This window comes from Phyllobates terribilis, unplaced genomic scaffold (genome assembly GCF_046119375.1).
Source record: "Phyllobates terribilis strain yellow unplaced genomic scaffold, ASM4611937v1 Scaffold_82__1_contigs__length_6685932, whole genome shotgun sequence".
NCBI lineage: Eukaryota > Metazoa > Chordata > Amphibia > Anura > Dendrobatidae > Phyllobates > Phyllobates terribilis.
This window is the reverse complement of record NW_027362842.1, coordinates 6,009,187-6,153,365: the sequence shown is the minus strand read 5'-3', so window position 1 is coordinate 6,153,365 and position 144,179 is coordinate 6,009,187. Positions and strand designations below refer to the sequence as shown.

Sequence of the window (144,179 nt, the reverse complement as noted above, 5' to 3'; positions counted from 1 at the left end):
AACTGCATCTAGCCCAGGAAATACTTTGTGCCTAGTAGCAGTGTCTGCTAGTCAGCGGATTATCCCGGCTGTTAAGCAAGCTACACCACCTGTAGTTTGGACACTTAATTTTTTCAAAGGAAATGCTTCGGGACCACGGGATACTCAGTGAAGAGCATCAGGAGGCACCCCAAGGCATAGGGGCTGGGACTGGCAGTAGGATGCCTTGCGGTGGACAGCCGAGCTCGATCCTTATAAAAGCTTTTTAACTGCAGCAGCTTTAGTGGACGCTACTGGAGCTGGAATTACGCGGCTGCTGTCATGAGACTTGCCCTCCAATAGATCCTTGTAAAAGGATTTAAAGTGTATTCATTCAAATTAGAGGGACAATTTAAATTAAAAAGCTTAGAGCTGCCTCCACCACAGGGGGGCTTGCTCGACCCACCAGCGGACAGGCACCAGTATTGGGAGAGGGGGGCTGGCCGTCAGGGTTCACCGCGGCTCTGGCACAAACCCGGCGACACGGAGGTGGCACGGGCAGGAGCGGACTGAACGTGTTGGCTTCTCACTTTTTGGATTTTAGAAGGGCATGACATGCCTATATTTGTGTCTCCCCCTCCTTTTACTCCTCCACTTCTTTTCTTTTCGCATGACTATATGTACTTGTCACTTTTCCATGTGTTAGTTGTGTCTTCTGAGCAGTTTGTCAGCTTTTGGACACCTTTGAAGGTGTTTTCTATGTGTTTCTATGTGTTTTTGTTTGCCTGCCATTGGTTTTAACGGTGTTCGAAGGTGTTCGACGAACAGTTCGACGAACAGTTCGGCGAACACACGGGTGTTCGACGAACCGAACCGAACTCGAACACTACGGGGGTGGCTCAACACTAGTGCTGTACATGAGAAGGGGTTACATACCAGATACAGGTATCACTTACAGTAAACTAACAATGATAGACGGGAACAGAGGGAGGAGGACGCTGCTCCTGCGGGCTTACATTCTACAGATACATTGTATATTATTATTATTTATATAGCGCTATTGATTCCATGGTGCTGTACATGAGAAGGGGTTACATACCAGATACAGATATCACTTACAGTAAAGAACTAACAATGATAGATGGGTAAGGAGGGAGGAGGACCCTGCCCCTGCGGGCTTACATTCTACAGATACATTGTATATTATTATTATTTATATAGCACCATTGATTCCATGGCGCTGTACATGAGAAGGGGTTACATACCAGATACAGATATCACTTACAGTAAAGAACTAACAATGATAGATGGGTAAGGAGGGAGGAGGACCCTGCCCCTGCGGGCTTACATTCTACAGATACATTGTATATTATTATTATTTATATAGAGCCATTGATTCCATGGTGCTGTACATGAGAAGGGGTTACATATCAGATAGAGGTATCACTTACAGTAAACTAACAATGATAGACGGGTACAGAGGGAGGAGGACCCTGCCCCTGCGGGCTTACATTCTACAGATACATTGTATATTATTATTATTTATATAGCTCCATTGATGTCACGGCGCTGTACATGAGAAGGGGTTACATACCAGATACAGATATCACTTACAGTAAACTAACAATGATAGACGGGTACAGAGGGAGGAGGACCCTGCCCCTGGGGGCTTACATTCTACAGATACATTGTATATTATTATTATTTATATAGCACCATTGATTCCATGGCGCTGTACATGAGAAGGGGTTACATACCAGATACAGATATCACTTACAGTAAAGAACTAACAATGATAGATGGGTAAGGAGGGAGGAGGACCCTGCCCCTGCGGGCTTACATTCTACAGATACATTGTATATTATTATTATTTATATAGAGCCATTGATTCCATGGTGCTGTACATGAGAAGGGGTTACATATCAGATAGAGGTATCACTTACAGTAAACTAACAATGATAGACGGGTACAGAGGGAGGAGGACCCTGCCCCTGCGGGCTTACATTCTACAGATACATTGTATATTATTATTATTTATATAGCTCCATTGATGTCATGGCGCTGTACATGAGAAGGGGTTACATACCAGATACAGATATCACTTACAGTAAACTAACAATGATAGACGGGTACAGAGGGAGGAGGACCCTGCCCCTGGGGGCTTACATTCTACAGATACATTGTATATTATTATTATTTATATAGCACCATTGATTCCATGGCGCTGTACATGAGAAGGGGTTACATACCAGATACAGATATCACTTACAGTAAAGAACTAACAATGATAGATGGGTAAGGAGGGAGGAGGACCCTGCCCCTGCGGGCTTACATTCTACAGATACATTGTATATTATTATTATTTATATAGAGCCATTGATTCCATGGTGCTGTACATGAGAAGGGGTTACATATCAGATAGAGGTATCACTTACAGTAAACTAACAATGATAGACGGGTACAGAGGGAGGAGGACCCTGCCCCTGTGGGCTTCCATTCTACAGATACATTGTATATTATTATTATTTATATAAAGCCATTGATTCCATGGTGCTGTACATGAGAAGGGGTTACATACCAGATACAGATGTCACTTACAGTAAAGAACTAACAATGATAGACGGGTACAGAGGGAGGAGGACCCTGCCGCTGCGGGCTTACATTCTACAGGTACATTGTATATTATTATTATTTACATAGCTCAATTGATTCCATGCTGCTGTAAATGAGAAGGGCTTACATACCAGATACAGATATCACTTACAGTAAAGAACTAACAATGATAGACGGGTACAGGGGGAGGAGGACCCTGCCCCTGGGGGCTTACATTCTACAGATACATTGTATATTATTATTATTTATATAGCGCCATTGGTTCCATGGTGCTGTACATGAGAAGAGGTTACATACCAGATACAGATATCACTTACAGTAAAGAACTAACAATGATAGACGGGTACAGGGGGAGGAGGACCCTGCCCCTGGGGGCTTACATTCTACAGATACATTGTATATTATTATTATTTATATAGCTCCATTGATTCCATGGTGCTGTACATGAGAAAAGGTTACATACCAGATACAGATATCACTTACAGTAACTAACAATGATAGACGTGTACAGAGGGAGGAGGACCCTGCCCCTGGGGGCTTACATTCTACAGATACATTGTATATTATTATTATTTATATAGAGCCATTGATTCCATGGTGCTGTACATGAGAAGGGGTTACATACCAGATACAGATATCACTTACAGTAAAGAACTAACAATGATAGACGGGTACAGAGGGAGGAGGACCCTGCCCCTGGGGGCTTACATTCTACAGATACATTGTATATTATTATTATTTATATAGCACCATTGATGCCATGGTGCTGTACATGAGAAGGGGTTACATACCAGATACAGATATCACTTACAGTAAAGAACTAACAATGATAGACGGGTACCTAGGGAGGAGGACCCTGCCCCTGCGGGCTTACATTCTACAGATACATTGTATATTATTATTATTTATAAAGCACCATTGATTCCATGGTGCTGTACATGAGAAGGGGTTACATACCAGATACAGATATCACTTACAGTAAAGAACTAACAATGATAGACGGGTACAGAGGGAGGAGGACCCTGCCCCTGCGGGCTTACATTCTACAAATACATTGTATATTATTATTATTTATATAGCACCATTGATTCCATGGTGCTGTACATGAGAAGGGGTTACATACCAGATACAGATATCACTTACAGTAAACTAACAATGATAGACGGGTACAGAGGGAGGAGGACCCTGCCCCTGGGGGCTTACATTCTACAGATACATTGTATATTATTATTATTTATATAGCACCATTGATTCCATGGCGCTGTACATGAGAAGGGGTTACATACCAGATACAGATATCACTTACAGTAAAGAACTAACAATGATAGACGGGTACAGAGGGAGTAGGACACTGCCCCTGCGGGCTTACATTCTACAGATACATTGTATATTATTATTATTTATATAGCACCATTGATTCCATGGCGCTGTACATGAGAAGGGGTTACATACCAGATACAGATATCACTTACAGTAAAGAACTAACAATGATAGACGGGTACAGAGGGAGGAGGACCCTGCCCCTGCGGGCTTACATTCTAGAGATATATTGTATATTATTATTATTGATATAGCGCCATTGATTCCATGGTGCTGTACATGAGAAGGGGTTACATACCAGATACAGATATCACTTACAGTAACTAACAATGATAGACGGGTACAGAGGGAGGAGGACCCTGCCCCTGCGGGCTTACATTCTACAGATACATTGTATATTATTATTATTTATATAGCGCCATTGATTCCATGGTGCTGTACATGAGAAGGGGTTACATACCAGATACAGATATCACTTACAGTAAAGAACTAACAATGATAGATGGGTACAGAGGGAGGAGGACCCTGCCCCTGGGGGCTTACATTTAACAGATACATTGTATATTATTATTATTTATATAGCACCATTGATGCCGTGGCGCTGTACATGAGAAGGGGTTACATACCAGATACAGATATCACTTACAGTAAAGAACTAACAATGATAGACGGGTACAGAGGGAGGAGGACCCTGCCCCTGGGGGCTTACATTCTACAGATACATTGTATATTATTATTATTTATATAGCGCCATTGATGCCATGGTGCTGTACATGAGAAGGGGTTACATACCAGATACAGATATCACTTACAGTAAAGAACTAACAATGATAGACGGGTACAGAGGGAGGAGGACCCTGCCCCTGTGGGCTTACATTCTACAGATACATTGTATATTATTATTATTTATATAGAGCCATTGATTCCATGGTGCTGTACATGAGAAGGGGTTACATACCAGATACAGATATCACTTACAGTAAAGAACTAACAATGATAGACGGGTACAGAGGGAGGAGGACCCTGCTGCTGCGGGCTTACATTCTACAGATACATTGTATATTATTATTATTTACATAGCTCCATTGATTCCATGGTGCTGTACATGAGAAGGGGTTACATACCAGATACAGATATTACTTACAGTAAAGAACTAACAATGATAGATGGGTACAGAGGGAGGAGGACCCTGCCGCTGCGGGCTTACATTCTACAGATACATTGTATATTATTATTATTTACATAGCTCCATTGATTCCATGGTGCTGTACATGAGAAGGGGTTACATACCAGATACAGATATCACTTACAGTAAAAACTAACAATGATAGACTGGTATAGAGGGAGGAGGACCCTGCCCCTGCAGGCTTACATTCTACAGATACATTGTATATTATTATTATTTATATAGCGCCATTGATTCCATGGCGCTGTAGATGAGAAGGGGTTACATACCAGATACAGGTATCACTTACAGTAAACTAACAATGATAGACGGGTACAGAGGGAGGAGGACCCTGCCCCTGCGGGCTTACATTCTACAGATACATTGTATATCATTATTATTTATATAGCTCAATTGATGCCATGGTGCTGTACATGAGAAGAGGTTACATACCAGATACAGATATCACTTACAGTAAAGAACTAACAATGATAGACGGGTACAGAGGGAGGTGGACCCTGCCCCTGCGGGCTTACATTCTACAGATACATTGTATATTATTATTATTTATATAGCACCATTGATTCCATGGTGCTGTACATGAGAAGGGGTTACATACCAGGTACAGATATCACTTACAGTAAAGAATTAACAATGATAGACGGGTACAGAGGGAGGAGGACCCTGCCCCTGCGGGCTTACATTCTACAGATACATTGTATATTATTATTATTTATATAGCGCTATTGATTACATGGTGCTGTACATGAGAAGGGGTTACATACCAGATACAGATATCACTTACAGTAAAGAGCTAACAATGATAGACGGGTACAGAGGGAGGAGGACCCTGCCCCTGCAGGCTTACACTCTACAAATACAGTGTATATTATTATTATTTATATAGCTCCATTGATTCTATGGTGCTGTACATGAGAAGGGGTTACATACCAGATACAGATATCACTTAAAGTAAAGAGCTAACAATGATAGACGGGTACAGAGGGAGGAGGACCCTGCCCCTGCGGGCTTACATTCTACAGATACATTGTATATTATTATTATTTATATAGCGCCATTGATTCCATGGTGCTGTACATGAGAAGGGGTTACATAAAAGATACAGATATCACTTACAGTAAAGAACTAACAATGATAGACGGGTACAGAGGGAGGAGGACCTTGCCCCTGGGGGCTTACATTCTACAGATACATTATATATTATTATTATTTATATAGCTCCATTGATTCCATGGCGCTGTACATGAGAAGGGGTTACATACCAGACACAGATATCACTTACAGTAAAGAACTAACAATGATAGACAGGTACAGAGGGAGGAGGACCCTGCCCCTGGTGGCTTACATTCTACAGATACATTGTATATTATTATTATTTATATAGCACCATTGATTCCATGGTGCTGTACATGAGAAGGGGTTACATACCAGATACAGATATCACTTACAGTAAAGAACTAACAATGATAGACGGGTACAGAGGGAGGAGGACCCTGCCCCTGCGGGCTTACATTCTACAGATACATTGTATATTATTATTATTGATATAGCGCCATTGATGCCATGGCGCTGTACATGAGAAGGTGTTACATACCCGATACAGATATCACTTACAGTAAAGAACTAACAATGATAGATGGGTACAGAGGGAGGAGGACTCTGCCCCTGGGGGCTTACATTCTACAGATACAGTGTATATTATTATTATTTATATAGAGCCATTGATTCCATGGTGCTGTACATGAGAAGAGGTTACACACCAGATACAGATATCTCTTACAGTAAAGAACTAACAATGATAGACATTTACAGAGGGAGGAGGACCCTGCCCCTGGGGGCTTACATTCTACAGATACATTGTATATTATTATTATTTATATAGCACCATTGATGCCATGGCGCTGTAGATGAGAAGGGGTTACATACCAGATACAGATATCACTTACAGTAAAGAACTAACAATGATAGACGGGTACAGAGGGAGGAGGACCCTGCCCCTGGGGCCTTATATTCTACAGATACAGTGTATATTATTATTATTTATATAGAGCCATTGATTCCATGGTGCTGTACATGAGAAGGGGTTACATACCAGATACAGATATCACTTACAGTAAAGAACTAACAATGATAGACGGGTACAGAGGGAGGAGGACCCTGCCCCTGCGGGCTTACATTCTACAGATACATTGTATATTATTATTATTTATATAGCGCCATTGATGCCATGGCGCTGTACATGAGAAGGGGTTACATACCCGAAACAGATATCACTTACAGTAAAGAACTAACAATGATAGACAGGTACAGAGGGAGGAGGACCCTGCCCCTGGGGGCTTACATTCTACAGATACATTGTATATTATTATTATTTATATAGCGCCATTCATTCCATGGTGCTGTAAATGAGAAGGGGTTACATAAAAGATACAGATATCACTTACAGTAAAGAACTAACAATGATAGACGGGTACAGAGGGAGGAGGACCCTGCCCCTGGGGGCTTACATTCTACAGATACATTATATATTATTATTATTTATATAGCTCCATTGATTCCATGGCGCTGTACATGAGAAGGGGTTGCATACCAGACACAGATATCACTTACAGTAAAGAGCTAACAATGATAGACAGGTACAGAGGGAGGAGGACCCTGCCCCTGGTGGCTTACATTCTACAGATACATTGTATATTATTATTATTTATATAGCACCATTGATTCCATGGTGCTATACATGAGAAGGGGTTACATACCAGATACAGATATCACTTACAGTAAAGAACTAACAATGATAGACGGGTACAGAGGGAGGAGGACCCTGCCCCTGCGGGCTTACATTCTACAGATACATTGTATATTATTATTATTTATATAGCGCCTTTGATGCCATGGCGCTGTACATGAGAAGGGGTTACATACCCGATACAGATATCACTTACAGTAAAGAACTAACAATGATAGACGGGTACAGAGGGAGGAGGACCCTGCCCCTGCGGGCTTACATTCTACAGATACATTGTATATTATTATTATTTATATAGCGCCATTGATGCCGGGTACAGAGGGAGGAGGACCCTGCCCCTGCGGGCTTACATTCTACAGATACATTGTATATTATTATTATTTATATAGCACCATTGATTCCATGGCGCTGTACATGAGAAGGGGTTACATACCAGATACAGATATCACTTACAGTAAAGAACTAACAATGATAGATGGGTACAGAGGGAGGAGGACCCTGCCCCTGCGGGCTTACATTCTACAGATACATTTTATATTATTATTATTTATATAGCGCCATTGATTCCATGGTGCTGTACATGAGAAGGGGTTACATACCAGATACAGATATCACTTACAGTAAAGAACTAACAATGATAGACGGGTACAGAGGGAGGAGGACCCTGCCCCTGCGGGCTTACATTCTACAGATACATTGTATATTATTATTATTTATATAGCGCCATTGATTCCATGGTGCTGTACATGAGAAGGGGTTACATACCAGATACAGATATCACTTACAGTAAAGAACTAACAATGATAGACGGGTACAGAGGGAGGAGGACCCTGCCCCTGCAGTCTTACATTCTACAGATACATTGTATATTATTATTATTTATAGAGCTCCATTGATTCCATGGTGCTGTACATGAGAAGGGGTTACATACCAGATACAGATATCACTTACAGTAAAGAACTTACAATGATAGGCGGGTACAGACGGAGGAGGACCCTGCCCCTGGGGGCTTACATTCTACAGATACATTGTATATTATTATTATTTATATAGCGGCATTGATTCCATGGCGCTGTATATGAGAAGGGGTTACATTCCAGATACAGGTATCACTTACAGTAAACTAACAATGATAGACGGGTACAGAGGGAGGAGGACCCTGCCCCTGTGGGCTTACATTCTACAGATTCATTGTATATTATTATTATTTATATAGTGCCATTAATTCCATGGCGCTGTACATGAGAAGGGGTTATGTAGCACCCTGAGGACTCGGCTGCTACAGGGGTATTACACCTCAAGCCAGAGGTGTGGTATTCCACTCCCGGGTAAGGATGGAGTGTGGAACTGAGCTAGTAGGCTGCATGCACTACATACATCCCATTTCCAGGGGACAGATCAACGGTACTCCCACCAGTATATGTGCAGGTACGACAGCGTCTGTCCCTGGCTGGAGTGGGAGGGGGGTGGAACATCCCAGTAGTGTAGGGGCAGATAGGGGGAGTAGTCTGGGTAAAGATAGGAGCTCATTGGGTGCTGGTCACCTGAGCTCACACATAGAGGGAGTATATAAGGTGGGCACCATCTTAGAACAGGGTCAGTCTGTCAGTGTTTAGCCTGAGGAGCAGAGCAGAGAAGCTCAGCCAGAAGGGCTGACAGGGAGCTGTGGTTCCGGCTGGGCCCAGCTCCAAGGCCAAGTCTGAGAGAGAGAGAGAGGAGTCAGAAGGACCCAGAGAGAAGAAGAAGGAACCCCAAGACCCCAGAATGCAAACAGCAGGGTGAAGGGTTGGCACCCAGGGTACCGGATCCCAAGCTGGCAGAGAGAAAAGCACACCTTAGCCAGGAACCGGAGGTCGTGGGCAGGATCTGCCACGACCCTCACCAAATCCACTAGAAAGGCATACCAAGCATAGGGTCAGGGAGCCCAGAGGAGGCTTGACCAACAAGAGACCCGAGGGAGCCGGCCATAAGTGGATCCCTGGTGGGAACGGCCAGAGGAAGGGAGAGTCAGAAAGGAGCTCAGGACCACGCTCCAGAATTGCCTGGGGGTTGGCCGAGTCCAGGACCTGGTGGACGCAGCACGGCTCGGGTGGTCGCTTCAGGCCAGAGTGACCATAAGAACACCCGTAAGTAAAAACCCCTGAACCGCACAGCCCGACTCTGAGTCTTCTTGCTTGATCATCCTGCACCTTCACAACCACCATCCTCTACATCTGACCCCCTGAGGCTATACCCCTCCCGTTGGGGGTTATACTACCACAGCTGCACACACACCACCAGCCTCAGCGGACCATCCTGCAGCGGCGGCCTTTTGACCGCAAATCAACGGGTGGCGTAGTCGACACTAAGAACATCTGCAAGGACTGCCGCACACTGAGTTTGACACCCTGGGCACGGACCGGGTCACAGCCACTCGGAGACTACAAGCCCCATCTGATCCGGCTCCGGGTATCCCTAACAACATGGCCCAGGGGGCGCGTCAGTTACATACCAGATACAGATATCACTTACAGTAAAGAACTAACAATGATAGACGGGAACAGAGGGAGGAGGACCCGGCCCCTGCGGGCTTACATTCTACAGATACATTGTATATTATTATTATTTATATAGAGCCATTGATTCCATGGTGCTGTACATGAGAAGGGGTTATATACCAGATACAGATTAGTGTTGAGCCACCCCCGTAGTGTTCGAGTTCGGTTCGTCGAACACCTTCGAACACCGTTAAAACCAATGGCAGGCAAACAAAAACACATAGAAACACATAGAAAACACCTTCAAAGGTGTCCAAAAGCTGACAAACTGCTCAGAAGACACAACTAACACATGGAAAAGTGACAAGTACATATAGTCATGCGAAAAGAAAAGAGGTGGAGGAGTAAAAGGAGGGGGAGACACAGATATAGGCATGTCATGCCCTTCTAAAATCCAAAAAGTGAGAAGCCGACACGTTCAGTCCGCTCCTGCCCGTGCCACCTCAGTGTCGCCGGGTTTGTGCCAGAGCCGCGGTGAACCCTGACGGCCAGCCCCCCTCTCCCAATACTGGTGCCTGTCCGCTGGTGGGTCGAGCGAGCTGTGGTGGAGGCAGCTCTAAGCTTTTTAATTTAAATTGTCTCTCTAATTTGAATGAATACACTTTAAATCCATTTACAAGGATCTATTGGAGGGCAAGTCTCATGCCAGCAGCCGCGTAATTCCAGCTCCAGTAGCGTCCACTAAAGTTGCTGCAGTTAAAAAGCTTTTATAAGGATCGAGCTCGGCTGTCCACCGCAAGGCATCCTACTGCCAGTCCCAGCCCCTATGCCTTGGGGTGCCTCCTGATGCTCTTCACTGAGTATCCCGTGGTCCCGAAGCATTTCCTTTGAAAAAATTAAGTGTCCAAACTACAGGTGGTGTAGCTTGCTTAACAGCCGGGATAATCCGCTGACTAGCAGACACTGCTACTAGGCACAAAGTATTTCCTGGGCTAGATGCAGTTAAAAATTTGTAATTAGATACTCTCGTTGGATGCTGAGAAAGCATTCCATAGAGTCTCCTGGCACGCCATATATGATTCTCTTAAAAAGCTTGGGGTAGGGGTCTAGGGGACCCTTTTATAGCCAAAATCAAGGCCCTGTATCACAATACGTCACCTAGGCTGAAGATAAATGGAACTGTAGCACCCTGAGGGCTCGGTTGCTACAGAGGTATTGCACCTCACCCAGAGGTGTGATATCTCACTCTCAGGTAAGGATGGAGTGTGGATCAGGACCCGACACCTGCATGCATTACACCACATTGCCGTGGGGCAGGGCGACCAATATGCCTCTGAGATGGGCACGACAGTCCCTGTCCCTGGCTGGAGTGGGGGGAGGGAACACTGAGGAAGGGGAACCCTGTAGTGCAGGAGCAGGGAGGAAGCAGTTCCTGGGTGCATTGAGAAGGGAGTATAAAAGGTGGGCACTATCTTAGTTCAGTGCAGAGAAGTCTGAGCAGAAGTGGCAGGGAGCAGGGGCTCTGCATGAGCTCTGCTCCGGAGGCGGGCCTAGTAACAGAGGCCCAGGCCTGGAAGAGGGAGAAGGAAGGAAGAAGAGCGGAGAAGGCTCCAGGATCGAGGAATGAAGGGATCCCAGGGGTGCGGACGGGCGAGTCGCCACCGCACGTCCGAATCCACCTGCGTGGAGGGGTCAGGCCAAAGGGGGAGACCGGTCCCCGAAACTAGTGGAGGCAGGAAACGACCCTCAGCTAGAAACCGGAGGCTCTGACATTTTATGTGGCACAGCCCCTCGCTACACCCGCTAGGAAGGCACCACATAGGGTCAGGGAAACTGGCGCCAAGTTTACCAAGAGGAGGCCCGAGGCAGCCGGACAGAAGGGTTGGTAAGAAAGGCCAGACAAAGGACACACAAAGGGGGTCCCGTGAAGCGCTCCAAAGTTATCTGGGAGTTGTCTGAGCCCCTCACCTGGTGAGCACAGTACGACGTGGGCAGCTGTTACCTGCAGACGTGGTCTGGATAATAAGAACTGTGAGTAAAGGCCCTGGACTGCATCACTGACTCCGTGTCGTTACTGCTGCTGCCCTGCACCATCACCCCCATCCTCCGCATACACTGCCCTGAGGCTATACTCCTCCCGTGGGGAGTTATGCTACGCTCTGCTGCACCCACAACACCAGCCTCAGCGGTCTGCCCTGCAGCGGCGATTCACTCTGACCGCAATCCACGGGTGGCGTAGTCGGACATTTAAACATCAAAACCACATAAATAGTTCCGCCACTGGTTTGACCACCCTGAGCCACGGAACCGGGTTGCCGCCACGGAGACTACAACCACCAGCATCCACCAAAAAGGGTCCGGCTCCGGGTGTCCCAAGGCCCAGGGGGTGCATCAGAACATTTTCATCACCTTTCACAGTCACCAATGGGACAAGGCAGGGATGTCCTCTGTCCCCTCTCTTATACATCCTAGTGACGGAGCACCTGCTCTCATCAATTCGCCATAACCCCAATATTAGGTGGATTGAGGTGGGAGGCACCGAGTACAAGTGCTCTCTATTTGCTGATGATGTCCTAGTATATATCACTCAATCACATATATCCATCCATGCTGTTATGGCTGAAATAGATCACTTTGTTACATGGTCAAATTTTAAAATCAATGCAGCGAAGTCTGAGGCCCTCGATGTCTCCCTCCCCAAATCCATATAGGATTCCATCCAGTCCAACTTTCCCTTTGCCTGGCCCTCACAGGGTATCAAATACTTAGGAATTCCTATTCATAGAGACCTCTCCCATCTATGTTATCTTAATTTTGGGCCCTTTATTGAACAACTCCATACAGACCACGGTTGGCAAGTTAGAACTGTAAGATTCACTACGTGAACCACTGGTGTTTTGTGGAAAAGCACATGTACACTGTATTCCAAATTATTATGCAAAAAGTGTTTAGGAGTGATAAGGGAAGAATTTGTTTGTTTGTCAGTTAAACTCATTGATGGTGATGTGTGTCAGGGCTCTTTATATCACTGTAAGCAATTGCAGACACCTGTGCTAATTAGTTTGGCAGGTGTGTCCAATGAAAGGCAAGACTACTTAAGAAGGCTGTCTCACATTATTAAGCAGCCTACATTTTCTGCCAAAATGGGAAAGAAAAAGGATGTGTCGGCTGCTGAGAAGCAACAAATTGTGGAGTGTTTAGGTCAAGGCATGACTACAATCAACATTGTGCGATGATCAGGATGAAGTGTCTTGGCAATCAAGAAGTATGTAGCTGATTCACAGTACACACGTGTGCGTGCTGATAAGTGCAAATTGAGGACTCTTTCCTACAGGCAATTACGTCAGGTTAAAAGAGCAGCGGCAAAAAAGCCTTGTCATAGCAGCAGACAAGTTTTTGAAGCTGCTGGTGCCTCCAACGTCCCCCGAACAACAAGATGCAGGGTCCTTCAGAGGTTTGCAGCTGTGCATACGCCATCCTGTCGACCTCCTCTATCCACTTCACACAAGCAGAAACGGCTCCAGTGGGCTAAACATTACATGAAGACTGATTTCAAAACTGTTTTGTTCACGGATGAGTGCCGTGCAGCGCTCGATGGTCCAGATGGATGGAGTGGAGGATGGCTGGTTGATGGACACCCCACGCAAACACGGCTACAGCGCCAACAAGGAGGAGGTGGAGTAATGTTTTGGGCTGGAATCATGGGGAGAGAAGGCGCTAAAGATGAACTCCATAATGTATGTGGATTTTCTCAAACAGCACTTCCTGCCATGGTTCAAGAAGAAGAACAGTATATTTCACAGCAAGATCATTTTTTTGCATGATAATGCACCATCTCATGCTGCACAAAAAACATCTGCATCTCTGGCTGTTATGGGCATAAAAGGGGACAAACTTATGGTGTGACCCCCATGCTCCCCTGACCTCTACCCCATTCAGAACCTCTGGAGCATCATCAAAAGGAGTGTCTATGATGGCGGGAGGCAGTTCACATCTAAGCAACAGCTCTGGGAGGGTATTCTGTCCTCATGCAAAACAATTGAAGCAGAAACCATCCAAAACCTGACAAATTCAATGGACGAGAGAGTTCAGAAGCTCCTTTCGAACAAGGGGTCCTATGTGAAAATGTAACATCACCTAGAATAAAGTTTTGAGTTGAAAACTGTTTGATTTCAGTTTCTAATAACCTGCTAATGCTTATAATTTCAAAAATGACCATTTTTTTGCTCTTTATTAAAATGAAAAGGTTGATCGAAAAGTTTGGGGGATCTAAGAGTGTGGCAACCCAGTAGTCATGATTACTTCGAATTCTGACAATATGAGGGTCATGTTGCAGGTAGTGCAGCAAGAAGGCACTTATGTGTCTTGCGCATCTCGGAGCCCCAAAATTATTTTCCGGGCTAGATGCAGCTAAAAATTATTATTAATTTTAAATCTGGTGGAGCTTAGTATAGATGGCCTAATAGGATCAGTGCTGCACACTGCTACAAAGCCCAAATTATTTTCCAGTCAAGATACAGATAAACATGATTAGTAATTTTAAATCTGGTGGAGCTTATTATAGATGGCCTAATAGAATCAGTGCTGCACACTGCTACAAAGCCCAAATTATTTTCCAGCCAAGATACAGATAAACATGATTAGTAATTTGAAAGCTTAAAACGGTTGGTAGGGTGATTTTAACCAATCATCAAGCTTTTACTCTCCCCAGGATGACACAGGGGTAGAAAAGTCGTTTCGGATCCATGATTTGTTCATCTTTATGAACGTGAGTCTGTCTACATTATCAGTGGAGAGCCGCGTGCGCTTATCTGTCAGCACACCACCAGCAGCGCTGAACACACGTTCAGACAGAACGCTGGCTGCGGGGCATGACAAGATCTCCAAGGCGTAAGTGGCTAGCTCCGGCCATTTATCCAGATTGGAAGCCCAAAAAGAGCAAGGGTCCAGTGACACAGTCATGGCTTCAATGCTTACTTGGAGATACTCCTGTACCATCGTCTCTAGGCGTTGACTATGTGTCAGACTTCTTGTCTCCTGTGGCCTTGCAAAGGATGGGCTAAAAAAGTGGTGAAATGATTCCGCAAAATTGATGTTACCAGCAGATACTGTGGTTCTGTTACGGTTTGAGTGCTGAACACTTGACGGTCCCACGGTTGGCAAGTTGGAACTGTGAGATTCACTACGTGCACCACTGGTGTTTTGTGGAAAAGCACATGTAAGATTCTGCAACAGTCTCTGCTGATACTCCTGCATGCGTGCATCCCTTTCTATGGCAGGAATAATTTCGGCAAATTTACTTTTGTACCGGGGATCTAACAGTGTGGCAACCCAGTAGTCAGGATTATTTCTAATTCTCACAATTCGAGGGTCATGTTGCAGGTAGTGCAGCAAGAAGGCACTCATGTGTGTTGCGCATCCAGGAGCACCAAGTCCCTGTTGTGTTGGTGGCGAGGTAACAATCATGCTTCCTTCCTCTGTCCTCTCCCCCCAACCTCGCACAACAGAAATGTGATCAAGGTCTCCCTCATCTGATGAGTCTTCCATCAGTTCGTCCTCCACTTCTTCCTGGGCTCCTGCACCTTCCTCACTAGTTTGGCTGCTACCATGCGCCCTGGTAAAACCATCTCCCCCACCCTCACATGCCTGCTGCCTTGGTGCTGCCGACCGTCTGGACCTTGCAGATGTTAGCCCTTCCGCATACAACTCCTCCTCCTCTACTTCCTCCACCTCCTCTTGTGCCACCACCTGACTCCGAATTCTGTTTAACATGTGCTCCAGCATGTAAATCACCGGAATAGTCATGCTGATAATGGCATCGTCAGCACTAAACATCTTCGTCGCCATTTCAAAACTGTGCAGAAGGGTGCATAGGTCCCTGATCTGAGACCACTCCTCCAGCGTGATTTGCCCCACCTCTGGATCTCGTTGGCCCAGGCTATACGTCAGAATGTATTGCACCAGGGCTTGTCGGTGCTGCCACAGTCGCTGCAACATGTGCAGAGTTGAATTCCACCGGGTAGGCACATCGCATTTTAGCCGGTGAAGTGGCAGGCCCAACGACTTCTGTAGAGATGTAAGTCGCTGAGCTGCGGGATGCGAACGGCGGAAGTGAGCACACAGCGACCGTGCCCTCTGCATCTAGTCTGGGATAGTGGGCTAAAAATTGCTGGACAACCAGGTTCAACACGTGAGCCATACAAGGCACGTGTGTGACATTGCCCCGGCGAAGGGCCGCACCCAGGTTTGCAGCATTGTCGCACACGGCCTTCCCTGGTTTCAGGTCCAGTGGAGACAACCATTCATGAAATTGGTTATCCAGAGCTGACCACAACTCCTCAGCTGTGTAACTCACATTTCCCAGACATTTCAAAGTAAAAACCGCCTGATGACATTGAGCCCTGCTGCCAGCATAGTAAGGAGGTGTGCAGGATCCCTTCTGCGCAGTTAGAAAGCTTGTGGCATGACCAGACAGGCTTTGGGTGCAGGTGGAAGACCGAGAGGAGGTTGAGGAGGCAGAAGCAGTGGAGGAACTTTGACATAAAGAGGATTGACGCACAACTCGTGGGGATGGCAAGACTTGGACAGCAGCCCCTTGTCCTGCTGTCACCATAGTTACCCAGTGACCAGTCAGCGACATGTAACGCCCCTGTCCATGCCTACTCGTCCAAGTGTCTGTGGTGAAATGCACCCTGTCACACACAGAGTTTCTCAAAGAAGCGGTGATGTTGTGTGCGACATGCTGGTGGAGCGCAGGCACACCTTTCTTTGAGAAGTAGTGCCGACTGGGCATCTGGTACTGGGGCACTGCGACGGACATAAGGTCTCGAAATTCCTCTGTGTCCACCAGGCGGAAAGGCAGCATTTCTGTAGCCAAGAGCTTGCAGATGGTGAAATTCAACCTCTTAGCTTTCTCATGGCTAGGAGGAAATGGTCTTTTACTTGTCCACATCTGAGGGACCGAGGGCTGGCTATTGTGCTTAGACGGGGTTGATAAGGGTGTCCCCGGCAAACTGCCGGTCTGTGAGGAAGATGCAGGCGGACATGTTAGGTTGCCTTGATCCAAAGGTGGTGCTATCGATGTCGGACAGCGCTCAACACCAGCTGGTGTTACCACCTCCAAAGAAAATGATGACCTGCCAATCACGCTGGCTGTTGTGGGTAAAGAGGTGGCAGGTCTGCGCCCCAAAACAGGTGTGACTGCTGTCCCCCCAGTCACAGAGGTTGAAGAGGCCGCGGATGCACAAGATATGGCAGACGGTGGTTGGCCCGGCCGGCTAGGCCGCATTGTAGCACACTGAGCTTCCCACTGCAACTTATGCTTCATGTCCATGTGCCGGTTCATGCATGAAGTACTCAAACTATGTATTTTTTGGCCTCTACTTAGGTTTTGCTGACAAATGTTACAGATAACACGAGTTGGGTCATCTTTATCGATCTGAAAAAATGCCCAGGCTATGGAAGGCTTAGCACCCATGCGACCTGAAGAGCCACCACGACTTGTGGTGAGAGGCAGAGTTGTGTTTGAGGATGCAGTTGTTGACGTGCTTCCAGTACTACGTCTCTGTCCAGGAAGGCGCAACCTGACCTCGTCGTCACTAGCATCTTCCTCCACCTCCTCTGCTGACCTCATCTCTTGGCTGACTGTGGGTTGACAGTAAGTGGGATCTCCAACCTCATCATTATCACCCTGTGCGTTATCACACCCGTCGTCCTCAGAGCCAACCTGTTCCTGCCCTGACAAAAAACTAAAGTTGTCGCTCCAATCAGGTATTTGAGTCTCATCATCGTCTTCCTCATTGTCTCCACCAACAGGAGTTACAGTTTGGGAATGAGGGTCTACATAATGGTCAGAACCTTCTGCGTCTGGTCCTGGATCCGACTCATAAAGATTCTGGGCATCAGTGCAGATCATTTCCTCGTCTGGATTCACAGAAGCGCTGGAGTCGACCTCTGATTCCCAGGCTATAGTATGAGTAAACAGCTCTGCAGACTCAACCATCTGTTCTACCTCATACTCAGATGGGCAGCTGGAGATTTGGGAGCTGTGAGGAAGCAAGTGCGATTGGGGTGACACCTTTGAGGACTGGAGTATTTGTGATGTTGAAGTTGATGTGGAGGAGAGCCCACTTAAAGGAGCACTTGATATCCGTTGAAGCACCTGCTGTTTTTGTGCCTCATCTGGAATTTGTAGCGATTGGCGTGGCCGTAAGAAAGGAATCTTATCACATTGTCCGCTAAAAGAAGGATACATCTTAGTTTGGCTGGAAGATGGTCTTTCTTCTGCAGATGTTACTGATGCTTTAACACCTACCCCACGGACACAACCTTTTTTCCCCTTCCCAACACGCCTATTCCCATTTCCACCAGCAGCAGGCCTTTTTCCACTCATTTTGGTGGTTAACTAATTCACAACTCTGGAGTTGTTTGCACAAAAAAACAATGGATGGAAACCGAGCAGAGCTGAGTGGCCAAACTGTGGTATTAGGCCAAAACTATTGGCTGGGTTAGATGCAGAAAAAAATTATATTCGATTTGCAACCTGATGGAGGTCAGTATAGATGGACTAATAGAACAAGTCCCACACACAGCTAGAAGCCCAAATATTTTTTCAGAGGTAGATGCAGAAAAAAAATATATTCAGTTTGCAACCTGATGGAGGTCTGTATAGATGGATTAATAGAACAAGTCCCACACACTGCTAGAAGCCCAATATTTTTTCAGAGCTAAATGCAGAAAAAAATTATATTCAATTTGCAACCTGATGGAGGTCAGTATAGATGGATTAATAGAATGATGCTATGCCCAAAAGATTTTACTTCACTAGGTGCAGTAAAAAAATTGGTATTCTATACACAGGTTGTATATCTTGCAACACAGATAGGCTACTCCACTGACTAACACACTCTGCAATAGGCCAAAAAGGATTAGCTTTGCTAGATTCAGCCAAATGCTGTGAAAAAAACTTGCACAGCACTGGCACAGACCTGCCTGGCAAAAACTGATAGGAACTGATGTAACCTAGTCCTGAAAAGGACTCCAATTACAATTAGTCTTTACTCCCACAATCTATCTATTTAAGAGCACAGACCTGCCTGATAAAAGTCGTAGGAAATGCTGTAACCTAGTCCTTAAAAGGACTGCAATCACAACTATTCCCTACTCCCAAGCTATCTGTATATTTGTGCGAAAATTGGCTTGAAATTAACAAGGTATAGCGCACACAGCAACAGCGGTGCCGTCTAACACGCAGCTGCAGCAGTGAGAAAATGGTGGCGACGGGGAAAATGGCTTGGTCTTATAGGGCAAGGACATGTGACATACACTGCCAATGACACATGCCCTTGCTTGTGTGAAAAAAAGCACTTCGCTCCGTGTGTGCGCTGCTGATAGGCTGACAGACTGCACCTCCCCACTGCAAATGCGGGAAAGAGAAAAAAAAATGGAGATCTTCATTATTCCTGTAGAGATCCATCCCCTGCCCCTCCCCCCGCCCCGCTGTACACTCAAACTGCGTATTAACATTAATTTTCATCATTACTGAGAAAAAATCCAGTTATGATTTTGGTGCACGAACAGTTATCGAACATAACCTCGAACAGCCGAATTTTTCTCAAATCGTTCGTGTTCGCCGAACGGCTCGAACACCGCCCAAAACAGCTCGAATTTGAGATTGGCGAACAGTTCGAGTAGAACAACGCTCATCTCTAATGCAGATATCACTTACAGTAAAGAACTAACAATGATAGACGGGTACAGAGGGAGGAGGACCCTGCCCCTGCGGGCTTACATTCTATAGATACATTGTATATTATTATTATTTATATAGCTCCATTGATTCCATGGTGCTGTACATGAGAAGAGGTTACATACCAGATACAGATATCACTTACAGTAAAGAACTAACAATGATAGACGGGTACAGAGGGAGGAGGCCCTGCCCCTGCGGGCTTACATTCTATAGATACATTGTATATTATTATTATTTATATAGCTCCATTGATTCCATGGTGCTGTACATGAGAAGAGGTTACATACCAGATACAGATATCACTTACAGTAAAGAACTAACAATGATAGACGGGTACAGAGGGAGGAGGACCCTGCCCCTGCGGGCTTACATTCTATAGATACATTGTATATTATTATTATTTATATATCACCATTGATTCCATGGTGCTGTACATGAGAAGGGGTTACATACCAGATACAGATATCACTTACAGTAAAGAACTAACAATGATAGACGGGTACAGAGGGAGGAGGACCCTGTCGCTGGGGGCTTACATTCTACAGATACATTGTATATTATTATTATTTATATAGAGCCATTGATTCCATGGTGCTGTACATGAGAAGGGGTTACATACCAGATACAGATATCACTCACAGTAAAGAACTAACAATGATAGACGGGTACAGCGGGAGGAGGACCCTGCCCCTGCGGGCTTACATTCTACAGATACATTGTATATTATTATTATTTATATAGAGCCATTGATTCCATGGTGCTGTACATGAGGAGGGGTTACATACAAGATAGAGATATCACTTACAGTAAAGAACTAACAATGATAGACGGGTACAGAGGGAGGAGGACCCTGCCCCTGGGGGCTTACATTCTACAGATACATTGTATATTATTATTATTTATATAGCTCCATTGATTCCATGGTGCTGTACATGAGAAGAGGTTACATACCAGATACAGATATCACTTACAGTAAAGAACTAACAATGATAGACGGGTACAGAGGGAGGAGGACCCTGCCCCTGCGGGCTTACATTCTACAGATACATTGTATATTATTATTATTTATATAGCGCCATTGATTCCATGGTGCTGTACATGAGAAGAGGTTACATACCAGATACAGAAATCACTTACAGTAACTAACAATGATAGACGGGTACAGAGGGAGGAGGACCCTGCCCCTGGGGGCTTACATTCTACAGATACAGTGTATATTAATATTATTTATATAGCGCCATTGATTTCATGGCGCTGTACATGAGAAGGGGTTACATACCAGATACAGATATCACTTACAGTAACTAACAATGATAGACGGGTACAGAGGGAGGAGGACCCTGCCCCTGCGGGCTTACATTCTACAGATACATTGTATATTATTATTATTTATATAGCACCATTGATTCCATGGTGCTGTACATGAGAAGGGGTTACATACCAGATACAGATATCACTTACAGTAAACTAACAATGATAGACGGGTACAGAGGGAGGAGGACCCTGCCCCTGCGGGCTTACATTCTACAGATACATTGTATATTATTATTATTTATATAGCACCATTGATTCCATGGTGCTGTACATGAGAAGGGGTTACATACCAGATACAGATATCACTTACAGTAAACTAACAATGATAGACGGGTACAGAGGGAGGAGGACCCTGCCCCTGCGGGCTTACATTCTACAGATACATTGTATATTATTATTATTATTTATATAGCACCATTGATTCCATGGCGCTGTACATGAGAAGGGGTTACATACCAGATACAGATATCACTTACAGTAAAGAACTAACAATGATAGACGGGTACAGAGGGAGGAGGACTCTGCCCCTGCGGGCTTACATTCTACAGATACATTGTATATTATTATTATTTATATAGCTCTATTGATTCCATGGTGCTGTACATGAGAAGAGGTTACATACCAGATACAGATATCACTTACAGTAAAGAACTAACAAAGATAGACGGGTACAGAGGGAGGAGGACCCTGCCCCTGCGGGCTTACATTCTACAGATACATTGTATATTATTATTATTTATATAGAGCCATTGATGCCATGGTGCTGTACATGAGAAGGGGTTACATACCAGATACAGATATCACTTACAGTAAAGAACTAACAATGATAGACGGGTACAGAGGGAGGAGGACCCTGCCCCTGCGCGCTTACATTCTACTGATACATTGTATATTATTATTATTTATATAGCACCATTAATGCCATGGTGCTGTACATGAGAAGGGGTTACATACCAGATACAGATATCACTTACAGTAAAGAACTAACAATGATAGACGGGTACAGAGGGAGGAGGACCCTGCCCTTGGGGGGCTTACATTCTACAGGAGTGGGGAGGAGACAGTCGGTTGGGGGGTTGCAGCAGCTCTGCTGGTTGTGAGGCGCAGGTTCGGTGTTGGTGAGGCGCAGGTCCGGTGTTGGTAAGGCAGGAGCTCCAGTGGTGAGGCGGCAGCGGGGTCATGGCCGGCTGTGGTTTTCTTGAAGAGATGGGTTTTCAGGTTCTGTCTGGAGGATCCGGATGTGGTGGATAATTGGACTTGTTGAGGCACAGAATTCCAGAGTATAGGGGATATTCGGGAGAAATCTTGGAGGTGATTGGGTGAGGAATGAATAAGTGTGGAGGAGAGGAGGAGGTCTTGGGAGGACCGGAGGTTACGTGAGGGAATATATCGGGAGATTAGTTCAGAGATGTACGGAGGAGGGAGGTACCATTACCACTTACCATTCTTCATCCACTGGCAACATTTCCCAACTAACCACCCCTCACCCACTGGCAACAGGCTTCTGCCCATCTCTCCACCGCATTGTCCCCTTAACCACCTATTCGCAAGAAGTAGCCTCATGATTCTACATTGTATTCCATTGTACTCCAAATTGGTTACCTGTGCCCCATGGTACTAATGAATAATATAAGCTGATTGTGGCAGAACAGGTTCTGAGCTAAAATCATTCCTACTTAAAGGGGTTGTCTGTTTAAAAAACGTATTTTATTCAATTGGCTTCTAGTCTATACAAATAAGGAATACAGTTGTATTCAGCATCTTCTGGAACTGGATCTTAGAGAGGTGGGATTCACAAAACAAATGCACTGAAGTGGGGGTTTTAGAAGGTAACTGGGAGTTCCTTTGGGGCGGGACCTAAACATAACAAATTTAATATTTTAAACTCTTTTAAGTTTGAGAAAGCGTGAAGGTAAAGATGAAGAAAGTGGCAAAAGTGGTGAAGAAGTGGAGTGACAGTGTGACACTGAAAAAGTGGTCAAAAGTTGTACATTCAGCCTAAGAGTTTGATAGTGAAGGTGTTGAGGTGAGGCCGTAGGGTGACGCTGTGTTTCAGGCTCCATGTTTTCTGCTTAGTGGCAGTAATAATCTCATAACAAGAAGCAGCGACATCTACAGGAAGAGGATTTACAGATGTACATTTGCAAAAAAAAAAAATACATACCATGCAATCCTTCACATTAGGCTAATCTAAAAAAATGAATTTTTACATGCAGGGGCTAAGTCTGTTTGCACAAACCTGTAGGAAGCGGGAAAAGAAAGACAGTCGAGGGTGGAGGTCGCGGTGTAGGTGTACAATTCTGTAGAAGAGTTTATTGTTCCTGAAATAGCCTTTATAGAGTGTAATTCAGGATACAGAAGTATAATAACTTTTACAGCTCAGTGGCCTTGGCAAGTTTTATTGAAAGATTATTGCCCGTTACAACTTTGACCACAATTAATGAAGATACCCACTGGTTATGCCTGGCACCAGCACAGAATAAGATAAGACCCTCCAAGCTGAGATAACTAATGCTATGAAATCATAAAACTGTGAGAATCTGTAAATGATAGAAGTCAACTTAACAGTAAAACAAATGACAATGAATAAACTGCAGGAAACTGATGTGATGTTGGTAGCATTTTCTGATCTAGGGGTATGGTAAATGAATGCATTGACAATTTTAGGTTTTCCTGCACTCATATTTGTAGTCATGTGATGGCCGCTGAAATCAGCAAGCAGAAACTAATGCTACATGGGCATGCTACAGTGCTTAATTTTGTAATTAATGCTCCTACCTATTAGCTTGTCAGATGGCACAATACTTCATTAACATAGCTATATATCACGCTATCTGACAAGCACACAAATACAGCACCAGAACCATCATGGATACATCACAAGAACCACTAACAGTACAGGAATACATAACCAGAACCACCATCAGTACAGAAATACATCACCAGAACCACCAACAGATCAGAAATACATCACCAGAACAACCATCAGTACAGGTATCCATCACCAGAACCACCAACAGAGCAGAAATTCATCACCACAACCACCATTAGTACAGGAATTCATCACCAGAACCACCAACAGAGCAGAAATATGTGACCAGAACCACCATCAGTACATGATTACTTCAGCAGAACCACTATCAGTAAAGTAATACATCACTAGAACCACCAGCACTGCATGCATACAGCACCAGAACCACTAATAGAACATGAATACATCACCACAGCTGCCATCAATACATGAATACATCACTAGAAACACCAGTACAGGAATAGATCACCAGAATCACGATCAGTACATGAATACAGCATTAACCTTAATACTGTGATCAATTGTAAGATCAGGTCAGGTCAGTCCCATATACATGTCCTTAGCAGTAGTTAGGAGATATTTGAAGTTGTTGTTAACAGACATCAGACTTCGTACCATGCAGGAACCACAGTACCGAGGAGATGCAGTCAGTATCACAAATAGACATATATCTCCAAGTACCTTATATGTCTTCTCTAGTGATGAGCGAGCACTAAAATGCTCGGGTACTCATTGCTCGGGTCGAGCAAATTGGAATACTCGGGTGCTCAACCCGAGCAACGAGCCCAATGTAAGTCTATGGGAAACTCGAGTATTTTTCAGGTGGCTTCCCCCGGTGGTCAGCAGAGGGCCTAAAAATTGCCCAAATCGACGGGAACAGTGCTCAAATGACATGGGAACAGTATGGGGAAGACCCCTGGAAGCATTTCTGACCCCCAGGTCACTGCTGTCAACAACGTTGTCAGAGTATTATGCCACTTTCATGGACTCACAATAAAACATACAAATACAAAATTAAAATGGATTTTCCTGGGAAATATGTTAAGGAACATCCTTTCCAGGGTAATGACTTGTATATAAGGCAAAATAAATAACCAAAAGCAAAAGTACTCCTCCACACCTTAGGCTATGTTGACACGTAGCGTTTTTGATGTGTTTTTGCACTTTTGCATTGCTTTCAACCAAGACAAATGCATTCACCAGGAAATGTCATTTTAACATTTCACCAACTTATCAGGCCATGTAGTGTGTGACACATCATCAGACACAGGCTTACAGTGCTGAAAAGACATGGGAACAGCATGGGGAAGACCTCTGGAAGCATTTCTGACTCCCAGGTCACTGCCTAAAAGTATGCCCATCATAAGTGGTCCTAGGCGCATGTGATGATGCCTCCCGCCATGCACCTGTCATTGCAGACTTGCAACAATTACCATCCTTGTCCTTGTCCCAGTGTAGCTTTCAGTTGTCCCTACCCCATTCCTTGGAATGCAAGCGCAAGTATGCAGCCAGCCACCCACCCACAGCCTGCAATACTATACTGCCAAATTTTTGACAGCTGCCTGCACTTGAAATGTGGCCTTTTAGGCTCGTGGAGGCGGAAGCTGTCCACAACCTTATGGTGGCGGTGACCGGGTATCCATACTCGGTTCCCAGCCATCACTATTTCTCCCGGTATCATCTCCACCTTCAACAAGCATAGGTCCCACAATATTACCCGTGCCCTCCCCAGTACACTTACTGGGAAGGACCGCCTAACCTCAAACACGTGGACAGGTGAATGTGGCCAGGGATGGTACGGAGCCAGTCCACAGCTTTTTTTGCTGAGAGTTGTATTTAGCTCAGTGAAAGGACTGGCATAGAGGGAAACCATATCTGCTCTGGGTGTCATTTCTCCCAGGAAGTCCTCTAAAGCTGCTTTCACTTGAAATGTGGCCTTTTAGGCTCGTGGAGGCGGAAGCTTTTCACAACCTCATGCCGGCGGCGGCCGGGTGTCCATACTCGGTCCCCAGCCACCACTATTTTTCCCGGTATCGCCTCCGGCTTTCACATGCACGGGTCCCACAACAGTACCCGTGCTCTCCCCAGTGCACTTACTGGGAAGGACCGCCTAACCACAAACACGTGGACAGGTGAATGTGGCCAGGGACGGTGCGGAGCCAGTCCACAGCTTTTTTTGCTGAGTTGTATTTCACCACAGCCATATTCTTTAGCTTGGTGAAAGGACTTGGGAAACCATATATACCCAGCTGTCATTTCTTCCAGGAAGTCCTCTAAAGCTGCTTTCACTTGAAATGTGGCCTTTTAGGCTCGTGGAGGCAGAAGCTTTTCACAACCTCATGCCTCGTGTCCGTACTCGGTCCCTAGCCATCACTATTTCTCCCGGTGTTGTCTCCGCCTTCTACAAGCGTGGGTCCCTGAACATTACTGCTGGTACTTTTCTGTGGAAATTTGCTTGCCTCCTACCAGCCTGGAATATTTCCAGTAAACTATGGTACAACGCCATGGTATTAGCACTGCCCGCAGTATCAGTAGCGAAACCATCCCCAATTTCCTTCTCAGGAATTTTATTTGGTAGACTGAGTGGCTGCCCAAATACATTAGTTTCTCACAAAGGAGCTTAAGATAAAGTGGCAGTAGGTGCAAGTTTCTCCAGCCTGTTAGATATCAGAGGGTGAACGGCAGCACATTGGATCAGTGGTTAGCACTGAAGACTTGCAGCACTGGGATCCTGGGTTCAAATACCAGCAAGGACGACATCTGCAAGCACTTTGTATGTTCTTCCCATGTTTGCGTGTGTTTCTTCCTCAGTAAAAAGGCAGCCATAGAGCGTCCGGGAACCTTCCCACACACTTTTCTTAGCCAGGACTGCTTCTTGGCAGGGTTGGACGGTCCCACCAGAGAATCCTCTGGTGTGCCCTGGCTTCTACATCGGGAGAGTTCATGATAGCACTAACTTTGCAGCTGCTATGGGGCTCTTGAGTGGGGGAGAAAGGTTAGCCCTCAGAATCAAATCTTCTGGTGGGCACAATGTTTTTCAATCTGAAACAGCTTCTCAGTGGGAGTTGTATTTCACCACAGCCATAGTCTTTAGCTCGGTGAAAGGACTGGCATAGAGGGAAACCGTATCTACTCCGGCTGTCATTTCTCCGTCACCAGGTTTCACCCATTGTCACATACGACCATGCCTGGCTGTATGTTCACAGATCAGGCTGCTGTGTTACAGCTTTCAACAACTCTGCAGCGCTGGGCGGTTTCACACCTAAGCATTAAGCATGTTATCTTCAGCACAGCCTGTTGCCGCTTGGCCAAGGCAGTGCTGCAGTGCTTTCAGCTTGTGACTGATATGGTCATTTCGGAGATAGAGGAGGGAGGTGCAGGAGCTGAACAATGTGATTACATTGAGGTTAAATTGGCGACGCTGTTTTTTATACTAAAGAAAGATCCTATTGGTATTGTTTTTCTTTACGTTCTTAAGACAAATGCATTCACTGGAAAATGTAATTTTAACATTTTATAACCTTATCTGGTAATGTGGTATGTGACACATCATCAGACACATGTTTCATTGACGATGGAGGGACTCTGAAAGTCATAAAGCCTATTTTTATAGGGCAATCAGACGGCCCTTACTATTCTTAGGCTATGTGCCCACGATGCAGAAATGCTGCATATTTTTTCCGCTTCTCCCTGGCAGGAAAAATGCATGAGGATTTTACATGCGTTTTTCCCGCCAGGTAGAAGCGTTTGTCAAGTGTTTTTGCATGCATTTCTGCATGCGGGTTATCAAGCGCTTTTCCAAGCGATTTTAGCATCACTTGGAAAAGTGCTTGACAACTTGGTCACACTATATAAATCCATGCAACCGGCATGGATTTATATAGGTTGACCAAGTAATAGTTAAAAAAAAAGAATAAGAATGGTAAAAAATAAAAATAAAGATTATATTTACCTTCCGATGGCCCCCAGTGTTTTCTCCATTACATCCGGTCTGTTGTATGGGTCTCGGTGGTGTGAAAGGACCTGCCATGATGTCATTTAGTCATGTGACAGGTCACGCGACCTCCGGTGTCAGCAGTACTCTCTCAGCATCTTCTCACCTCAGCACCTCAGGGCCTGTGCGATGGGAGGGTCTGAGAAGACTGTCCCAGAACTTTGACAGTGTTCCCCTGCCTCTGCTGGATTGCATTTGTGTCTCTCTCGCCTTTACTCCTTGGTTGTCCAACAAACTGTGACCTCTGCCGCCAACATTTTCAGATGGGAATTATTTTAATAGTTCTGCAACAAGGGCCTTCTGGTACTGTCCGAAACAGGAATAAGAGATATAAAGTACTCCTTGCAGCGTGAGTCTAGAAGTGTCACCAACCAGTAATGACTGTCACCCAAAATTTTGAGAATGCAAGGGTCATGAAAAAGGCAGCGTAACATATACTCAGCCATGCGTGCCAGACTGCTAACAGGCAAGACTTCCGTGTCCTCACCAAGAGGATGACTGACTATGCTCTCCTCCTCCTCCCTGTCCTCTGGCCATCCACACTGAACAGACGGTATGACAGTTGTTCAGGTAGTACCGACTATAGCACATGAAACTAGCTCCTGTTCTTCCTTCTCCTCCCCCTCCTCTTCCTCCTTGTCACCCAATCCACGTTGGGATGAGATGAGGCTGGGCTGTGTGTAATCACCCTGTATGGTTCCTTGCTCCATCTCATCGTGCTCTGCCTGCAATGCATCCTCTTTGATTGTGAGCAGAGAGCGTTTCAGAAGACAGAGAAGCGGGATGGTGACGCTAATTATGGGGTCATCGCCGCTCACCCTCTTGGTGGAGTCCTCAAAGTTTTGGAGGATGGTACATATGTCTGACATCCATGTCCACTCCTGTGGTCTTATGTGTGGAGTCTGAACTGAATACCGACGGCCTTGTTTCTAAAATGGGCACACAGGCGGCGTACTTTAACAAACAGATCCGGCAGCTCCGGGTAGGATTTGAGAAACTGCTTAACCACAAGGTTAAGTACATAGGCCAGGCATGGTACGTGTGTGAGCTCGCCTCGCGTCAGAGCCGCCACCAGGTTCCAGCCATTGTCACACGCGACCATGCCTGGCTGTAGGTTCAGCGGTGTGAGATACAGATCTGCCTGCTCTTTCAGAGCTGTCCACAACTCTTCAGCATTGTGCGGTTTGTCACCTAAGCATATTAGCTTCAGCACAGCCTGTTGCCGCTTGGCCCAGGCAGTGCTGCAGTGCTTCCAGCTTGTGACTGATGTGGTCATTTAGGAGATGGAGGCTGAAGAGGAGGAGGAGGATGAGGAGGATGAGTTGCAGGAGCTGTAGACTGTGGGGGCAACTCTGATTTACCTAGGGCCCACAATCCTTGGCATCGGGAGGATGTGTTCCGTCCCAAGGTCCGACTGGATCCCGTCTTCCGCTTTGTTAACTCAGTGTGCCGTCCGCGAGATGTACCGTCCCTGCCCACAAGCACTAGTTCGGCCCACGAAATCGGTTGCTTTGATGCCATGTGCCTGATCATGCTGGTGGTGGTCAGGCTGGTCGTTTTGCCACCGCTACTGACGCTGGCCTAGCAGGTGGTACAAATGGCCTTTATGGGGTTAACGGCAGAGTCTTTAAAAAACAACCAGACTCGGGAAGACCTAACAGTTGTACTGGCAACTTCCTTCGTGTTGGTGTTACGGGGAACGGTTGCCTGCTTTCTTTCTGCGGCCACCACAATGCTTCTTCCTGCCTGTTGGGGTGCTCTGCCTCCCTCCCCCTGTGTGCTACTCTCCTCGCTCTGCGTGTTCTCCTGTCAGGTTGGGTCAGTTACTATATCATCCACCACCTCGTCTTCCATTTCCGCACTCTGGTCCTCCTCCTGACTTTCTGGCAATTATTTCTTATCATCGTCCACCTGTTGTGATACTTTCCTAACGTAGTCTTTGTGTGACCGTGGCTGCTCAAATATTTGGGCATTGTTACATGCGATTTCCTCTTGCCCCGCTTCAAGTGGACAGGGCGAGAGGCCCGAATCTATAAAGGGGAAAGTGAACAGCTCTTCGGAGTGTCCAAGTGTGGGATCAGTTGTCTCTGGGCACTCGGTATGGTGGGAGGAAGGAGGTTCAGGGTGAGGAATATGCGGTCCAGACTCACAGCTACTGAGACTTGACTGTGTGGAAGACAGGGTGGTGGTGGTGATGGCTAAGTGACTGGAAGCATTATATGCTATCCAACCAATAATCTTTTCACACTGCTCTGGGTTCAATAGTGGTGTTCCGCGATCCCCTATTAATTGGGACAGGAAGGTCGAGTGAGAAGATGTGGGTGTTTGTTATGGCACAATTTCAGCTTGCCCACGGCCTCGGCCTCTGCATGCACCATCACCATCATGTCCAGTTCCCTGTCCCTTGCAACGTGCCTTGCCCATTTTAAATGGAGGACAATATCTTCCACGCTCACTACAAATGACTGAATTTGGAGCGAACTTATATGTGATCCGTGTGACGGTGAAAACACAGTTTTACATAGCTGGATTTCTAGCGCTGTAATATGGAAAGGACCTGGCTGTATTCTGCAGTGCCAACAAGCAAATGGCGCAGAAAAACGGTGTTCTCTGGATTGCTTTTTAAGCAAATCATGAGGATTAAGATCCAAAAAAAATTATTCCTGGCCCCTGAGACATGGGCCTATTTCTAGAAATATCTAACAGCAGCAGCAGACAGAACTGGAATGGAGCCTCTTGTGCTATGTGCACTGCAGTCTGCTATATACCCTGCCTGCCTGCCTATATACACTGCCTGCCTGATATCTCTGCAGATGGATTAGTCCTCAGAAGGACTATTTGTTGAGGTGGATATGTGTCTTTAATATAGTCTGGTACACCTACACTAACTAGAAATAAGCAAATATCTCCCTAGCTCAGCAGCAGCAGCTCTCCCTACACTGTCTCATTGCGGAGTGACTGTGACAAGCATGGCTGCGCCAGGTCTTATATAGACCTGATGACGCTATGCGGCCAGCCAATCACTGTAATGCCACAACCAACATAGCTGTGGCATTACAGTGAATGGCATGCAATCCCCGCATGTTCATTGGCTCTGTAAAGAGCACCAAGCATGCAGGGAGGGAACCCGAGCTCCCGCCGAGCAACCCCGGAAATACTCAGCGAGCGCCGAGCATGTCGAGCAGTGAGATGCTCGGGAGAGTGCCGATTGGTGGCGAGCATGCTCGCTCATCACTAGTCTTCTCTGGTTGGAGTTATTCTTTTTATTTTGTTCTTCATCTTGTCCAGACACCATGATAATTTTTCACATCCACAGCTCATCTCTGCAGATTTCTCTGGTCTTATGCTGCACATCCCGATACGGTGCCCTTAAAAATAGCAGCGTTATTATGATATTCCTGAATAAAAATATCTGTCCTATGATGTTACACTGAAAAATTTCCCTTCCACACTGTCACTCTTATGGTACATGGCGTCTACACTGTCCTCTACTTATCTCACTGCACCTTGTCTTCACAATCACCTCCTCTGCAAACTGACCCCTCACATGCTGCATCTTCTATACTGCCACCCACTCTAGCCAGTGTCTATACTGTGCCCCCTCCTCACATTCTCCACCTCTGCATATTGTCCTATCAATACTGTGCCCTCGCACATTCCCCCCATGTTGCCCCTCGCTATACAGCCCCCCACGCTACCCAGTTGCTTTACTGTGCCTATACTGTTCATGTGCAAAACCAGTACAGGACAATGAAAAAACAATGTGCATGTGCTGAACTAGTGGAGGAAAGTGAAAGACAACTGCACATGTGCATTAGAATTGTAAGATTGGAAAGAACATCTACATGTGCGGAACCAGTGCAAAAAAATTAAGAATACTGTAAAATTGCATGTGCCAATCCAGTGCAGGAAAGTGAAGAATAACTGTGCATGTGCTGAACCAGTGCAAGAAAATGAAGAATACTGTAAAAGTGCATGTGCCAATGCAGTTCAGGAAAGTGAAGAATAACTGTACATGTGCTAAACTGCTGCAGGAAAATGCAGAATACTGTAAAAGTGCATGTTCCAATCCAGTGCAGGAAAGTGAAGAATAACTGTGCATGTGTGGAACCAGTGCAGGAAAATGAAGAATACTGTAAAAGTGCATGTGTCCATCCAGTGCAGGAAAGTGAAGAATAACTCTGCATGTGCGGAAACAGTGCAGGAAAATGAAGAATACTGTAAAAGTGCATGTGCCAATCCAGTGCAGGAAAGTGAAGAATAACTGTGCATGTGCTGAACCAGTGCAGGAAAATGAAAAATACCGTAAAAGTGCATGTGCCAATCCAATGCAGGAAAGTGAAGAATAACTGTGCATGTGCTGAACCAGTGTAGGAAAATGAAGAATACTGTAAAAGTGCATGTGCCAATCCAGTGCAGGAAAGTGAAGAATAACTGTGCATGTGCTGAACCAGTGCAGGAAAATGAAAAATACTGTAAAAGTGCATGTGCCAATCCAGTGCAGGAAAGTGAAGAATAACTGTGCATGTGCGGAACCAGTGCAGGAAAATGAAGAATACTGTAAAAGTGCATGCGCCAATGCAGTGCAGGAAAGTGAAGAATAATTGTGCATGTGCTGAACCAGTGCAGGAAAATGAAGAATACTGTAAAAGTGCATGTGCCAATCCAGTGCAGGAAAGTGAAGAATAACTGTGAATGTGCTGAACCAGTGCAGGAAAATGAAAAATACTGTAAAAGTGCATGTGCCAATCCAGTGCAGGAAAGTGAAGAATAACTGTGCATGTGCTGAACCAGTGCAGGAAAATGAAGAATACTGTAAAAGTGCATGTGCCAATCCAGTGCAGGAAAGTGAAGAATAACTGTGCATGTGCTGAATCAGTGCAGGAAAATGAAAAATACTGTAAAAGTGCATGTGCCAATCCAGTGCAAGAAAGTGAAGAATAACTGTGCATGTGCTGAACCAGTGCAGGAAAATGAAGAATACTCTAAAAGTGCACTTGCCAATCCAGTGCAGGAAAGTGAAGAATAACTTTGCATGCGCGGAACCAGTGCAGGAAAATGAAGAATACTGTAAAAGTGCATGTGCCAATGCAGTGCAGGAAAGTGAAGAATAATTGTGCATGTGCTGAACCAGTTCAGGAAAATGAAGAAAACTGTAAAAGTGCATGTGCCAATCCAGTGCAGGAAAGTGAAGAATAACTGTGCATGTGCTGAACCAGTGCAGGAAAATGAAAAATACTGTAAAAGTGCATATGCCAATCCAGTGCAGGAAAGTGAAGAATAATTGTACATGTGCTGAACCAGTGCAAAAAAATTAAGAATACTGTAAAATTGCATGTGCCAATCCAGTGCAGGAAAGTGAAGAATAACTGTGCATGTGCTGAACCAGTGCAAGAAAATGAAGAATACTGTAAAAGTGCATGTGCCAATCCAGTGCAGGAAAGTGAAGAATAACTGTGCATGTGCTGAACCAGTGCAGGAAAATGAAGAATACTGTAAAAGTGCATGTGCCAATCCAGTGCAGGAAAGTGAAGAATAACTGTGCATGTGCTGAACCAGTGCAGGAAAATGAAAAATACTGTAAAATTGCATGTGCCAATCCAGTGCAGGAAAGTGAAGAATAACTGTGCATGTGCTGAACCAGTGCAGGAAAATGAAGAATACTGTAAAAGTGCATGTGCCAATCCAGTGCAGGAAAGTGAAGAATAACTGTGCATGCGTGGAACCAGTGCAGGAAAATGAAGAATACTGTAAAAGTGTATGTGCCAATCCAGTGCAAGAAAGTGAAGAATAACTGTGCATGTGCTGAACCAGTGCAGGAAAATGAAGAATACTCTAAAAGTGCACTTGCCAATCCAGTGCAGGAAAGTGAAGAATAACTTTGCATGCGCGGAACCAGTGCAGGAAAATGAAGAATACTGTAAAAGTGCATGTGCCAATGCAGTGCAGGAAAGTGAAGAATAATTGTGCATGTGCTGAACCAGTGCAGGAAAATGAAGAATACTGTAAAAGTGCATGTGCCAATCCAGTGCAGGAAAGTGAAGAATAACTGTGCATGTGCTGAACCAGTGCAGGAAAATGAAAAATACTGTAAAAGTGCATATGCCAATCCAGTGCAGGAAAGTGAAGAATAATTGTACATGTGCTGAACCAGTGCAAAAAAATGAAGAATACTGTAAAATTGCATGTGCCAATCCAGTGCAGGAAAGTGAAGAATAACTGTGCATGTGCTGAACCAGTGCAAGAAAATGAAGAATACTGTAAAAGTGCATGTGCCAATGCAGTTCAGGAAAGTGAAGAATAACTGTACATGTGCTGAACTACTGCAGTAAAATGCAGAATACTGTAAAAGTGCATGTGCCAATCCAGTGCAGGAAAGTGAAGAATAACTGTGCATGTGCGGAACCAGTGCAGGAAAATGAAGAATACTGTAAAAGTGCATGTGTCCATCCAGTGCAGGAAAGTGAAGAATAACTCTGCATGTGCGGAAACAGTGCAGGAAAATGAAGAATACTGTAAAAGTGCATGTGCCAATGCAGTGCAGGAAAGTGAAGAATAATTGTACATGTGCTGAACCAGTGCAGGAAAATGAAGAATACTGTAAAAGTGCATGTGCAAATCCAGTGCAGGAAAGTGAAGAATAACTGTGCATGTGCTGAACCAGTGCAGGAAAATGAAAAATACTGTAAAAGTGCATGTGCCAATCCAATGCAGGAAAGTGAAGAATAACTGTGCATGTGCTGAACCAGTGTAGGAAAATGAAGAATACTGTAAAAGTGCATGTGCCAATCCAGTTCAGGAAAGTGAAGAATAACTGTGCGTGTGCTGAACCAGTGCAGGAAAATGAAAAATACTGTAAAAGTGCATGTGCCAATCCAGTGCAGGAAAGTGAAGAATAATTGTGCATGTGCTGAACCAGTGCAGGAAAATGAAGGATACTGTAAAAGTGCATGCGCCAATCCAGTGCAGGAAAGTGAAGAATAGCTGTGAATTTGCTGAATCAGTGCAGGAAAATGAAAAATACTGTAAAAGTGCATGTGCCAATCCAGTGCAAGAAAGTGAAGAATAACTGTGCATGTGCTGAACCAGTGCAGGAAAATGAAGAATACTCTAAAATTGCACTTGCCAATGCAGTGCAGGAAAGTGAAGAATAACTTTGCATGCGTGGAACCAGTGCAGGAAAATGAAGAATACTGTAAAAGTGCATGTGCCAATCCAGTGCAGGAAAGTGAAGAATAACTGTGCATGTGCGGAACCTGTGCAGGAAAATGAAGAATACTGTAAAAGTGCATGTGCCAATGCAGTGCAGGAAAGTGAAGAATAATTGTGCATGTGCTGAACCAGTGCAGGAAAATGAAGAATACTGTAAAAGTGCATGTGCCAATCCAGTGCAGGAAAGTGAAGAATAACTGTGCATGTGCTGAACCAGTGCAGGAAAATGAAAAATACTGTAAAAGTGCATGTGCCAATCCAGTGCAGGAAAGTGAAGAATAACTGTGCATGTGCTGAACCAGTGCAGGAAAATGAAGAATACTGTAAAAGTGCATGTGCCAATCCAGTGCAGGAAAGTGAAGAATAACTGTGCATGTGCTGAACCAGTGCAGGAAAATGAAAAATACTGTAAAAGTGCACGTGCCAATCCAGTGCAAGAAAGTGAAGAATAACTGTGCATGTGCTGAACCAGTGCAGGAAAATGAAAAATACTGTAAAAGTGCATGTGCGAATCCAGTGCAGGAAAGTAAAGAATAACTGTGCATGTGCTGAACCAGTGCAGGAAAATGAAAAATACTCTAAAAGTGCACTTGCCAATCCAGTGCAGGAAAGTGAAGAATAACTTTGCATGCGCGGAACCAGTGCAGGAAAATGAAGAATACTGTAAAAGTGCATGTGCCAATCCAGTGCCGGAAAGTGAAGAGTAACTGTGCATGTGCGGAACCAGTGCAGGAAAATGAAGAATACTGTAAAAGTACATGTGCCAATGCAGTGCAGGAAAGTGAAGAATAATTGTGCATGTGCTGAACCAGTGCAGGAAAATGAAGAATACTGTAAAAGTGCATGTGCCAATCCAGTGCAGGAAAGTGAAGAATAACTGTGCATGTGCTGAACCAGTGCAGGAAAATGAAAAATACAGTAAAAGTGCATGTGCCAATCCAGTGCAGGGAAGTGAAGAATAACTGTGCATGTGCTGAACCAGTGCAGGAAAATGAAGAATACTGTAAAAGTGCATGTGCCAATCCAGTGCAGGAAAGTGAAGAATAACTGTGCATGTGCTGAACCAGTGCAGGAAAATGAAAAATACTGTAAAAGTGCACGTGCCAATCCAGTGCAAGAAAGTGAAGAATAACTGTGCATGTGCTGAACCAGTGCAGGAAAATGAAGAATGCTGTAAAAGTGCATGTGCGAATCCAGTTCAGGAAAGTGAAGAATAACTGTGCATGTGCTGAACCAGTGCAGGAAAATGAAAAATACTGTAAAAGTGCATGTGCCAATCCAGTGCAGGAAAGTGAAGAATAACTGTGCATGTTCTGAACTAGTGCAGGAAAATGAAAAAACACTGTAGCTGTGCATGTGCCATCCCAGTGCAGAAAAGTAAAGAAGAACTGTGCATCTGATTAGCCAGTGCAAGAAGTTAAAGAAAAGCTGTGCATGAGCCGAGTCAGAGCAGGAAAATAAAGAACAACCAGGCAAGTGACAAACCTGTGCAGGGGTAGCACTGCTGCAGCAAGGCATGTCCCCTGAAAGCCGGAGGAGTATCAGCTCCAGTAAGGAAGGAAATAGGAGAGCAGGGCAGGCCAGGCAGGTGCTGGTAGTGGGGGACTCAAATATTAGGGGAACAGATAGGGCAATCTGTCACAAAGACAGGGATCGTTGAACAGTGTGCTGCGTACCTGGCACTCGAGTCCGGCACATCGCTGATCGGGTTGACGGATTATTGGGAGGGGCTGGTGAAGACCCAGCGGTCATGGTGCACATTGGCACAAATGACAAAGTTAGAGGTAGGTTTAAGGTCCTTAAAGATGATTTCAGGGAATTAGGCTGCAAGCTGAAAGCAAGGACCTCCAAGGTGGTATTCTCTGAAATACTACTGGTGCCACGTGCCACGCCAGAGAGGCAACGGGAGATTAGGGAGGTAAATAAGTGGCTCAAGAACTGGTGTAGGAAGGAGGGATTTGGGTTCCTGGAGAACTGGGCCAACTTCTCAGTTGGCTACAGACTCTACGCTAGGGACCGGCTGCACCTCAATGGGGAGGGTGCAGCTGTGCTGGGAGAGAAAATGGCTAGAAGGTTGGAGGAGTGTTTAAACTAGGGATTGGGGGGGAGGGTATTCATTTTATAGGTGGGGAAGGTAGTGCAGATAGTGACCTGGGCACAAATAAAAAAATTGGGAGTGGGGTTAGAACAGTCAATATAGTAAGAAGGAATAGAGGTACAGAGAGATGCATAAAATGCATGTACACTAATGCCAGAAGCCTCACCAAGAAAATGGAGGAATTAGAATTAATTTTGTTGGAAAATAATTATGACATGGTGGGGATATCTGAGACGTGGCTGGACGAGAGCCATGACTGGGCAGTTAATTTACAGGGCTATAGTCTGTTCAGAAATGACCGTACAAACAAGCGATGGGGGGGGGTGTTTATATGTAAAATCATCCTTAAAACCCATCTTGCGGGAGGATATATGTGAATCTAATAGAAATGTAGAGTCCCTGTGGGTGGAGATAAGGGGAGGGGGAAAAAAATAAATTACTGATAGGGGTTTGTTATAAGTCTCCAAAAATAATGGAAGCAGCGGAGAATATCCTCATAAAGCAAATAGATGAAGCAGCGACTCAAGGAGAAGTCATTATTATGGGGGACTTCAACTACCCTGAAATACATTGGGGAACAGAAACCTGTAGTTCAAGCAAAGGTAATAGGTTTTTGACATCTATGAGAGACAATTACCTTTCACAACTGGTTCAGGACCCAACAAGAAGGGGGGCACTGCTAGACCTAATATTAACCAATAGGCCAGACCGCATATCAAATATACGAGTTGGGGGTCACATGGGTAATAGTGGTCACAAAATAATACGTTTTCATGTAACCTTTATTAAGATGTGTAGTAGAGGGGTTACAAGGACACTAAACTTCAGGAAGGCAAATCTCCAACAGTTGAGAGATGATCTCAGTGCAATAAACTGGGACGATATCCTGAGACATAAAGCTACACAAAGCAAATGGGAGACATTTATTAGCATCCTAAATAGGATCTGTGCACAATGTATATCCTATGGGAATAAACATGCGAGAAATAGGAGGAAACCACTATGGCTAAATAGAGCTGTAAGGGGCGCAATAAGTGACAAAAAGAAAGCATTTAGGGAACTAAAGCAAGTAGGTAGTGATGAGGCATTAAATAAATATAGAAAATTACATAAATTCTGTAAAAACCAAATCAAGGCAGCAAAAATTGAGGCAGGGAGAATCATTGCCAGAGAAAGTAAAAATAATCCAAAAATATTCTTTAACTACATAAATAGTAAAAAACTAAAAAATGATAGTGTTGGCCCCCTTAAAAATAGTCTGGGTGAAATGGTGGATGAGGATGAGGAAAAAGCCAATATGCTAAATGATTTTTTTTCAACCGTATGTACACAAGAAAATCGCATGACAGAAAACCTGATCAGTGATAACAAAAATTCTCCATTAAATGTCACTTGCTTAACCCAGCAGGAAGTTCAGCGGCGTCTAAAAAACACTAAAGTTGACAAATCCCCGGGCCCGGATGGGATACACCCGCGAGTACTGCAGGAATTAAGTAACGTCATCGATAGACCATTATTTTTAATCTTTAAAGATTCCATCATAACAGGGTCTGTACCCCAGGACTGGCGTATAGCAAATGTGGTGCCAATATTCAAAAAGGGGACAAAAACTGAACTTGGAAATTCTAGGCCGGTAAGCTTAACCTCTACTGTGGTTAAAATCCTGGAGGGTTTCCTAAGAGATGCTATACTAGAGTATCTGAAGGAGAAGAACCTCATGAGCCAATATCAACATGGGTTTACGAGGGACCATTCCTGTCAAACTAATCTGATCAGTTTTTATGAGGAGGCAAGTTTTGAACTGGACCAAGGAAATGCAGTGGATGTTGTGTATATGGACTTTTCAAAAGCTTTTGATACGGTTCCACACAAAAAGTTGATACATAAAATGAGAACAATGGGGATAGGGGAAAATATATGTATGTGGGTTAAGAACTGGCTCAGTGATAGGAAACAAAGGGTGGTTATTAATGGAAAACACTCAGACTGGGTCTCAGTTAACAGTGGGGCACCACAGGGGTCAGTATTGGGCCCCCTTCTTTTTAACATATTTATTAATGACCTTGTAGGGGGCATACAGAGTAATATTTCAATATTTGCAGATGACACTAAACTCTGCAGGGTAATCAATACAGAGGAGGACAATTTTATATTACAGGAGGATCTATGTAAACTAGAAGCTTGGGCTGATAAATGGCAAATGAGCTTTAATGGGGATAAATGTAAGGTAATGCACTTGGGCAGAGGAAATAAAATGTATTATTATTATTTATTATTATTATTTATTATTATAGCGCCATTCATTCCATGGCGCTTTACATGTGAAAAAGGGGTATAATACAAGAACAATCACAATAATCTTGAACACAATGTGACAGAGACTGGTACAGGAGGAGCGAGGACCCTGCCCACGAGGGCTCACAATCTGCAAGGGATGGGTGAGGATACAGTAGGTGAGGATAGAGCTGGTCGTGCAGCGGTATGGTGGAGCGGTGGTTACTGCAGGTTGTAGGCTTGTCGGAAGAGGTGGGTCTTCAGGTTCCTTTTGAAGGTTTCCACAGTAGGCCAGAGTCTGATACATTGGGGTAGAGAGTCCAGAGTAGGGGAGAAGCACGGGAGAAATCTTGTATACGGTTGTTGGAGGAGGAGATAAGAGGGGGGTAGAGAAGGAGATCTTGTGAGGATCAGAGGTTGCGTGCGGGTATGTAAAGGGAGACTAGGTCAGAGATATATGGAGGAGACAGGTTGTGAATGGCTTTGTATGTCATGGTTAGGATTTTGAACTGGAGTCTCTGAGCAATGGGGAGCCAGTGGAGAGATTGACAGAGAGGAGAGGCCGGGGAATAGCGGGGGGACAGGTGGATTAGTCGGGCAGCAGAGTTTAGGATAGATTGGAGGGGTGCGAGAGTGTTAGAGGGGAGGCCACAGAGCAGGAGGTTGCAGTAGTCGAGGCGGGAGATGATGAGGGCGTGCACTAGTGCTTTTGCAGATTCATGGTTGAGGAATGTGCGGATCCGAGAGATATTTTTGAGTTGGAGTCAGCAGGAAGTGGAAAGGGCTTGGATATGTGGTTTGAAGGAGAGTTCAGAGTCCAGGATTACCCCAAGGCAGCAAGCTTGGGGGACTGGGGAGAGTGGGCAGCCATTGACATTGATAGATAGGTCAGTTGGGGGGGTTGAATGAGATGGCGGAAAGATGATGAATTCTGTTTTGTCCATGTTAAGTTTTAGAAATCTGGCAGAGAAGAAGGATGAAATAGCAGACAGACATTGTGGGACTTTGGTTAGTAAGGAGGTGATATCAGGTCCAGAGAGGTCTATGTGTGTCATCAGCATAGAGGTGATAATGAAAGCTGTGGGACTCTATGAGCTGTCCCAGGCCGAAGGTGTAGATGGAGAAGAGCAGCGGTCCTAGAACTGAACCTTGGGGAACACCGACAGATAGGGGGCGAGATGAGGAGGTGGTGTGTGAGTGGGAGACACTGAATGTCCTGTATGTTAGGTATGAGGAGATCCAGGATAGGGCCAAGTCTGTGATGCCGAGAGATGAGAGAGTCTGTAGTAAGAGGGAATGGTCCACTGTGTCAAAGGCAGATGACAGGTCTAGGAGGAGGAGGACAGAGTAGTGTCGCTTAGATTTGGCGGTTAGTAGGTCGTTGGTGACTTTAGTCAGTGCAGTTTCAGTAGAATGGTGCGGTCGGAAACCAGATTGTAGGCGGTCGAAGAGGGAGCAGGAGGAAAGGTGGGAGGACAGCTCAGAGAGGACATGTTATTCCAGTAGTTTTGAGGCATAGGGGAGAAGTGATATGGGGCGATAGCTAGACACAGAGGATAGGTCAAGGGAGGGCTTTTTGAGGATGGATGTGATTGAGGCATGTTTGAAGCATGAGGGGAAGACACCAGTTGTTAGTGACAGGTTGAAGAGGTGGGCTAGGGTTGGGATGAAGATAGTGGTAAGGTTTGGGATGAGGTGGGACGGGATTGGGTCAAGTTTACAGGTGGTGAGGTGTGATTTGGAGAGTAAAGAGGAAAGTTGATCTTCAGAAATGGTGGAGAAGGTGGTTTTGGAGGAAGAGGGTTGAGTAGGTGTGGGGAGGGGCTGTGGGGGCTTTAGGCAAAAGCTTTGTCTGATGGTGTCAATCTTCTGCTTGAAGAATCAGGCAAAGTTGGCTGAAATAAGAGGAGAGGGAGGAGGCACTGGGGGACGGAGGAGAGAATTGAAGGTGTTGAATAGTTGTTTGGGGTTGTTAGACAGGGAGGATATGAGAGATGCGAAGTATGTTTGTTTTGCTGCAGTGAGTGTGGACTTGAAGGTAGTGAGGGACTGTTTGAATTTGATGAAGTGCTCATTGGAGTGGGACCTTTTCCATCTACACTCAGCAACCCTGGAGGTCTGTCGCAGTTCTTTAGTTAGGCTGGTGTGCCAGGGTTGTCTGTTGATTGTGTGAACCTTGGAATGTGTGAAGGGGGCGACCGAATCGAAAGCTGCAGCGGTTGTGGTGTTGTATAAAGTGGCAGCAACATCTGCATCATGTAAGGAACTAATGTCTGTAAGAGGGAGGAGGGATTCAGAGAGTGAGTGTAGGTCAAGGTGTTTGAGATTTCTGCGAGGGTATGCAAGTTTGTGGAGTGGGGATTGTTGCCCTGAAGAGGAGAGAGAAGAGAATGTGAGTAGGTTGTGGTCAGAAAGAGGGAGAGGTGAGTTAGGGAGGTTAGATAGGGAACAGAGGCGGGTGAAGACGAGGTCAAGTGTGTGGCCGTCTTTGTGGGTGGGTGTGGAAGACCACTGAGTAAGACCGAAGGATGAAGTGAGGGATAGAAGCTTAGAGGCAGCTGAGAGGGAAGTGTCAATGGGGATGTTAAAGTCGCCCATGAGGATAGTGGGGATGTCAACGGAGAGGAAATGAAGTAGCCAAGTGGTGAAGTGGTCAAAGAAAGTGGTGGTTGATCCTGGGGGGCGGTAGATGACAGCCAGTTGGAGGTTAGAGGGGGAGTAGATACGCGCGCAGTGCACTTCAAAAGAGGGGAGAGTAATTGAGGGGGGTAGTGTGATATGCGTGAAGGAGCAGTTATCTGAGAGGAGGAAACCTATTCCTCCACCATGCTTGCCAGTGGGGCGGGGGGTATGGGAGAGGTGGAATCCGCCATACGAAAGTGCAGCAGGAGAGGCCGTGTCGGAGAGGGTGAGCCAGGTTTCAGTAATGCAGAGGAGGGAAAGCTTGTTAGTGATGAAGAGATCGTGAATGTAGGAAAGTTTGTTGCAGACTGAGCGAGCGTTCCATAGAGCTCCTGTTAGGGGGACTGGGGAAGCAGGGGCTGGGCGGATGGGTATAAGGTTAGAAGGGTTACGAGAGTTTGGGATAGATCGTGGGTAGGAGGTGGAAGTGATCGTAGGGATGTGGTGAGGAGGGCCGGGATGTGGTGAGATGTCGCCGGCAGTAAGGAGGAGCAGAGAAAGCGTTATTAGGTGGGAGCAGGAGAGGGCATGAGGTGGCTGTCTGTGTTTGGAGACAAAGGATTGTATGTTGAGGAATAGCTCTGAGGAGGAGGTGAGATGGGTGGGGAGAATGGAGGGAGAGATGAAGAGTTCCTTACTAGGTGTAGGGATTAGGTGTGGTTGTAAGAAGTGAAGGATTAAGGGGGTGAGAGTGAAAACAAAGACAAACATTGTTTACTGTGACAAAGTATCCACTTCCTTCAGTTCCCTTCAGGTTCAATTCTGGATTAATTCAAATTTCTCACACTTCAGCTAATGGCCACACTTAAGGTAATGGCCACAGACTAAAGTCTGACACAGACTTCTGGCCCACAATATATTTGTAACAGAATGCATTCAGCCGTGAACCAGCGGGGAGTGGTCTGTGCTCATCTTGATCAGCTGATTAAGGCTGAACCAGATGCTGGATAGTCAAAAGTTAAGTAAACAATGTCATAAATGAAAGTGGGGGGTAGCTGGTGGAGCTTGAAGAACGTACCGTTAGTAAATAGGAGCAGAGAGGTATAGAGAAATCTGCATGGAAGTCAAGATTATATGCTTGATTGTAAAACACTGGGCAAAACTGTAACTGAAAAAGACCTCGGTGTATTGGTGGACTACAAGCTCACGTTTGGTGGCCAGTGTCAGGCTGCTGCTGCAAAGGCAAATAAAATAATGGGATGCATTAAAAGAGGCATAGATGCTCATGAAGAGAAGATAATTTTACCTCTATACAAGTCATTAGTGCGACCACACTTAGAATACTGTGTACAGTTCTGGTCTCTGGTGTATAAGAAAGACATAGCTGAACTAGAGCGGGTGCAGAGAAGAGCGACCAAGGTTATTAGAGGACTGGGGGTCTGCAATACCAAGACAGGGTATTAGAGGACTGGGGGGTCTGCAATACCAAGACAGGTTATTAGAGGACTGGGGGGTCTGCAATACCAAGACAGGTTATTAGAGGACTGGGGGGTCTGCAATACCAAGACAGGTTATTAGAGGACTGGGGCGTCTGCAATACCAAGACAGGTTATTAGAGGACTGGGGGGTCTGCAATACCAACAAAGGTTATTAGAGGACTGGGGGGTCTGCAATACCAAGACAGGTTATTACACTTGGGGTTATTTACTGTGGAAAAATGAAGGCTTAGGGGGGGTCTTATTACTATGTACAAGTATATGAGGGGACAGTACAAAGACCTTTCTACTGATCTTTTTACTCTGAGGCCTGAGACGACGACAAGGCGGCATCTTCTACGTCTGGAGGAAAGAAGGTTTAATCATAATCACAGACAGGGATTCTTTACTGTAAGGGCAGTGAGACTATGGAGCTCTCTGCCGCATGATGTGTAATGAGGGATTCACTACTAAAATCTAAGAAGGACCTGGACGCCTTTCATGAAAAGTATAATATTACAGGTTATAAATACTAGATTCCTTGATAGGGCGTTGATCCAGGCAACTAGTCTGATTGTCGTATGGAGTCGGGAAGGAATTTTTTTCCCCAATGTGGAGCTTAGTGTTTACCACATGTTTTTTTTTTGCCTTCCTCTGGATCACATGTTAAGCTATGGGTTGAACTAGATGGACTTAGTCTTCCTTCAACCTTAAAAACTATGTTACTATGTTATTATGTTACTATATTACTATGTTATTATGTTACTATATTACTATGTTACTATAAACAGATTTTATCGCTACATTATTGCACTCGATTATTTTCACATCTTTCACTTTATAAGTCATCATGTTTTTGTGAAGAGTCCAATCAGCAATAAAACATTTGCATCAATTTGTTATCAACATGGGGTGTAGACCTGTACTGTGACTGGATAATGACATGTAACGTGTGCTATAACATAGGTATAAAATGAGCTGCACTTCCCCAGTAAGTTCACATCAGAACAGATCCTTGTGCCATCCGCTTTCTGACATCAGCAGAGAAGAACATCGACTAGATCTATAAAATGCAAACTCCTGGCTGTCACGGCTCCTGCAATCCTGGTGAGTCGCCCTCTAGTGTCAGTGTATATAATGGTGCGAGTCAGTGTGGAGCAGTCAGAGAAGAGCTGGCGTCAGTGTATATAATGGTGCGAGTCAGTGTGGAGCAGTCAGGGAAGAGCTGGTGTCACTGTATATAATGGTGCGAGTCAGTGTGGAGCAGTCAGGGAAGAGCTGGCGTCACTGTATATAATGGTGCGAGTCAGTGTGAAGCAGTCAGGGAAGAGCTGGTGTCACTGTATATAATGGTGCGAGTCAGTGTGGAGCAGTCAGGGAAGAACTGGTGTCAGTGTATATAATGGTGCGAGTCAGTGTGGAGCAGTCAGGGAAGAGCTGGTGTCAGTGTATATAATGGTGCGAGTCAGTGTGGAGCAGTCAGGGAAGAACTGGTGTCACTGTATATAATGGTGCGAGTCAGTGTGGAGCAGTCAGGGAAGAGCTGGTGTCAATGTATATAATGGTGCGAGTCAGTGTGGAGCAGTCAGGGAAGAGCTGGCGTCACTGTATATAATGGTGCGAGTCAGTGTGGAGCAGTCAGGGAAGAGCTGGTGTCAGTGTATATAATGGTGCGAGTCAGTGTGGAGCAGTCAGGGAAGAGCTGGTGTCAGTGTATATAATGGTGCGAGTCAGTGTGGAGAAGTCAGGGAAGAGCTGGTGTCAGTGTATATAATGGTGCGAGTCAGAGTGGAGCAGTCAGGGAAGAGCTGGTGTCAGTGTATATCATGGTGCGAGTCAGTGTGGAGAAGTCAGGGAAGAGCTGGTGTCAGTGTATATAATGGTGCGAGTCAGTGTGGAGCAGTCAGGGAAGAGCTGGTGTCAGTGTATATAATGGTGCGAGTCAGTGTGGAGCAGTCAGGGAAGAGCTGGTGTCAGTGTATATAATGGTGCGAGTCAGTGTGGAGCAGTCAGGGAAGAGCTGGTGTCAGTGTATATAATGGTGAGAGTCAGTGTGGAGCAGTCAGGGAAGAGCTGGTGTCAGTGTATATAATGGTGAGAGTCAGTGTGGAGCAGTCAGGGAAGAGCTGGTGTCAGTGTATATAATGGTGCGAGTCAGTGTGGAGCAGTCAGGGAAGAGCTGGTGTCACTGTATATAATGGTGCGAGTCAGTGTGGAGCAGTCAGGGAAGAGCTGGCGTCAGTGTATATAATGGTGCGAGTCAGTGTGGAGCAGTCAGGGAAGAGCTGGTGTCACTGTATATAATGGTGCGAGTCAGTGTGGAGCAGTCAGGGAAGAGCTGGCGTCAGTATATATAATGGTGCGAGTCAGTGTGGAGCAGTCAGGGAAGAGCTGGCGTCAGTGTATATAATGGTGCAAGTCAGTGTGGAGCAGTCAGAGAAGAGCTGGAGTCAGTGTACATAATGGTGCGAGTCAGTGTGGAGCAGTCAGGGAAGAGCTGGCGTCAGTGTATATAATGGTGCGAGTCAGTGTGGAGCAGTCAGGGAAGAGCTGGTGTCACTGTATATAATGGTGCGAGTCAGTGTGGAGCAGTCAGGGAAGAGCTGGTGTCACTGTATATAATGGTGCGAGACAGTGTGGAGCAGTCAGGGAAGAGCTGGCGTCACTGTATATAATGGTGCGAGTCAGTGTGGAGCAGTCAGGGAAGAGCTGGTGTCACTGTATATAATGGTGCGAGTCAGTGTGGAGCAGTCAGGGAAGAGCTGGTGTCAGTGTATATAATGGTGCGAGTCAGTGTGGAGCAGTCAGGGAAGAGCTGGCGTCAGTGTATATAATGGTGTGAGTCAGTATGGAGCAGTCAGAGAAGAGCTGGCGTCAGTGTATATAATGGTGCGAGTCAGTGTGGAGCAGTCAGGGAAGAGCTGGTGTCACTGTATATAATGGTGCGAGTCAGTGTGGAGCAGTCAGGGAAGAGCTGGTGTCACTGTATATAATGGTGCGAGTCAGTGTGGAGCAGTCAGGGAAGAGCTGGTGTCAGTGTATATAATGGTGCGAGTCAGTGTGGAGCAGTCAGGGAAGAGCTGGTGTCAGTGTATATAATGGTGCGAGTCAGTGTGGAGCAGTCAGGGAAGAGCTGGTGTCAGGGTATATAATGGTGCGAGTCAGTGTGGAGCAGTCAGGGAAGAGCTGGTGTCAGTGTATATAATGGTGCGAGTCAGTGTGGAGCAGTCAGGGAAGAGCTGGCGTCAGTGTATATAATGGTGCGAGTCAGTGTGGAGCAGTCAGGGAGGAGTTGGTGTCAGTGTATAAAATGGTGCGAGTCAGTGTGGAGAAGTTAGGGAAGAGCTGGTGTCACTGTATATAATGGTGCGAGTCAGTGTGGAGCAGTCAGGGAAGAGCTGGTGTCACTGTAAATAATGGTGCGAGTCAGTGTGGAGCAGTCAGGGAAGAGCTGGTGTCACTGTATATAATGGTGCGAGTCAGTGTGGAGCAGTCAGGGAAGAGCTGGTGTCACTGTATATAATGGTGCAAGTCAGTGTGGAGCAGTCAGGGAAGAGTTGGTGTCAGTGTATATAATGGTGCGAGTCAGTGTGAAGCAGTCAGGGAAGAGCTGGTGTCAGTGTATATAATGGTGCGAGTCAGTGTGGAGCAGTCAGGGAAGAGCTGGCGTCAGTGTATATAATGGTGCGAGTCAGTGTGGAGCAGTCAGGGAAGAGCTGGTGTCAGTGTATATAATGGTGCGAGTCAGTGTGGAGCAGTCAGGGAAGAGCTGGCGTCACTGTATATAATGGTGCGAGTCAGTGTGGAGCAGTCAGGGAAGAGCTGACGTCAGTGTATATAATGGTGCGAGTCAGTGTGGAGCAGTCAGGGAAGAGCTGGTGTCACTGTATATAATGGTGCGAGTCAGTGTGGAGCAGTCAGGGAAGAGCTGGTGTCACTGTATATAATGGTGCGAGTCAGTGTGGAGCAGTCAGAGAAGAGCTGGTGTCACTGCATATAATGGTGCGAGTCAGTGTGGAGCAGTCAGGGAAGAGCTGGTGTCACTGTATATAATGGTGCGAGTCAGTGTGGAGCAGTCAGGGAAGAGCTGGTGTCAGTGTATATAATGGTGCGAGTCAGTGTGGAGCAGTCAGAGAAGAGCTGGTGTCACTGTATATAATGGTGCGAGTCAGTGTGGAGCAGTCAGGGAAGAGCTGGTGTCACTGTATATAATGGTGCGAGTCAGTGTGGAGCAGTCAGGGAAGAGCTGGTGTCAGTGTATATAATGGTGCGAGTCAGTGTGGAGCAGTCAGGGAAGAGCTGGTGTCAGTGTATATAATGGTGCGAGTCAGTGTGGAGCAGTCAGGGAAGAGCTGGTGTCAGTGTATATAATGGTGCGAGTCAGTGTGGAGCAGTCAGGGAAGAGCTGGTGTCAGTGTATATAATGGTGCGAGTCAGTGTGGAGCAGTCAGGGAAGAGCTGGTGTCAGTGTATATAATGGTGCGAGTCAGTGTGGAGCAGTCAGGGAAGAGCTGGTGTCAGTGTATATAATGGTGCGAGTCAGTGTGGAGCAGTCAGGGAAGAGCTTGTGTCAGTGTATATAATGGTGCGAGTCAGTGTGGAGCAGTCAGGGAAGAGCTGGTGTCACTGTATATAATGGTGCGAGTCAGTGTGGAGCAGTCAGGGAAGAGCTGGCGTCACTGTATATAATGGTGCGAGTCAGTGTGGAGCAGTCAGGGAAGAGCTGGCGTCAGTGTATATAATGGTGCGAGTCAGTGTGGAGCAGTCAGGGAAGAGCTGGCGTCACTGTATATAATGGTGCGAGTCAGTGTGGAGCAGTCAGGGAAGAGCTGGCGTCACTGTATATAATGGAGCGAGTCAGTGTGAAGCAGTCAGGGAAGAGCTGGCGTCACTGTATATAATGGTGCGAGTCAGTGTGGAGCAGTCAGGGAAGAGCTGGCGTCACTGTATATAATGGTGCGAGTCAGTGTGGAGCAGTCAGGGAAGAGTTGGTGTCAGTGTATATAATGGTGCGAGTCAGTGTGGAGCAGTCAGGGAAGAGCTGGTGTCACTGTATATAATGGTGCGAGTCAGTGTGGAGCAGTCAGGGAATAGCTGGTGTCAGTGTATATAATAGTGCGAGTCAGTGTGGAGCAGTCAGGGAAGAGCTGGTGTCACTGTATATAATGGTGCGAGTCAGTGTGGAGCAGTCAGGGAAGAGCTGGCGTCAGTGTATATAATGGTTCGAGTCAGTGTGGAGCAGTCAGGGAAGAGCTGGTGTCAGTGTATATAATGGTGCGAGTCAGTGTGGAGCAGTCAGGGAAGAGCTGGTGTCACTGTATATAATGGTGCGAGTCAGTGTGGAGCAGTCAGGGAAGAGCTGGCGTCACTGTATACAATGGTGCGAGTCAGTGTGGAGCAGTCAGGGAAGAGCTGGTGTCAGTGTATATAATGGTGCGAGTCAGTGTGGAGCAGTCAGGGAAGAGCTGGTGTCAGTGTATATAATGGTGCGAGTCAGTGTGGAGCAGTCAGGGAAGAGCTGGTGTCAGTGTATATAATGGTGCGAGTCAGTGTGGAGCAGTCAGAGAAGAGCTGGTGTCAGTGTATATAATGGTGCGAGTCAGTGTGGAGCAGTCAGGGAAGAGCTGGTGTCACTGTATATAATGGTGCGAGTCAGTGTGGAGCAGTCAGGGAAGAGCTGGTGTCACTGTATATAATGGTGCGAGTCAGTGTGGAGCAGTCAGGGAAGAGCTGGCGTCACTGTATATAATGGTGCGAGTCAGTGTGGATCAGTCAGGGAAGAGCTGACGTCACTGTATATAATGGTGCGAGTCAGTGTGAAGCAGTCAGGGAAGAGCTGGCGTCAGTGTATATAATGGTGCGAGTCAGTGTGGAGCAGTCAGGGAAGAGCTGGCGTCACTGTATATCATGGTGCGAGTCAGTGTGGAGCAGTCAGGGAAGAGCTGGTGTCAGTGTATATAATGGTGCGAGTCAGTGTGGAGCAGTCAGGGAAGAGCTGGTGTCACTGTATATAATGGTGCGAGTCAGTGTGGAGCAGTCAGGGAAGAGCTGGCGTCAGTGTATATAATGGTGCGAGTCAGTGTGGAGCAGTCAGGGAAGAGCTGGTGTCACTGTATATAATGGTGCGAGTCAGTGTGGAGCAGTCAGGGAAGAGCTGGCGTCAGTGTATATAATGGTGCGAGTCAGTGTGGAGCAGTCAGGGAAGAGCTGGTGTCAGTGTATATAATGGTGCGAGTCAGTGTGGAGCAGTCAGGGAAGAGCTGGTGTCAATGTATATAATGGTGCGAGTCAGTGTGGAGCAGTCAGGGAAGAGCTGGTGTCAGTGTATATAATGGTGCGAGTCAGTGTGGAGCAGTCAGGAAAGAGCTGGCGTCACTGTATATAATGGTGCGAGTCAGTGTGGAGCAGTCAGGGAAGAGCTGGTGTCAGTGTATATAATGGTGCGAGTCAGTGTGGAGCAGTCAGGGAAGAGCTGGTGTCAGTGTATATAAAGGTGCGAGTCAGTGTGGAGCAGTCAGGGAAGAGCTGGTGTCAGTGTATATAATGGTGCGAGTCAGTGTGGAGCAGTCAGGGAAGAGCTGGTGTCAGTGTATATAATGGTGCGAGTCAGTGTGGAGCAGTCAGGGAAGAGCTGGTGTCAGTGTATATAATGGTGTGAGTCAGTGTGGAGCAGTCAGGGAAGAGCTACTGTCAGTGTATATAATGGTGCGAGTCAGTGTGGAGCAGTCAGGGAAGAGCTGGTGTCACTGTATATAATGGTGAGAGTCAGTGTGGAGCAGTCAGGGAAGAGCTGGTGTCAGTGTATATAATGGTGCGAGTCAGTGTGGAGCAGTCAGGGAAGAGCTGGCGTCACTGTATATAATGGTGCGAGTCAGTGTGGAGCAGTCAGGGAAGAGCTTGCGTCAGTGTATATAATGGTGCGAGTCAGTGTGGAGCAGTCAGGGAAGAGCTGGCGTCAGTGTATATAATGGTGCGAGTCAGTGTGGAGCAGTCAGGGAAGAGCTGGTGTCAGTGTATATAATGGTGCGAGTCAGTGTGGAGCAGTCAGGGAAGAGCTCGTGTCACTGTATATAATGGTGAGAGTCAGTGTGGAGCAGTCAGGGAAGAGCTGGTGTCAGTGTATATAATGGTGCGAGTCAGTGTGGAGCAGTCAGGGAAGAGCTGGCGTCACTGTATATAATGGTGCGAGTCAGTGTGGAGCAGTCAGGGAAGAGCTTGCGTCAGTGTATATAATGGTGCGAGTCAGTGTGGAGCAGTCAGGGAAGAGCTGGCGTCAGTGTATATAATGGTGCGAGTCAGTGTGGAGCAGTCAGGGAAGAGCTGGTGTCACTGTATATAATGGTGCGAGTCAGTGTGGAGCAGTCAGGGAAGAGCTGGTGTCAGTGTATATAATGGTGCGAGTCAGTGTGGAGCAGTCAGGGAAGAGCTGGTGTCACTGTATATAATGGTGCGAGTCAGTGTGGAGCAGTCAGGGAAGAGCTGGCATCAGTGTATATAATGGTGCGAGTCAGTGTGGAGCAGTCAGGGAAGAGCTGGTGTCACTGTATATAATGGTGCGAGTCTCTTGTGGAGTAGTCAGGGAAAAGCTGGTGTCACTGTATATAATGGTGCGAGTCAGTGTGGAGCAGTCAGGGAAGAGCTGGCGTCAGTGTATATAATGATGCGAGTCAGTGTGGAGCAGTCAGGGAAGAGCTGGCGTCAGTGTATATAATGGTGCGAGTCAGTGTGGAGCAGTCAGGGAAGAGCTGGTGTCAGTGTATATAATGGTGCAAGTCAGTGTGGAGCAGACAGGGAAGAGCTGGCGTCAGTGTATATAATGGTGCGAGTCAGTGTGGAGCAGTCAGGGAAGAGCTGGCGTCAGTGTATATAATGGTGCGAGTCAGTGTGGAGCAGTCAGGGAAGAGCTGGCGTCAGTGTATATAATGGTGCGAGTCAGTGTGGAGCAGTCAGGGAAGAGCTGGTGTCACTGTATATAATGGTGCGAGTCAGTGTGGAGCAGTCAGGGAAGAGCTGACGTCAGTGTATATAATGGTGCGAGTCAGTGTGGAGCAGTCAGGGAAGAGCTGGTGTCACTGTATATAATGGTGCGAGTCAGTGTGGAGCAGTCAGGGAAGAGCTGGTGTCACTGTATATAATGGTGCGAGTCAGTGTGGAGCAGTCAGAGAAGAGCTGGTGTCACTGTATATAATGGTGCGAGTCAGTGTGGAGCAGTCAGGGAAGAGCTGGCGTCACTGTATATAATGGTGCGAGTCAGTGTGGAGCAGTCAGGGAAGAGCTGGCGTCAGTGTATATAATGGTGCGAGTTAGTGTGGAGCAGTCAGGGAAGAGCTGGTGTCAGTGTATATAATGGTGCGAGTCAGTGTGGAGCAGTCAGGGAAGAGCTGGTGTCAGTGTATATAATGGTGCGAGTCAGTGTGGAGCAGTCAGGGAAGAGCTGGTGTCAGTGTATATAATGGTGCGAGTCAGTGTGGAGCAGTCAGGGAAGAGCTGGCGTCACTGTATATAATGGTGCGAGTCAGTGTGGAGCAGTCAGGGAAGAGCTGGCGTCAGTGTATATAATGGTGCGAGTCAGTGTGGACCAGTCAGGGAAGAGCTGGCGTCACTGTATATAATGGTGCGAGTCAGTGTGGAGCAGTCAGGGAAGAGCTGGCGTCACTGTATATAATGGAGCGAGTCAGTGTGGAGCAGTCAGGGAAGAGCTGGCGTCACTGTATATAATGGTGCGAGTCAGTGTGGAGCAGTCAGGGAAGAGCTGGCGTCACTGTATATAATGGTGCGAGTCAGTGTGGAGCAGTCAGGGAAGAGCTGGTGTCAGTGTATATAATGGTGCGAGTCAGTGTGGAGCAGTCAGGGAAGAGCTGGTGTCACTGTATATAATGGTGCGAGTCAGTGTGGAGCAGTCAGGGAAGAGCTGGTGTCAGTGTATATAATAGTGCGAGTCAGTGTGGAGCAGTCAGGGAAGAGCTGGTGTCACTGTATATAATGGTGCGAGTCAGTGTGGAGCAGTCAGGGAAGAGCTGGCGTCAGTGTATATAATGGTTCGAGTCAGTGTGGAGCAGTCAGGGAAGAGCTGGTGTCAGTGTATATAATGGTGCGAGTTAGTGTGGAGCAGTCAGGGAAGAGCTGGTGTCACTGTATATAATGGTGCGAGTCAGTGTGGAGCAGTCAGGGAAGAGCTGGTGTCACTGTATATAATGGTGCCAGTCAGTGTGGAGCAGTCAGGGAAGAGCTGGCGTCACTGTATATAATGGTGCGAGTCAGTGTGGAGCAGTCAGGGAAGAGCTGGTGTCAGTGTATATAATGGTGCGAGTCAGTGTGGAGCAGTCAGGGAAGAGCTGGTGTCACTGTATATAATGGTGCGAGTCAGTGTGGAGCAGTCAGGGAAGAGCTGGTGTCAGTGTATATAATGGTGCGAGTCAGTGTGGAGCAGTCAGGGAAGAGCTGGTGTCAGTGTATATAATGGTGCGAGTCAGTGTGGAGCAGTCAGGGAAGAGCTGGTGTCACTGTATATAATGGTGCGAGTCAGTGTGGAGCAGTCAGGGAAGAGCTGGTGTCACTGTATATAATGGTGCGAGTCAGTGTGGAGCAGTCAGGGAAGAGCTGGCGTCACTGTATATAATGGTGCGAGTCAGTGTGGATCAGTCAGGGAAGAGCTGACGTCACTGTATATAATGGTGCGAGTCAGTGTGGAGCAGTCAGGGAAGAGCTGGCGTCAGTGTATATAATGGTGCGAGTCAGTGTGGAGCAGTCAGGGAAGAGCTGGCGTCACTGTATATCATGGTGCGAGTCAGTGTGGAGCAGTCAGGGAAGAGCTGGTGTCAGTGTATATAATGGTGCGAGTCAGTGTGGAGCAGTCAGGGAAGAGCTGGTGTCACTGTATATAATGGTGCGAGTCAGTGTGGAGCAGTCAGGGAAGAGCTGGCGTCAGTGTATATAATGGTGCGAGTCAGTGTGGAGCAGTCAGGTAAGAGCTGGTGTCACTGTATATAATGGTGCGAGTCAGTGTGGAGCAGTCAGGGAAGAGCTGGCGTCAGTGTATATAATGGTGCGAGTCAGTGTGGAGCAGTCAGGGAAGAGCTGGTGTCAGTGTATATAATGGTGCGAGTCAGTGTGGAGCAGTCAGGGAAGAGCTGGTGTCAGTGTATATAATGGTGCGAGTCAGTGTGGAGCAGTCAGGGAAGAGCTGGTGTCAGTGTATATAATGGTGCGAGTCAGTGTGGAGCAGTCAGGAAAGAGCTGGCGTCACTGTATATAATGGTGCGAGTCAGTGTGGAGCAGTCAGGGAAGAGCTGGTGTCAGTGTATATAATGGTGCGAGTCAGTGTGGAGCAGTCAGGGAAGAGCTGGTGTCAGTGTATATAATGGTGCGAGTCAGTGTGGAGCAGTCAGGGAAGAGCTGGTGTCACTGTATATAATGGTGCGAGTCAGTGTGGAGCAGTCAGGGAAGAGCTGGTGTCAGTGTATATAATGGTGCGAGTCAGTGTGGAGCAGTCAGGGAAGAGCTGGTGTCAGTGTATATAATGGTGCGAGTCAGTGTGGAGCAGTCAGGGAAGAGCTACTGTCAGTGTATATAATGGTGCGAGTCAGTGTGGAGCAGTCAGGGAAAAGCTGGTGTCACTGTATATAATGGTGAGAGTCAGTGTGGAGCAGTCAGGGAAGAGCTGGTGTCAGTGTATATAATGGTGCGAGTCAGTGTGGAGCAGTCAGGGAAGAGCTGGTGTCAGTGTATATAATGGTGCGAGTCAGTGTGGAGCAGTCAGGGAAGAGCTGGTGTCAGTGTATATAATGGTGCGAGTCAGTGTGGAGCAGTCAGGGAAGAGCTGGTGTCACTGTATATAATGGTGCGAGTCAGTGTGGAGCAGTCAGGGAAGAGCTGGCGTCACTGTATATAATGGTGCGAGTCAGTGTGGAGCAGTCAGGGAAGAGCTGGCGTCAGTGTATATAATGGTGCGAGTCAGTGTGGACCAGTCAGGGAAGAGCTGGCGTCACTGTATATAATGGTGCGAGTCAGTGTGGAGCAGTCAGGGAAGAGCTGGCGTCACTGTATATAATGGAGCGAGTCAGTGTGGAGCAGTCAGGGAAGAGCTGGCGTCACTGTATATAATGGTGCGAGTCAGTGTGGAGCAGTCAGGGAAGAGCTGGCGTCACTGTATATAATGGTGCGAGTCAGTGTGGAGCAGTCAGGGAAGAGCTGGTGTCAGTGTATATAATGGTGCGAGTCAGTGTGGAGCAGTCAGGGAAGAGCTGGTGTCACTGTATATAATGGTGCGAGTCAGTGTGGAGCAGTCAGGGAAGAGCTGGTGTCAGTGTATATAATAGTGCGAGTCAGTGTGGAGCAGTCAGGGAAGAGCTGGTGTCACTGTATATAATGGTGCGAGTCAGTGTGGAGCAGTCAGGGAAGAGCTGGCGTCAGTGTATATAATGGTTCGAGTCAGTGTGGAGCAGTCAGGGAAGAGCTGGTGTCAGTGTATATAATGGTGCGAGTTAGTGTGGAGCAGTCAGGGAAGAGCTGGTGTCACTGTATATAATGGTGCGAGTCAGTGTGGAGCAGTCAGGGAAGAGCTGGTGTCACTGTATATAATGGTGCCAGTCAGTGTGGAGCAGTCAGGGAAGAGCTGGCGTCACTGTATATAATGGTGCGAGTCAGTGTGGAGCAGTCAGGGAAGAGCTGGTGTCAGTGTATATAATGGTGCGAGTCAGTGTGGAGCAGTCAGGGAAGAGCTGGTGTCACTGTATATAATGGTGCGAGTCAGTGTGGAGCAGTCAGGGAAGAGCTGGTGTCAGTGTATATAATGGTGCGAGTCAGTGTGGAGCAGTCAGGGAAGAGCTGGTGTCAGTGTATATAATGGTGCGAGTCAGTGTGGAGCAGTCAGGGAAGAGCTGGTGTCACTGTATATAATGGTGCGAGTCAGTGTGGAGCAGTCAGGGAAGAGCTGGTGTCACTGTATATAATGGTGCGAGTCAGTGTGGAGCAGTCAGGGAAGAGCTGGCGTCACTGTATATAATGGTGCGAGTCAGTGTGGATCAGTCAGGGAAGAGCTGACGTCACTGTATATAATGGTGCGAGTCAGTGTGGAGCAGTCAGGGAAGAGCTGGCGTCAGTGTATATAATGGTGCGAGTCAGTGTGGAGCAGTCAGGGAAGAGCTGGCGTCACTGTATATCATGGTGCGAGTCAGTGTGGAGCAGTCAGGGAAGAGCTGGTGTCAGTGTATATAATGGTGCGAGTCAGTGTGGAGCAGTCAGGGAAGAGCTGGTGTCACTGTATATAATGGTGCGAGTCAGTGTGGAGCAGTCAGGGAAGAGCTGGCGTCAGTGTATATAATGGTGCGAGTCAGTGTGGAGCAGTCAGGTAAGAGCTGGTGTCACTGTATATAATGGTGCGAGTCAGTGTGGAGCAGTCAGGGAAGAGCTGGCGTCAGTGTATATAATGGTGCGAGTCAGTGTGGAGCAGTCAGGGAAGAGCTGGTGTCAGTGTATATAATGGTGCGAGTCAGTGTGGAGCAGTCAGGGAAGAGCTGGTGTCAGTGTATATAATGGTGCGAGTCAGTGTGGAGCAGTCAGGGAAGAGCTGGTGTCAGTGTATATAATGGTGCGAGTCAGTGTGGAGCAGTCAGGAAAGAGCTGGCGTCACTGTATATAATGGTGCGAGTCAGTGTGGAGCAGTCAGGGAAGAGCTGGTGTCAGTGTATATAATGGTGCGAGTCAGTGTGGAGCAGTCAGGGAAGAGCTGGTGTCAGTGTATATAATGGTGCGAGTCAGTGTGGAGCAGTCAGGGAAGAGCTGGTGTCACTGTATATAATGGTGCGAGTCAGTGTGGAGCAGTCAGGGAAGAGCTGGTGTCAGTGTATATAATGGTGCGAGTCAGTGTGGAGCAGTCAGGGAAGAGCTGGTGTCAGTGTATATAATGGTGCGAGTCAGTGTGGAGCAGTCAGGGAAGAGCTACTGTCAGTGTATATAATGGTGCGAGTCAGTGTGGAGCAGTCAGGGAAAAGCTGGTGTCACTGTATATAATGGTGAGAGTCAGTGTGGAGCAGTCAGGGAAGAGCTGGTGTCAGTGTATATAATGGTGCGAGTCAGTGTGGAGCAGTCAGGGAAGAGCTGGCGTCACTGTATATAATGGTGCGAGTCAGTGTGGAGCAGTCAGGGAAGAGCTTGCGTCAGTGTATATAATGGTGCGAGTCAGTGTGGAGCAGTCAGGGAAGAGCTGGCGTCAGTGTATATAATGGTGCGAGTCAGTGTGGAGCAGTCAGGGAAGAGCTGGTGTCACTGTATATAATGGTGAGAGTCAGTGTGGAGCAGTCAGGGAAGAGCTGGTGTCAGTGTATATAATGGTGAGAGTCAGTGTGGAGCAGTCAGGGAAGAGCTGGCGTCACTGTATATAATGGTGCGAGTCAGTGTGGAGCAGTCAGGGAAGAGCTTGCGTCAGAGTATATAATGGTGCGAGTCAGTGTGGAGCAGTCAGGGAAGAGCTGGCGTCACTGTATATAATGGTGCGAGTCAGTGTGGAGCAGTCAGGGAAGAGCTGGTGTCAGTGTATATAATGGTGCGAGTCAGTGTGGAGCAGTCAAGGAAGAGCTCGTGTCACTGTATATAATGGTGAGAGTCAGTGTGGAGCAGTCAGGGAAGAGCTGGTGTCAGTGTATATAATGGTGCGAGTCAGTGTGGAGCAGTCAGGGAAGAGCTGGTGTCACTGTATATAATGGTGCGAGTCAGTGTGGAGCAGTCAGGGAAGAGCTGGTGTCAGTGTATATAATGGTGCGAGTCAGTGTGGAGCAGTCAGGGAAGAGCTGGCGTCAGTGTATATAATGGTGCGAGTCAGTGTGGAGCAGTCAGGGAAGAGCTGGTGTCAGTGTATATAATGGTGCGAGTCAGTGTGGAGCAGTCAGAGAAGAGCTGGCGTCAGTGTATATAATGGTGCGAGTCAGTGTGGAGCAGTCAGGGAAGAGCTGGTGTCACTGTATATAATGGTGTGAGTCAGTGTGGAGCAGTCAGGGAAGAGCTGGTGTCACTGTAAATAATGGTGCGAGTCAGTGTGGAGCAGTCAGGGAAGAGCTGGTCTCAGTGTATATAATGGTGCGAGTCAGTGTGGAGCAGTCAGGGAAGAGCTGGTGTCACTGTATATAATGGTGCGAGTCAGTGTGGAGCAGTCAGGGAAGAGCTGGCATCAGTGTATATAATGGTGCGAGTCAGTGTGGAGCAGTCAGGGAAGAGCTGGTGTCACTGTATATAATGGTGCGAGTCTCTTGTGGAGCAGTCAGGGAAAAGCTGGTGTCACTGTATATAATGGTGCGAGTCAGTGTGGAGCAGTCAGGGAATAGCTGGCGTCAGTGTATATAATGGTGCGAGTCAGTGTGGAGCAGTTAGGGAAGAGCTGGCGTCAGTGTATATAATGGTGCGAGTCAGTGTGGAGCAGTCAGGGAAGAGCTGGTGTCAGTGTATATAATGGTGCGAGTCAGTGTGGAGCAGTCAGGGAAGAGCTGGTGTCAGTGTATATAATGGTGCGAGTCAGTGTGGAGCAGTCAGGGAAGAGCTGGTGTCACTGTATATAATGGTGCGAGTCAGTGTGGAGCAGTCAGGGAAGAGCTGGTGTCAGTGTATATAATGGTGCGAGTCAGTGTGGAGCAGTCAGGGAAGAGCTGGTGTCAGTGTATATAATGGTGCGAGTCAGTGTGGAGCAGTCAGGGAAGAGCTGGTGTCACTGTATATAATGGTGCGAGTCAGTGTGGAGCAGTCAGGGAAGAGCTGGTGTCACTGTATATAATGGTGCGAGTCAGTGTGGAGCAGTCAGGGAAGAGCTGGCGTCACTGTATATAATGGTGCGAGTCAGTGTGGATCAGTCAGGGAAGAGCTGACGTCACTGTATATAATGGTGCGAGTCAGTGTGGAGCAGTCAGGGAAGAGCTGGCGTCAGTGTATATAATGGTGCGAGTCAGTGTGGAGCAGTCAGGGAAGAGCTGGCGTCACTGTATATCATGGTGCGAGTCAGTGTGGAGCAGTCAGGGAAGAGCTGGTGTCAGTGTATATAATGGTGCGAGTCAGTGTGGAGCAGTCAGGGAAGAGCTGGTGTCACTGTATATAATGGTGCGAGTCAGTGTGGAGCAGTCAGGGAAGAGCTGGCGTCAGTGTATATAATGGTGCGAGTCAGTGTGGAGCAGTCAGGTAAGAGCTGGTGTCACTGTATATAATGGTGCGAGTCAGTGTGGAGCAGTCAGGGAAGAGCTGGCGTCAGTGTATATAATGGTGCGAGTCAGTGTGGAGCAGTCAGGGAAGAGCTGGTGTCAGTGTATATAATGGTGCGAGTCAGTGTGGAGCAGTCAGGGAAGAGCTGGTGTCAGTGTATATAATGGTGCGAGTCAGTGTGGAGCAGTCAGGGAAGAGCTGGTGTCAGTGTATATAATGGTGCGAGTCAGTGTGGAGCAGTCAGGAAAGAGCTGGCGTCACTGTATATAATGGTGCGAGTCAGTGTGGAGCAGTCAGGGAAGAGCTGGTGTCAGTGTATATAATGGTGCGAGTCAGTGTGGAGCAGTCAGGGAAGAGCTGGTGTCAGTGTATATAATGGTGCGAGTCAGTGTGGAGCAGTCAGGGAAGAGCTGGTGTCACTGTATATAATGGTGCGAGTCAGTGTGGAGCAGTCAGGGAAGAGCTGGTGTCAGTGTATATAATGGTGCGAGTCAGTGTGGAGCAGTCAGGGAAGAGCTGGTGTCAGTGTATATAATGGTGCGAGTCAGTGTGGAGCAGTCAGGGAAGAGCTACTGTCAGTGTATATAATGGTGCGAGTCTGTGTGGAGCAGTCAGGGAAAAGCTGGTGTCACTGTATATAATGGTGAGAGTCAGTGTGGAGCAGTCAGGGAAGAGCTGGTGTCAGTGTATATAATGGTGCGAGTCAGTGTGGAGCAGTCAGGGAAGAGCTGGTGTCAGTGTATATAATGGTGCGAGTCAGTGTGGAGCAGTCAGGGAAGAGCTGGTGTCAGTGTATATAATGGTGCGAGTCAGTGTGGAGCAGTCAGGGAAGAGCTGGTGTCACTGTATATAATGGTGCGAGTCAGTGTGGAGCAGTCAGGGAAGAGCTGGCGTCACTGTATATAATGGTGCGAGTCAGTGTGGAGCAGTCAGGGAAGAGCTGGCGTCAGTGTATATAATGGTGCGAGTCAGTGTGGACCAGTCAGGGAAGAGCTGGCGTCACTGTATATAATGGTGCGAGTCAGTGTGGAGCAGTCAGGGAAGAGCTGGCGTCACTGTATATAATGGAGCGAGTCAGTGTGGAGCAGTCAGGGAAGAGCTGGCGTCACTGTATATAATGGTGCGAGTCAGTGTGGAGCAGTCAGGGAAGAGCTGGCGTCACTGTATATAATGGTGCGAGTCAGTGTGGAGCAGTCAGGGAAGAGCTGGTGTCAGTGTATATAATGGTGCGAGTCAGTGTGGAGCAGTCAGGGAAGAGCTGGTGTCACTGTATATAATGGTGCGAGTCAGTGTGGAGCAGTCAGGGAAGAGCTGGTGTCAGTGTATATAATAGTGCGAGTCAGTGTGGAGCAGTCAGGGAAGAGCTGGTGTCACTGTATATAATGGTGCGAGTCAGTGTGGAGCAGTCAGGGAAGAGCTGGCGTCAGTGTATATAATGGTTCGAGTCAGTGTGGAGCAGTCAGGGAAGAGCTGGTGTCAGTGTATATAATGGTGCGAGTTAGTGTGGAGCAGTCAGGGAAGAGCTGGTGTCACTGTATATAATGGTGCGAGTCAGTGTGGAGCAGTCAGGGAAGAGCTGGTGTCACTGTATATAATGGTGCCAGTCAGTGTGGAGCAGTCAGGGAAGAGCTGGCGTCACTGTATATAATGGTGCGAGTCAGTGTGGAGCAGTCAGGGAAGAGCTGGTGTCAGTGTATATAATGGTGCGAGTCAGTGTGGAGCAGTCAGGGAAGAGCTGGTGTCACTGTATATAATGGTGCGAGTCAGTGTGGAGCAGTCAGGGAAGAGCTGGTGTCAGTGTATATAATGGTGCGAGTCAGTGTGGAGCAGTCAGGGAAGAGCTGGTGTCAGTGTATATAATGGTGCGAGTCAGTGTGGAGCAGTCAGGGAAGAGCTGGTGTCACTGTATATAATGGTGCGAGTCAGTGTGGAGCAGTCAGGGAAGAGCTGGTGTCACTGTATATAATGGTGCGAGTCAGTGTGGAGCAGTCAGGGAAGAGCTGGCGTCACTGTATATAATGGTGCGAGTCAGTGTGGATCAGTCAGGGAAGAGCTGACGTCACTGTATATAATGGTGCGAGTCAGTGTGGAGCAGTCAGGGAAGAGCTGGCGTCAGTGTATATAATGGTGCGAGTCAGTGTGGAGCAGTCAGGGAAGAGCTGGCGTCACTGTATATCATGGTGCGAGTCAGTGTGGAGCAGTCAGGGAAGAGCTGGTGTCAGTGTATATAATGGTGCGAGTCAGTGTGGAGCAGTCAGGGAAGAGCTGGTGTCACTGTATATAATGGTGCGAGTCAGTGTGGAGCAGTCAGGGAAGAGCTGGCGTCAGTGTATATAATGGTGCGAGTCAGTGTGGAGCAGTCAGGTAAGAGCTGGTGTCACTGTATATAATGGTGCGAGTCAGTGTGGAGCAGTCAGGGAAGAGCTGGCGTCAGTGTATATAATGGTGCGAGTCAGTGTGGAGCAGTCAGGGAAGAGCTGGTGTCAGTGTATATAATGGTGCGAGTCAGTGTGGAGCAGTCAGGGAAGAGCTGGTGTCAGTGTATATAATGGTGCGAGTCAGTGTGGAGCAGTCAGGGAAGAGCTGGTGTCAGTGTATATAATGGTGCGAGTCAGTGTGGAGCAGTCAGGAAAGAGCTGGCGTCACTGTATATAATGGTGCGAGTCAGTGTGGAGCAGTCAGGGAAGAGCTGGTGTCAGTGTATATAATGGTGCGAGTCAGTGTGGAGCAGTCAGGGAAGAGCTGGTGTCAGTGTATATAATGGTGCGAGTCAGTGTGGAGCAGTCAGGGAAGAGCTGGTGTCACTGTATATAATGGTGCGAGTCAGTGTGGAGCAGTCAGGGAAGAGCTGGTGTCAGTGTATATAATGGTGCGAGTCAGTGTGGAGCAGTCAGGGAAGAGCTGGTGTCAGTGTATATAATGGTGCGAGTCAGTGTGGAGCAGTCAGGGAAGAGCTACTGTCAGTGTATATAATGGTGCGAGTCAGTGTGGAGCAGTCAGGGAAAAGCTGGTGTCACTGTATATAATGGTGAGAGTCAGTGTGGAGCAGTCAGGGAAGAGCTGGTGTCAGTGTATATAATGGTGCGAGTCAGTGTGGAGCAGTCAGGGAAGAGCTGGCGTCACTGTATATAATGGTGCGAGTCAGTGTGGAGCAGTCAGGGAAGAGCTTGCGTCAGTGTATATAATGGTGCGAGTCAGTGTGGAGCAGTCAGGGAAGAGCTGGCGTCAGTGTATATAATGGTGCGAGTCAGTGTGGAGCAGTCAGGGAAGAGCTGGTGTCACTGTATATAATGGTGAGAGTCAGTGTGGAGCAGTCAGGGAAGAGCTGGTGTCAGTGTATATAATGGTGAGAGTCAGTGTGGAGCAGTCAGGGAAGAGCTGGCGTCACTGTATATAATGGTGCGAGTCAGTGTGGAGCAGTCAGGGAAGAGCTTGCGTCAGAGTATATAATGGTGCGAGTCAGTGTGGAGCAGTCAGGGAAGAGCTGGCGTCACTGTATATAATGGTGCGAGTCAGTGTGGAGCAGTCAGGGAAGAGCTGGTGTCAGTGTATATAATGGTGCGAGTCAGTGTGGAGCAGTCAAGGAAGAGCTCGTGTCACTGTATATAATGGTGAGAGTCAGTGTGGAGCAGTCAGGGAAGAGCTGGTGTCAGTGTATATAATGGTGCGAGTCAGTGTGGAGCAGTCAGGGAAGAGCTGGTGTCACTGTATATAATGGTGCGAGTCAGTGTGGAGCAGTCAGGGAAGAGCTGGTGTCAGTGTATATAATGGTGCGAGTCAGTGTGGAGCAGTCAGGGAAGAGCTGGCGTCAGTGTATATAATGGTGCGAGTCAGTGTGGAGCAGTCAGGGAAGAGCTGGTGTCAGTGTATATAATGGTGCGAGTCAGTGTGGAGCAGTCAGAGAAGAGCTGGCGTCAGTGTATATAATGGTGCGAGTCAGTGTGGAGCAGTCAGGGAAGAGCTGGTGTCACTGTATATAATGGTGTGAGTCAGTGTGGAGCAGTCAGGGAAGAGCTGGTGTCACTGTAAATAATGGTGCGAGTCAGTGTGGAGCAGTCAGGGAAGAGCTGGTCTCAGTGTATATAATGGTGCGAGTCAGTGTGGAGCAGTCAGGGAAGAGCTGGTGTCACTGTATATAATGGTGCGAGTCAGTGTGGAGCAGTCAGGGAAGAGCTGGCATCAGTGTATATAATGGTGCGAGTCAGTGTGGAGCAGTCAGGGAAGAGCTGGTGTCACTGTATATAATGGTGCGAGTCTCTTGTGGAGCAGTCAGGGAAAAGCTGGTGTCACTGTATATAATGGTGCGAGTCAGTGTGGAGCAGTCAGGGAATAGCTGGCGTCAGTGTATATAATGGTGCGAGTCAGTGTGGAGCAGTTAGGGAAGAGCTGGCGTCAGTGTATATAATGGTGCGAGTCAGTGTGGAGCAGTCAGGGAAGAGCTGGTGTCAGTGTATATAATGGTGCAAGTCAGTGTGGAGCAGTCAGGGAAGAGCTGGCGTCAGTGTATATAATGGTGCGAATCAGTGTGGAGCAGTCAGGGAAGAGCTGGCGTCAGTGTATATAATGGTGCGAGTCAGTGTGGAGCAGTCAGGGAAGAGCTGGTGTCACTGTATATAATGGTGCGAGTCAGTGTGGAGCAGTCAGGGAAGAGCTGGCGTCAGTGTATATAATGGTGCGAGTCAGTGTGGAGCAGTCAGGGAAGAGCTGGTGTCAGTGTATATAATGGTGTGAGTCAGTGTGAAGCAGTCAGGGAAGAGCTGGTGTCAGTGTATATAATGGTGCGAGTCAGTGTGGAGCAGTCAGGGAAGAGCTGGTGTCAGTGTATATAATGGTGCGAGTCAGTGTGGAGCAGTCAGGGAAGAGCTGGTGTCACTGTATATAATGGTGCGAGTCAGTGTGGAGCAGTCAGGGAAGAGCTTGTGTCAGTGTATATAATGGTGCGAGTCAGTGTGGAGCAGTCAGGGAAGAGCTGGCGTCAGTGTATATAATGGTGCGAGTCAGTGTGGAGCAGTCAGGGAAGAGCTGGTGTCAGTGTATATAAGGGTGCGAGTCAGTGTGGAACAGTCAGGGAAGAGCTGGTGTCACTGTATATAATGGTGCGAGTCAGTGTGGAGCAGTCAGGGAAGAGCTGGCGTCAGTGTATATAATGGTGCGAGTCAGTGTGGAGCAGTCAGGGAAGAGCTGGTGTCAGTGTATATAATGGTGCGAGTCAGTGTGGAACAGTCAGGGAAGAGCTGGTGTCACTGTATATAATGGTGCGAGTCAGTGTGGAGCAGTCAGGGAAGAGCTGGTGTCAGTGTATATAAGGGTGCGAGTCAGTGTGGAGCAGTCAGGGAAGAGCTGGTGTCAGTGTATATAATGGTGCGAGTCAGTGAGGAGCAGTCAGGGAAGAGCTGGTGTCAGTGTATATAATGGTGCGAGTCAGTGTGGAGCAGTCAGGGAAGATCTGGCGTCAGTGTATATAATGGTGCGAGTCAGTGTGGAGCAGTCAGGGAAGAGCTGGTGTCACTGTATATAATGGTGCGAGTCAGTGTGGAGCAGTCAGGGAAGAGCTGGTGTCACAGTATATAATGGTGCGAGTCAGTGTGGAGCAGTCAGGGAAGAGCTGTTGTCAGTGTATATAATGGTGCGAGTCAGTGTGGAGCAGTCAGAGAAGAGCAGGTGTCAGTGTATATAATGGTGCGAGTCAGTGTGGAGCAGTCAGGGAAGAGCTGGTGTCAGTGTATATAATGGTGCGAGTCAGTGTGGAGCAGTCAGGGAAGAGCTGGTGTCACTGTATATAATGGTGCGAGTCAGTGTGGAGCAGTCAGGGAAGAGCTGGTGTCACTGTATATAATGGTGCGAGTCAGTGTGAAGCAGTCAGGGAAGAGCTGGTGTCACTGTATATAATGGTGCGAGTCAGTGTGGAGCAGTCAGGGAAGAGCTGGCGTCAGTGTATATAATGGTGCGAGTCAGTGTGGAGCAGTCAGAGAAGAGCTGGCGTCAGTGTATATAATGGTGCGAGTCAGTGTGGAGCAGTCAGGGAAGAGCTGGTGTCAGTGTATATAATGGTGCGAGTCAGTGTGGAGCAGTCAGGGAAGAGCTGGTGTCACTGTATATAATGATGCGAGTCAGTGTGGAGCAGTCAGGGAAGAGCTGGTGTCACTGTATATAATGGTGCGAGTCAGTGTGGAGCAGTCAGGGAAGAGCTGGTGTCAGTGTATATAATGGTGCGAGTCAGTGTGGAGCAGTCAGGGAAGAGCTGGTGTCACTGTATATAATGGTGCGAGTCAGTGTGGAGCAGTCAGGGAAGAGCTGGTGTCACTGTATATAATGGTGCGAGTCAGTGTGGAGCAGTCAGGGAAGAGCTGGTGTCAGTGTATATAATGGTGCGAGTCAGTGTGGAGCAGTCAGGGAAGAGCTGGCGTCAGTGTATATAATGGTGCCAGTCATTGTGGAGCAGTCAGGGAAGAGCTGGCGTCAGTGTATATAATGGTGCGAGTCAGTGTGGAGCAGTCAGGGAAGAGCTGGTGTCACTGTATATAATGGTGCGAGTCAGTGTGGAGCAGTCAGGGAAGAGCTGTTGTCAGTGTATATAATGGTGCGAGTCAGTGTGGAGCAGTCAGGGAAGAGCTGGTGTCACTGTATATAATGGTGCGAGTCAGTGTGGAGCAGTCAGGGAAGAGCTGGCGTCAGTGTATATAATGGTGCGAGTCAGTGTGGAGCAGTCAGGGAAGAGCTGGTGTCACTGTATATAATGGTGCGAGTCAGTGTGGAGCAGTCAGGGAAGAGCTGGTGTCAGTGTATATAATGGTGCGAGTCAGTGTGGAGCAGTCAGGGAAGAGCTGGCGTCACTGTATATAATGGTGCGAGTCAGTGTGGAGCAGTCAGGGAAGAGCTGGTGTCAGTGTATATAATGGTGCGAGTCAGTGTGGAGCAGTCAGGGAAGAGCTGGTGTCAGTGTATATAATGGTGCGAGTTAGTGTGGAGCAGTCAGGGAAGAGCTGGCGTCTGTGTATATAATGGTGCGAGTCAGTGTGGAGCAGTCAGGGAAGAGCTGGCGTCAGTGTATATAATGGTGCGAGTCAGTGTGGAGCAGTCAGGGAAGAGCTGGTGTCAGTGTATATAATGGTGCGAGTCAGTGTGGAGCAGTCAGGGAAGAGCTGGTGTCAGTGTATATAATGGTGCGAGTCAGTGTGGAGCAGTCAGGGAAGAGCTGGTGTCAGTGTATATAATGGTGCGAGTCAGTGTGGATCAGTCAGGGAAGAGCTGGTGTCAGTGTATATAATGGTGCGAGTCAGTGTGGAGCAGTCAGGGAAAAGCTGGCGTCACTGTATATAATGGTGCGAGTCAGTGTGGAGCAGTCAGGGAAGAGCTGGTGTCATTGTATATAATGGTGCGAGTCAGTGTGGAGCAGTCAGGGAAGAGCTGGTGTCAGTGTATATTATGGTGAGAGTCAGTGTGGAGCAGTCAGGGAGGAGCTGGTGTCACTATATATAATGGTGCGAGTCAGTGTGGAGCAGTCAGGGAAGAGCTGGCGTCAGTGTATATAATGGTGCGAGTCAGTGTGGAGCAGTCAGGGAAGAGCTGGTGTCAGTGTATATAATGGTGCGAGTCAGTGTGGAGCAGTCAGGGAAGAGCTGACGTCAGTGTATATAATGGCGCGAGTCAGTGTGGAGCAGTCAGGGAAGAGCTGGTGTCAGTGTATGTAATGGTGCGAGTCAGTGTGGAGCAGTCAGGGAAGAGCTGGTGTCAGTGTATATAATGGTGCGAGTCAGTGTGGAGCAGTCAGGGAAGAGCTGGTGTCACTGTATATAATGGTGCGAGTCAGTGTGGAGCAGTCAGGGAAGAGCTGGTGTCACTGTATATAATGCTGCGAGTCAGTGTGAAGCAGTCAGGGAAGAGCTGTTATCAGTGTATATAATGGTGCGAGTCAGTGTGGAGCAGTCAGGGAAGAGCTGGCGTCACTGTATATAATGGTGCATGTCAGTGTGGAGAAGTCAGGGAAGAGCTGGTGTCACTGTATATAATGGTGCGAGTCAGTGTGGAGCAGTCAGGGAAGAGCTGGTGTCACTGTATATAATGGTGCGAGTCAGTGTGGAGCAGTCAGGGAAGAGCTGGCGTCACTGTATATAATGGTGCGAGTCAGTGTGGAGCAGTCAGGGAAGAGCTGATGTCACTGTATATAATGGTGCGAGTCAGTGTGGAGCAGTCAGGGAAGAGCTGGTGTCAGTGTATATAATGGTGCGAGTCAGTGTGGAGCAGTCAGGGAAGAGCTGGTGTCACTGTATATAATGGTGCGAGTCAGTGTGGAGCAGTCAGGGAAGAGCTGGTGTCACTGTATATAATGGTGCGAGTCAGTGTGGAGCAGTCAGGGAAGAGCTGGTGTCAGTGTATATAATGGTGCGAGTCAGTGTGGAGCAGTCAGGGAAGAGCTGGTGTCAGTGTATATAATGGTGCGAGTCAGTGTGGAGCAGTCAGGGAAGAGCTGGTGTCAGTGTATATAATGGTGCGAGTCAGTGTGGAGCAGTCAGGGAAGAGCTGGTGTCACTGTATATAATGGTGCGAGTCAGTGTGGAGCAGTCAGGGAAGAGCTGGTGTCACTGTATATAATGGTGCGAGTCAGTGTGGAGCAGTCAGGGAATAGCTGGTGTCACTGTATATAATGGTGCGAGTCAGTGTGGAGCAGTCAGGGAAGAGCTGGTGTCACTGTATATAATTGTGCGAGTCAGTGTGGAGCAGTCAGGGAAGAGCTGGTGTCACTGTATATAATGGTGCGAGTCAGTGTGGAGCAGTCAGGGAAGAGCTGGTGTCACTGTATATAATCGTGCGAGTCAGTGTGGAGCAGTCAGGGAAGAGCTGGTGTCAATGTATATAATGGTGCGAGTCAGTGTGGAGCAGTCAGGGAAGAGCTGGCGTCACTGTATATAATGGTGCGAGTCAGTGTGGAGCAGTCAGGGAAGAGCTGGTGTCACTGTATATAATGGTGCGAGTCAGTGTGGAGCAGTCAGGGAAGAGTTGGCGTCAGTGTATATAATGGTGCGAGTCAGTGTGGAGCAGTCAGAGAAGAGTTGGTGTCAGTGTATATAATGGTGTGAGTCAGTGTGGAGCAGTCAGGGAAGAGCTCGCGTCAGTGTATATAATGGTGTGCGTCAGTGTGGAGCAGTCAGGGAAGAGCTGGCGTCACTGTATATAATGGTGCGAGTCAGTGTGGAGCAGTCAGGGAAGAGCTGGTGTCACTGTATATAATGGTGCGAGTCAGTGTGGAGCAGTCAGGGAAGAACTGGCGTCAGTGTATATAATGGTGCGAGTCAGTGTGGAGCAGTCAGGGAAGAGCTGGCGTCAGTGTATATAATGGTGCGAGTCAGGGTGAAGCAGTCAGGGAAGAGCTGGCGTCAGTGTATATAATGGTGCGAGTCAGTGTGGAGCAGTCAGGGAAGAGCTGGTGTCACTGTATATAATGGTGCGAGTCAGTGTGGAGCAGTTAGGGAAGAGCTGGTGTCACTGTATATAATGGTGCGAGTCAGTGTGGAGCAGTCAGGGAAGAGCTGGCGTCACTGTATATAATGGTGCGAGTCAGTGTGGAGCAGTCAGGGAAGAGCTGGTGTCACTGTATATAATGGTGCGAGTCAGTGTGGAGCAGTCAGGGAAGAGCTGGCTTCAGTGTATATAATGATGCGAGTCATTGTGGAGCAGTCAGGGAAGAGCTGGCGTCAGTGCATATAATGGTGCGAGTCAGTGTGTAGCAGTCAGGGAATAGCTGGCGTCAGTGTATATAATGGTGCGAGTCAGTGTGGAGCAGTCAGGGAAGAGCTGGCGTCACTGTATATAATGGTGCGAGTCAGTGTGGAGCAGTCAGGGAAGAGCTGGTGTCAGTGTATATAATGGTGCGAGTCAGTGTGGAGCAGTCAGGAAAGAGCTGGTGTCAGTGTATATAAAATGGTGCGAGTCAGTATGGAGCAGTCAGGGAAGAGCTGGTGTCACTGTATATAATGGTGCGAGTCAGTGTGGAGCAGTCAGGGAAGAGCTGGTGTCAGTGTATATAATGGTGCGAGTCAGTGTGGAGCAGTCAGGGAAGAGCTGGTGTCAGTGTATATAATGGTGCGAGTCAGTGTGGAGCAGTCAGGGAAGAGCTGGCGTCAGTGTATATAATGGTGCGAGTCAGTGTGGAGCAGTCAGGGAAGAGCTGGTGTCAGTGTATATAATGGTGCGAGTCAGTGTGGAGAAGTCAGGGAAGAGCTGGTGTCACTGTATATAATGGTGCGAGTCAGTGTGGAGCAGTCAGGGAAGAGCTGGTGTCAGTGTATATAATGGTGCGAGTCAGTGTGGAGCAGTCAGGGAAGAGCTGGCGTCAGTGTATATAATGGTGCGAGTCAGTGTGGATCAGTCAGGGAAGAGCTGGCTTCAGTGTATATAATGGTGCGAGTCAGTGTGGAGCAGTCAGGGAAGAGCTGGCGTCAGTGTATATAATGGTGCGAGTCAGTGTGGAGCAGTCAGGGAAGAGCTGGTGTCAGTGTATATTATGGTGCGAGTCAGTGTGGAGCAGTCAGGGAAGAGCTGGCGTCAGTGTATATAATGGTGCGAGTCAGTGTGGAGCAGTCAGGGAAGAGCTGGCGTCAGTGTATATAATGGTGCGAGTCAGTGTGGAGCAGTCAGGGAAGAGCTGGTGTCAGTGTATATAATGGTGAGAGTCAGTGTGGAGCAGTCAGGGAAGAGCTGGTGTCAGTGTATATAATGGTGCGAGACAGTGTGGAGCAGTCAGGGAAGAGCTGGTGTCACTGTATATAATGGTCCGAGTCAGTGTGGAGCAGTCAGGGAAGAGCTGGTGTCACTGTATATAATGGTGCGAGTCAGTGTGGAGCAGTCAGGGAAGAGCTGGTGTCAGTGTATATAATGGTGCGAGTCAGTGTGGAGCAGTCAGGGAAGAGCTGGCGTCAGTGTATATAATGGTGCGAGTCAGTGTGGAGCAGTCAGGGAAGAGCTGGCGTCACTGTATATAATGGTGCGAGTCAGTGTGGAGCAGTCAGGGAAGAGCTGGTGTCACTGTATATAATGGTGCGAGTCAGTGTGGAGCAGTCAGGGAATTGCTGGTGTCAGTGTATATAATGGTGCGAGTCAGTGTGGAGCAGTCAGGGAAGAGCTGGTGTCACTGTATATAATGGTGCGGGTCAGTGTGGAGCAGTCAGGGAAGAGCTCGTGTCACTGTATATAATGGTGCGAGTCAGTGTGGAGCAGTCAGGGAAGAGCTGGTGTCAGTGTATATAATGGTGCGAGTCAGTGTGGAGCAGTCAGGGAAGAGCTGGTGTCACTGTATATAATGGTGCGAGTCAGTGTGGAGCAGTCAGGGAAGAGCTGGTGTCAGTGTATATAATGGTGCGAGTCAGTGTGGAGCAGTCAGGGAAGAGCTGGTGTCACTGTATATAATGGTGCGAGTCAGTGTGGAGCAGTCAGGGAAGAGCTGGCGTCAGTGTATATAATGGTGCGAGTTAGTGTGGAGCAGTTAGGGAAGAGCTGGCGTCAGTGTATATAATGGTGCGAGTCAGTGTGGAGCAGTCAGGGAAGAGCTGGCGTCAGTGTATATAATGGTGCGAGTCAGTGTGGAGCAGTCAGGGAAGAGCTGGTGTCAGTGTATATAATGGTGCGAGTCAGTGTGGAGCAGTCAGGGAAGAGCTGGTGTCAGTGTATATAATGGTGCGAGTCAGTGTGGATCAGTCAGGGAAGAGCTGGTGTCAGTGTATATAATGGTGCGAGTCAGTGTGGAGCAGTCAGGGAAAAGCTGGCGTCACTGTATATAATGGTGCGAGTCAGTGCGGAGCAGTCAGGGAAGAGCTGGTGTCACTGTATATAATGGTGCGAGTCAGTGTGGAGCAGTCAGGGAAGAGCTGGTGTCAGTGTATATAATGGTGAGAGTCAGTGTGGAGCAGTCAGGGAAGAGCTGGTGTCACTATATATAATGGTGCGAGTCAGTGTGGAGCAGTCAGGGAAGAGCTGGCGTCAGTGTATATAATGGTGCGAGTCAGTGTGGAGCAGTCAGGGAAGAGCTGGTGTCAGTGTATATAATGGTGCGAGTCAGTGTGGAGCAGTCAGGGAAGAGCTGACGTCAGTGTATATAATGGCGCAAGTCAGTGTGGAGCAGTCAGGGAAGAGCTGGTGTCAGTGTATATAATGGTGCGAGTCAGTGTGGAGCAGTCAGGGAAGAGCTGGCGTCAGTGTATATAATGGTGCGAGTCAGTGTGGAGCAGTCAGGGAAGAGCTGGTGTCAGTGTATATAATGGTGCGAGTCAGTGTGGAGCAGTCAGGGAAGAGCTGGTGTCAGTGTATATAATGGTGCGAGTCAGTGTGGAGCAGTCAGGGAAGAGCTGGTGTCAGTGTATATAATGGTGCGAATCAGTGTGGAGCAGTCAGGGAAGAGCTGGTGTCAGTGTATATAATGGTGCGAGTCAGTGTGGAGCAGTCAGCGAAGAGCTGGCGTCAGTGTATATAATGGTGCGAGTCAGTGTGGAGCAGTCAGGGAAGAGCTGGTGTCATTGTATATAATGGTGCGAGTCAGTGTGGAGCAGTCAGGGAAGAGCTGGTGTCAGTGTATATAATGGTGCGAGTCAGTGTGGAGCAGTCAGGGAAGAGCTGGTGTCACTGTATATAATGGTGCGAGTCAGTGTGGAGCAGTCAGGGAAGAGCTGGTGTCAGTGTATATAATGGTGCGAGTCAGTGTGGAGCAGTCAGGGAAGAGCTGGCTTCAGTGTATATAATGGTGCGAGTCAGTGTGGAGCAGTCAGGGAAGAGCTGGAGTCACTGTATATAATGGTGCGAGTCAGTGTGGAGCAGTCAGGGAAGAGCTGGTGTCAGTGTATATAATGGTGCGAGTCAGTGTGGAGCAGTCAGGGAAGAGCTGGCGTCAGTGTATATAATGGTGCGAGTCAGTGTGGAGCAGTCAGGGAAGAGCTGGTGTCACTGTATATAATGGTGCGAGTCAATGTGGAGCAGTCAGGGAAGAGCTGGTGTCACTGTATATAATGGTGCGAGTCAGTGTGGAGCAGTCAGGGAAGAGCTGGTGTCAGTGTATATAATGGTGCGAGTCAGTGTGGAGCAGTCAGGGAAGAGCTGGTTTCACTGTATATAATGGTGCGAGTCAGTGTGGAGCAGTCAGGGAAGAGCTGGTGTCAGTATATATAATGGTGCGAGTCAGTGTGGAGCAGTCAGGGAAGAGCTGGTGTCACTGTATATAATGGTGCGAGTCAGTGTGGAGCAGTCAGGGAAGAGCTGGTGTCACTGTATATAATGGTGCGAGTCAGTGTGAAGCAGTCAGGGAAGAGCTGTTGTCAGTGTATATAATGGTGCGAGTCAGTGTGGAGCAGTCAGGGAAGAGCTGGCGTCACTGTATATAATGGTGCATGTCAGTGTGGAGAAGTCAGGGAAGAGCTGGTGTCACTGTATATAATGGTGCGAGTCAGTGTGGAGCAGTCAGGGAAGAGCTGGTGTCACTGTATATAATGGTGCGAGTCAGTGTGGAGCAGTCAGGGAAGAGCTGGCGTCACTGTATATAATGGTGCGAGTCAGTGTGGAGCAGTCAGGGAAGAGCTGATGTCACTGTATATAATGGTGCGAGTCAGTGTGGAGCAGTCAGGGAAGAGCTGGTGTCAGTGTATATAATGGTGCGAGTCAGTGTGGAGCAGTCAGGGAAGAGCTGGTGTCACTGTATATAATGGTGCGAGTCAGTGTGGAGCAGTCAGGGAAGAGCTGGTGTCACTGTATATAATGGTGCGAGTCAGTGTGGAGCAGTCAGGGAAGAGCTGGTGTCAGTGTATATAATGGTGCGAGTCAGTGTGGAGCAGTCAGGGAAGAGCTGGTGTCAGTGTATATAATGGTGCGAGTCAGTGTGGAGCAGTCAGGGAAGAGCTGGTGTCAGTGTATATAATGGTGCGAGTCAGTGTGGAGCAGTCAGGGAAGAGCTGGTGTCACTGTATATAATGGTGCGAGTCAGTGTGGAGCAGTCAGGGAAGAGCTGGTGTCAGTGTATATAATGGTGCGAGTCAGTGTGGAGCAGTCAGGGAATAGCTGGTGTTACTGTATATAATGGTGCGAGTCAGTGTGGAGCAGTCAGGGAAGAGCTGGTGTCACTGTATATAATTGTGCGAGTCAGTGTGGAGCAGTCAGGGAAGAGCTGGTGTCAGTGTATATAATGGTGCGAGTCAGTGTGGAGCAGTCAGGGAAGAGCTGGTGTCACTGTATATAATCGTGCGAGTCAGTGTGGAGCAGTCAGGGAAGAGCTGGTGTCAATGTACATAATGGTGCGAGTCAGTGTGGAGCAGTCAGGGAAGAGCTGGCGTCACTGTATATAATGGTGCGAGTCAGTGTGGAGCAGTCAGGGAAGAGCTGGTGTCACTGTATATAATGGTGCGAGTCAGTGTGGAGCAGTCAGGGAAGAGTTGGCGTCAGTGTATATAATGGTGCGAGTCAGTGTGGAGCAGTCAGAGAAGAGTTGGTGTCAGTGTATACAATGGTGTGAGTCAGTGTGGAGCAGTCAGGGAAGAGCTCGCGTCAGTGTATATAATGGTGTGCGTCAGTGTGGAGCAGTCAGGGAAGAGCTGGCGTCACTGTATATAATGGTGCAAGTCAGTGTGGAGCAGTCAGGGAAGAGCTGGTGTCACTGTATATAATGGTGCGAGTCAGTGTGGAGCAGTCAGGGAAGAACTGGCGTCAGTGTATATAATGGTGCGAGTCAGTGTGGAGCAGTCAGGGAAGAGCTGGCGTCAGTGTATATAATGGTGCGAGTCAGGGTGAAGCAGTCAGGGAAGAGCTGGCGTCAGTGTATATAATGGTGCGAGTCAGTGTGGAGCAGTCAGGGAAGAGCTGGTGTCACTGTATATAATGGTGCGAGTCAGTGTGGAGCAGTTAGGGAAGAGCTGGTGTCACTGTATATAATGGTGCGAGTCAGTGTGGAGCAGTCAGGGAAGAGCTGGCGTCACTGTATATAATGGTGCGAGTCAGTGTGGAGCAGTCAGGGAAGAGCTGGTGTCACTGTATATAATGGTGCGAGTCAGTGTGGAGCAGTCAGGGAAGAGCTGGTGTCAGTGTATATAATGGTGCGAGTCAGTGTGGAGCAGTCAGGGAATAGCTGGCGTCAGTGTATATAATGGTGCGAGTCAGTGTGGAGCAGTCAGGGAAGAGCTGGCTTCAGTGTATATAATGGTGCGAGTCATTGTGGAGCAGTCAGGGAAGAGCTGGCGTCAGTGCATATAATGGTGCGAGTCAGTGTGTAGCAGTCAGGGAATAGCTGGCATCAGTGTATATAATGGTGCGAGTCAGTGTGGAGCAGTCAGGGAAGAGCTGGCGTCACTGTATATAATGGTGCGAGTCAGTGTGGAGCAGTCAGGGAAGAGCTGGTGTCAGTGTATATAATGGTGCGAGTCAGTGTGGAGCAGTCAGGGAAGAGCTGGCGTCACTGTATATAATGGTGCGAGTCAGTGTGGAGCAGTCAGGGAAGAGCTGGTGTCAGTGTATATAATGGTGCGAGTCAGTGTGGAGCAGTCAGGAAAGAGCTGGAGTCAGTGTATATAAAATGGTGCGAGTCAGTGTGGAGCAGGCAGGGAAGAGCTGGCGTCAGTGTATATAATGGTGCGAGTCAGTGTGGAGCAGTCAGGGAAGAGCTGGTGTCACTGTATATAATGGTGCGAGTCAGTGTGGAGCAGTCAGGGAAGAGCTGGTGTCAGTGTATATAATGGTGCGAGTCAGTGTGGAGCAGTCAGGGAAGAGCTGGTGTCAGTGTATATAATGGTGCGAGTCAGTGTGGAGCAGTCAGGGAAGAGCTGGCGTCAGTGTATATAATGGTGCGAGTCAGTGTGGAGCAGTCAGGGAAGAGCTGGTGTCAGTGTATATAATGGTGCGAGTCAGTGTGGAGAAGTCAGGGAAGAGCTGGTGTCACTGTATATAATGGTGCGAGTCAGTGTGGAGCAGTCAGGGAAGAGCTGGTGTCAGTGTATATAATGGTGCGAGTCAGTGTGGAGCAGTCAGGGAAGAGCTGGCGTCAGTGTATATAATGGTGCGAGTCAGTGTGGAGCAGTCAGGGAAGAGCTGGTGTCACTGTATGTAATGGTGCGAGTCAGTGTGGAGCAGTCAGGGAAGAGCTGGTGTCACTGTATATAATGGTGCGAGTCAGTGTGGAGCAGTCAGGGAAGAGTTGGCGTCAGTGTATATAATGGTGCGAGTCAGTGTGGAGCAGTCAGAGAAGAGTTGGTGTCAGTGTATATAATGGTGTGAGTCAGTGTGGAGCAGTCAGGGAAGAGCTCGCGTCAGTGTATATAATGGTGTGCGTCAGTGTGGAGCAGTCAGGGAAGAGCTGGCGTCACTGTATATAATGGTGGAAGTCAGTGTGGAGCAGTCAGGGAAGAGCTGGTGTCACTGTATATAATGGTGCGAGTCAGTGTGGAGCAGTCAGGGAAGAACTGGCGTCAGTGTATATAATGGTGCGAGTCAGTGTGGAGCAGTCAGGGAAGAGCTGGCGTCAGTGTATATAATGGTGCGAGTCAGGGTGAAGCAGTCAGGGAAGAGCTGGCGTCAGTGTATATAATGGTGCGAGTCAGTGTGGAGCAGTCAGGGAAGAGCTGGTGTCACTGTATATAATGGTGCGAGTCAGTGTGGAGCAGTTAGGGAAGAGCTGGTGTCACTGTATATAATGGTGCGAGTCAGTGTGGAGCAGTCAGGGAAGAGTTGGCGTCAGTGTATATAATGGTGCGAGTCAGTGTGGAGCAGTCAGAGAAGAGTTGGTGTCAGTGTATATAATGGTGTGAGTCAGTGTGGAGCAGTCAGGGAAGAGCTCGCGTCAGTGTATATAATGGTGTGCGTCAGTGTGGAGCAGTCAGGGAAGAGCTGGCGTCACTGTATATAATGGTGCAAGTCAGTGTGGAGCAGTCAGGGAAGAGCTGGTGTCACTGTATATAATGGTGCGAGTCAGTGTGGAGCAGTCAGGGAAGAACTGGCGTCAGTGTATATAATGGTGCGAGTCAGTGTGGAGCAGTCAGGGAAGAGCTGGCGTCAGTGTATATAATGGTGCGAGTCAGGGTGAAGCAGTCAGGGAAGAGCTGGCGTCAGTGTATATAATGGTGCGAGTCAGTGTGGAGCAGTCAGGGAAGAGCTGGTGTCACTGTATATAATGGTGCGAGTCAGTGTGGAGCAGTCAGGGAAGAGCTGGTGTCACTGTATATAATGGTGCGAGTCAGTGTGGAGCAGTCAGGGAAGAGCTCGTGTCACTGTATATAATGGTGCAAGTCAGTGTGGAGCAGTCAGGGAAGAGCTGGTGTCAGTGTATATAATGGTGCGAGTCAGTGTGGAGCAGTCAGGGAAGAGCTGGTGTCAGTGTATATAATGGTGCGAGTCAGTGTGGAGCAGTCAGGGAAGAGCTGGTGTCACTGTATATAATGGTGCGAGTCAGTGTGGAGCAGTCAGGGAAGAGCTGGTGTCACTGTATATAATGGTGCGAGTCAGTGTGGAGCAGTCAGGGAAGAGCTGGTGTCAGTGTATATAATGGTGCGAGTCAGTGTGGAGCAGTCAGGGAAGAGCTGGTGTCAGTGTATATAATGGTGCGAGTCAGTGTGGAGCAGTCAGGGAAGAGCTGGTGTCACTGTATATAATGGTGCGAGTCAGTGTGGAGCAGTCAGGGAAGAGCTGGTGTCACTGTATATAATGGTGCAAGTCAGTGTGGAGCAGTCAGGGAAGAGCTGGCGTCAGTGTATATAATGGTGCGAGTCAGTGTGGAGCAGTCAGGGAAGAGCTGGCGTCAGTGTATATAATGGTGCGAGTCAGTGTGGAGCAGTCAGGGAAGAGCTGGTGTCACTGTATATAATGGTGCGAGTCAGTGTGGAGCAGTCAGGGAAGAGCTGGTGTCACTGAATATAATGGTGCAAGTCAGTGTGGAGCAGTCAGGGAAGAGCTGGTGTCAGTGTATATAATGGTGCAAGTCAGTGTGGAGCAGTCAGGGAAGAGCTGGTGTCAGTGTATATAATGGTGCGAGTCAGTGTGGAGCAGTCAGGGAAGAGCTGGTGTCACTGTATATAATGGTGCAAGTCAGTGTGGAGCAGTCAGGGAAGAGCTGGTGTCAGTGTATATAATGGTGCGAGTCAGTGTGGAGCAGTCAGGGAAGAGCTGGTGTCAGTGTATATAATGGTGCGAGTCAGTGTGGAGCAGTCAGGGAAGAGCTGGTGTCAGTGTATATAATGGTGCGAGTCAGTGTGGAGCAGTCAGGGAAGAGCTGGTGTCAGTGTATATAATGGTGCGAGTCAGTGTGGAGCAGTCAGGGAAGAGCTGGTGTCACTGTATATAATGGTGCAAGTCAGTGTGGAGCAGTCAGGGAAGAGCTGGTGTCAGTGTATATAATGGTGCGAGTCAGTGTGGAGCAGTCAGGGAAGAGCTGGTGTCAGTGTATATAATGGTGCGAGTCAGTGTGGAGCAGTCAGGGAAGAGCTGGCGTCACTGTATATAATGGTGCAAGTCAGTGTGGAGCAGTCAGGGAAGAGCTGGTGTCAGTGTATATAATGGTGCGAGTCAGTGTGGAGCAGTCAGGGAAGAGCTGGCGTCAATAGGGAAAGTCAGTTTATTCTGCTGCTCAATATGTCATTTCCAGAGAATTGTTTGGGTTTTTTCAAAATGTAAAAATTGATGTAAATTGTACACAGAGTTTTCGCTGTGGACGTCGTTTCTATTCAGCTTTTTTGCTTTTATTTCCGGCAGGTTTTAAACTCATGTAAAGTTACTGTTTGTATCTAAACATTGCATCCAAGTAAGATAAAATGCATCTGAGCAAAGGGCTGATATAGCTAAAGCAACCACAAAATAAACCGCACGGGCACGATTCTTCATGCATCAGTCGCTGCTTATGTGAGAGGAGCCGTCGGCTGCTGTGCTCTGCATAGGCAGCCAATGTACTGACAAAACTCACTTCATTTTACGGAGCTTTGTCACCATTTAGGGGTATACTCTAGGATCTTAATAGTTTAATAGTTTTAAGTTTCAAATACTCTTACAAATACTGAGTCATAAACTAAAATAAACACAATATACTCACCTAATGGCAGATTCTGGAGAGTCCACCAGTGCAATCAGCGTCTCAGCGCAGCGGTACAATCAGTAAAGTGGTAAATATGGTAAAATCATGCTGCTTGTGCTGGGACTCTGATGCCCTGTGCGTTATCCGGCCATTGTGTAGACCACAAGTGGCCTGCAGACTACAGGACAGAGAGCGATAGAGCTGGAAGCCAATGGCTCTAATGCAGATGTTAACTCTATTGCAATGCTATGCCCGCCTAGAAAGTTAATAATGACTGCTACGTTATGCTACTGGCTCTGGGGTTTGGACAAAAATCAGAGCATTTAATGTACATTCGATTCACATAGAATAAATCTGATGAAAATCATATTTCATCATCAAACTTGAGTGAACTGCCGGATTGGAATTTTGGCAAATTCGCTCATCACTAACAACGATAGAATTTGATCAACCTACAAGAAAAAGGAAGCTGATACTAATTCAGATTACAGAATTCTTTATTAACATAGATTCAACAAAAAAAGTTAAAAAGGGGAAACAATGTAAAGTATGCTACATCCACAGGATTAGTCTAAAACCAGGATAAATGCCCCAATGGGATATACGTACACCTGAATCAATGCATTGCCATATGTTCAGATACAGGAGATACAATAAATAAAGGATAACAGAGTCGTCAAATAAATCGGTATGACGACATCCCACACTTTTCATACAGAGGTAACGGTGCATCTCACAAAATTAGAATATCATCAAAAAGTTACTTTATTTCAGTTCTTCAATACAAAAAGTGAATCTCCTATATTATATAGAGTCATTACATACAGAGGGATCTATTATATAGAGTCATTACACACAGATGGATCTATTATATAGAGTCATTACACACAGAGGGATCTATTATATAGAGTCATTACACACAGCGGGATCTATTATATAGAGTCATTACACACAGCGGGATGTATTATATAGAGTCATTACACACAGCGGGATCTATGATATAGAGTCATTACTCACAGAGGGATCTATTATATAGAGTCATTACACGCAGAGGGATCTATTATATAGAGTCATTACACACAGCGGGATCTATTATATAGAGTCATTACACGGAGAGGGATCTATTATATAGAGTCATTACACACAGAGGGATCTATTATAAAGAGTCATTACACACAGATGGATCTATTATATAGAGTCATTACACACAGAGGGATCTATTATATAGAGTCATTACACACAGCGGGATCTATTATATAGAGTCATTACACACAGCGGGATGTATTATATAGAGTCATTACACACAGCGGGATCTATGATATAGAGTCATTACTCACAGAGGGATCTATTATATAGAGTCATTACACGCAGAGGGATCTATTATATAGAGTCATTACACACAGCGGGATCTATTATATAGAGTCATTACACGCAGAGGAATCTATTATATAGAGTCATTACACACAGAGTGATCTATTATAGAGTCATTACACACAAAGGGATCTATTATAGAGAGTCATTACACAGAGGGATCTATTATATAGAGTCATTACACGCAGAGGGATCTATTATATAGAGTCATTAAACACAGAGGGATCTATTATATAGAGTCATTACACACAGAGGGATCTATTATATAGAGTCATTACACACAGAGGGATCTATTATATAGAGTCACTACACACAGAGGGATCTATTATATAGAGTCATTACACACAGCAGGATCTATTACATAGAGTCATTACACGCAGAGGGATCTATTATATAGAGTCATTACACACAGAGTGATCTATTATATAGAGTCATTACACACAGAGGGATCTATTATATAGAGTCATTACACAGAGGGATCTATTATATAGAGTCATTACACGGAGAGAGATCTAATATATAAAGTTATTACACACAGAGAGATCTATTATATAGAGTCATTACACACAGAGGGATCTATTATAAAGAGTCATTACACACAGAGGGATCTATTATATAGAGTCATTACACACAGAGGGATCTATTATATAGAGTCATTACACAGAGGGATCTATTATATAGTCATTACACGGAGAGGGATCTATTATATAGAGTCATTACACGGAGAGGGATCTATTATATAGAGTCTTTACACACAGAGGGATCTATTATAAAGAGTCATTACACACAGATGGATCTATTATATAGAGTCATTACACACAGAGGAATCTATTATATAGAGTCATTACACACAGCGGGATGTATTATATAGAGTCATTACACACAGCGGGATGTATTATATAGAGTCATTACACACAGCGGGATCTATTATATAGAGTCATTACACACAGAGAGATCTATTATATAGAGTCATTACACGCAGAGGGATCTATTATATAGAGTCATTACACACAGAGGGATCTATTATATAGAGTCATTACACACAGAGGGATCTATTATATAGAGTCATTACACACAGAGGGATCTATTATATAGAGTCATTACACACAGCGGGATCTATTATATAGAGTCATTACACGCAGAGGAATCTATTATATAGAGTCATTACACACAGAGTGATCTATTATATAGAGTCATTACACACAGAGGGATCTATTATAGAGAGTCATTACACAGAGGGATCTATTATATAGAGTCATTACACGCAGAGGGATCTATTATATAGAGTCATTACACACAGAGGGATCTATTATATAGAGTCATTACACACAGAGGGATCTATTATATAGAGTCATTACACACAGAGGGATCTATTATATAGAGTGATTACACACAGAGGGATCTATTATATAGAATCATTACACACAGAGGGATCTATTATATAGAGTCATTACACACAGAGTGATCTATTATATAGAGTCATTACACACAGAGGGATCTATTATATAGAGTCATTACACAGAGGGATCTATTATATAGAGTTATTACACGGAGAGGGATCTATTATATAGAGTCATTACACGGAGAGGGATCTATTATATAGAGTCATTACACGGAGAGGGATCTATTATATAGAGTCATTACACACAGAGGGATCTATTATAAAGAGTCATTACACACAGATGGATCTATTATATAGAGTCATTACACACAGCGGGATGTATTATATAGAGTCATTACACACAGCGGGATCTATTATATAGAGTCATTACACACAGAGGGATCTATTATATAGAGTCATTACACGCAGAGGGATCTATTATATAGAGTCATTACACACAGCGGGATCTATTATATAGAGTCATTACACGCAGAGGAATCTATTATATAGAGTCATTACACACAGAGTGATCTATTATAGAGTCATTACACACAAAGGGATCTATTATAGAGAGTCATTACACAGAGGGATCTATTATATTGAGTCATTACACGCAGAGGGATCTATTATATAGAGTCATTAAACACAGAGGGATCTATTATATAGAGTCATTACACACAGAGGGATCTATTATATAGAGTCATTACACACAGAGGGATCTATTATATAGAGTCACTACACACAGAGGGATCTATTATATAGAGTCATTACACACAGCAGGATCTATTACATAGAGTCATTACACGCAGAGGGATCTATTATATAGAGTCATTACACACAGAGTGATCTATTATATAGAGTCATTACACACAGAGGGATCTATTATATATAGTCATTACACAGAGAGATCTATTATATAGAGTCATTACACACAGAGGGATCTATTATAAAGAGTCATTACACACAGAGGGATCTATTATATAGAGTCATTACACACAGAGGGATCTATTATATAGAGTCATTACACAGAGGGATCTATTATATAGTCATTACACGGAGAGGGATCTATTATATAGAGTCATTACACGGAGAGGGATCTATTATATAGAGTCATTACACGGAGAGGGATCTATTATATAGAGTCTTTACACACAGAGGGATCTATTATAAAGAGTCATTACACACAGATGGATCTATTATATAGAGTCATTACACACAGAGGAATCTATTATATAGAGTCATTACACACAGCGGGATCTATTATATAGAGTCATTACACACAGCGGGATGTATTATATAGAGTCATTACACACAGCGAGATCTATTATATAGAGTCATTACACACAGAGAGATCTATTATATAGAGTCATTACACGCAGAGGGATCTATTATATAGAGTCATTACACACAGAGGGATCTATTATATAGAGTCATTACACACAGAGGGATCTATTATATAGAGTCATTACACACAGAAGGATCTATTATATAGAGTCATTACACACAGCGGGATCTATTATATAGAGTCATTACACGCAGAGGAATCTATTATATAGAGTCATTACACACAGAGTGATCTATTATATAGAGTCATTACACACAGAGGGATCTATTATAGAGAGTCATTACACAGAGGGATCTATTATATAGAGTCATTACACGCAGAGGGATCTATTATATAGAGTCATTACACACAGAGGGATCTATTATATAGAGTCATTACACACAGAGGGATCTATTATATAGAGTCATTACACACAGAGGGATCTATTATATAGAGTCACTACACACAGCGGGATCTATTATATAGAGTCATTACACACAGCAGGATCTATTATATAGAGTCATTACACGCAGAGGGATCTATTATATAGAGTCATTACACACAGAGTGATCTATTATATAGAGTCATTACACACAGAGGGATCTATTATATAGAGTCATTACACAGAGGGATCTATTATATAGAGTCATTACACGGAGAGGGATCTAATATATAGAGTTATTACACACAGAGAGATCTATTATATAGAGTCATTACACACAGAGGGATCTATTATAAAGAGTCATTACACACAGAGGGATCTATTATATAGAGTCATTACACACAGAGGGATCTATTCTATTGAATCATTACACACAGAGGGATCTATTATATAGAGTCATTACACACAGCGGGATCTATTATATAGAGTCATTACACACAGCGGGATCTATTATATAGAGTCATTACACACAGAGGGATCTAATATATAGAGTTATTACACACAGAGAGATCTATTATATAGAGTCATTACACACAGAGGGATCTATTATATAGAGTCATTACACACAGAGGGATCTATTATATAGAGTCATTACACGCAGAGGGATCTATTATATAGAGTCATTACACACAGAGGGATCTATTATATAGAGTCATTACACACAGAGGGATCTATTATATAGAGTCATTACACACAGAGGGATCTATTATATAGAGTCATTACACACAGCGGGATCTATTATATAGAGTCATTACACGCAGAGGAATCTATTATATAGAGTCATTACACACAGAGGGATCTATTATATAGAGTCATTACACACAGAGGGATCTATTATATAGAGTCACTACACAGAGGGATCTATTATATAGAGCCATTACACGCAGAGGGATCTATTATATAGAGTCATTACACACAGAGGGATCTATTATATAGAGTCATTACACACAGAGGGATCTATTATATAGAGTCATTACACAGAGGGATCTATTATATAGAGTCATTACACACAGAGGGATCTATTATATAGAGTCATTACACACAGAGGGATCTATTATATAGAGTGATTACATACAGAGGGATCTATTATATAGAGTCATTACACACAGAGGGATCTATTATATAGAGTCATTACACACAGCGGGATCTATTATATAGAGTCATTACACGCAGAGGGATCTATTATATAGAGTCATTACACACAGAGTGATCTATTATATAGAGTCATTACACACAGAGGGATCTATTATATAGAGTCATTACACAGAGGGATCTATTATATAGAGTCATTACACGCAGAGGGATCTATTATATAGAGTCATTACACACAGAGGGATCTAATATATAGAGTCATTACACACAGAGGGATCTATTATATAGAGTCATTACACACAGAGGGATCTATTACACAGAGTCATTACACACAGAGGGATCTATTATATAGAGTCATTACACACAGAGGGATCTATTATATAGAGTCATTACACACAGAGGGATCTATTATATAGAGTCATTACACACAGCGGGATCTATTATATAGTCATTACACGCAGAGGGATCTATTATATAGAGTCATTACACACAGAGAGATCTATTATATAGAATCATTACACACAGAGGGATCTATTATATAGAGTCATTACACACAGAGGGATCTATTATATAGAGTCATTACACACAGAGGGATCTATTATATAGAGTCATTACACGCAGAGGGATCTATTATATAGAGTCATTATACTCAGAGAGATCTATTATATAGAGTCACTACACACAGAGGGATCTATTATATAGAGTCATTACACACAGAGGGATCTATTATACAGAGTCATTACACGCAGAGCGATCTATTATATAGAGTCATCACACACAGAGGGATCTATTATATAGAGTGATTACACACAGAGGGATCTATTATATAGAGTCATTACACACAGAGGGATCTATTATATAGAGTGATTACACACAGAGGGATCTATTATATAGAGTCATTTCACGCAGAGGGATCTATTATATAGAGTGATTACACACAGAGGGATCTATTATATAGAGTCATTACACACAGAGGGATCTATGATATAGAGTCATTACACACAGAGGGATCTATTATATGGAGTCATTACACACAGGGATCTATTATATAGAGTCATTACACACAGAGGGATCTATTATATAGAGTCATTACACACAGAGCGATCTATTATACAGAGTCATTACACGCAGAGGGATTTATTATATAGAGTCATTACACACAGAGGGATCTATTATATAGAGTCATTACACACAGAGGGATCTATTATATAGAGTCATTACACACAGAGAGATGTATTATATAGAATCATTACACACAGAGGGATCTATTTGTCACGCTGTCTCTGTATACTGGAGGTAGGGGGCCTAAGCTGACCCTGAGCTGGAGCCCTGACTAATCCCTCTACCTGGAGGTACTGTTAAAGGTACAGAGGTCCAGGCCGCCAGCGTAACCCCTACCTCCTGAGGATCCCTGCACCTAAGTAATCTAGTCCTGAGAAGGACCCCGATCACAACAAAAGGGGACAAGTAATAATATGCCCACACACAGTACTTAGACGAACGAGACAGTACAAGGGAAAAACCAAAACCACCTTGCATACAAAAACTACACAACTACAACAGAGGGAACACCAACGGGAAAGGAGATAAATGATAAAGCGAGGAAGGGAAAAAACTCTCCGAATACACTTATCTCTGAAACTCCAAATACCACGATCCGCTCTGTTAGTCTGCATGAAATGCTTTCACCGACACTTCCCTAACAGACCGGCAGGCATTTGAAGGAGTCTCACTACAGCAGCATTGATTGCAGCTGGGCGAGGCTGGACCTCGTCTAGCACAGAGAGAGAGAGAATTAACTCCCTCACTGCCGAAAAACACAAAGCACCAAAAAGTCAGCTGCGAGAAGTCAGGCTGTGTAATCGTGACGATCTTCGTGGCGACACACCCGTGACAGTACCCCCCCTTGTACGAGGGGCCTCTGGACCCTCAGGGCCAGGTTTATCCGGGTGAGTCGTGTGGAAGGCCCAAACTAATCGGTCTGCGTTAATATCCGACTCAGGAACCCACATCCTCTCCTCAGGACCATACCCTTTCCAATGAACCAGGTACTGAAGGGACCGGCGATTAAAGCGTGAATCGATGACCCTCGATACCTGGAACTCCAAGTTACCCTTGACCACCACTGGAGGGGGAGGTAAAGGTGACGGTACCACCGGTGCCACATACCTCTTAAGCAACGATCTGTGGAACACGTTGTGAATTTTAAACGTAGGGGGGAGGTCAAGACAGAATGCCACCGGATTAATAATAGAACTGATTCTGTACGGCCCGATGAACCTGGGACCCAGTTTCCAGGAGGGAACCTTAAGTTTTATATTCCTGGTAGACAACCATACCCGATCGTTCACACTTAGGTCCGGACCAGACACTCTCCTCCTATCAGCCATACGTTTGTATCGGTTCCCCATAGTATTCAGATTCTTCAGCACCCCTCTCCATACTGAAGCGAGTGATGAGGAAAATCGTTCCTCCTCAGGAACCCCCGAAGAGCCCCCCCTACTGAAAGTACAAAACTGGGGGTGAAAACCATATGCCCCAAAAAACGGGGACTTACCAGTGGACTCGCTCCGCCTATTATTAAGAGCAAACTCTGCCAGAGGTAAGAAAGAAGCCCAGTCCTCCTGGTTCTCTGACACAAAACACCGGAGATATGTCTCCAAGCTCTGGTTCATACGTTCCGTCTGACCATTGGTCTGAGGATGAAAAGCCGATGAGAACGACAAATGCATCCCCCGCCGTGCACAAAACGCCTTCCAGAACTTGGACACAAACTGAGACCCCCGATCAGACACCACCTCGGAGGGTACCCCGTGAAGCCTCACAATCTCCCCAATGAACACCTGCGCAAGAGTTTTAGCATTAGGGAGAGCCGGAAGAGCGATAAAATGTGCCATCTTGCTGAACCTGTCCACTACAACGAGTATGACCGTTTTACCCGAAGACGGAGGGAGGTCCGTAATAAAGTCCATAGACAGATGAGTCCAAGGACGCTCCGGGATCTTCAAAGGTAAGAGGGCCCCAGACGGACGGGTATGTGAGGTCTTAGAGCGCGCACAAACCCCACAGGACGCGACAAAAGTTACCACCTCCTTATGTAAGTTAGGCCACCAAAACCGACGCGAGAGGAGATCCACAGTTGCTCTACTCCCCGGGTGTCCTGCAAAAACTGAGTTATGGTGTGCCTCGATCACCTTTTGTCGCAACTGATCTGGAACAAACAGTCTCCCCGGAGGTCCAACAGGGGCGTCCCCCTGAGCCTCCAATACCTCCTCCTCCAGCTCAGAGCATACTGCCGAAACCACCACCCCCTCCTGAAGGATAGGAATCGGGTCGTCCGTATTCCCGGCCCCAGGGAAACTACGAGATAAGGTATCCGCCTTTACATTTTTTGACCCAGGACGATATGTAACGACAAAATTAAACCTGGTAAAAAACAATGACCACCTAGCTTGTCTGGGATTCAGACGTTTCGCGGACTCCAGATATAGCAGGTTCTTGTGATCGGTGATGACGGTGACCGGATGGACTGCCCCCTCCAAAAAATGGCACCACTCCTAAAAAGCTAACTTAATGGCCAAGAGTTCCCTATTGCCGACATCGTAATTCCTCTAATTTTTTAGAGAAAAAGGCGCACGGATGCCACTTACCAGGGGACGAACCTTGTGACAATACTGCTCCCACCCCTACCTCGGAAGCGTCTACCTCTACAATGAATGGCTGTGACGCATCAGGTTGAATGAGTATGGGTGCCGAGGCAAAACATTTTTTCAAGGAGGAGAATGCTTGACAAGCCTTGTCAGACCACCTAGAAAAATCCGTCCCCTTTTTAGTCATGTCTGTGAGAGGCTTAACCATGGACGAGAAATTACGAATGAACTTCCGGTAATAATTAGCAAACCCCAGGAAACGTTGTAGTGCCTTAAGATTCTATTATATAGAGGGATCTATTATATAGAGTCATTACACACAGAGGGATCTATTATATAGAGTCATTACACACAGAGGGATCTATTATATAGAGTCATTACACGCAGAGGGATCTATTATATAGAGTGATTACACAAAGAGGGATCTATTATATAGAGTCATTACACACAGAGGGATCTATTATATAGAGTCATTACACACAGAGGGATCTATTATATGGAGTAATTACACACAGAGATCTATTATATAGAGTCATTACACACAGAGGGATCTATTATATAGAGTCATTACACACAGGCATCTATTATATAGAGTCATTACACACAGAGGGATCTATTATATAGAGTCATTACACACAGAGCGATCTATTATACAGAGTCATTACACGCAGAGGGATCTATTATATAGAGTCATTACACACAGAGGGATCTATTATATAGAGTCATTACACACAGGGATCTATTATATAGAGTCATTACACACAGAGGGATCTATTATATAGAGTCATTACACACAGAGTGATCTATTATACAGAGTCATTACATGCAGAGGGATCTATTATATAGAGTCATTACACACAGAGGGATCTATTATATAGAGTCATTACACACAGAGCGATCTATTATACAGAGTCATTACACGCAGAGGGATCTATTATATAGAGTCATTACACACAGTGATCTATTATATAGAGTCATTACACACAGAGGGATCTATTATATAGAGTCATTACACACAGAGTGATATATTATATAGAGTCATTACACACAGAGGGATCTATTATACAGAGTCATTACACACAGAGGGATCTATTATATAGAGTCATTATACACAGAGGGATCTATTATATAGAGTCATTACACGCAGAGGGATCTATTATATAGAGTCATTACACACAGAGGGATCTATTATATAGAGTCATTACATGCAGAGGGATCTATTATATAGAGTCATTACACACAGAGCGATCTATTATATAGAGTCATTACATACAGAGGGATCTATTATATAGAGTCACTACACACAGAGGGATCTATTATATAGAGTCATTACACACAGAGGGATCTATTATATAGAGTCATTACACACAGAGGGATCTATTATATAGAGTCATTACACACAGAGAGGGATCTATTATATAGAGTCATTACACACAGAGGGATCTATTATATAGAGTCATTACACACAGAGCGATCTATTATATAGAGTCATCATACACAGAGGGATCTATTATATAGAGTCATTACATGCAGAGGGATCTATTATATAGAGTCATTACACACAGAGGGATCTATTATATAGAGTCATTACACGCAGAGCGATCTATTATATAGAGCCATTACACACAGAGGGATCTATTATATAGAGTCATTATACACAGAGGGATCTATTATATAGAGTCATTACACACAGAGGGATGTATTATATAGAGTCATTACACACAGAGGGATCTATTATATAGAGTCATTACACACAGAGGGATCTATTATATAGAGTCATTACACAGAGGGATATATTATATAGAGTCATTACACGCAGAGCGATCTATTATATAGAGCCATTACACACAGAGGGATCTATTATATTGAGTCATTACACACAGAGCGATCTATTATATAGAGTCATTACACACAGATGGATTTATTATATAGAGTCATTACACACAGAGGGATCTATTATATGGAGTCATTACACACAGAGGGATCTATTATATAGAGTCATTACACACAGAGGGATCTATTTTATAGAGTCATTACACACTGAGGGATCTATTATATAGAGTCATTACATGCAGAGGGATCTATTGTATAGAGTCATTATACACAGAGAGATCTATTATATAGAGTCACTACACACAGAGGGATCTATTATATAGAGTCATTACACACAGAGGGATCTATTATACAGAGTCATTACATGCAGAGCGATCTATTATATAGAGTCATTACACACAGAGGGATCTATTATATAGAGTGATTACACACAGAGGGATCTATTATATAGAGTCATTACACACAGAGTGATCTATTATATAGAGTGATTACACACAGAGGGATCTATTATATAGAGTCATTACACGCAGAGGGATCTATTATATAGAGTGATTACACACAGAGGGATCTATAATATAGAGTCATTACACACAGAGGGATCTATTATATAGAGTCATTACACACAGAGGGATCTATTGTATAGAGTCATTACACACAGAGGGATCTGTTATATGGAGTCATTACACACAGAGATCTATTATATAGAGTCATTACACACAGAGGGATCTATTATATAGAGTCATTACACACAGGGATCTATTATATAGAGTCATTACACACAGGGGGATCTATTATATAGAGTCATTACACACAGAGCGATCTATTATACAGAGTCATTACACGCAGAGGGATCTATTATATAGAGTCATTACACACAGAGGGATCTATTATATAGAGTCATTACACACATTTATCTATTATATAGAGTCATTACACACAGAGGGATCTATTGTATAGAGTCATTACACACAGAGGGATCTATTATATAGAGTCATCACACACAGAGGAATCTATTATATAGAGTCATTACATGCAGAGGGATCTATTATATAGAGTCATTACACGCAGAGGGATCTATATATAGAGTCATTACACGCAGAGGGATCTATTCTATAGAGTCATTACACACAGAGGGATCTATTATATAGAGTCATTACACACAGAGGGATCTATTCTATAGAGTCATTACACTCAGAGGGATCTATTCTATAGAGTCATTACACACAGAGCGATCTATTATATAGAGTTATTACACACAGAGGGATCTATTCTATAGAGTCATTACACACAGAGGGATCTATTATATAGAGTCATTACACGCAGAGGGATCTATTATATAGAGTCATTACATGCAGAGGGATCTATTATATAGAGTCATTACACGCAGAGGGATCTATTATATAGAGTCATTACACACAGAGGGATCTATTATATAGAGTCATTACATACAGAGGGATCTATTATATAGAGTCATTACACGCAGAGGGATCTATTATATAGAGTCATTACACACAGAGCGATGTATTATATCGAGTCATTACACGCAGAGGGATCTATTATATAGAGTCATTACACACAGAGCGATCCATTATATAGAGTCATTACACGCAGAGGGATCTATTATATAAAGTCATTACACGCAGAGTGATCTATTAAATAGAGTCATTACACACAGAGTGATCTATTAAATAGAGTCATTACACACAGAGGGATCTATTATATAGAGTCATTACACACAGAGGGATCTATTATATAGAGTCATTACACACAGAGGGATCTATTATATAGAGTCATTACACACAGAGGGATCTATTATATAGAGTCATTATACACAGAGTGATCTATTATATAGAGTCATTACACACAGAGGGATCTATTATATAGAGTCATTACACACAGAGGGATCTATTATATAGAGGCATTACACACAGAGGGATCTATTATATAGAGGCATTACACGCAGAGGGATCTATTATACAGAGTCATTACACACAGAGGGATCTATTATATAGAGTCATTACACACAGAGGAATCTATTATATAGAGTCATTACACACAGAGTGCATTTAGTGCAGAAAGAAAAAAATCTCCAGCATTTTACCTCATATGAGAGAATACAATTAAATAAATTGAGGTGTCATAGCAAATAAACCTTCAAAATCATACCAAACGATAATACATAACATAGCTAAAGTGCATGTAGTGTAAAGTGTGGTCAATGTCTCCAAGTTCTACTGGCTCTAATCTAAGTTAGCAAAGCCATAAAGTAATGCAAAAAGATCAATCCAGTCTTTTAGTGGCAAACTGTGATGAAACATTTGGTTAGGAAGCAATGCAGCAGGAGAAATGCACATAAAGGAATGACAGTACCATACAACTTGGGAGTGTAGCACCAGGCCCCAACGCGCGTTTCGCTTCTAACTTCTTCCTGGGGGCTTAGTGTGTTAGGTAAATGGAGGTGTAATCTTTATATGAATGGGAAAATCAGTGGTGGCAGTGGTTTGAATATGGCTCTTCCGCCGGTGAATCCGGAAGTGGCATGGGCGCTGATCGGCATCACACGTCACATGTCTACACACCCACCTGACGAGTCAAGATGGGGGCATGGAGCATGCAACGCTGCAGACTCCATGGGAACTCGAAACCGGAAGCCAAGAGGAGCACTCATCACATAGTGAAGTTCATTAGGGGCGTGTATAAAGAATAAACGAGCTGTGTCTCGGCTGCCGTGTATGTTATGCATAGTAAGCTGAATAGCAAATGGATCACTCTGGGATAACAATGCAACAGAATGCAGGATTTTAGTTCTAATAAGTAACAGAGGAATAAGGTATATGTATTTCCTAAGGGAACATGGGGGGAAAAAAGCTTATTAATAAAGAGTTAGAAATGAGGGCAACAACAAATGATAGAATTTGATTTGCAGCTAATTCTTTGGGATTTACCGTTGAAAATATTGCCTTGTCTCTAAGACAACTGTAATGTATAAATTAATTAGATGTTCCTCTCTTTCATTGCTTTTAGTGGATTTTATTTTGCAGTTATACAATAGTTTATAAAAGTTTCATTGCTCAATATAGGGAGAATTACAATTTTAAACGTATGTATGTTTTAATCCAATCGTAGACCCTCAGCTGCTGGTGGTCAATAAAGAGTTCAATCTGAAGATCGGCCCGGTTCCGAAAGCTTATCTTGACGATTTTAATGGAAGGACGCCAGTCTGTGGAAAAGTGAATAATATCAGCAAGATTGCCTGCAGTCCTGATGGCTCCTTGTTCTGTGTCCAGAATGGAGATCTGTACACGGGGCCATTGACTTCCAATAAAGACACCGACTGGTTTTGTGCTGCCAGAAGAGTCGGGAAATGCGGATGGGATGAATTTAAGATCATTTTCTTTCATCCCGATGGAACTTTCTATGGAGCAACATGTAATGGAGACTTGTACAAGGGTCCGAAGCCAAACAATGAAAATGTATGCTGGCGTGACTGCGTAGCCACCAGAATCGGGTGTGGAAACTGGAACCAGTATGAAGCGCTGTTCTTCCATCCAAATGGCACGCTATATGCTGTGTGCAAAGATGACACCTTTGTGAAGGGGAATCCACCAACCTCACCTGGGAATTGGCTGGCAACAACAACCAAAGTTGGAAGAGGAGGTTGGCTGAGACTCACACACTTCATGGCTTTCAGCCCTGATGGGAATCTGTGGAGTGTGGATAAGAATGATGGAAAGATCTATAAGAAATCACCTCCAGTTCATGAGAATGACAACTATGTAGGTTTTGCTGAAAATTTGGGGCATAGCTATAACATATACAAATTTCTTTGTTTTAGATAATATCTGTAGCCTTAGGGACTGCTGCTTCCCTTTGCTTCTTATTTCCTACAGCTTTCATCTTAGATAAAATAATATTTTTCATGTTATCACTGACTTATCCTATTTTTAGATTTAGTGACTATTTTTTTCCATTTTCTGTCCATTCTCACACATTTAGTATCTGCTGCATTTATCTGGGTTTAGTGTCTGCAGCTTCCCCCTGGTTTTCAGTTTCTGCAGCTTCCATCTGACCTCCATTTATTGCAGCGTTTCTCTGGCTCTTTGTGTCTGCAGCTTCCATCTTGGTTTAGTGTCTGCAGATTCCTTCTGACTTTCAGTGATTGCAGATTTCTTCTGATTCTTAGTGTCTGCAGCAGCACACTTAGGCCACGGCCCCACTATCAGTATAAGGCCACGGCCCCACTATCAGTATCTGGTCAGTATTTTTTTCTCAGGAGTGGGAGCCAAAACCAGGTGAGGAACAATCAGAGAAAAGATATAATAGAAACAAGTCACCATTTCTGCATTCATCACCCACTCCTGGCTTTGGCTCCCACTCCTGAGAAAAAATACTGACCGAATACTGACCAAATACTGATAGTGGGGCCGTGGCCTTACTCTTAGTGTCTGGAATTTTTCATTTGGGTGTATTGTCTTCAGCTTCTCTCTGACTTTCAGTGTCTGCAACTTTCCTCTGACTCTTAGTACCAGCAGCTTCTCACTTATTCTTAGTTTCTGTAGCTTCCCTCTGATTGTCAGTGCCTGCAGCTTCCCTCTGGTTGTCAGTGCCTGCAGCTTCCCTCTGGTTGTCAGTGCCTGCAGCTTTCCTTTGACTCTTAGTACCTGCAGCTTCCAACTTATTCTTAGTTTCTGCAGCTTCCCTCTGGTTGTCAGTGCCTGCAGCTTCCCTCTGGTTGTCAGTGCCTGCAGCTTTCCTCTGACTCTTAGTACCTGCAGCTTCCAACTTATTCTTAGTTTCTGCAGCTTCCCTCTGATTGTCAGTGCCTGCAGCTTCCCTCTGGTGCTGATTGTCTGCAGCTGCTTTCTGGGTGTCATATCAGCAGTTTCCTTCTGGCATTGAGTTATTGCAGTTTCCCTCTGCCTCATATTGTCTGCACTTTCCCACTAAGTTTTAATATCTGCGGCTTACCTTAGTGTCTGCAGCTTTCTTCCTGCTCTCACTGTCTGCAGTTAAATATTTTAAGAAGTTTAAGAAAGAGTGCAATAACCAAAACCAAGTGATTGTAAAGAGCAGCATCCTTTATGTTGAGGAAATGAACATTAGATTAAAATAATTTAGGAGCTTACAATTTATTGATTTTTGTTACTTGCCTATTCTGGACCTCGGAGTCCAGTAGTTGGTGCTTCTAATGATTGATAGTTATTTCCCTATAATATAAGCACTCACTGATCAGAGCTAAAACGAGCAGAAAAGGAAACCAATGAATTACAAGTTATACTGTATACCCGTCAAACGCCAACATTTACCTTGACAATCAAATCCTGCTCAGCATAATGCATTACTACATATGATTCCACTGACTGCAACTCAGATGTTACTTGTTGTAAGTCCGGAATATCATGTTGACTTCTGTACAATGAACAGATTCTGCTGTTTCATCGCACATTGCAAGTAATTAATAAATGAAAAAAACAAAAACAAATACACATTTGATTGTCTACAGAAATCTTTATTCCTCTCCTCGGGCACAAGTTTTCACCTGGCTATTTTTAATGATTTCTCTCCCCACACGTCATCTGCTCATGTGGAGAAAGCAAAATGACCAGCAAGATGAGCAAGGCTCGGGCTGTCCTCCTTCCTCTCCTCGTGATCATCTTTCTGTTATCCAGTCCACACACGCAAGTATTAGTAGTAGTTTTCATCAACCCATCATCATCTGTGGCACCCTGCTACCACAGGTACCACAGGACCCAAAAGAGTGCACTATAAACAGACACCTCCAACCTTCCACCTCATACCACCAGAGGGAACCCTGTTAGGGACATATAAACTGGAGGGTAGAGCCAGTTAGGGAGTAGTCTTCAGTTAGTCAGTTAGAGAGTGTGCTGACACTGAGAGCAGTGAAGACGCAGTACGTCTGCTGCTGTACTGAGGGCCCCGAGTGTGGCCGAGGCAAGGAGAGAGAAAAGAGAGGAGTTAAGGGGGCAGAGGAGCATCTGAAGCTCACCCCAAGACACAAGCTGGACACCAGGTCCGCGACTACAGGGCCCTCTACACCCAGTAGGGACAACCAGCATACCAGGAGGCTTCCAGACCCCTGGTCATCCTGAAACTGCCATTAATTACAGGACTAGGAACCACGAAGGCCCCGGCGTCCAGGGATAGTGGTTGCCAGAGAAAAGTCCTACTACCAAGCAGTCAGGTGAGAGAGCAAAACAATATAGAAGCTAGGCCAAGTTCCACGCTGGCCAGAAGCTTAGAGAGTGGAAGACACGGACCAGCAGGCCTACAACCCGCTCACTGGGGAGAGTCCTGAAGTGCACCCTTCCTATTAAGTACCCTGGACCCTACCTGCTGTTACACCAGTAAAGGTACTGAAGCGAATCCCTTGTGTGTGTGTCAGTCATTCCCCCTGACCCAACCGGGTCACCTCTCACCTGCATCCCTTCCATCAACCCTGCCCCGGGGACCCGCTCCGCCTGTGGGGAGCAGACACATCCCAGCTGCCATCCCATCACCCCCCGGAGGTCTGCAGCAGCACTGGTACCCATTACCAGGAGCCACAGGTGGCGTCACGATACAAAACTGTTAACAAAGCCCCTTTTAAAGAGTGACCCCAGGGTACGGGCCCGGGAGCCGACTGCCGTGACATCCCACAGAAGGTCAAGGCCCGGGTACCGAGTCCCCCAATCCCCCTGGGCGAGTCAGCTCCTCACCTACAGCTTCTGATTTCCAAACACTTCCATACACTTCCTTCTCTACCTCCATTGCAGCATCAGTTTCTTTTTTTGTGTGCCCAAGAAACGTATCTTCAATCGTCCAATTACAAGGAAATTGTACTCCCATGTTTTTATCATTTTGGGTGAAATTAAATATTACTGTGACTTTATGTGGGTTGAAATTTCCTGGTAGCACTCTGATTAGGATAGTTAGAAGGGGCAACATTGTTGAAAATTATCCACACAAATGTCCTTAAACTTCATAAGCAAAAATTAGGGGATTTTATAATTATCAATTTTTTCTAAAATTGTTCAGAAAGTTTTGAGACGGTGGAATTGGCATACTATTAGGAAAATCTGTGTTCCCTACTCTGTGAATCTTTCGCACAGTGGATGGTAGACAATAGTGTTGAGCGATACCTTCCGATATCAGGAAATATCGTATCGGATTGGATCGGGCCGATAAAAAGTATCGGATATCGCCGATTCCGATACCGGAAACCAATGCAAGTCAATGGGACACAAATATCGGAATGAAAATAAACCCTTTCTTTCCTTGTAGGTTAATTCTACATGAAGTAAAACAACTAAGAATAATGTAGAATGTATTACATGAAAAGCCGGCAATTCATCAGCGGCATTCACCGGTACCCGACAATTTACAACAGAAAGAATAGAGCTTCACACATAGATTAGGTAGATAGAACCATGTCAGTCACATATATAAGAAGTACAGTGACAGTGTTGCTTACTGTACTTGTCATTTAGTGTAAAGGATTTATTTTAAAAAATATTAGTGTTTTCATGCACTGTCTCTTTAAAAAAGCCGGCCGGCAATTCAGCATCTGTACCCGACAATTTATAACAGACAGAATAGAGCTTCACACATAGATTAGATAGATAGAAACATGTCAGTCACATATATATGAAGTACAGTAATAGTGTTGATTACTGTACTTGTCATTTAGTGTTAAAATAAAGGATTTATTTAAAAAAAAAATTGACGTGGGATCCCCCTTAATTTTAGGCTCTAGCGGAGGTTAAGCAGACGGCTGGGGCAAATGTTTGAAGCCTGGGAAGGGGGTAATACCCACGGAGCTTCCCAGGCTACTAATATCAGCCCCCAGCTGAATACCTAGCCTTTACTAGCTATTAAAATGGGGGAACCCCCCCAAAAAAATAACGTGGGGTCCCCCCTAATTTAATAGCTAGCACAGGCTAGGCAGACAGCTGGGGGCTGATATTAATAGCCCAGGAAGGGTGCCATGAATATTGGCCCCCTCCCAGGCTAGAAACACCAGCCGTCAGCCGCCCCAGAAATGGCACATCCATAGGATGCGCCAATTCTGGCACTTAGCCTCGCTCTTCCACGCTGCCCTGGTGCGGTGGCAGTGGGGTAATAGGGCTGGGGTTGATGTCAGCTTATAATGCCAGATGACATCAAGCCCAGGTTAGTAATGGAGAGGCGTCTATAAGACACCCCCATTACTAACCCCATAGTCAAAGTTAAAGAAAAACACAAACACCCAGAATAAAGTCCTTTAATTGAAATAAAGACATAATTCTTTATTGTTCTAAATTAAACCATACTTACCATCACGCCCATTCCAGCTGAAGCCAACGATCTCCTGCAATAAAAGAAAAATAATAAAGCGACATCATCCTTACCTTTCCATGGTTCCCAGGACGGCTCCAGCTCTGCTACATCGAGATGACAGGCTGGACCGCAGCAGAACGCTGCCATCCAGCCTGTCATCCCGCAGACACTGAGAAGCGCAGGCATGCTTGCGCTCCTCAGTGCCTCTCTGTGACGTCATCCAGATGAGCCGAGTTCATGTCCAATGAACTCAGCTCACCTCATGCACGTCACTGACAGCGTGGGAAAATTCTCACGCTGAAGCGCTGAGTGCAGGAGAATTTTCCCACGCTGTCAGTGACGTACATGAGGTGAGCTGAGTTCATTGGACATGACCTCGGCTCATCTGGATGCCGTCACAGCCAGACACTGAGGAGTGGAAGTATGCCTGTAACGCGCCCCCTGGGCCATGTTGTTAGGGATACCCGGAGCCGGATCAGATGGGGGTTGTAGTCTCCGAGTGGCTGTGACCCGGTCCGTGCCCAGGGTGTCAAACTCAGTGTGTGGCAGTCCTACAGATGTTATTAGAGTTCTTTGTGTCGACTACGCCACCCGTTGATTTGCGGTCAAAAGGCCTCCGCTGCAGCAGGGTCCGCTGAGGCTGTTGGTATGTGTGCAGCTTTGGTAGTATAACCCCCAACGGGAGGGGTATAGCCTCAGGGAGTCAGATGTAGAGGATGGTGGTTGTGAAGGTGCAGGATGAATCAGCAAGAAGACTCAGAGTCGGGCTGTGCAGTTCAGGGGTTTTTTTACTTACGGGTGTTCTTATGGTCACTCTGGCCTGAAGCGACCACCCGAGCCGTGCTGCGTCCACCAGGTCCTGGACTCGGCTAACCCCCAGGCAGTTCTGGAGCGTGGTCCTGAGCTCCTGTCTGACTTTCCCTCTCTTCTGGCCGTTCTCACCAGGGATCCACCTATGTCCGGCTCCCTCGGGTCTCTTGGTGGGTACACCTCCTCTGGGTTCCCTGACCCTATACTTGGTCTGCCTTCCTGGTGGATTTGGTGAGGGTCGTGGCAGATCCTGCCCACGACCTCCGGTCTCTGGCTAAGGTGTGCTTTTCTCTCTGCCAGCTTGGGATCCGGTACCCTAGGTGCCAACCCTTCACCCTGTTGTTTGTATTCGGGAGTGGAATATCACACCTCTGGGTTGAGGTGCAATACCCCTGTAGCAGCCGAGCCCTCAGGGTGCTACATTCCCCCCTGGTAAACCACAGCACGTCCTCGGGCTGTAAGATACAAAACATCCAAACATACAATTTTTTTTTTTTTTTAAACATCATAAACATATAAAACAATATATATATATTATAAAACTTTTCATATAAAACTCTTCATTGGAAACATTCTTGTTCCTCCGGCCACGGTGCAACTTGTGACCGGGTAAAGTGCGACAGTCTCTTTTGGAAGAAAACAGTTTCCTATAAAACCGGTAGGGGGCGCTTTAGGAAGCGCAACTATATACAAGGGAAATATGGCCGCTCTCAGTCCTCGGCCAGGTATTAGGGAGGAATGACCGCTCTCAGTCCTCGGTCAGTGGGAATAGGGACACATGGGTTTCAGTTCAATTGGCTGGTCCCAACGGGGACTATATTTTAACTAGAACAGTTCTTATACCCTGACGGGTAACTATGTACAGTCTCTCTCTACCGTACTTCAACGACGGCGTCCTCCTGCTCCTTCTTTAGATTCTTCAGACCCGTCCGGGTCCTCTTGCTCCTCCTCACACCGCAGCTCCTCCTCCGTCAGGCGATGCACATGGAGGGCGTAGGGTCCTTTGGCACACTTGTGCCAGGTGAAGGTGACCTCGTCCCCTACATACAGGTCACGACCTCTGTGTCCCTCCGGCAGATGGCTCTCTACGTCTCTGCGGGTTACAAAGACGTCGCTGGGGGTCTGATGGTCTCTAATAAAGCCCCATCCGTGCTGCATATTGAATTTTATCACAGTCCCGGTGGCACGGGGACCATGAGCTGCACGGGGTTTCCTCCTGGTCCGGCTCTTCTGCTCCGCGCTCCTTATCTGCATTTGCTGTTCCCGGACCCGCCTCTCTCTCCGCTCCCTCTCGAAGACCTCGAGCTGCTGCCGGCAGCACTCTGCACGCTCCGCTGCGGCCGCCCGAGTCTCCTGAGTGAACCCCATGAGGTCTTCTCCGGTGGGGTCCCACTTGAACTGGATCTCCTCCAGTGGGGGCGAGGTCCTCCTTACGGGCTTCGGAGCCGGAATCAGGGGCTCGCACATGGGCCTTGCTCTCTGGAGTTCCAGCTGAATATACTCCTGGGGCCATACAAAGGGCTGCCCATCCGGGCACGTATGCTGGGCGAACAGGTCTTCACCCAGGTGCGGCACTCAAGATGTTGAGGGCGCGTTGATGGTAGCTGCGCCCGGGTCGACCAGGCCTTGCGACCAGGCTTGGGGCACCCTAAAGGCAAAGGGCACCGTAAGAACGGCGGCGCCCTGGGTTACTCGGCCCTGCGACCAGGCCGGTGGCTCCGCGGAGGTAGGGGGCGCTGTTGGAATAGCGGCGCCCGGGGGTACTAGGCCTTGCGACCAGGCCGATGGTATTTCCTGTTTGGTCGCGCTCAGGGTCGAGGCGTGTGACGTCACAGGGGTCGCGGCCGCGGCTTCTACTTGAGGCCTAGTCTGGCACGGTGACGATGCAGCGACGGGCACGGCAGGGGGAACTTCGGGCTCTGCGACGGGGAGCTGGGGCAGGAGCGCGGTTTCCCGGCTCGGGGTAGAGACGTCCCCTTTACCTGCCTCCGTCCGTTCAGCTCCCTTCTCGGCGCCGTCTCCTGCCTTCATTCCTCCTGCGCCATCCTCAGAGGCGGTCTGTCTCCTCGTCTCGGGCGGCGTGCTCCGCTGACGGGTTCCGGTCTGCTGGGCCATCTCTCGGCTCCACTCCGCCAATGTCTCCCGCTGCACCCGGGCCATCCTCCGTGCGAGGCCCTCCAGCGCGGTCTGTGCACACTCCCGGTCTCGGGGGAGCTGTGCCAGGATCTCCACTAAGCCTAGTGGGGTTGTTGCTTGCAGCAGGCTCCTGACCACTGGGTCGGTGCTGCCTGTCTCTCCCTCCATCTCCGGGTACGCTTTCTCTGGACTCTCTTCCAGACGTCTTGTCTCCGGGTGCGCTCTCTCCAGACTCCTCCAGGCTGCACCCATCTTCGTTCTCTTGTTCTGTCTCCGCCCACATTGAGGGTGGTCCCGGGGCAACTTCAGTTCCAGGGGCAGTTCTCTCACGCTGATGGACACTTCCAGCATCACAGTCTCTGTTGGTGGGCGCGGTTTCCGCTTTTGGCGCCATTCTTCGACCTGGCCCACGATGGGAGGTGGCCTTTTGCCACCCTCTGGCACGCCCATAATGGCGTCCGCTCCCCCAAGGCGGGAAATCTTCGGAAATGGCGGGAATCGTCTCCCAGTGGCGGGAAACTCCATGGATGGCGGGAAAAAGCTGCAAATGGCGGACAACCGGCGGGAAACGACCTGTGATGGGGTCCGTTGGCGGGGACCCTCCGGAACCGGCAGGAGACTTCTTTTTGAGGTAACGGTGAACTTTTCTTCAGGCACGCAGTACCCGGTTGTTGCGGACACGTTATCCTGCCGACTACGCCAAAGTTGACGCGCCCCCTGGGCCATGTTGTTAGGGATACCCGGAGCCGGATCAGATGGGGGTTGTAGTCTCCGAGTGGCTGTGACCCGGTCCGTGCCCAGGGTGTCAAACTCAGTGTGTGGCAGTCCTACAGATGTTATTAGAGTTCTTTGTGTCGACTACGCCACCCGTTGATTTGCGGTCAAAAGGCCGCCGCTGCAGCAGGGTCCGCTGAGGCTGTTGGTATGTGTGCAGCTTTGGTAGTATAACCCCCAACGGGAGGGGTATAGCCTCAGGGGGTCAGATGTAGAGGATGGTGGTTGTGAAGGTGCAGGATGAATCAGCAAGAAGACTCAGAGTCGGGCTGTGCAGTTCAGGGTTTTTTTTTACTTACGGGTGTTCTTATGGTCACTCTGGCCTGAAGCGACCACCCGAGCCGTGCTGCGTCCACCAGGTCCTGGACTCGGCTAACCCCCAGGCAGTTCTGGAGCGTGGTCCTGAGCTCCTGTCTGACTTTCCCTCTCTTCTGGCCGTTCTCACCAGGGATCCACCTATGTCCGGCTCCCTCTGGTCTCTTGGTGGGTACACCTCCTCTGGGTTCCCTGACCCTATACTTGGTCTGCCTTCCTGGTGGATTTGGTGAGGGTCGTGGCAGATCCTGCCCACGACCTCCGGTCTCTGGCTAAGGTGTGCTTTTCTCTCTGCCAGCTTGGGATCCGGTACCCTAGGTGCCAACCCTTCACCCTGTTGTTTGTATTCTGGGGTCTTGGGGTTCCTGCTTGTTTTCTCTGGGTCCTTCTGACTCCTCTCTCTCTCTTGGCCTTGGAGCTGGGCCCAGCCGGAACCACAACTCCCTGTCAGCCCTTCTGGCTGAGCTTCTCTGCTCTGCTCCTCTGACTAAACTCTGACAGACTGACCCTGTCCTAAGATGGTGCCCACCTTATATACTCCCTCTATGTGTGAGCTCAGGTGACCAGCACCCAATGAGCTCCTAGCATTACCCAGACTGCTCCCCCTATCTGCCCCTACACTACTGGGATGTTCCACCCCCCTCCCACTCCAGCCAGGAACAGACACTGTCGTACCTGCACATTTCTCTAGTGGGAGTACCATCGGTCTGTTCCCCGGAAATGGGATGTGTGTAGTGCATGCAGCTAACTGAGCTCAGTTCCACACTCCATCCTTACCCGGGAGTGGAATATCACACCTCTGGGTTGAGGTGCAATACTCCTGTAGCAGCCGAGCCCTCAGGGTGCTACACCTGCGCTTCTCAGTGTCTGCGGGATGACAGGCTGGATGGCAGCGTTCTGCTGTGGTCCAGCCTGTCATCTCGATGTAGCAGAGCTGAAGCTGTCGTGGGAGCCATGGAAAGGTAAGGATGAGGTTGCTTTATTATTTTACTTTTATTGCAGGAGATCGTTGGCTTCAGCTGGAATGGGCGTGATGGTAAGTATGGTTTAATTTAGAACAATAAAGAATTGTGTCTTTATTTCAATTAAAGGACTTTATTCTGGGTGTTGTGTTTTTTTAAATACTTTACTAGAAATTCATGGTGGTCATGTCTAATATTGGCGTGACCCCATGAATTTCGGGCTTAGGGCCAGCTGATAATGCCAAGCTGGCCTTAACCCCTTTATTACCCAGTGAGCCACCGCACCAGGGCCCTGGATGAGTTGGGTACAGCGCCAGAAGATGGCGCTTCTATGAACGCGCCATTTTCTGGGGCGGCTGCGGACTGCAATTTGCAGCGGGGGTGGCCCAGAAAGCTTGGGCCTCCCTGCGCTGCAGATTCCAGCCCCCAGCTGCCTAGTTGTATCTGGCTGGGCACAAAAATAGGGCGAAGCCCCACGCATTTTTTTTTTTAATTATTTCATGAAATTCATGGAATAATTAAGAAAAAAAGGGCTTCCCTATATTGTTGTGTCCGGCTAGGTACAAATAGGCAGCTGGTGGTTGGGGGCAGCCCGTTCCTGCCTGCTGTACCTGACTGGACACAAATATAGGGCGAAGCCCCACATAATTTTTTTTTAATTATTTCATGAATTTCCTGAAATAATTAAAAAAAAATTGACGTGGGGCTTTGCACTATATTTGTGTCCAGTCAGGTACAGCAGGCAGGAACGGGCTGCCCCCAACCACCAGCTGCCTATTTGTACCTAGCCGGACACAACAATATAGGGAAGCCCTTTTTTTCTTAATTATTCCATGAATTTCATGAAATAATTAAAAAAAACAAAACGTGGAGCTTCTCCCTATTTTTGTGTCCAGCCAGGTACAACTAGACAGCTGGGGGATGGAATCTGCAGCGCAGGGAGGCCCAAGCTTTCTGCCCCCCCCCCGCTGAAAATTGCAGTCTGCAGCCGCCCCGGAAAATGGCGCGTTCATAGAAGCTGGATGCTGTACCTGGCTGGCATACAAAAATATGGCGAAGCCCACGTCAAAAGTTTTGGGAAAAATTAATTAAAAAATAAATAATAATTTAGGGACTGCATCTTTATTAACTCCTCAAATGTCATTTAGTGTTAAAATAAAGGATTTATTTAAAAAAAAAATGGCGTGGGATCCCCCATAATTTTAGTCTCTAGCGGAGGTTAAGCAGACGGCTGGGGCAGATGTTTGAAGCCTGGGAAGGGGGTAAAACCCACGGAGCTTCCCAGGCTACTAATATCAGCCCCCAGCTGAATACCTAGCCTTTACTAGCTATTAAAATGGGGGACCCCCCAAAAAAAATGACGTGGGGTCCCCCCTATTTTAATAGCTAGCAAAGGCTAGGCAGACAGCTGGGGGCTGATATTAATAGCCCAGGAAGGGTGCCATGAATATTGGCCCCCTCCCAGGCTAGAAACACCAGCCGTCAGCCGCCCCAGAAATGGCGCATCCATAGGATGCGCCAATTCTGGCACTTAGCCTCGCTCTTCCACGCTGCCCTGGTGCGGTGGCAGGGGGTAATAGTGGTGGGGTTCATGTCAGCGCCAGCTGCCATGAAGCCCAGGTTAGTAATGATGGGCGTCTATAAGACACCCCCATTACTAACCTACAAAGTGTTAAAAAGAAAAAACACACACTACACCCAGAAAAAAATAATTTATTTGAAATAAAACACACAATTTTATTTAATTCTTAGTTTACTAAAAAAAAATAGTTACCTGTCCACGTTCCTGCGCTGATCTCCCATGCACAGCTGTCACATCTGGAGATGGTGACAGCTGTCATGGCTGCTGTAAGCTCACGCTGCCGGGAACACGTCCGCTCCCGGCAGCGGGAGCCACTGACTGAGGTCACCGGAGTGCATTCAGGCAGTGCAGCTCCGGAGACCTCCTTTACGGCACTGCTGTACCGTGGGAATTTCTCACGATACAGCAGGGCCGTAAAGGAGCTAACCGGAGCAGCGCTGCCTGAACTCCGGTGCACCCTTACGGCCCCGTCATTCTAGTGGCGGCAGCGGTTCAGAGCGGTCACATTCTATGTGGCTGCTCTGAACTGGAGATCTTCGTGGGACACTCGTGGACTACTACGGAGGGGTAAGGATAAGGTTGTGGTTTATTATTTTATATTTTATTACAGGAGATCGATGGCTTTGGGGAATTAGGTGTCTAGGTGAGTATAGGTGTAGTTTTTTATTTTTTACTTTATTTTAGGTGGCGATCGGCGGGGACAGGTAATGTATGAACTAATTTCTTTTAGGTAACCACTGGCCACCAATGACATGTATTTAACATTTATTGGGGACACAGTAGGGCAATTTATATAGCAGGATCAGGCTGATGGGAACTACTGCTCCCATCGAGCTGATCCTGCTGGCAGGAGTGGACGGGGGACAGACATAGGCCGATGGGAGTAGTAGTGTCACATCGGCCTATGTCTGCCTGCACGCACAGACACCGCGCACACCCGCACAAACATCGCACAGACACCCCGCACACACACCCCGCACACATCGCACAGACACCGCACACACCCGCACAAACATCGCACACACACCCCGCACACACACCCCGCACACACACTAATCATGACGGGTCTGGGAGGTGAGGCTGACCTGTGCGGCCGTGGGAAAGTTCATGTGAGTTCATGCAGTCAAGCATGAACTCACATGAACCCTCTGAGGGCACCGTGGCTACTTCAAATGAACAGCTAATCAGCATCACCTGATACCTCAGCTGTTCATTTGAAATAACCGGCGGGAAAGCGCAGCACAGAACGGGAAAGCCGGCGGTGAAGTCTTTTCACTGCCGGCTTCCCCGCCCGGGTCCTTCGCTCCCCGCTCCTTTGTGCTGCACTCCCCGCCCGGTCCTAACTTACGATCAGGATGGGGGGAGCGGAGGATCGGGGTGGGAGGCTGCGGGGAAGCAGTATGGGGCTGTGTGATTGTTTAAAAGCCGGCGGCTTTTAAACAATCAGGAGAATTCTCCCCCGCTGGGATGGCATTCTGATGACAGGCTGGATCGCGCTGCCATCCAACTTGTCATCCTTCACAGACACTGCAGAGCGCAGGCATTATGGGAAATTACGATTCCGGTATCCGATATTGTAAAAGTATCGGAATTAAGTATCGGAATTCCGATACCGCGAATATCGGCCGATACCCGATATTACAGTATCGGAATGCTCAACACTAGTAGACAACACAAAGTTTAACCGGATGAAAACTGTGCATTCCTTGCAGAGTCAATAATTCTCCGCATGTGCACCCCCTGCACAGATCAGGTCAGAAAAGACTAGATTGTTTATTCTTTCAATTCCTTAAATGACATTTTTTTGTCAATAAATAATAAATGTTTCTCAACTTATTAAGACATTTTTGTGGAATTGGCATATTATCACAGAAATATGAGTGCCCTAATTGGTGAAGCTTTTGCACAGTAGACTGTTGTCAATTACATATATGACCAGATGACCACTATGTTGTGCCTGTAAGGTCAACACTTTCCCGTTTACTTGGCTCCAGGTCAAAAAGAGAAAAAATATTAGAAAGAGACAAAATTGTTTCAAATTTTCAAAAACAAATTCTTTGAATTTTAGAAGTGCAATTTTCTTTCACAAAATCAAAAAAAATGTCACAAATTACTGAGGCAGCAGCTCCAATTTACAAAAAATATGATTTTATAGACCAGTTGGTTTATCTGTAGTGTTGAGCGAGCATGCTCGACACTGCTCGGTACTCGCCCGAGCACCTCACTACTCGGGATGTTCGGCGAGCAGTGAGCATTTCCGGGTTACTCGGGCGGGAGCTCGGGTCTCCTCCCTCCATGTTTGGCGCTCTTTACAGAGCCAATGAACATGCAGGGATTGCCAGCCAGTCACTGTAATGCTGCAGCCATGTTGTTTGTGGGCATTACAGTGATTGGCTGGCCGCACAGCGTCACCTCGAGTATTTAAAACCGGGCGCCGCCATCTTGGACACAGTCACTCCAGATCAGACAGTGTAGGGTCAGTGCTGCTGATTTAGGGAGAGATTTATACTGTGAAATAGTTAGTGTAGGGTCTGTAAAGGCTGCCAGATCAAACAAACAGTCCTTCTCAGGACTAATATCCATCCCAGATATCAGGCAGGCAGGCAGGCAGGCTGTATAGGAGACGCAGTGGTTATACCAGCAAACGCTGCATTACAGTCCTGTGTGCTCCTGCTGGTCAAATTGCTGGACTTAGCTCCAGGTCTCAGGGGCCAGGAAAAATCCTTTTTTTTTCATCTAAATGCTCTTTTTTTTTTTCCCTCAGTCAGACTGTACAAATACCAGTCTTATTAACCTTTTAATATTTCAGGCCCCCGCAAAAAAAATTGAGTGTGTCTGTGAGTGTTCAGACACAAATATATCTGTTTAAAAAAGTCTGGGTTCAGCCAGATAACTTGAACTGTGGTTTTGAAGTTCCACGGTTCAAATCTCTGTATTATCCACTTTTTTGTCTTTTTTCACATTAAAAAAAACAGTCTGAGTGTCTCGCTGACTGTTCAGACACAAAAATATCTGTTTAAAAGATTCTGGTGTAGGCCAGAGAATTAGAACTGTGGTTTTCCTCTTCCACGGTTCTAATCTCCTTTTTATTATCCTTTTACCATTGATAGTGTGAGTGTAAGCTATTTTACTTCATTTATAATGGGCAAGGCGCGTGGCAAGGGACGTGGAACTGGACGTTATAGTGATGGTGCGTGCAGAGGACGGGGCCGTTGCCAAGGTGAAAATGTGCCACAACCAACATCCACAGGGGAGTGAGGCAGAGTATCCCAACAGGCAGGAAGAAGCAGTGTGGTGGCCGCAGACAGAAGGTGGGCTACTGTTCCCCGTAACACCAACACGAGGGACGTTGCAAGTACAACCGGTAGGTCTTCCAGAGTGTGGAAAGGGCCTAAAAGGCCATTTGTACCACCTGCCAGGCCAGCATCAGCAGAGGTGACAAAACTACCAGCCTGACCACCACCAGCATGATCAGGCACATGTCAGCAAAGCACCCGACTTTGTAGGGCGAACCCCAGGGTCCACGACCAGTGTCAGCGGGTGTCACCACTGCTTCTGCCGCTGTTGTGCGTGTAATAAAATCCCCTGTTGTGCGTGCAAGGCAATCCACTGTCCATACTGCATGCAAGGATGCCCCCTCCTCTCAGTCTTCACTTGTTATGGCAGTTTCTCAAGAAACAGCATCAACGTCCGCGTCCACGTCCCACCACAGCATTCAATTGTCCATATCCCAGACCTTTGAACGAAAGCGCAAATTCGCAGCCAAGGCTCCACAGGCCACAGTCCTAAATTCGCCCATTTCACGACTGCTTGTGTTGGAAATGCTGCCTTTTAGGCTGGTGGAGACGGAATCCTTCCGCAACCTTATGGTGCTGGCCATCCCTCGGTACTCAGTCCCCAGCCGACACTATATTGCCCCGTGTGCCATCCCCGCACTACACAAGCACATGTCCCAAAACATCTGCCGTGCCCTCAACAACGCAGTTACTGGGAGAGTCCACCTGACAACGGACACGTGAACAAGTCCTTGTGGCCAGGAAGGGTACATCTCCCTGACGGCCCACTGGGTAAACATAATGGAAGCCGGGATCCAGTCGGACCTTGGGACAGAACACATCCTCCCCACACCGAGGATTGCGGGCCCTATGTCAGTCAGAGTTGCCCCCACAGTGTACAGCTCTTGCGCATCATCCTCCTCCTCCTCATGTTCAGCATCCATCTCAGATATCACCACATCAGTTACAAGCTGGAAGCACTGCAGTACTGCCTCAGCCAAGCGGCAACAGGCTGTGCTGAAACTCATAAGCTTAGGTGATAAACCTCACACTGCTTGTGAGTTGTGGACAGCTGTGAAAGAGCAGGCAGATCTGTGGCTGAGACCGCTGAACCTACATCCAGGCATGGTCATGTGTGACAATGGCCGTAACCTCGTGGTGACTCTGAGGCGAGACGAGATCACACATGTGCTTAACCTCGTGGTTCAGCGGTTTCTTAAATCGTACCCGGAGTTGCCAGATCTGCTCGTCAAAGTACGCCGCCTGTCAGCTCATTTTTGCAACTCGGCTACAGCTTCCGCCGCCCTTGCTGTGTTGCAGCAGCGTTTGCAGCTTCCGGCACACCGACCGGTGTGTGATGTCCCCACACGTTGGAACTCTACCCTCCACATATTGCAAAGGATTTGTGAGCAGAAGAGAGCAGTTGTGGAGTACCAGCTGCAACAAGGCCGTCGATATTCAGGTCAGACTCCACACATAAGACCTCAGGAGTGGACCTGGATGTCTGACATATGTACCATCCTAAAAAACCAAGCAATGTGAACTGAGGTCTAAGATGGTAGACATGCAAGAAATAGGAGCATGTTCACACTAGCAAAAAGAAGCAAAACCTACAAAAGACAAAAATATATCTCATACCCTACCATCATTATATATAAATGTAAAGCAAAGTTGCATAATAAATATAGGGTACTTAGTGAACTATTTTTGATCAAAAAAAGTATACAAGCCGTCCCACCAGCGGCAAGGTGACCCTAAATTGGGACGGTACCTATACTGCCTATATTAAAAACCTTACTGTATATCAAAGTTGAAGTAATGCATATAAAAGGGTAGACAAATAGGACCGGGTCCCAACTCCAGACCACCTAGGCCCGTGGTAAGCTACATACATACTAATCAGCTCAACAAAGGGGATGCCACACCCTTAAATTGCACAGAATGCAAACAAGACAAAAAACCAAGCAATGTGAACTGAGGTCTAAGATGGTAGACATGCAAGAAATAGGAGCATGTTCACACTAGCAAAAAGAAGCAAAACCTACAAAAGACAAAAATATATCTCATACCCTACCATCATTATATATAAATGTAAAGCAAAGTTGCATAATAAATATAGGGTACTTAGTGAACTATTTTTGATCAAAAAAAGTATACAAGCCGTCCCACCAGCGGCAAGGTGACCCTAAATTGGGACGGTACCTATACTGCCTATATTAAAAACCTTACTGTATATCAAAGTTGAAGTAATGCATATAAAAGGGTAAACAAATAGGACCGGGTCCCAACTCCAGACCACCTAGGCCCGTGGTAAGCTACATATATACTAATCAGCTCAACAAAGGGGATGCCACACCCTTAAATTGCACATAAATGCAAACAAGACAAAAAACCAAGCTATGTGAACTGAGGTCTAAGATGGTAGACATGCAAGAAATAGGTGGGACGGCTTGTATACTTTTTTTGATCAAAAATAGTTCACTAAGTACCCTATATTTATTATGCAACTTTGCTTTACATTTATATATAATGATGGTAGGGTATGAGATATATTTTTGTCTTTTGTAGGTTTTGCTTCTTTTTGCTAGTGTGAACATGCTCCTATTTAGGCTTCCCACTAAATGCACTGGGGAGGGCACAGGTAATGGTTTGGTATGCGCGCTTGTCGATAAGGCGCACCGGGACAAATAGGGGCGGCTGGGAACCGTTTATGGACACCTGGCCGCCCCCAGGCGGCGGGGGACCATGTGTGGCCACCCGGCCGCGGGGCGGCTGGGGACCGAGTATGGACACCCGGCCGCCCCCTGGCGGCTGGGGACCAAGAGTGGACACCCGGCTGCCGGGCAGCTGGGGACTGAGTATGGATGCCAGGCCACCGACGCAACCATGACGTGGTGGCCAGATTCCGCCTCCACATACCTAAAAGGCCCAATTTCAAGTGCAAGCAAGCAAGCAGTATGGTATTGCAGCCTGGGGGTGGGTGGGTGGCAGGCTGCATACTTGCGCTTGCATTGCAAGGAATGGGGAGGTACAATTGAACACTGCCCTGGGACAAGGACTTGATAGTTGCAAGTCTGCAACGACAGGTGCAGGGTGGGAGGCATCTTCGCATGTGCCATGAACAGGGGGTTGGTGTGCACACACTACAGTGGAATAGGCTGCCCTACCCACTGAATGCACTGGGGAGGGCACAGGTAATGTTTTGGTATGCGCGCTTGTGTATAAGGCGCACCGCGACAAATAGGGGTGGCTGGGGACCGAGTATGGACACCCGGCCGCCGGGCGGCTGGGGACTGAGTATGGATACCAGGCCGCCGACGCAGCCATGACATGGTGACTGGCGTCTGCCTCCACAAGCCTAAAAGGCCTCATTTCAAGTGCAAGCAAGCTAGCAGTATGGTATTGCAGCCTGGGGGTGGGTGGGTGGAAGGTTGCACACTTACGCTTGCATTCCAAGAAAACAAAGCAGATGCTAACTTCTATCATCTTCATCATGCTCCTCACCTTGGCACTCTCATCTCCCCTGATGGAAAAGCCAGGGCCCACCGGAGGAGTCTCTGGTTGTCTGGTGGGCTCATCCAATGCTGCCCTAAAGCAGGCCAGGCTAAGAAAAGTGGGGGGAAGGTTCCCGGGACAAATAGTGGCGGCTGGGGACTGAGTATGGAGACCTCGCTGCCGAGGCAGCCATAAGGTAGTGGCCAGCTTCGGCCTCCTCCAAACTAAAAGGCACCATTTCAAGTGCAAGCTAGCAGTATAGTATTGCAGCCTGCGGGTGGGTGGGTGGTTGGCTGCATATTTGCGCTTGCATTGCAAGGAATGGGGGAGGTACAATTGAACACTGCCCTGGGACAAGGACTTGCACGGGGATAGTTGCAAGTCTGCATCTTCTGATGCTGCAAGGATCACTTCTGATGGGCACACTTTTAGGCAGTGACCTGGGTATCAGAGATGCTTCCAGGGGTCTTCCCCATGCTGTTCCCATGTCTTTTCAGCACTGTATGCATGTGTCACGCAGCACATGGCCAGGTTGTAAAATGTTATAATGACATTTCCCGGTGAACGTTTTTGAACATTTTATGGTGAGTCCGTAAAAGTGGCTTAATACCTCTGACCACGTTGTTGACAGCTGTGACCTGGGGGTCAGAAATGCTTCCTGGGGCGATCCCTATGCTGTCCCCATGTCATTTGAGCACTGTCTCTATCGTTTTGGGCACTTTTTAGGCTTTCTACAGACTGCCAGGGGTGCCGCCGCAAAAATGCTCGGGTCTCCCATAGACTAACATTGGGCTCGTTGCTCGGGTCGAGCACCCGAGTATCACGGTGAGCTCGGCTTGAGCTTGGAGCACCCGAGCATTTTAGTGCTCGCTCAACACTGTTTATCTGTCTTTGCAAAAATTGATGCAAACAGAGTTGCACAACTTGAACTGGCAAATTCAGTCCTACTTAGACTGTGTTTTTTCTCAGGCGCATAACATGAGCCTTGATCACATTGTTCTCTAAGTCAACAAATCATGTAATCAATACTGTAGCACTGCTGGCCCTAAACTTCAAAGCATTTTTTGGGCTGCTTCCTCCAAGCTCTCTACCATGCTGCTCCAACTACAACCACTTCAGAGCCACAGCAGCCACACATCTCCTGGCTGCACACTGTAATATATAATGCTTCACTGTACTACTGTTGCTGGGAAATGTACTCTCATGTTTTTATACCCTCAAGAAACAGTTAATGTTTGAAAACAGCTTGGTGACAACATGATAGAACTTTTTGATGTTCAAAACAGTGCAACTGTTTTGTCATCATAAAAAGTGGATAATTTTTGGATGGCCTTTGAAATTGCCTAATCATTTTGTGATAGCAAAAAAAGTTAAGGACCCCAAAAAGGGGAATAATTTTTTTCATTTCAAGTGGACAGACCATCACTTTTTCACAGTACACCTATTTTGTCTTCCTAATTAAAGCCATAACTTTTAACGACTAATGAAAAAGCAATTGCTTTTTCATTTAGCAAAGTGCAAAGCTCTTTACACTCCCAAAACAGGGATAATTTCTGCATCCAACAATGTGAAAATGCCATAGCTTCTGTTTGACCACATGTCTATAAACATCAGCAAGGCATGCATCTGCCTGCCTAAAAGGGATAATTTTTAGACTGTTTATACAATTTTGGTAGCCTGAAAAGTCTGATACTGCAGTGTATTGTTAAATACGCTGTTGGTTACTTCTAGTTACCATCCTTTTTCCAAAAAATGAACAGCTTTAAGTCATTTGGACATTAAAAAGACGGTGTTTGCATTACAGAATGCAAAACATATTCTCTTGAATCCAAAGGAACTCATAGTGTTCTACCCTTATTTTCCAGGCAATGAGAGGCTTTTCAAATTTGCAACTCACATGAATTTAATTGACACAAATTGAATTTTGGGAAGAAATTCGGCAAGGTCCACTCATCAATACCTCATAGATTATAATCTTTATAAACTTGCGATCAGGGCACTCACTCCTTTTGGTATCTTTTGAGTTATGTGTTATTCTGTAATGTCTTTATTAAAGATGAGCAAATGTTTCGATATTAGATTCGCCGAATTTGCAATATTCACCTATTTACTCGTAAAAATGCTTGTGGAACGTAATGCCATAGAATTCAATGGCGGGGGGGGGGGGGTTGGACGCATACACAACACCTTCAAATGGACCAAAAGCAGCCAAAACACATCAAATTAGAGGTAGACACATGGAAAGTGCAATCAATTGACACAGAGTACAAGTACTATAATTATTATTGCTATTACAGCCACATTTATTCTGTGTCACTTTACATGTCAAAAGGGGTCACCGACTAGTACAAGAGGAGAGAGGACCCTGCCCGCGAGAGCGCACAAACAATCTACAAGGGATGGGTGAGGACACAGTAGGTCAGGGTACAGCTAGTCATGCAGCAGTATGCTGGAACGAGGGTTACCGCAGATTGTACGCTTGTTACAAGAAGTGGGTCTTCAGCTTCCTTTTCAAGGTTTACACAGTAAGTGACAGTCTGATGTGTTGGGGTACAGAGTTACACAGTAGCGGAGAGGCACAGGACAAATCTTGTATGCGATCGTGACAAGAAGAGATAAGAGGGAAGTAGCGAAGGAGATCTTGGAAGGATGGGAGGTTGCGTGCAGGTAACTAGTACAGGGAGAATAGGTCACACATGTATGGAGTAGACAGGCTTTTGATGGCTTGGTATGCCAAAGTTAGGCTTTTCAACTAGAGTCACTGGGCAACAGGGAGCCAGCACCGGGATTGACAGAGGGGAGAAGCCTGGGAATAGAGGGGTGACAGGTGTATTAATTGTCTAGCACAGTTTAGGAAAGATTGGAGGGGTGCGAGAGTGGTAGACGGGAGGCCACAGAGCAGGAGCTTGTAGTAGTCAAGGCGGGAGATGATGAGGGCATGCACTGGAGTTTTCTAGATTCATGGTTGAGGAATGTGCGGATCCCCGAGACACTTTGGTGTTGGAGCCAGCAGGAAGTGGAAAGGGCTTGGATCTGACGTTTGAAGGACATATCAGAGTCAAGCTTGTGGGACTGGGGAGAGTGGGCAACCATTCACTTTGATAGATAGGTCAGTTGGGTGGGGTGAATGAGATGGTGGAAAGATGATGCATTCTGTTTTATCCATGTTAATTTTTACAAATCTAGCAGAGAAGAAAGATGAAATACAGAACACACATTGTGGGTTTCTGGTTAGTAAGGAGGTGATATCAGGTCTAGAGAGGTAGATCTGTGTGTCATCAGCATAGAAGTAATACTGAAAGCCGTGAGACCATGAGCTGTCCCAGGCTGAAGGTATAGATGGAGAAAAGCCTGGGTCCTACAACTGAACTTTAGGGGACATGGGAGAAATCTTGTATGTGATTGTGGGAGGAGGAGATTAGAGGGGAGTAGAGAAGGAGATCTTGTGAGGATCAGAGGTTGCGTGCGGGTATGTACTGGGAGACTAGGTCAGAGATATATAGAGGAGACAGGTTGTGAATGGCTTTGTATGCCATAGTTAGGGTTTTGAACTGGAGTCTCTGAGCAATGAGGAGCCAGTGAAGAGATTGACAGAGGGGAGAGGCCGGGGAATTGCGTGGGGACCGGTGGATTAGTCGGGCAGCAGAGTTTAGGATAGTTTGGAGGGGTGCGAGAGTGTTGGAAGGGAGGTCACAGAGCAGGAGGTTGCAATAGTCGAGGCGGGAGATGATGAGGTCATGCACTAGTGTTTTTGCAGATTCATGGTTGTGGAATGTGCGGATCCCGGAGATATTTTTAAGTTGTAGTTAGCAGGAAGTGGAAAGGGCTTATATATGTGGTTTGAAGGAGAGTTCAGAGTCCAGGGTTACCCCAAGGCAGCGAGCATGAGGGACTGGGGAGAGTGGACAGCCTTTGATGTTGATAATTACGTCAGTTGGGGGGGGTTGATGGAGATGGCGGAAAGATGATGCATTCTGTTTTATCCATGGTAATTTTTACAAATCTAGCAGAGATAAAAGATGAAATACAGGACACACATTGTGGGATTCTGGTTAATAAGGAGGTGATATCAGGTCCAGAGAGGTAGATCTGTGTGTCATCAGCATAGAGGTGATACTGAAAGCCGTGAGACCATGAGCTGTCCCAGGCTGAAGATGTACATGGAGAAAAGCCTGGGTCCTACAACTGAACCTTAGGGGACACCGACACAAAGGGGGTTAGATGAGGAGGTGGTGTGTGAGTGGGAGACACTGAATGTCCTGTTGGTTAGGTATGAAAAGATCCAATACAGGGCCAAGTCTGTGATGCTGAGAGATGAGAGAGTCTGTAGTAAGAGGGTATGGTCTACTGTGTCGAAGGCAGATGACAGGTCTAGAAGGATGAAGACAGAGTAGTCTGGCTTGGATTTGGCAGTTAGTAGGTCGTTGGTGACTTTAGTCAGGGCAGTTTCAGTGGAATGGTGAGGTTGGATGCCTGATTGTAAGTGATGAAAGAGGGAGCAGGAGGAGAGGTGGGAGGACAGTTCAAAATAGACGTGCTGATCCAGTAGTTTGGAGGCATAGGGGAGAAGTGAGATGGGGCGATAGCTAAATATAGGATGGGTCATGTTTGAATCATGAGGGAAAGAAGCCAGTTGTTAGTGACAGGTAGAAGAGGAGGATGAAGACTGGGGATGAAGACTGTTTGGAATGAGGTGGGATGGTATTAGGTCACAGGTTATGAGATGTGATTTGGAGAGTAAAGATTAGAGATGAGCGTTGTTCTACTCGAACTGTTCGCCAATCTCAAATTCGAGCTGTTTTGGGCGGTGTTCGAGCCGGTCGGCGAACACGAACAATTTGAGAAAAATTCGGCTGTTCGAGGTTATGTTCGATAACTGTTCGTGCACCAAAATCATAACTGGATTTTTTCTCAGTAATGATGAAAATTAATGTTAATACGCAGTTTGAGTGTACAGCGGGGCGGGGGGAGGGGCAGGGGATGGATCTCTGCAGGAACAATGAAGATCTCCATTTTTTTTTCTCTTTCCCGCATTTGCAGTGGGGAGGTGCAATCTGTCAGCCTATCAGCAGCGCACACACGGAGCGAAGTGCTTTTTTTCACACAAGCAAGGGCATGTGTGATTGGCAGTGTATGTCACATGTCCTTGCCCTATAAGACCAAGCCATTTTCCCCGTCGCCACCATTTTCTCACTGCTGCAGCTGCGTGTTAGACGGCACCGCTGTTGCTGTGTGCGCTATACCTTGTTAATTTCAAGCCAATTTTCGCACAAATATACAGATAGCTTGGGAGTAGGGAATAGTTGTGATTGCAGTCCTTTTAAGGACTAGGTTACAGCATTTCCTACGACTTTTATCAAGCAGGTCTGTGCTCTTAAATAGATAGATTGTGGGAGTAAAGACTAATTGTAATTGGAGTCCTTTTCAGGACTAGGTTACATCAGTTCCTATCAGTTTTTGCCAGGCAGGTCTGTGCCAGTGCTGTGCAAGTTTTTTTCACAGCATTTGGCTGAATCTAGCAAAGCTAATCCTTTTTGGCCTATTGCAGAGTGTGTTAGTCAGTGGAGTAGCCTATCTGTGTTGCAAGATATACCACCTGTGTATAGAATACCAATTTTTTTACTGCACCTAGTGAAGTAAAATCTTTTGGGCATAGCATCATTCTATTAGTCCATCTATACTGACCTCCATCAGGTTGCAAATTAAAAATAATTTTTTTCTGCATCTAGCTCTGAAAAAATATTTGGGCTTCTAGCAGTGTGTGGGACTTGGTCTATTAGTCCATCTATACTGACCTCCATCAGGTTGCAAATTAAAAATAATTTTTTTCTTCATTTATCTCTGAAAAAATATTTGGGCTTCTAGCAGCGTGTGGGACTTGTTCTATTAGTCCATCTATACTGACCTCCATCAGGTTGCAAATTAAAAATAATTTTTTTCTGCATCTACCTCTGAAAAATATTTGGGCTTCTAGCAGTGTGTGGGACTTGGTCTATTAGTCCATCTATACTGACCTCCATCAGGTTGCAAATTAAAAATAATTTTTTTCTGCATCTAGCTCTGAAAAAATATTTGGGCTTCTAGCAGTGTGTGGGACTTGGTCTATTAGTCCATCTATACTGACCTCCATCAGGTTGCAAATTGAATAAAAAAATTTTCTGCATCTAGCTCTGAAAAAATATTTGGGCTTCTAGCGGCGTGTGGGACTTGTTCTATTAGTCCATCTATACTGACCTCCACCAGGTTGCAAATTAAAAATAATTTTTTTCTGCATCTAGCTCTGAAAAAATATTTGGGCTTCTAGCAGTGTGTGGGACTTGGTCTATTAGTCCATCTATACTGACCTCCATCAGGTTGCAAATTAAAAATAATTTTTTTCTTCATTTATCTCTGAAAAAATATTTGGGCTTCTAGCAGCGTGTGGGACTTGTTCTATTAGTCCATCTATACTGACCTCCATCAGGTTGCAAATTAAAAATAATTTTTTTCTGCATCTAGCTCTGAAAAAATATTTGGGCTTCTAGCAGTGTGTGGGACTTGGTCTATTAGTCCATCTATACTGACCTCCATCAGGTTGCAAATTAAAAATAATTTTTTTCTTCATTTAGCTCTGAAAAAATATTTGGGCTTCTAGCAGTGTGTGGGACTTGTTCTATTAGTCCATCTATACTGACCTCCATCAGGTTGCAAATTAAAAATAATTTTTTTCTTCATTTAGCTCTGAAAAAATATTTGGGCTTCTAGCGGTGTGTGGGACTTGGTCTATTAGTCCTTCTATACTGACCTCCATCAGGTTGCAAATTAAAAATAATTTTTTTCTGCATCTAGCTCTGAAAAAATATTTGGGCTTCTAGCAGTGTGTGGGACTTGGTCTATTAGTCCATCTATACTGACCTCCATCAGGTTGCAAATTGAATAAAAAAATTTTCTGCATCTAGCTCTGAAAAAATATTTGGGCTTCTAGCGGTGTGTGGGACTTGGTCTATTAGTCCATCTATACTGACCTCCATCAGGTTGCAAATTAAAAATAATTTTTTTCTGCATCTAACCCAGCCAATAGTTTTGGCCTAATACCACAGTTTGGCCACTCAGCTCTGCTCGGTTACCATCCATTGTTTTTTTGTGCAAACAACTCCAGAGTTGTGAATTAGTTAACCACCAAAATGAGTGGAAAAAGGCCTGCTGCTGGTGGAAAGGGGAATAGGCGTGTTGGGAAGGGGAAAAAAGGTTGTGTCCGTGGGGTAGGTGAAGAAGAAAGACCATCTTCCAGCCAAACTAAAATGTCTACTTATTTTAGCGGACAATGTGATAAGATCCCTTTCTTACGGCCACGCCAATCGCTACAAATTCCAGATGAGGCACAAAAACAGCAGGTGCTTCAACGGATATCAAGTGCTCCTTTAAGTGGGCTCTCCTCCACATCAACTTCAACATCACAAATACTCCAGTCCTCAAAGGTGTCACCCAAATCGCACTTGCTTCCTCACAGCTCCCAAATCTCCAGCTGCCCGTCTGAGTATGAGGTAGAACAGATGGTTGAGTCTGCAGAGCTGTTTACTCATACTATAGCCTGGGAATCAGAGGTCGACTCCAGCGCTTGTGTGAATCCAGACGAGGAAATGATCTGCACTGATGCCCAGAATCTTTATGAGTCGGATCCAGGACCAGACGCAGAAGGTTCTGACCATAATGTAGACCCTCATTCCCAAACTGTAACTCCTGTTGGTGGAGACAATGAGGAAGACGATGATAAGACTCAAATACCTGATTGGAGCGACAACTTTAGTTTTTTGTCAGGGCAGGAACAGGTTGGCTCTGAGGACGACGGGTGTGATAACGCACAGGGTGATGATGATGAGGTCGGAGATCCCACTTACTGTCAACCCACAGTCAGCCAAGAGATGAGGTCAGCAGAGGAGGTGGAGGAAGATGCTAGTGACGACGAGGTCAGGTTGCGCCTTCCTGGACAGAGACGTAGTACTGGAAGCACGTCAACAACTGCATCCTCAAACACAACGCTGCCTCTCACCACAAGTCGTGGTGGCTCTTCAGGTCGCATGGGTGCTAAGCCTTGCATAGCCTGGGCATTTTTTCAGATCGATAAAGATGACCCAACTCGTGTTATCTGTAACATTTGTCAGCAAAAGCTAAGTAGAGGCCAAAAAATACATAGTTTGAGTACTTCATGCATGAACCGGCACATGGACATGAAGCATAAGTTGCAGTGGGAAGCTCAGTGTGCTACAATGCGGCCTAGCCGGCCGGGCCAACCACCGTCTGCCATATCTTGTGCATCCGCGGCCTCTTCATCCTCTGTGACTGGGGGGACAGCAGTCACACCTGTTTTGGGGCGCAGACCTGCCACCTCTTTACCCGCAACAGCCAGCGTGATTAGCAGGTCATCATTTTCTTTGGAGGTGGTAACACCAGCTGGTCTTGAGCGCTGTCCGACATCGATAGCACCACCTTTGGATCAAGGCAACCTAACATGTCCGCCTGCATCTTCCTCACAGACCGGCAGTTTGCCGGGGACACCCTTATCAACCCCGTCTAAGCACAATAGCCAGCCCTCGGTCCCTCAGATGTGGACAAGTAAAAGACCATTTCCTCCTAGCCATGAGAAAGCTAAGAGGTTGAATTTCACCATCTGCAAGCTCTTGGCTACAGAAATGCTGCCTTTCCGCCTGGTGGACACAGAGGATTTTCGAGACCTTATGTCCGTCGCAGTGCCCCAGTACCAGATGCCCAGTCGGCACTACTTCTCAAAGAAAGGTGTGCCTGCGCTCCACCAGCATGTCGCACACAACATCACCGCTTCTTTGAGAAACTCTGTGTGTGACAGGGTGCATTTCACCACAGACACTTGGACGAGTAGGCATGGACAGGGGCGTTACATGTCGCTGACTGGGCACTGGGTAACTATGGTGACAGCAGGACAAGGGGCTGCTGTCCAAGTCTTGCCGTCCCCACGAGTTGTGCGTCAATCCTCTTTATGTCAAAGTTCCTCCACTGCTTCTGCCTCCTCAACCTCCTCTCGGTCTTCCACCTGCACCCAAAGCCTGTCTGGTCATGCCACAAGCTTTCTAACTGCGCAGAAGGGATCCTGCACACCTCCTTACTATGCTGGCAGTAGGGCTCAACGTCATCAGGCGGTTTTTACATTGAAATGTCTGGGAAATGTGAGTCACACAGCTGAGGAGTTGTGGTCAGCTCTGGAGAACCAATTTCATGAATGGTTGTCTCCACTGGACCTGAAACCAGGGAAGGCCGTGTGCGACAATGCTGCAAACCTGGGTGCGGCCCTTCGCCGGGGCAATGTCACACACGTGCCTTGTATGGCTCACGTGTTGAACCTGGTTGTCCAGCAATTTTTAGCCCACTATCCCAGACTAGATGGCCTTCTGCAGAGGGCATGGTCGCTGTGTGCTCACTTCCGCCGTTCGCATCCCGCAGCTCAGCGACTTACATCTCTACAGAAGTCGTTGGGCCTGCCACTTCACCGGCTAAAATGCGATGTGCCTACCCGGTGGAATTCAACTCTGCACATGTTGAAGCGACTGTGGCAGCACCGACAAGCCCTGGTGCAATACGTTCTGACGTATAGCCTGGGCCAACGAGATTCAGAGGTGGGGCAAATCACGCTGGAGGAGTGGTCTCAGATCAGGGACCTATGCACCCTTCTGCACAGTTTTGAAATGGCGACGAAGATGTTTAGTGCTGACGATGCCATTATCAGCATGACTATTCCGGTGATTTACATGCTGGAGCACATGTTAAACAGAATTCGGAGTCAGGTGGTGGCACAAGAGGAGGTGGAGGAAGTAGAGGAGGAGGAGTTGTATGCGGAAGGGCTAACATCTGCAAGGTCCAGACGGTCGGCAGCACCAAGGCGGCAGGCATGTGAGGGTGGGGGAGATGATTTTACCAGGGCGCATGGTAGCAGCCAAACTAGTGAGGAAGGTGCAAGAGCCCAGGAAGAAGTGGAGGACGAACTGATGGAAGACTCATCAGATGAGGGAGACCTTGATCACATTTCTGTTGTGCGAGGTTGGGGGGAGAGGACAGAGGAAGGAAGCATGATTGTTACCTCGCCACCAACACAACAGGGACTTGGTGCTCCTGGATGCGCAACACACATGAGTGCCTTCTTGCTGCACTACCTGCGACATGACCCTCGAATTGTGAGAATTAGAAATAATCCTGACTACTGGGTTGCCACACTGTTAGATCCCCGGTACAAAAGTAAATTTGCAGAAATTATTCCTGCCATAGAAAGGGATGCACGCATGCAGGAGTATCAGCAGAGACTGTTGCAGAATCTTACATGTGCTTTTCCACAAAATACCAGTGGTGCACGTAGTGTATCTCACAGTTCCAACTTGCCAACCGTGGGACCGTCAAGTGTTCAGCACTCAAACCGTAACAGAACCACAGTATCTGCTGGTAACATCAATTTTGCGGAATCATTTCACCACTTTTTTAGCCCATCCTTTGCAAGGCCACAGGAGACAAGAAGTCTGACACATAGTCAACGCCTAGAGACGATGGTACAGGAGTATCTCCAAGTAAACATTGAAGCCACGACTGTGTCACTGGACCCTTGCTCTTTTTGGGCTTCCAATCTGGATAAATGGCCGGAGCTAGCCACTTACGCCTTGGAGATCTTGTCATGCCCCGCAGCCAGCGTTCTGTCTGAACGTGTGTTCAGCGCTGCTGGTGGTGTGCTGACAGATAAGCGCACGCGGCTCTCCACTGATAACGTAGACAGACTCACGTTCATAAAGATGAACAAATCATGGATCCGAAACGACTTTTCTACCCCTGTGTCATCCTGGGGAGAGTAAAAGCTTGATGATTGGTTAAAATCACCCTACCAACCGTTTTAAGCTTTCAAATTACTAATCATGTTTATCTGTATCTTGACTGGAAAATAATTTGGGCTTTGTAGCAGTGTGCAGCACTGATCCTATTAGGCCATCTATAATAAGCTTCACCAGATTTAAAATTAAAAATAATTTTTAGCTGCATCTAGCCCGGAAAATAATTTTGGGGCTCCGAGATGCGCAAGACACATAAGTGCCTTCTTGCTGCACTACCTGCAGCATGACCCTCATATTGTCAGAATTCGAAGTAATCATGACTACTGGGTTGCCACACTCTTAGATCCCCCAAACTTTTCGATCAACCTTTTCATTTTAATAAAGACCAAAAAAATGGTCATTTTTGAAATTATAAGCATTAGCAGGTTGTTAGAAACTGAAATCAAACAGTTTTCAACTCAAAACTTTATTCTAGGTGATGTTACATTTTCACATAGGACCCCTTGTTCGAAAGGAGCTTCTGAACTCTCTCGTCCATTGAATTTGTCAGGTTTTGGATGGTTTCTGCTTCAATTGTTTTGCATGAGGACAGAATACCCTCCCAGAGCTGTTGCTTAGATGTGAACTGCCTCCCGCCATCATAGACACTCCTTTTAATGATGCTCCAAAGGTTCTGAATGGGGTAGAGGTCAGGGGAGCATGGGGGTCACACCATAATTTTGTCCCCTTTTATGCCCATATCAGCCAGAGATGCAGATGTTTTATGTGCAGCATGAGATGGTGCATTATCATGCAGAAAAATGATCTTGCTGTGAAATACACGGTTCTTCTTCTTGAACCATGGCAGGAAGTGCTGTTTGAGAAAATCCACATACATTATGGAGTTCATCTTTAGCGCCTTCAGGGATCCTAAAGGGGCCGACAATCTCTCTCCCCATGATTCCAGCCCAAAACATTACTCCACCTCCTCCTTGTTGGCGCTGTAGCCGTGTTTGCGTGGGGTGTCCATCAACCAGCCATCCTCCACACCATTCATCTGGACCATCGAGCGCTGCACGGCACTCATCCGTGAACAAATCAGTTTTGAAATCAGTCTTCATGTAATGTTTGGCCCACTGGAGCCGTTTCTGCTTGTGTGAAGTGGATAGAGGAGGTCGACAGGATGGCGTATGCACAGCTGCAAACCTCTGAAGGACCCTGCATCTTGTTGTTCGGGGGACGTTGGAGGCACAAGCAGCTTCAAAAACTTGTCTGCTGCTATGACAAGGCTTTTTTGCCGCTGCTCTTTCAACCTGACGTAATTGCCTGTAGGAAAGAGTCCTCAATTTGCCCTTATCAGCACGCACACGTGTGTACTGTGAATCAGCTACATACTTCTTGATTGCCAAGACACTTCATCCTGATCATCGCACAATGTTGATTGTAGTCATGCCTTGACCTAAACACTCCACAATTTGTTGCTTCTCAGCAGCCGACACATCCTTTTTCTTTCCCATTTTGGCAGAAAATGTAGGCTGCTTAATAATGTGAGACAGCCTTCTTAAGTAGTCTTGCCTTTCATTGGACACACCTGCCAAACTAATTAGCACAGGTGTCTGCAATTGCTTACAGTGATATAAAGAGCCCTGACACACATCACCATCAATGAGTTTAACTGACAAACAAACAAATTCTTCCCTTATCACTCCTAAACACTTTTTGCATAATAATTTGGAACGCGGTGTACATGTGCTTTTCCACAAAACACCAGTGGTTCACGTAGTGAATCTTACACTTCTAACTTGCCAACCGTGGTCTGTATGGAATTGTTCAATAAAGGGCCCAAAATTAAGATAACATAGATGGGAGAGGTCTCTATGAATAGGAATTCCTAAGTATTTGATACCCTGTGAGGGCCAGGCAAAGGGAAAGTTGGACTGGATGGAATCCTATATGGATTTAGGGAGGGAGACATCGAGGGCCTCAGACTTCGCTGCATTGATTTTAAAATTTTACCATGTAACAAAGTGATCTATTTCAGCCATAACAGCAGGGATGGATATATGTGATTGAGTGATATATACTAGGACATCATCAGCAAATAGAGAGCACTTGTACTCGGTGCCTCCCACCTCAATCCACCTAATATTGGGGTTATGGCGAATTGATGAGAGCAGGTGCTCCGTCACTAGGATGTATAAGAGAGGGGACAGAGGACATCCCTGCCTTGTCCCATTGGTGATTGTGAAAGGTGATGAAAATGTTCTGACGCACCCCCTGGGTTTTGATGTGGTTTTGATGTTTAAATGTCCGACTACGCCACCCGTGGATTGCGGTCAGAGTGAACCGCCGCTACAGGGCAGACCGCTAAGGCTGGTGTTGTGGGTGCAGCAGAGCGTAGCATAACTCCCCACGGGAGGAGTATAGCCTTAGGGCAGTGTATGCGGAGGATGGGGGTGATGGTGCAGGGCAGCAGCAGTAACGACACGGAGTCAGTGATGCAGTTCAGGGCCTTTACTCACAGTTCTTATTATCCAGACCACGTCTGCAGGTAACGGCTGCCCACGTCGTACTGTGCTCACCAGGTGAGGGGCTCAGACAACTCCCAGATAACTTTGGAGCGCTTCACAGGACCCCCTTTGTGTGTCCTTTGTCTGGCCTTTCTTACCAACACTTCTGTCCGGCTGCCTCGGGCCTCCTCTTGGTAAACTTGGCGCCAGTTTCCCTGACCCTATGTGGTGCCTTCCTAGCGGGTGGAGCAAGGGGCTGCGCCACATAAAATGTCAGAGCCTCCGGTTTCTAGCTGAGGGTCGTTTCCTGCCTCCACTAGTTCGGGGACCGGTCTCCCCCTTTGGCCTGACCCCTCCACGCAGGTGGATTCGGGCGTGCGGTGGCGACTTGCCCGTCCGCACCCCTGGGATCCCTTCATTCCTCGTTCCTGGAGCCTTCTCCGCTCCTCTTCCTTCCTTCTCCCTCTTGCAGGCCTGGGCCTCTGTTACTAGGCCCGCCTCCGGAGCAGAGCTCATGCAGAGCCCCTGCTCCCTGCCACTTCTGCTCAGACTTCTCTGCACTGAACTAAGATGGTGCCCACCTTTTATACTCCCTTCTCAATGCACCCAGGAACTGCTTCCTCCCTGCTCCTGCACTGCAGGGTTCCCCTTCCTCAGTGTTCCCTCCCCCCACTCCAGCCAGGGACAGGGACTGTCGTGCCCATCTCAGGGGCATATTGGTCGCCCTGCCCCACGGCAATGTGGTGTAATGCATGCAGGTGTCGGGTCCTGATCCACACTCCATCCTTATCTGAGAGTGAGATATCACACCTCTGGGTGAGGTGCAATACGTCTGTAGCAACCGAGCCCTCGGTGCTACAGTTCCATTTATCTTCAGCCTAGGTGACGTATTGTGATACAGGACCGTGATTTTGGCTATAAAAGGGTCCCCTAGACCCCTACCCCAAGCTTTTTAAGAGAATCATATATGGCGTGCCAGGAGACTCTATGGAATGCTTTCTCAGCATCCAACGAGAGTATCTACTTACAAATTTTTAACTGCATCTAGCCCAGGAAATACTTTGTGCCTAGTAGCAGTGTCTGCTAGTCAGCGGATTATCCCGGCTGTTAAGCAAGCTACACCACCTGTAGTTTGGACACTTAATTTTTTCAAAGGAAATGCTTCGGGACCACGGGATACTCAGTGAAGAGCATCAGGAGGCACCCCAAGGCATAGGGGCTGGGACTGGCACTAGGATGCCTTGCGGTGGACAGCCGAGCTCGATCCTTATAAAAGCTTTTTAACTGCAGCAGCTTTAGTGGACGCTACTGGAGCTGGAATTACGCGGCTGCTGGCATGAGACTGGCCCTCCAATAGATCCTTGTAAATGGATTTAAAGTGTATTCATTCAAATTAGAGGGACAATTTAAATTAAAAAGCTTAGAGCTGCCTCCACCACAGGGGGGCTCTCTCGACCCACCAGCGGACAGGCACCAGTATTGGGAGAGGGGGGCTGGCCGTCAGGGTTCACCGCGGCTCTGGCACAAACCCGGCGACACGGAGGTGGCACGGGCAGGAGCGGACTGGCCGTCTCGGCTTCTCACTTTTTGGATTTTAGAAGGGCATGACATGCCTATATCTGTGTCTCCCCCTCCTTTTACTCCTCCACCTCTTTTCTTTTCGCATGACTATATGTACTTGTCACTTTTCCATGTGTTAGTTGTGTCTTCTGAGCAGTTTGTCAGCTTTTGGACACCTTTGAAGGTGTTTTCTATGTGTTTCTATGTGTTTTTGTTTGCCTGCCATTGGTTTTAACGGTGTTCGAAGGTGTTCGACGAACAGTTCGACGAACAGTTCGGCGAACACACGGGTGTTCGACGAACCGAACCGAACTCGAACACTACGGGGGTGGCTCAACACTAGTAAAGATGTTCTTCCGTGATGGCAGAGAATCTGGTTTTGGAGGAGGAGAGTTGAGTTGTTATGAGAAGGGGCTGTTGGGACTTTAAGCAAAAGCTTTGCCCTATGTTGTCAATCTTCTGCTGGAAGAATGAGGTTAAGTCTTCAGCTGACATGAAAGGAGAAGAGAGGAGAGGGAGGAGGAGCTGGTGGACAGAGGAGGGACTTGAAAGTACTGAATAACTGTTTAGGGTTGTGAGACACGTATGATATGAGAGATGAGAAGTAGGTTTGTTTTGCTGCAGTGAGCAATTGTGCAGCATTTTGAAAACTTCTGTTACTGGACTCCACCCCCTTTCTTTGGCAGTTGCACAGCGGTACGCCTTGTAGATGAGGGGCAGGAAGAACATGTGCTCCAGTAGATGACAAGCGCTGCATCAAGTGGCCTCCGCTCCTAAACTATAAAGATGAGATGCCCAGTGCAGTTCTATTATCTTTAGAACACTTGTAATTCAGTGTGACAGGAGCTGCTCCTCACTGCTCCCCCCTCCTGTCTGGGACAATACAGTACACAGCAGCTCCCTGCTATAACAGTCAGTCTGAGAAGAGAGAACATGGCCTGCTCCTTGCTTTTACTAGCTACAGCTAGCCCCCTGATGTCTCCTTCACTGCAGCATGATATGAGGGAGAGTGGGGGGGTATGGTCTGTCCTCCTGGTTTGAGTAGTAGCCAGCCTTTATATAATGTCACCATCACTGCAGGGCTACCAGCAAAGACAACGCCATGTCCACAACCTGCCATGACAGGAGCTGCTCTTCACTGCTTACCCCTCTGTCTGGGACGTTAGAGCAGTGTGCAGCTATCACGGGTGTGACAGAGGTGACAGACAGTTGCCCTGCAGTTGGTTGCAGGAGATCTCTACGTTTGGCATTACAGACATCTTATTAGAGGCTGGCTGTCTCTAGGACCCAGCGGCTACCTCCCTTTGGCTAATTAACTCCCTGGCCTGGGTGTATAAATACCTGGTGTGTTCTAGAGGGAGTTGCCAGCTATATTCATTATTCCTTGTGAAGGCTTAGCAAGAGCATTACCTTTTCCTCTCTGGAGCTTGAGGACGTGTTTGTGCATTTGTCTGGAGTCGTCTAAAGCTAAGCACTTTTCCCCTGTTTGTCCTTCCTTGTTGTCTATATTGTTTAGTGGAGATAGACTAGTGCTCATCTCCTCCCTTCCCTAGCCTTAGCCACACGCCAGGCAAAGTCAGGGCGAGGCACGCGTGCGGCAATTGACGAAAAGCCAATATAGGGAAGTTAGTTGAGACAGGGTGACGCTAGACCAGACTAGGAGGTCTCCACTTCCCCCATTTCCCTAGTGTTTGGACTCCCTTTCACTCTTTGTGTTGCATTAAGTCTTTTCCACACCTTGCGTGACAGCAGCTTCATGCTGTTACTATCAGCCGGTCTCCTGATAATAGCTGACAAAACTTCTCACGTGCTGCGCCAATTCTTTGGAATGCACTACCCAGGACTCTTTGATTAATCCCCAATACCCACAGTTTTAAGCGTGCCCTAAAAACACATTTCTTTAGACAGGCCTATCACCTCACCTCTAGTGTTGAGCGATACCTTCCGATATCGGGAAATATCGGATCGGATTGTATCGGACCGATACCGAAAAAGTATCGGATATCGCCGATTCCGATACCGGAAACCAATGCAAGTCAATGGGACAGAAATATCGGAATGAAAATAAACCCTTTCTTTCCTTGTAGGTTAATTCTACATGAAGGAAAACAACTAAGAATAATGTAGAATGTATTGGGGGAGGTGGGGGAGACAATAAAGGCATAGAGGTTTAGCCCAATCAAATGGAATAGCAGGAATTAATTTTTTTTTTTAAGACGTTCTGAGTTACGGAAATATTGACTATGTTAAGTATTTTTATATTTTGCCAGATATTTATGTTTCACTACTTCCATGCTCTTCACCTTCTTTTTAACTTCTCCCACACTTTCTCCTTCATCATCCTCAGCATCTTTTTCATCCACTTCTTCTTCACCTTCTTCATCTTCTTCTTCTTCACCTTCTTCGTATTATTCTTTTTTTTTACATTCTTCATATTCTACTTCTTCATCTTCTTCATCTTCTTCTTCTTCTTCATATTCTTATTTGTGGCAGGCATTCCTGTAGTTGTTATCTATAAAAGGTTGGACATTACACCTTTCGTTCTGCCCGTCACAAAAGATTTACAACAGGATTTGTCCGCGTTCAGTTTGGCCTGCAGCAGCAGGTCTTTTCCAGGGGCACCACGAGGAGGAACGGACTCACCCCCATACACTGCTTAGTCATCTTCTGCTTATAATTTAGATATTATCTTTTGCTCTGATTTTTAGTCTTATGCTTAATGTTCTTCCGCTTTTTGTTCTGCAGCTTCTTGTATTTCTGCTTCTTGGTTTTCTGTCTCTTGTTCTTCGGTATCTTGGTGCTTGTCTTCTCTTCTTTGTCCTCTTGGTCAACTTCTTCAGGGTCATCTTCTTGGTCTTCTTCGGGGTGATCTTCAGGGTCGTCGTCTTCGGGGGTCCTCGTCTTCGGGGTCCTCATCTTCTTCGGGTTGGTCTTCTGGGTCCTCGTCTTCAGGGTCCTCGTCTTCTTCGGGGTGGTCTTCAGGGTCCTCGTCTTCTTCGGGGTGGTCTTCAGGGTCCTCGTCTTCAGGGTCGTCGTCTTCGGGGTCCTCGTCTTCTTAGGGTTGGTCTTCAGGGTCCTCGTCTTCAGGGTCCTCGTCAGGGAGATCTAGAGTGATTACCAAGAACCATTTCAAAAAGCTTGAACTTGGAAATGTAGCAGAAGGTACAAGAAAGCTGAGGAACTACCGAGGACCAGCTGATGGTACTGGAACCCGGATGGGTAGCAGAAGGTACAAAAGCCAATGGAACTGCCGAAGACCAGCTGACGGTACTGGAACTCGGTTACTAAGCAGGAGGTACCTGTGCCAGAAAGCACTACCAAGGACCAGCAGACGTTGGTGGAACTTGGATACCGAGAAGGAGGCACCTAATCCAAAGGCACTGCCGAGAACCAGCTGACGGTACTGGAACCCGGATGGGTAGCAGAAGGTACCCATGTAAAAAAAAGTTCAAGGCCGCGAGCCGGCCGCAGTTACCAAAACCCACAGTCCTACAGGGGGTTCTTGTCCTATTGGCACTATGGAACCAGCCTTCATTGCCAGATCCCGCAGCCCACATAGGAGTCACCTAAACTGCAGGCACCATAGAGTCGGCTAACCCGACCGCAACACGACAGGACAACGCATTGGAGGCAAAGTGACGTTGACACTACCCGGAAACAGCTGGCGTGCTGGAACCAGGCTGGGCAGGAGGGAGTACCCGTGCCAAAGTCACTGCCGAGAACCAGCTGACGGTATTGGAACCCGGATGGGTAGTAGAAGGTACAAGAGCAAATGGAACTACCGAGGACCAGCTGACGGTACTGGAACCCGGATGGGTAGCAGAAGGTACAAGAGCCAATGGAACTGCCGAAGACCAGCTGACGGTACTGGAACTCGGTTACTAAGCAGGAGGTTACCTGTGCCAGAAAGCACTACCAAGGACCAGCAGACGTTGGTGGAACTTGGATACCGAGAAGGAGGCACCTAATCCAAAGGCACTGCCGAGAACCAGCTGACGGTACTGGAACCCGGATGGGTAGCAGAAGGTACCCATGTAAAAAAAAGTTCAAGGCCGCGAGCCGGCCGCAGTTACCAAAACCCACAGTCCTACAGGGGGTGCTTGTCCTATTGGCACTATGGAACCAGCCTTCATTGCCAGATCCCGCAGCCCACATAGGAGTCACCTAAACTGCAGGCACCATAGAGTCGGCTAACCCGACCGCAACACGACAGGACAACGCATTGGAGGCAAAGTGACGTTGACACTACCCGGAAACAGCTGGCGTGCTGGAACCAGGCTGGGCAGGAGGGAGTACCTGTGCCAAAGTCACTGCCGAGAACCAGCTGACGGTACTGGAACCCGGATGGGTAGTAGAAGGTACAAGAGCAAATGGAACTACCGAGGACCAGCTGACGGTACTGGAACCCGGATGGGTAGCAGAAGGTACAAGAGCCAATGGAACTGCCGAAGACCAGCTGACGGTACTGGAACTCGGTTACTAAGCAGGAGGTACCTGTGCCAGAAAGCACTACCAAGGACCAGCAGACGTTAGTGGAACTTGGATACCGAGAAGGAGGCACCTAATCCAAAGGCACTGCCGAGAACCAGCTGACGGTACTGGAACCCGGATGGGTAGCAGAAGGTACCCATGTAAAAAAAAGTTCAAGGCCGCGAGCCGGCCGCAGTTACCAAAACCCACAGTCCTACAGGGGGTGCTTGTCCTATTGGCACTATGGAACCAGCCTTCATTGCCAGATCCCGCAGCCCACATAGGAGTCACCTAAACTGCAGGCACCATAGAGTCGGCTAACCCGACCGCAACACGACAGGACAACGCATTGGAGGCAAAGTGACGTTGACACTACCCGGAAACAGCTGGCATACTGGAACCAGGCTGGGCAGGAGGGAGTACCCATGCCAAAGTCACTGCCGAGAACGAGCTGACGGTACTGGAACCCGGATGGGTAGTAGAAGGTACAAGAGCAAATGGAACTACCGAGGACCAGCTGACGGTACTGGAACCCGGATGGGTAGCAGAAGGTACAAGAGCCAATGGAACTGCCGAAGACCAGCTGACGGTACTGGAACTCGGTTACTAAGCAGGAGGTACCTGTGCCAGAAAGCACTACCAAGGACCAGCAGACGTTGGTGGAACTTGGATACCGAGAAGGAGGCACCTAATGCAAAGGCACTGCCGAGAACCAGCTGATGGTACTGGAACCCGGATGGGTAGCAGAAGGTACCCATGTAAAAAAAAGTTCAAGGCCGCGAGCCGGCCGCAGTTACCAAAACCCACAGTCCTACAGGGGGTGCTTGTCCTATTGGCACTATGGAACCAGCCTTCATTGCCAGATCCCGCAGCCCACATAGGAGTCACCTAAACTGCAGGCACCATAGAGTAGGCTAACCCGACCGCAACACGACAGGACAACGCATTGGAGGCAAAGTGACGTTGACACTACCCGGAAACAGCTGGCGTGCTGGAACCAGACTGGACAGGAGGGAGTACCCGTGCCAAAGTCACTGCCGAGAACCAGCTGACGGTACTGGAACCCGGATGGGTAGTAGAAGGTACAAGAGCAAATGGAACTACCGAGAACCAGCTAGCGGTGCTGGAACCCAGGGTGAATACTAAAAACAGAGTGGAGCCAGAGGTGTAATTGGAGCAAGTTTTAAATCTGTAGTACAGTGGATGTGGACAAAGCAGGAGAATTTGCCAGACACACAGCTGGGGATCAGCTGACGTTACTGAACCCCAATAACACTGGAGCAAGCGTTGACTGTGCAGACGGCACTTCTGAGCAGCAACTAGCGGTATTGGAGCCCAGGGTAAATACTAAAAACAGAGGAGCCAGAGGTGTATTTGGAGGAGGTTTTAAATCCGTAGTACAGTGGATGTGGACAAAGCAGGAGAATTTGCCGGACACACAGCTGGGGATCAGCTGACGTTACTGAACCCCAATAACACTGGAGCAAGCGTTGACTGTGCAGACGGCACTTCTGAGCAGCAACTAGCGGTATTGGAGCCCAGGGTAAATACTAAAAACAGAGGAGCCAGAGGTGTATTTGGAGGAGGTTTTAAATCCGTAGTACAGTGGATGTGAACAAAGCAGGAGAATTTGCCGGACATATAGCAGGGGATCAGCTGATGTTACTGAACCCCAATAACACGGCAGCAAGTGTTGACTGTGCAGACGGCACTTCTGAGCAGCAACTAGCGGTATTGGAGCCCAGGGTAAATACTAAAAACAGAGGAGCCAGAGGTGTATTTGGAGGAGGTTTTAAATCCGTAGTACAGTGGATGTGGACAAAGCAGGAGAATTTGCCGGACACACAGCTGGGGATCAGCTGATGTTACTGAACCCCAATAACACGGCAGCAAGTGTTGACTGTGCAGACGGCACTTCTGAGCAGCAACTAGCGGTATTGGAGCCCAGGGTAAATACTAAAAACAGAGGAGCCAGAGGTGTATTTGGAGGAGGTTTTAAATCCGTAGTACAGTGGATGTGGACAAAGCAGGAGAATTTGCCGGACACACAGCTGGGGATCAGCTGATGTTACTGAACCCCAATAACACGGCAGCAAGTGTTGACTGTGCAGACGGCACTTCCGAGCGCCAACTGGCGGTTTTGGAGCTCAGGGATAATACTGAAAACAGAGGAGCCAGAGGTGTAATTGGAGCAACTTTAAAATCTGTAGTAGTGAGAATGTGGACAGAGCAGGAGAAATTGCCGTCCGCACAGCAGGGGAACAGCTGACGTTACTGAACCCCAATAACACGGCAGCAAGTGTTGACTGTGCAGACGGCACTTCCGAGCGCCAACTGGCGGTGTTGAAGCTCAGGGATAATACTGAAAACAGAGGAGCCAGAGGTGTAATTGGAGCAACTTTAAAATCTGTAGTAGTGAGAATGTGGACAGAGCAGGAGAAATTGCCGTCCGCACAGCAGGGGAACAGCTGACGTTACTGAACCCCAATAACACGGCAGCAAGTGTTGACTGTGCAGACGGCACTTCCGAGCGCCAACTGGCGGTGTTGGAGCTCAGGGATAATACTGAAAACAGAGGAGCCAGAGGTGTAATTGGAGCAACTTTAAAATCTATAGTAGTGAGAATGTGGACAGAGCAGGAGAAATTGCCGTCCGCACAGCAGGGGAACAGCTGACGTTACTGAACCCCAATAACACGGCAGCAAGTGTTGACTGTGCAGACGGCACTTCCGAGCGCCAACTGGCGGTGTTGGAGCTCAGGGATAATACTGAAAACAGAGGAGCCAGAGGTGTAATTGGAGCAACTTTAAAATCTGTAGTAGTGAGAATGTGGACAGAGCAGGAGAAATTGCCGTCCGCACAGCAGGGGAACAGCTGACGTTACTGAACCCCAATAACACGGCAGCAAGTGTTGACTGTGCAGACGGCACTTCCGAGCGCCAACTGGCGGTGTTGGAGCTCAGGGATAATACTGAAAACAGAGGAGCCAGAGGTGTAATTGGAGCAACTTTAAAATCTGTAGTAGTGAGAATGTGGACAGAGCAGGAGAAATTGCCGTCCGCACAGCAGGGGAACAGCTGACGTTACTGAACCCCAATAACACGGCAGCAAGTGTTGACTGTGCAGACGGCACTTCCGAGCGCCAACTGGCGGTGTTGGAGCTCAGGGATAATACTGAAAACAGAGGAGCCAGAGGTGTAATTGGAGCAACTTTAAAATCTGTAGTAGTGAGAATTAGAGAGGAGCGTTGTTCTACTCGAACTGTTCGCCAATCTCAAATTCGAGCTGTTTTGGGCGGTGTTCGAGCCGTTCGGCGAACACGAACGATTTGAGAAAAATTCGGCTGTTCGAGGTTATGTTCGATAACTGTTCGTGCACCAAAATCATAACTGGATTTTTTCTCAGTAATCATGAAAATTAATGTTAATACGTAGTTTGAGTGTACAGCGGGGTGGGGGGAGGGGCAGGGGATGGATCTCTGCAGGAATAATGAAGATCTCCATTTTTTTTTCTCTGTCCCGCATTTGCAGTGGGGAGGTGCAGTCTGTCAGCCTATCAGCAGCGCACACACGGAGCGAAGTGCTTTTTTTCACACAAGCAAGGGCATGTGTGATTGGCAGTGTATGTCACATGTCCTTGCCCTATAAGACCAAGCCATTTTCCCCGTCGCCACCATTTTCTCACTGCTGCAGCTGCGTGTTAGACGGCACCGCTGTTGCTGTGTGCGCTATACCTTGTTAATTTCAAGCCAATTTTCGCACAAATCTACAGATAGCTTGGGAGTAGGGAATAGTTGTGATTGCAGTCCTTTTAAGGACTAGGTTACAGCATTTCCTACGACTTTTATCAGGCAGGTCTGTGCTCTTAAATAGATAGATTGTGGGAGTAAAGACTAATTGTAATTGCAGTCCTTTTCAGGACTAGGTTACATCAGTTCCTATCAGTTTTTGCCAGGCAGGTCTGTGCCAGTGCTGTGCAAGTTTTTTTCACAGCATTTGGCTGAATCTAGCAAAGCTAATCCTTTTTGGCCTATTGCAGAGTGTGTTAGTCAGTGGAGTAGCCTATCTGTGTTGCAAGATATACCACCTGTGTATAGAATACCAATTTTTTTACTGCACCTAGTGAAGTAAAATCTTTTGGGCATAGCATCATTCTATTAGTCCATCTATACTGACCTCCATCAGGTTGCAAACTGAATATATTTTTTTTCTGCATCTACCTCTGAAAAAAATATTGGGCTTCTAGCTGTGTGTGGGACTTGTTCTATTAATCCATCTATACAGACCTCCATCAGGTTGCAAACTGAATATATTTTTTTTCTGCATCTACCTCTGAAAAAATATTGGGCTTCTAGCTGTGTGTGGGACTTGTTCTATTAATCCATCTATACAGACCTCCATCAGGTTGCAAACTGAATATAATTTTTTTCTGCATCTAGCTCTGAAAAAATAGTTGGCCTTCTAGCAGTGTGTGGGACTTTCTCTATTAGTCCATCTATACTGACCTCCATCAGGTTGCAAATTAAAAATAATTTTTATCTGCATCTAGCTCTGAAAAAATATTTGGCCTTCTAGCAGTGTGTGGGACTTTCTCTATTAGTCCATCTATACTGACCTCCATCAGGTTGCAAATTAAAAATAATTTTTATCTGCATCTACCTCTGAAAAAATATTTGGGCTTCTAGCTGTGTGTGGGACTTGTTCTATTAGTCCATCTATACTGACCTCCATCAGGTTGCAAACTGAATCTAATTTTTTTCTGCATCTAGCTCTGAAAAAATATTTGGCCTTCTAGTAGTGTGTGGGACTTTCTCTATTAGTCCATCTATACTGACCTCCATCAGGTTGCAAATTAAAAATATTTTTTATCTGCATCTAGCTCTGAAAAAATATTTGGGCTTCTAGCAGTGTGTGGGACTTTCTCTATTTGTCCATCTATACTGACCTCCATCAGGTTGCAAATTAAAAATAATTTTTATCTGCATCTACCTCTGAAAAAATATTTGGGCTTCTAGCTGTGTGTGGGACTTGTTCTATTAGTCCATCTATACTGACCTCCATCAGGTTGCAAACTGAATATAATTTTTTTCTGCATCTAGCTCTGAAAAAATATTTGGCCTTCTAGCAGTGTGTGGGACTTTCTCTATTAGTCCATCTATACTGACCTCCATCAGGTTGCAAATTAAAAATAATTTTTTTCTGCATCTACCTCTGAAAAAATATTGGGCTTCTAGCTGTGTGTGGGACTTGTTCTATTCATCCATCTATACTGACCTCCATCAGGTTGCAAACTGAATATAATTTTTTTCTGCATCTACCTCTGAAAAAATATTTGGGCTTCTAGCTGTGTGTGGGACTTGTTCTATTAGTCCATCTATACTGACCTCCATCAGGTTGCAAATTGAATATAATTTTTTTCTGCATCTAACCCAGCCAATAGTTTTGGCCTAATACCACAGTTTGGCCACTCAGCTCTGCTCGGTTCCCATCCATTGTTTTTTTGTGCAAACAACTCCAGAGTTGTGAATTAGTTAACCACCAAAATGAGTGGAAAAAGGCCTGCTGCTGGTGGAAAGGGGAATAGGCGTGTTGGGAAGGGGAAAAAAGGTTGTGTCCGTGGGGTAGGTGTTAAAGCAACAGTAACATCTGCAGAAGAAAGACCATCTTCCAGCCAAACTAAAATGTCTACTTCTTTTAGCGGACAATGTGATAAGATCCCTTTCTTACGACCACGCCAATCGCTACAAATTCCAGATGAGGCACAAAAACAGCAGGTGCTTCAACGGATATCACGTGCTCCTTTAAGTGGGCTCTCCTCCACATCAACTTCAACATCACAAATACTCCAGTCCTCAAAGGTGTCACCCCAATCGCACTTGCTTCCTCACAGCTCCCAAATCTCCAGCTGCCCGTCTGAGTATGAGGTAGAACAGATGGTTGAGTCTGCAGAGCTGTTTACTCATACTATAGCCTGGGAATCAGAGGTCGACTCCAGCGCTTCTGTGAATCCAGACGAGGAAATGATCTGCACTGATGCCCAGAATCTTTATGAGTCGGATCCAGGACCAGACGCAGAAGGTTCTGACCATAATGTAGACCCTCATTCCCAAACTGTAACTCCTGTTGGTGGAGACAATGAGGAAGACGATGATGAGACTCAAATACCTGATTGGAGCGACAACTTTAGTTTTTTGTCAGGGCAGGAACAGGTTGGCTCTGAGGACGACGGGTGTGATAACGCACAGGGTGATGATGATGAGGTTGGAGATCCCACTTACTGTCAACCCACAGTCAGCCAAGAGATGAGGTCAGCAGAGGAGGTGGAGGAAGATGCTAGTGACGACGAGGTCAGGTTGCGCCTTCCTGGACAGAGAAGTAGTACTGGAAGCACGTCAACAACTGCATCCTCAAACACAACTCTGCCTCTCACCACAAGTCGTGGTGGCCCTTCAGGTCGCATGGGTGCTAAGCCTTGCATAGCCTGGGCATTTTTTCAGATCGATAAAGATGACCCAACTCGTGTTATCTGTAACATTTGTCAGCAAAAGCTAAGTAGAGGCCAAAAAATACATAGTTTGAGTACTTCATGCATGAACCGGCACATGGACATGAAGCATAAGTTGCAGTGGGAAGCTCAGTGTGCTACAATGCGGCCTAGCCGGCCGGGCCAACCACCGTCTGCCATATCTTGTGCATCCGCGGCCTCTTCATCCTCTGTGACTGGGGGGACAGCAGTCACACCTGTTTTGGGGCGCAGACCTGCCACCTCTTTACCCGCAACAGCCAGCGTGATTGGCAGGTCATCATTTTCTTTGGAGGTGGTAACACCAGCTGGTGTTGAGCGCTGTCCGACATCGATAGCACCACCTTTGGATCAAGGCAACCTAACATGTCCGCCTGCATCTTCCTCACAGACCGGCAGTGGACAAGTAAAAGACCATTTCCTCCTAGCCATGAGAAAGCTAAGAGGTTGAATTTCACCATCTGCAAGCTCTTGGCTACAGAAATGCTGCCTTTCCGCCTGGTGGACACAGAGGATTTTCGAGACCTTATGTCCGTCGCAGTGCCCCAGTACCAGATGCCCAGTCGGCACTACTTCTCAAAGAAAGGTGTGCCTGCGCTCCACCAGCATGTCGCACACAACATCACCGCTTCTTTGAGAAACTCTGTGTGTGACAGGGTGCATTTCACCACAGACACTTGGACGAGTAGGCATGGACAGGGGCGTTACATGTCGCTGACTGGGCACTGGGTAACTATGGTGACAGCAGGACAAGGGGCTGCTGTCCAAGTCTTGCCGTCCCCACGAGTTGTGCGTCAATCCTCTTTATGTCAAAGTTCCTCCACTGCTTCTGCCTCCTCAACCTCCTCTCGGTCTTCCACCTGCACCCAAAGCCTGTCTGGTCATGCCACAAGCTTTCTAACTGCGCAGAAGGGATCCTGCACACCTCCTTACTATGCTGGCAGTAGGGCTCAACGTCATCAGGCGGTTTTTACTTTGAAATGTCTGGGAAATGTGAGTCACACAGCTGAGGAGTTGTGGTCAGCTCTGGAGAACCAATTTCATGAATGGTTGTCTCCACTGGACCTGAAACCAGGGAAGGCCGCGTGCGACAATGCTGCAAACCTGGGTGCGGCCCTTCGCCGGGGCAATGTCACACACGTGCCTTGTATGGCTCACGTGTTGAACCTGGTTGTCCAGCAATTTTTAGCCCACTATCCCAGACTAGATGGCCTTCTGCAGAGGGCATGGTCGCTGTGTGCTCACTTCCGCCGTTCGCATCCCGCAGCTCAGCGACTTACATCTCTACAGAAGTCGTTGGGCCTGCCACTTCACCGGCTAAAATGTGATGTGCCTACCCAATGGAATTCAACTCTGCACATGTTGCAGCGACTGTGGCAGCACCGACAAGCCCTGTTGCAATACGTTCTGACGTATAGCCTGGGCCAACAAGATTCAGAGGTGGGGCAAATCACGCTGGAGGAGTGGTCTCAGATCAGGGACCTATGCACCCTTCTGCACAGTTTTGAAATGGCGACGAAGATGTTTAGTGCTGACGATGCCATTATCAGCATGACTATTCCGGTGATTTACATGCTGGAGCACATGTTAAACAGAATTCGGAGTCAGGTGGTGGCACAAGAGGAGGTGGAGGAAGTAGAGGAGGAGGAGTTGTATGCGGAAGAGCTAACATCTGCAAGGTCCAGACGGTCGGCAGCACCAAGGCGGCAGGCATGTGAGGGTGGGGGAGATGGTTTTACCAGGGCGCATGGTAGCAGCCAAACTAGTGAGGAAGGTGCAGGAGCCCAGGAAGAAGTGGAGGACGAACTGATGGAAGACTCATCAGATGAGGGAGACCTTGATCACATTTCTGTTGTGCGAGGTTGGGGGGAGAGGACAGAGGAAGGAAGCATGATTGTTACCTCGCCACCAACACAACAGGGACTTGGTGCTCCTGGATGCGCAACACACATGAGTGCCTTCTTGCTGCACTACCTACAACATGACCCTCGAATTGTGAGAATTAGAAATAATCCTGACTACTGGGTTGCCACACTGTTAGATCCCCGGTACAAAAGTAAATTTGCCGAAATTATTCCTGCCATAGAAAGGGATGCACGCATGCAGGAGTATCAGCAGAGACTGTTGCAGAATCTTACATGTGCTTTTCCACAAAACACCAGTGGTGCACGTAGTGAATCTCACAGTTCCAACTTGCCAACCGTGGGACCGTCAAGTGTTCAGCACTCAAACCGTAACAGAACCACAGTATCTGCTGGTAACATCAATTTTGCGGAATCATTTCACCACTTTTTTAGCCCATCCTTTGCAAGGCCACAGGAGACAAGAAGTCTGACACATAGTCAACGCCTAGAGACGATGGTACAGGAGTATCTCCAAGTAAACATTGAAGCCATGACTGTGTCACTGGACCCTTGTTCTTTTTGGGCTTCCAATCTGGATAAATGGCCGGAGCTAGCCAGTTACGCCTTGGAGATCTTGTCAAGCCCCTCAGCCAGCGTTCTGTCTGAACGTGTGTTCAGCGCTGCTGGTGGTGTGCTGACAGATAAGCGCACGCGGCTCTCCACTGATTATGTAGACAGACTCACGTTCATAAAGATGAACAAATTATGGATCCGAAACGACTTTTCTACCCCTGTGTCATCCTGGGGAGAGTAAAAGCTTGATGATTGGTTAAAATCACCCTACCAACCGTTTTAAGCTTTCAAATTACTAATCATGTTTATCTGTATCTTGGCTGGAAAATAATTTGGGCTTTGTAGCAGTGTGCAGCACTGATTCTATTAGGCCATCTATAATAAGCTCCACCAGATTTAAAATTACTAATCATGTTTATCTGTATCTTGGCTGGAAAATAATTTGGGCTTTGTAGCAGTGTGCAGCACTGATCCTATTAGGCCATCTATACTAAGCTCCACCAGATTTAAAATTAATAATAATTTTTAGCTGCATCTAGCCCGGAAAATAATTTTGGGGCTCCGAGATGCGCAAGACACATAAGTGCCTTCTTGCTGCACTACCTGCAACATGACCCTCATATTGTCAGAATTCGAAGTAATCATGACTACTGGGTTGCCACACTCTTAGATCCTCCAAACTTTTCGATCAACCTTTTCATTTTAATAAAGACCAAAAAAATGGTCATTTTTGAAATTATAAGCATTAGCAGGTTATTAGAAACTGAAATCAAACAGTTTTCAACTCAAAACTTTATTCTAGGTGATGTTACATTTTCACATAGGACCCCTTGTTCGAAAGGAGCTTCTGAACTCTCTCGTCCATTGAATTTGTCAGGTTTTGGATGGTTTCTGCTTCAATTGTTTTGCATGAGGACAGAATACCCTCCCAGAGGTGTTGTTTAGATGTGAACTGCCTCCCGCCATCATAGACACTCCTTTTGATGATGCTCCAGAGGTTCTGAATGGGGAGAGGTCAGGGGAGCATGGGGGTCATACCATAAGTTTGTCCCCTTTTATGCCCATATCAGCCAGAGATGCAGATGTTTTATGTGCAGCATGAGACGGGGCATTATCATGCAAAAAAATGATCTTGTTGTGAAATACACGGTTCTTCTTCTTGAACCATGGCAGGAAGTGCTGTTTGAGAAAATCCACATACATTATGGAGTTCATCTTTAGCGCCTTCAGGGATCCTAAAGGGGCCGACAATCTCTCTCCCCATGATTCCAGCCCAAAACATTACTCCACCTCCTCCTTGTTGGCGCTGTAGCCGTGTTTGCGTGGGGTGTCCATCAACCAGCCATCCTCCACTCCATCCATCTGGACCATCGAGCGCTGCACGGCACTCATCCGTGAACAAAACAGTTTTGAAATCAGTCTTCATGTAATGTTTAGCCCACTGGAGCCGTTTCTGCTTGTGTGAAGTGGATAGAGGAGGTCGACAGGATGGCGTATGCACAGCTGCAAACCTCTGAAGGACCCTGCATCTTGTTGTTCGGGGGACGTTGGAGGCACCAGCAGCTTCAAAAACTTGTCTGCTGCTATGACAAGGCTTTTTTGCCGCTGCTCTTTTAACCTGACGTAATTGCCTGTAGGAAAGAGTCCTCAATTTGCCCTTATCAGCACGCACACGTGTGTACTGTGAATCAGCTACATACTTCTTGATTGCCAAGACACTTCATCCTGATCATCGCACAATGTTGATTGTAGTCATGCCTTGACCTAAACACTCCACAATTTGTTGCTTCCCAGCAGCCGACACATCCTTTTTCTTTCCCATTTTGGCAGAAAATGTAGGCTGCTTAATAATGTGAGACAGCCTTCTTAAGTAGTCTTGCCTTTCATTGGACACACCTGCCAAACTAATTAGCACAGGTGTCTGCAATTGCTTACAGTGATATAAAGAGCCCTGACACACATCACCATCAATGAGTTTAACTGACAAACAAACAAATTCTTCCCTTATCACTCCTAAATACTTTTTGCATAATAATTTGGAACGCAGTGTACATGTGCTTTTCCACAAAACACCAGTGGTTCACGTAGTGAATCTTAGAGTTCTAACTTGCCAACCGTGGTCTGTATGGAGTTGTTCAATAAAGGGCCCAAAATTAAGATAACATAGATGGGAGAGGTCTCTATGAATAGGAATTCCTAAGTATTTAATACCCTGCGAGGGCCAGGCAAAGGGAAAGTTGGACTGGATGGAATCCTATATGGATTTGGGGAGGGAGACATCGAGGGCCTCAGACTTCGCTGCATTGATTTTAAAATTTGACCATGTAACAAAGTGATCTATTTAAGCCATAACAGCATGGATGGATATATGTGATTGAGTGATATATACTAGGACATCATCAGCAAATAGAGAGCACTTGTACTCGGTGCCTCCCACCTCAATCCACCTAATATTGGGGTTATGGCGAATTGATGAGAGCAGGTGCTCCGTCACTAGGATGTATAAGAGAGGGGACAGAGGACATCCCTGCCTTGTCCCATTGGTGATTGTGAAAGGTGATGAAAATGTTCTGATGCACCCCCTGGGCCTTGGGACACCCGGAGCCGGACCCTTTTTGGTGGATGCTGGTGGTTGTAGTCTTCGTGGCGGCGACCCGGTTCCGTGGATCAGGGTGGTCAAACCAGTGGCGGAATTATTTATGTGATTTTGATGTTTAAATGTCCGACTACGCCACCCGTGGATTGCGGTCAGAGTGAACCGCCGCTGCAGGGCAGACCGCTGAGGCTGGTGTTGTGGGTGCAGCAGAGCGTAGCATAACTCCCCACGGGAGGAGTATAGCCTCAGGGCAGTGTATGTGGAGGATGGGGGTGATGGTGCAGGGCAGCAGCAGTAACGACACGGAGTCAGTGATGCAGTCCAGGGCCTTTACTCACAGTTCTTATTATCCAGACCACGTCTGCAGGTAACGGCTGCCCACGTCGTACTGTGCTCACCAGGTGAGGGGCTCAGACAACTCCCAGATAACTTTGGAGCGCTTCACAGGACCCCCTTTGTGTGTCCTTTGTCTGGCCTTTCTTACCAACCCTTCTGTCCGGCTGCCTCGGGCCTCCTCTTGGTAAACTTGGCGCCAGTTTCCCTGACCCTATGTGGTGCCTTCCTAGCGGGTGTAGCGAGGGGCTGCGCCACATAAAATGTCAGAGCCTCCGGTTTCTAGCTGAGGGTCGTTTCCTGCCTCCACTAGTTTCGGGGACCGGTCTCCCCCTTTGGCCTGACCCCTCCACGCAGGTGGATTCGGGCGTGCGGTGGCGACTCGCCCGTCCGCACCCCTGGGATCCCTTCATTCCTCGTTCCTGGAGCCTTCTCCGCTCCTCTTCCTTCCTTCTCCCTCTTCCAGGCCTGGGCCTCTGTTACTAGGCCCGCCTCCGGAGCAGAGCTCTTGCAGAGCCCCTGCTCCCTGCCACTTCTGCTCAGACTTCTCTGCACTGAACTAAGATGGTGCCCACCTTTTATACTCCCTTCTCAATGCACCCAGGAACTGCTTCCTCCCTGCTCCTGCACTACAGGGTTCCCCTTCCTCAGTGTTCCCTCCCCCCACTCCAGCCAGGGACAGGGACTGTCGTGCCCATCTCAGAGGCATATTGGTCACCCTGCCCCACGGCAATGTGGTGTAATGCATGCAGGTGTCGGGTCCTGATCCAACGAGAGTTTCTAATTACAAATTTTTAACTGCATCTAGCCCAGGAAATACTTTGTGCCTAGTAGCAGTGTCTGCTAGTCAGCGGATTATCCCGGCTGTTAAGCAAGCTACACCACCTGTAGTTTGGACACTTAATTTTTTCAAAGGAAATGCTTCGGGACCACGGGATACTCAGTGAAGAGCATCAGGAGGCACCCCAAGGCATAGGGGCTGGGACTGGCAGTAGGATGCCTTGCGGTGAACAGCCGAGCTCGATCCTTATAAAAGCTTTTTGACTGCAGCAGGTTTAGTGGACGCTACTGGAGCTGGAATTACGCGGCTGCTGGCATGAGACTTGCCCTCCAAAAGATCCTTGTAAATGGATTTAAAGTGTATTCATTCAAATTAGAGAGACAATTTAAATTAAAAAGCTTAGAGCTGCCTCCACCACAGGGGGGCTCGCTCGACCCACCAGCGGACAGGCACCAGTATTGGGAGAGGGGGGCTGGCCGTCAGGGTTCACCGCGGCTCTGGCACAAACCCGGCGACACGGAGGTGGCACGGGCAGGAGCGGACTGAACGTGTAGGCTTCTCACTTTTTGGATTTTAGAAGGGCATGACATGCCTATATTTGTGTCTCCCCCTCCTTTTACTCCTCCACCTCTTTTCTTTTCGCATGACTATATGTACTTGTCACTTTTCCATGTGTTAGTTGTGTCTTCTGAGCAGTTTGTCAGCTTTTGGACACCTTTGAAGGTGTTTTCTATGTGTTTCTATGTGTTTTTGTTTGCCTGCCATTGGTTTTAATGGTGTTGGAAGGTGTTCGACGAACAGTTCGACGAACAGTTCGGCGAACACACGGGTGTTCGACGAACCGAACCGAACTCGAACACTACGGGGGTGGCTCAACACTAGTGAGAATGTGGACAGAGCAGGAGAAATTGCCGTCCGCACAGCAGGGGAACAGCTGACGTTACTGAACCCCAATAACACGGCAGCAAGTGTTGACTGTGCAGACGGCACTTCCGAGCGCCAACTGGCGGTGTTGGAGCTCAGGGATAATACTGAAAACAGAGGAGCCAGAGGTGTAATTGGAGCAACTTTAAAATCTGTAGTAGTAAGAATATGGACAGAGCAGGAGAAATTGCCGTCCGCACAGCAGGGGAACAGCTGACGTTACTGAACCCCAATAACACGGCAGCAAGTGTTGACTGTGCAGACGGCACTTCCGAGCGCCAACTGGCGGTGTTGGAGCTCAGGGATAATACTGAAAACAGAGGAGCCAGAGGTGTAATTGGAGCAACTTTAAAATCTGTAGTAGTGAGAATGTGGACAGAGCAGGAGAAATTGCCGTCCGCACAGCAGGGGAACAGCTGACGTTACTGAACCCCAATAACACGGCAGCAAGTGTTGACT

At 46.9% G+C, this 144,179-nt stretch overlaps 1 long non-coding RNA gene across 1 annotated transcript; it reads left to right on the top strand.

Moving 5' to 3' along the window:
- Positions 1 to 44,787: 44,787 nt before the first annotated feature.
- LOC141197284 (uncharacterized) lies at positions 44,788 to 94,629 on the top strand. Its single transcript, XR_012269545.1, has 2 exons — positions 44,788 to 44,959; positions 92,270 to 94,629. It is a non-coding gene; the product is annotated as an uncharacterized lncRNA (long non-coding RNA).
- The last annotated feature ends 49,550 nt before the right edge of the window (positions 94,630 to 144,179 follow it).